The sequence below is a fragment of the Pinus tabuliformis genome, chromosome 5_1 (assembly GCF_031772625.1).
Source record: "Pinus tabuliformis cultivar Carrire ecotype Pingquan chromosome 5_1, CPIR1, whole genome shotgun sequence".
NCBI classification, from domain to species: Eukaryota; Viridiplantae; Streptophyta; class Pinopsida; order Pinales; family Pinaceae; genus Pinus; species Pinus tabuliformis.
Genome location: NC_142305.1, coordinates 982,558,381 through 982,702,559, shown reverse-complemented (window position 1 = coordinate 982,702,559; position 144,179 = coordinate 982,558,381).

Below are 144,179 nucleotides of genomic sequence, written 5' to 3'. Positions count from 1 at the left end.
CTGGAAAAATTGAGTAACTTTTTGTGGTGTGCAAGAAAATTTGTTGATTTGAAAGGTTAGCATTGTCATTTACACTCCTCATCTTACCACTCACTCCCTTCTTTCTACCTCGACAACTCCTTCAAAACATTGTTCACCAAGAGTACATTTCTAGTTTGTTGCAGTCCATTGTGTGCGTCGTTCCTTATGTAAGATGAGCCCCTAAAGGATACTAAGCTTGGAAAGGGAAACATAAAAACTTGTTGGGTTGTGTTATATTCTTTCCACAACTACCCCACGTGCAATGGGTTCAAAGGGGGCCCAAAATCCCCCTTGTACATTGCGGGGGACGCTGCCAGGAGGTCACAGGGGGTATGCAGGGGGCCTGTAGCCCCCCTACACAGGGTCCAAGGTAGCGCCCTGGGAAAAAAATGGACCCTATATTAGTTGGGCAGACCTGCCTATGGTTTTGTGAATGGATTTCACACATGGTTTTGGGCATGATGGTTTTCTGTCCATGGTATTTGTAGATTTGGTCAAGGGAACTGTGGTTATGTTCTAATCCAAGGTTAATGGATTGGGTTTTATGGATGCTTCAGCATGTATATATATGTATTATAAAATTGAAAGGAACATAAAAAAAATCAATCTGGTAGTCCTAGTTTTGGGATCCAATGGAAAATCTCTGTGTATATATGTTTTATGTTTTATGCTCTTGCCATTGTTTATTTTATGTTTTTAGAATTCGTATGCATGTAATTTATGTATGGGGTTAAAACCTAAAAAAATTCTCCTACCTTCCACTACCATTTCCCACCTTCAGATTGAAATTTTAGCCATCAAAATGCTCACGGATTTAATCCTATAGAAATCTTGTAGCATCTTGTAGCACTAAACTATGTAGAAGCTCTCCAAACTTGACCAGAATTGTCCTTAAAGCTTGATTTTTTCCTCCTAGTCCTAAATAATGTATCTTAGGATCTGAAACCATGATTGAGGAAGACCAAATACCACTTATTACTTTCCTTTATAGTACTGCAACTCACTTCAACAATTAGGGTCAGTAGACATGTTCATGAATTGAATAACATAATTATGATTTTCATGATTACTTTATGAAGAACCTAATGAAATTTGTTGATAGGATATACCCTCTCTTGAATGCAATGATTAAAGGTTTATTTCATTCTCTTTAATTTATGGAAGGTAGATTATAATTTATTTCTCTATTTTATGCTTCTTAATCTTGGGTTTCTAGTTCAGGCATTGTTATTTTTGTGCATAGACTAGGTTTATTTTTGATGCAGCATGTACATTCAACAAATAGATTACATGTCTATCTTCTGCAAGTAGTGTAGCCTTTACTTTTATGCAAGTACGTTAGCATTTACATTTCTGAAAGTAGGTTAGCATTTACATTTCTGTAAGTAGGTTAACATTTACATTTATGCAAAATAGAGTAGCATTTCTATTTTTGCAAATAGATTAACATTTCCATTTCTACAAGTAGATTGGAACTTCCCTTGTATGCAAACTCATTTTCTTGCAAATATAGATTCAATTGATAGAGTGGTCTCTATATACCTTGGTTTGTTCCATTCCTTAAGCGTATCCTGAGTAGAGCTTATCCTACTGTGCATATAGCACTATCGCCTCTTAAGTTTGTATGAACCTAGGGTTTATAATTAAAGTTGGTAGCCTTTGGAGTTGAAACACTCTTATTATAATAATAGGGCTCATCACACCTGAACACAAAACTTTAAAACATATCTTCCTGATTTTTTCCAGTGTTCCTCTTGGAATCCATGCCACAAACATATACAAAACAAGTATTTCCTCCAGCACTGACTTCAGTAGGACCAACCTTCTTGCCCAAGATAGCCACCTCAAACATCAACATTTTAATCTCTTCTAAATCTTAGATATTAACCACATCTAGTCTTTTTTCTTATATAAACTTGATTTTAAGTGAAAATTGAAGCATTTTAATCCTTATTCCATATCAGACAACTGATATGGAAAAAACACTAAGATTTCAAAGTTATAATGCTTCCTTGTATTGAGTAGATATATATTGCTTTCTAGCATTTACTACCATCCTCGTTTCGTTATTTAATAGGAAAATAATATTAGTTAAAATTTTCACATCCCGAACAAAACCATTACAAAAAATTAAATATCATCCACAAATAATAAGTGGGTAAAATAGCAAACACTTTATTTAACAATACCTTAGAAGACCCCTCTGCGTAGAGCATCCACAATCAAATGGATGAGGCATTCAACAGCTAGAAGAAAAAGTATAGGAGATAGGGGGCACCCTTTCCTCAAGCCTCGTTGTGCATAAACGAATATCGAGGTAGATTCATTTATTATGTTAGGTCCCTATAATACTATTGTATTCCCCTTATTGTTATTCTTAGTGTAGCCCCCTATTTTTATTGTTGTGCCTATGTATCCCCCATGTTGTTATTGTTGTGCCTCATAGAAGCCCACTATTGTTATTATTGTGCCCTTACATTATTATTGCTATGTAGGCTCTAATTATATTGTGACCCCTTAGACTCCTATATATACCAAGGAGGTCTTATCATTTATATCATTCAAGAATTGTTCATTTATGTAATATAAAGGAGGTTTCCCCTTCAAAGAGGCTAATTTTTAAGTCTTTCATCTATATTTTCTTCTATTTTATGAGTTGGTTGCATAAAATTTGGTATCAGAGCCTTGGATTCTAAGGTTTCACTTCTTCAAACAAGTCATCTTGGAATTTTCGCTATAACATTTTTTCTACAAGGCTTTAGAAGCCGAACTTTCAACCACGAGGAGCCAAAATCTTGGTGAACTTCGTGTACAAATTTTAGATCTTGGTTTGCTATATTTTTGGAGATATGATCTGAGGAAGTTAGGGTTTTTGCAGCCTCTAGAATTCAATCTCAAATAGGGGTGAAGGTCTTAACAGTGACACGTGGCACTTTGTACAAGTTCGCAGTACTGAACTAGTCAATAATCAGGTCATTGTGGGAGATTGCGTATAACACTTTCTTGATGAATATAATCTTGGTCTGACTATGGGGTTGAAAAGAAGGCTCACAGGACTACCATAGGACAAAATTTCATACCTTGGAGATTCAAAATTATAGAGATACTAGCTCCTAAAAACCAAGAAAAAGGTGTGTATTTTTTAATTTTGCATAAATTTTGTTTCAAAAATCAGTTTGAAGTCATTCAAAAGGCATATTGAAGCATACATATTAGTATTTGGTGCTACAATTCCTCCCAAAAAAAAGAATTCTACACCCATTAATCTCTCAGAAAGCTCTACTATGATGCATCAAGAGGAAAAATTACAACATGATATATCAAAATTATGGAACCAAGTGCAACAAATTTCACTCTCACAAAGAGCAACCAAATATGACATGGATGGATTAAAAGGAGACATGGATGGTATAAAAGGAAACATGGAGGTTTCCAAAGTAGAAATGGACGTAATGAATGTCAAGTTGGAAGGGTTGACAAAGTTGTTGCAAGAAAGGCTTCCTAGTGGTGATAAGGTAATCCATGAAAATCATGATGAGGACAAAAGGAATATGAATTGTGATGTTAGAGAATCCAATGTGGGGTTTAAGAACCACCACATTTCAAACATAGATATGAGGAATTTTGATGGCAAGGATATGGTGACATGGATACTACAGATGGAGCAATATTTTGATCTACATGATGTGCAAGACTCACAAAAGGTATGTATTGCATCTTTATATTTAGAACCAAAACAATTTGTATGGTATAGATGGCTTTTTTCTCATAAACCACTTGCCACCAGGTCAATTTTTACAAAGGAAATGATAACACATTATGAAGTTACAAAGATAAACACCTTCTTTAGCCAATTGATCAATCTCAAACAAACGGGTTCAATGGCGGAGCACATTGAAGACTGTTGGCTCGGTTGGGGCTGACCCAAGTTCAATCTATACTGAGCATGAATAAAACCCTCAATCATTGGCCCTTTTGGCAACGACCTGCAAGTAGATCATAGTCTCACCTAAAGTGGCTATGGGAGGATGAAAAACCAAGTTTTTGCAGCCTTGAAGGACTACGAGACGTAGTATTATTATGCTATCTTATTCTTAGTACTTATAAATCGCTTCACCACATTAGATTAATCACTTAAATATGCCATATAAAAACATAAACCATCACTGTGCTAAAGAAAAATGTAATTGCAATAACTGCTACTGTACAACAAATAATAAGAAAATGTACACATCCAACACCAATTTACCACAAGCATTATTGCTTAATATAATGAATCTTTGAACGACAAAAAATTCTTGGCATGCACACTAAGTTGCAAGTTGTCTGCACACTCAGCTGTAGACTCAATCCTTTGCACACTCAGTGTAAAGCCTCGCCTTCTCTACCAAATTATAGATCACAACAATTTTCCCATAACAATGATTTGGATCAATTTAAGATGATTCTCTTCTTATTATATTACCCTATATATACTATTACATCGAAGGGTTACATCATCAAAATACCATGGTCCAAATACCATGGACTCCCTAAAACAAACAACTATGTTCCCAAAACCATTGATCATTTACAAAATCACGCGCATTTACACAAAGAGGGGCTTTGACCCACCCCAAAACCCTTACGACACCGCGCGATATATTCAAAATGATCTGTTGTGCGCTCTGCTCCACAAACACAAAGTTTTTTTCTAAAATCTGGGTGTAGTTGGGTTGTGCCCAATAGGCCCCCAACACTCACATGTGACTCATCCCGAGTCACTCAGCCGAGTTTCCTCTGATCTTCACTGCAACGTTGTTATAAGCATTGTTGAACTATTGCAGAATGTTTGTAACCTGCTTCTCTTCACTGTGCACTTCCTCCAATAGTGCTTCTGTCGCAGGTTCTGTAGCCTTCTACATCATTGTTTCCTCTCTCTATCAAAGCTCTTGAATCTTCTCATCTACTACTTGGGACAGTTGGAGAGCCTCATCCTGCAATGGCTAAATTATTTATATCATAGTCTGCTCTTCCTTCCTCGACTCCTCTATCTTCTTCTGGAGGGCATTGCCTTCATTGATCTTTGTGAGCTTCTATGAGATTGGTAAGGTCCTCAAAGTTTCCCGAATCTCCTCCAGCTATTGTTGCTTTTGTTGAATATCCTCTTGTAGTTTCTGCACATTTGGATCTTCCTACAATGAATTCCAAATCTGTAAGCTCTCATTCAAAAGCTTCCCACAATCTACCACTGGTACGAAGATGCCAGCCATTGCAGCCTTCAAGTCAGCCTCCCCAGGCTCTCACACTTCCTGTGGTGTGGTTGGTTGTAGCTTCATTTGTAGCTCACTTATCTTCATCTCCTATGTAAATTTCACTTCTTCAATCTTATCCTTACATATTTTTACTGCAAGGTCGAGATTTGTGACTGTATCCTCCACTGGTTCCTCTTCTCGGACATCAATGTCTAGAATCTAGCAGCATGTTGCTTCGACCACCTCCTTCGTCTTATGTTGTTGATGTACTACTCGATCCCTATCTTGGATAGCTTGGTCGAGCTTATGCTTCAATGAAGCTCGCTCTCTCTCTACTTGAATGTTTAACTGTAAAGTGTGTTGTTTGTGCAGCTTTAGCTCATGTATGATCTCTAGATGCAGCTAATGTAATCTCTAAAGTGGTATTGCTGTGATGTTCATGTTCACGTACCTCCACTCTTTGGCCTAATTTTGTACCTCAAGAGAGTCAAGTTGTAGGGCTCTAGCAGGTATTGGTGTTATCCATGCTACAAGTGTAGGCTCTACTGGTCTTTCCTCTCCAAGCTTCTCCTCTACCAGCGTTGGTTGTTTGATTATCTATGCCAATATCTTCAATTCTACAATGCACTCCTTGAACCTTGTTAAAAGTGAATTGTAGTGATGCTCTAACTTGTTCCATGATTCCTCCATTACTTCCTAAATTCCATCCCCAATATTATCCAAGTCCCCATCAGTGAGGACCATTGGCATTATGTCATTTTTCTTTTATGCCTTCTACTTCTTTTTGCCTCTTGTGGCAGCTTCGATGCCTGCCTTCCTCTTCTTTGTGACATCTTGGTTTGTCTCTATCTTTTTAGATTCTCTGTTTTTCTCATCACCTACAAGAGGATCCTAGTGACCCTCATTGTATTTCTCCTCTTGTTCTAACTCTATTTCATCCTTATCATTCCCACTCGTTGCCCTGTGTTGCATTGTGTCCTCCTCTATCAGACTATCCTCTATCTTTGTCTCCAATGTAGTCATCCACTCCACGCGCCATTGTTTTATCTATGCAAGGAGATCGTCTTATGTCACTAAATAGGTAGGCGATGCCATTTGTGGACTACACTACATAAATATATGAAGGAGTATTGTCAAGCATGTGATGTGTGTCGAAGAACAAGGAAGCCTTCCAGAAGAGATGAGATGCCATTGATACCACAAGTTACATTGTAGGCCTTTTATGAGTGGGCCATTGATTTTGTTGGACCCATCAACCCACCTAGAAAGAGGACTGGTGAAATGTACATAATTACAATGGCTGATTACTTGACAAAATGGGCTGAAGCACAACCACTAAGGGAATGCAGGGCAGAGACTGCTGCAAATTTTATTATTTAGTACATATTTTCTAGATTTGGATGTATGAGTATTTTGATGAGTGACCAAGGTTCACACTTCCTAAATAAGACTATTTAAGAATTGACTAAGGAGTTCCAAGTTTATCATCAGAAGAGTACCCCTTATCATTCTCAACCCAATGGAATAGTAGAAGCATTTAATAGGATTTTCGAGAATGCACTTACTAAGATATGAAATGTGAGTAGAGATGACTGGGACCTTTCCAAGAACCATTTGTTGGCTTGGTTTGCGCTGACCCAGGTTCAATCTATATTTCACATCAACAAGACCCTCAATCACTGCAAGCATATCACAGTCTCACCCGAAGTGACTATGGGAGGATGCAAAACTAGGTTTCTGTAGCCTTGAAGGACTATGAGACGTGGTATTATTATGCTATATTATTCTTAGTACATATAAATCGCTTCACTGCATTAGATTAATCACTTAAACATGCCATATAAAACCATAAACCATCATTTTGCAAAGTAAAATACAACTATAAAAAATGATACTCTACAACAGATAATAAGCAAATAAACACATCAAACATTGTTTCTTGATATAATGAATCTTTGAACAAAAAAAAATTCTTGGCCTGTGAACTAAGTTGTAGGTTGTTTGTACACTCAGTTGCAGACTTAGGCCTTTGCACACTTAGCTGCAGAGCCTCACCTTCTCTACCAAATTACAGATCACAACAATTTTCCCATAACATTGATCTGGATCAATTCAATATGATTCTCTTCTTATTATTTTACCCTATATATACAATTACATCAAATAGTTACATCATCAAAATACCATGGTCCAAATATGATGGACTCCCTAAAACAAGCAACTATGGTCCCAAAACCATTGATCCTTTACAAAATTGTGTGCATTCAAAAAAAGGATGGGCTTTGAACCACCCCGAAGCCTTTATGACACAATGCGATATATTTAAAATGCTCTATTGCGTGCTTCGCCCCACAAAACCAAGAGTTTTTTTCTAAAATCTAGGCTAAGTTGGGTTGCACCCAACAAAGACTTCCAAAAATTGAATATTAGAGTAACTGTTATTCCAGAGGAGCATAGGATTGATATCTTCATAGATACTTCAAAATATAACATCCAACATGAGGTTCACCTTTGGGAACCTGATTCATTGGAGAAGGCATTCAGGGTGGCAACAAAAGTTGAAAGCAAAATTATGGCAACAAGGAAGTCTACCACTCACAACTATAAAGATGGAAGTGTTGTTGCTCCTAGTCTTCCACAACCTACAAGGTTGACACCACAAAAACTGGAGGAAAAAGAGAAAAAGGGCTTTGTTACAATTGTGATAGAAAATACACTAAAATTCATACGTGTGCTGAGAAGAAATTATTCTACATAGATTGTGAAGAGGAGGAATAAAAGGAATAAGAAACATCAAAAGAGGAGGATATACCCTAGGAACCAACCCCAGAGAAAGAATAAATAAATTTGACAGTATCTTGTAATGCATTGGTAGGAATTACCACTCCTCGAACTCTCAAGAGAGAAGGACTTCTCAAGAATAAAAATGTAATAGTTCTAATTGAATCAGGTAGTACCCATAATTTTATTCATTGTAAGATGTCCAAGGAATTGAATTACTTCCTATATCCAGCACCAGAGTGTCAAGTGATGGTTACAAATAAAGGATATATAAATTGCTCTGGAATGTGCCATAATATCGAGCTAACCAAGGGGAAATATGTATTGAATAGTCCAATGCTTTACATTCCAATGGGTGGTGCTGATGTTGTACTAGGAGTCCAATGGTTACAATATTTGGGACGATCACTTTTAATTTTCAAGAATTTTTCTTGAAATTTTTTTGGGAAGGAAAGGAAGTTGAATTAAGGGGTATCACAGGGAAGCTAGGAAATATATTCAACTCTAATGGCATAAAAAATCTTATGAAGAAATAACAATGGGGCGTAATTTCACAATTATGCTCACTAGAGGTTGAAACATTGAAAGCATCTATTTCTCCATATATCCAAATTTCCTTGCATAATAATTCCAAGATATTTGAGACTCTAAAAGGCCTCCCACCTATTCTTGATCAAGATCATGCTATTCATTTGATTCCAGGAAGTGTTATTCCAAACATCAAACCTTATAGATATCTCTATGCCAAAAAGAGTGAAATTGAACGTATGGTGGAAGAAATGCTCGAGGATGGTATAATTAAACCTAATCAAGGTTCTTTCTATGCTCCAGTAGTATTGGTACACTAGAAGGATGGATCATGGTGTATGTGTCCATATTATAGGGAGCTCAACAAGCTCACTATTAAAGATAAATTTCCCATTCCTGTCATTAATGATTTGTTGGATGAACTAGATGGAGCAATTTACTTTGCCAAGTTGGATCTTCATTCAAGATATCATCAAATTAGAATGAATACTGAAGACATTCTAAAAACAATATTTAGAACTCATGAGGTTCATTATGAATTTTTGGCCATGCCTTTTGGCCTTACTAATGTACCTTCTACATTTCAAGGTTTGATGAATTCCATTTTCAAACCCTTCGTTAGAAAATTTGTGTTAGTATTTTTGTATGATATACTAATATACACGAAGTCTTGGAAGGATCATCTTCAACATGTTGATAGGGTGCTCAAACTATTGGATGAGAAACAATTATATGCAAAAACCTCCAAATGTTTCTTTCGATTACAAGAGGTGGAATATTTAGGTCATATTGTATATCATGAGGGCGTTAAGGTAGACCCTAACAAAATTAAATCCATTAAGGAATGGAAAATCCCCACAAAAATAAAGCATATTCGAGGATTTCTCTGGTTGACAGGGTATTATCACAAGTTTTTTAAGAATTATAGAGAATAGAAACACCTCTAAAAACATTACTTAAGAAAAGTGCATTTTCTTGGACTCCAGAAGTAACTAAGGCCTTTGAACATATTAAAGAGGCAATGTGCCAAGCAACAATCTTAGTTATGCCAGACTTCAAAAAAACCTTTATTGTGGAATGTGATTCCTTGGGAAATGGAATTGGTGTTGTTTTAATGCAAGGAGGAAGACTCATTACTTTTGAAAGTCATCCAATCAAGGGAAAGTATTTACACAAAGCTATTTATGAGAAGGAAATGTTGGCAATACTACGTGCACTAAAGAAATGGTGACCTTACCTAATGGAAAGACACTTCAAGATAAAAACAGATCATGATAGTCTTAAATACTTTTTGGAACAAAGATTATATTCAGAAGAGCAGAAAAAATGGGTCACAAAGAGGTTGGGTTATGATTTTGAAATCATCTACAAAAAAGGGAAGCAAAATGTTGTTGCAGATTTACTCTCAGGCAAGGATGGGTATGTGGTATAATTACTTGGTGTTATTTATATTATCCAACCTGGTTGGATAACCGAAGCAAGGGATGAATGGAAGAATGAAAATAGATGTGGACACTCATTCAAAAGTTGTAACAAGATCCTAGTACATCTGGTACATTTAGCTAGAAAAATGATTCATTATGGTAAAAATATTGCTTATATATTTGTAAGAATTCCCAACTCAAGAAAAATATTCTTTTGGAATTGCACACCTACCCTTTAGGAGTGCACTTGGGATTTTTTAGAACTTACCACGAGATCAAGAAGGAAATTTTTTGGGTTAGCCTTAAATATGATATTCAGAAGTTTGTGGCAGAATGTTTGGTTTTCCAACAAAATAAAGTTAAGACAATAAGGACCCCAGGTCTGTTACAACCTTTAGCCATTCCAAGTCAGCGTTGGGAGGAGGTCTCTCTGGATTTTATCACAGGTTTACCCAATTTTGAAGGAAAGAGTTTCATCATGGTGGTAGTTGATAGAATTAGCAAGTTTGTGCACTTTTTCACATTATCTCATCCTTTTAAAGCTAATACAATTGATACTACATTTATGGAAACAATTCAAAGTTACATGGTAGCCCAATTATTATTATAAGTGACAGAGATCCCATTTTCATTGGAAATTTTTAGACGTAATTATTTTCTTGTCTTCGTACTTTATTAGCTCATAGCTCATCTTATCATCCTCCATCTGATGAGAAAACTAGATAGTGAACAAATGTTTGGAAGGATATCTTTGTTTCTTTGTATTTCAAAAACAAATACAATGGGTTAAGTGGTTGCCTCTAGTTGAATGGTGGATAACACTTCCTTCCATACTACAGCAAAAATGACTCCATGTATGTAACTTTATGGATATCATCCACCATCCTTCGCATCATATTTAAGAGAAAATTCTAAGGTTCAATCAGTTGAAGATCACATCAAGCATCAACAACAACTCCAACTCTTAAAGGATAACCTCACTCTACCACATAATCGAATGAAACAACAGGCATATCAACATCGTAGTGAAAGAAGTTTCGATGCAGGTGACCAGTTACTTTTACGACTACCACCATACAAATAAATGTCCCTCAAATAAGATAAGAAGGATAATAAATTATCAACCAAGTACAATGGTCCTTACAAGGTGTTGCAAAAGATTGGTACTATGGCCTACAAATTGGAGTTGTCTGCATCTTTCTGATTACACCTAGTTTTCCATGTTTCATGCTTAAATAAGGTCATTGGTGACAAGCTCCCCGTTCAAACAGTGTTCCCATAACTTGACGAAGAAGGAAAAATCATATTTTAGCCTAAAGCAGTCATGGAAACAAGAACCTGACAACTACAAAATCGATTAATCTTAGAGTATCTCATTAAGTGGAAGAGCTTACCCACTGAAGATTCCACATGGGAGGATGAGAATTTTATACAGAAACATCCATAACTACTCAAGTGGTGAGGAAAATACTCTTTTTAAGGAGAGGGGAATGTTAGGTCCCTATAATACTAGTGTATTCCCCTTATTTTTATTGTTAGTGTAGTCCCCTATTGTTATTGTTGTGCCCATGTATCCCCAAGGTTGTTATTGTTGTGCCCCATAGAATCCCACTACTTTTATTGTTGTTCCCTTACATTATTATTGTTATGTAGGCTCTGATTATATTGTGACCACTTAGACTCCTATATATACCAAGGATGTCTTATAATTTATATCATCCAAGCATTGTTCATTTATGTAATGTAAAGGAGGTTTCCCCCTCAAAGAGGCTAATTTTTAAGTCGTTGATCATCTTTTCTTCTATTTTGTGAGTTGATTGCATAACATATTAGTACACTAAATGATATTGATCTTAGAAATCACATCATCTATTTTATAAAGGAAATTCCAAAACCTAATTAAGTCAAAATAAGGTGAGTGTAAAACCAACTTACATGATCATAAGCTTTAGAGAGGTCAATTTTAATAATAATGCCTTTTGGTTTAAGGGCTTTTATATTATGGAGGTGTTGTAGCGGCTACAACCTGTTATGAAACTAGCTCACAAAAATATAGAAAAGATAGATCAATGCCTTAGAATTCAGCCTCTTTGAGGGGGCAACCTCCTTTACATTACACAAGTGAAAAATTCTTAGATGATTCAAATGAAAAAGCATCCTTTCTATATATAAGAGTCTAAGGGTCACAATATAACCAAGCTGACCTAACAATAATAATATAAAGGCACAAAAATAACAATAGAGGGATTCTATGGGGCACAATAATAACAATATGGGGACAATGAGGGCACAACAATAACGATAAGGGATACAAAAACAATAGTAATGGGGGAATCACTAGTATTATAGGGACCTAACATGCCCCTCTCCTTCAAAAAAGTGTTGTCCTCAACACTTGAGTAGTTCTAGATGCTTTTGTATAAAATTCTCATCCTCCCAAGTGGAATCTTCAACGAGTAAGTTCTTCCACTTGAAAAGATACTCTGAAATTGATAGATTTTGTAGCTGTCGAGTTCTTTTTTCTTTGACTGCTTCAGGTTCCAATATGAGTTTTCTTCCTCATCAAGTTCTAGCAATATTGTTTGAACTGGAAGCTTGTCACCTATAACCTTCTTTAAGCATGAAACATGGAAAAATGGGTGCACTCGGGAAGCTACAGGAAGCTCCAATTTGTATGAGATAGTACCTATCTTTTTCAACACCTTGTACGGACCATAATAATTTGGTGATAATTTATCATCCTTCTTAGCTTGCTTGAGGGACATTTTTTTATATGGTTGTAGCCATAGGAATACCAATCACCTACATTGAAACTTATTTCACTGCGATGTTGATCTGCCTTCTATTTCATTCTATTCTACGCCAAGGTGAGGTTATCCTTTAACAATTGGAGAAATTGTTGCTGATGTTCGATGTGATCTTCCACTGCTTGAACCTTAGAATTTTCTCTTAAATATGATGTGATGGATGGTGGATGATATCCATAAAGTGCCATAAATGGGGTCATTTTTGTTGCAGTATGGAAGGAAGTGTTATACCACCATTCAGCCAAAGGAAACCATTTGACCCATTGTGTATGTTTATCATATACAAAGCAACGAAGATACCCTTCCAAACATTTGTTTACTATCTCGCTTTGCCCATCAGATTGAGGATGATAGGATGAGCTATGAGCTAACTGAGTACCAAGAAAAGAAACCAATTATGTCCAAAAATTTCCAGTGAAAATGGGATCTCTGTCAATTACAATAATATTTAGGTTTCCATGCATCTTTTGAATTGTTTCCATAAATGCAGTAGAAACTGTACTCGCTTTAAATGGACGAGATAATGCACAAAAGTGTGCATACTTGATAAGTCTGTCAATTACCACCATGATAACACTCTTTCCTTTAGACTTGGGTAAACCTATGATAAACTCCATTGAAACCTCCTCCCAACATTAGCTTGGAATGGATAAAGGTTGTAATAGTCCTGGGGTCTTAATTGTTTCAACTTTATTTTGTTGGAAAAAAAACATTCTGCCACAAACTTTTCAATATCTGATTTAAGGCCATCCCAAAAAAAATCCTTGTTAACCTTGTTGTAGGTTTTTAGAAATCCTGAGTGCCCTCCTAAGGGAGGTGTGAAATTCCCTAAGAATTTTTTGTTTGAGTTCGGAATTCTTACATACGTATAGCCGATCCTTGTACCATAACGAATCATTTTTCTAGCTAAATGTATCAGATGTACTGGGATCTTGTTGTATCTTTTGAATGAGTTCCCACACTTCCTCATCATTCTTCCATTCATCCCTTGCTTCATTTATCCAATCTAGTTGGATAATAAAAATGGTGCAAAGAAATGCTTCCACATCCTCATCCTTTCTTGAGAGTGAATATGCCACAACATTTTGCTTCCCCTTTTTGTAGATGATTTCAAAGTCATAACCCAACATCTTTGTGACCCATTTTTTTCTACTCTTCTGAAGATAATCTTTGTTCTAAAAAGTATTTAAGACTATCATGATCTATTTTTACCTTGAAGTGTCTTCCCATTAGGTAGGGTCACCATTTCTTAAGTGCATGTAGTATTGCCAACATTTCCTTCATAAATAGCTTTGTGTAAATACTTTCCTTTGATTGGACGACTTTCGTAAGCAATGGGTCTTTCTTCTTGCATTAAAATAGCACCAATTCCATTTCTTGAGGCATCAAATTCCACAATAAAGGTTTTTGTGAAGTCCGGTGTAACTAAGACTAGTGCTTGGCACATTGCCTCTTTAAGATGTTCAAAGGCCTTCGTTGCTTCTAGAGTCCATGAAAATGCATCTTTCTTCAATAATGTTGTTAGAGGTGCTACTATTATCCCATAATTCTTAACAAACTTGCGATAATACGCTGTCAACCCAAGAAATCCTTGTAGATGCTTTATGGATGTGGGGATTTTCTATTCCTTAATGGTTTTAATTTTTCTAGGGTCTACCTTAACACCTTCATGAGATACAATATGACCCAGATATTCCACCTCTTGTACTCCAAAGAAACATTTGGAGATTTTTGCATATAATTGTTTCTCCTCCAATATTTTGAGCACCATGTCAACATGTTGGACATGATCCTTCCAAGACTTGTTGTATATTAGTATATCATCAAAAAATACTAACAAAAATTTTCTACGGAAGGGTTTGAAAATGGAATTCATCAAACCTTGAAATGTAGAAGGTGAATTAGTAAGGCCAAAAGGCATGACCAAAAATTCATAATGACCCTCATAAGTTCTAAATGTTGTTTTTGGAATGTATTCATTCTTCATTCTGATTTGATGATATCCTAAACGGAGATCCAACTTGGTGAAGTAAATTGATCCATGCAATTCATCCAATAATTCATCAATGACAGGAATGGGAAATTTATCTTTAATAGTGAGCTTGGTCAGCTCCTTATAATCTGGACACATGCACCATGATCCATCCTTCTTGTGAACCAATACTACTGGAGTAGAGAAAGAACTTTGACTAGGTCGAAAATACCAGCCTCTAGCATTTCTACAACCATACGTTCAATTTCGCTCTTTTGGACATAGGGATATCTGTAAGGCCTGATGTTTGGAGGAGCACTTCCTGGAATCAAATTAATAGCATGATCATGATCACGAATATGTGGGAGGCCTTTGGGAGTCTCAAATACCTTGGAATTATTGTCCAAGACTTTTTGGAGATCCAAATAAATGGATGATTTTGATGTGGGAACCTCTAGTGAACATAATTGTGCGATTATGCCTCATTGTTCTTTCTTTAGAAGCTTTGTCATTCCGTTAGAGTTGATTATCTTTCCCGGTTTCCTTGTGATACCCTTTAATTCAACTTCCTTTCCTTCTGAAGAGAATTTCATGAAAATTTCTTGAAAATTAAAAGGTATTGTACCCAAGGATTGTAGCCATTGGACTCCTAGTACAACATCAGCGCCACCCATTGGAATGCAAAGAATTACACTATTTGGAGGTCACTTGACACTCTAGTGTTGGATATAGGAAGCAATTCAATTACTTGGCTATCTTAGAATGAATAAAATTATGGGTACTTACCGAATCAATCAACACTATTACCTTTTTCTTCTTGATATGCGCTTCTATCTTGATAGTTTGAGGAGCGGTAATTCCAGCCAATGCATTAAAGATACGGTCGAATTCATTTTTTCTTATTCTAGGGGTTTTTCCTAGTGTATATCCTCTTCTTTTGACATTTCTTGTTCCTTTTCTTCCTCCTCTTCACAATCTATGTAAAATAATTTCTTCTCAGCACACTTATGACCTTTAGTGTATTTTCTATCACAACTGTAACAAAGCCCTTTTGCTATTTTTTCTTCCAATTTTTGTAGTGTCAACCTTGTAGGTTGTGGATGGATAGGGGTAGAAACACTTCCATATTTATGATTGTGAGTGGTAGGCTTCCTTGTTGCCATAGTTTTGCTTTCCATTTTTCTTTCCAACCTGAATGCCTTCTCCAATGAATCTGGTTCCCAAAGGCGAACCTCATGTTGGATGTCATCTTTTAAAGTCCCTATGAACACATCAATCCTATGCTCCTCTGGAATATCTTTTACCCTTATATTCAATTTTTGGAAGTCCTCAATGTGCTCCATCATTGAACCCTTTTGTTTGAGATTTATCAATTGGCTAAAAAAAGTGTTGCTTTTTGTATTCTCATAATGTGTTATCATTTCATCCGTAAAAATGGCCCAAGTGACAATTTGTTTACGAGAGCAAAGTCATCGATACCATACAAATTGATTTGGTTCCAAATATAAAGTTGCAATGTGTACCTTTTGTGTGTTTTTCACATTATGGAGATCGAAAAATTGCTCCATATGTAGTATCCATGTTCCAAGATCCTTGTCATCAAACTTCCTCATATTGATCTTTGGAACATGGTGGTTCTTCGATCCAATGCTAGAGTCTATGAAATCATGATTAACATTTATTTTGTTATCATCATGAGTTTCCTTTACTCCCCTTTCACCATTAATAAGAATTTCTTGTAGAAACTTTATCAAATTTGTCTTCAAATCTGTCTTCAAATCTTCCATGCCTTCCTTTAAATCATCCATCTTAGCTTCCACGCCATCCATATTAACTTCCATGACGTCCATCTTAGCTTCAATGTCATTCATCTTGGCTTCTACACATTTCTTTAAACCATCCATCTTAGCTTCCACGCCTTTCTTTAAACTATCCATCTTAGTTTCTACATCTTTCTTTAAACCATCCATCTTATTTTCTGTTACTTTTTGTGCACGTGAAGTTTGTTGCATTTGGTCTCATAATTTTGATATATCATATTGCATTTTTTCCTCTTCTTCATGAGTCATGCTAGAGCTTTCAGGTTGCTTACTAGGTGTTTCCATTTTCTTTCTTCGGGGCATCAATTATTGATAATAATACTTCACTATGCCCTTTGAATTCCTTCAAACTAATTTTTCAAACCAAGCTTATGCAAAAATTTAAAAAAAAATTGCACACCTTTTTTCACTTTGTAGGAAACTGATATTGAATCTGATGTACCTCTGTAATTTTTGATCCCCTAGGTTTGAAATTTCTTCCTGCGGTAACCCTCTAAGTAATATTTCTAACCCCACAAGTCTGATCAAGATTGGATTCTCCAATGAAGAGTTATGCCAATCTTCCACGATGACCTGAGTATAGACTGGTTCAGTAGAGTGACCTTGTATGACGTTCCGCGGGTCACTGTTTCAACCTTAGGTTCTGAAAATTATACCCAAAATAACTACAGTCCGTCCTCTTTCTGCAACTTCTTATGAAAATTCAATCTAATGCTTAGAGCGAAAGTTATAATGATATTCCCAAGGTGACCTTTTTAAAATGTAATTCAGGGGTCTGCAAAACCCTAACTTCCTCAGATTATATCTTCGCAAATATAGTGAGATAGAATTTGAAATTCGGAGCTGAGGTTTAGATTGATTTCATCTCAAATCGGTTTTTTTGTTATCTTTTGAAACTTTGTAGCGAAAGAGTTATAGCGAAAATTCCACAATGACCTGTTTTAGATGAAATTCTGGAGCTTCCAAAAACCCTAATTTCCTCAACTCATATCTCCGAAAATATAGCGAGACAAATCTGAAATTTGGATCTGAGGTTTAGTGGCATTTAGTCTCAAATGGGTTTGTTTTTTAGCTTCTAAAATGTCACATAAAAAACGCTATAGCGAAAATTCCACGATGACCTGTTTGGAGCAGCGCAACCCTAGAATCCAAAGCTCTGATACCAAATGTTATGAAACCATCTCACAAAAAGATAGAAAAGATAGATCAACGTCTTAGAATTAAGCCTCTTCGAGGGGGAAACCTCCTTTACATTACACAAATGAAAAATTATTGGATGCTTCAAATGACAAACCTCCTTTATATATATAGGAGTCTAAGGGGTCGCAATATAACCACGCCGACCTAACAATAATAATATAAAAAGCACAAAAATAACAATAGAGGGATTCTATGGGGCACAATAATAACAATATGGGGAAAATAGGGGAAAAATAATAATAATAAGGGATACAACAACAACAGCAATGGGGGAATCACTAGTATTATAGGGACCTAACACAACCACCCTCCAAAATTATTTCTTAGCCTGTTTTGGAGCCTCCCTACCAACCTTACACAGCACTTTGTCTTGCTTCATCAAGTACTCAAGCTTCAATGTTTTCCTCACACAAAGGCATCTTTTCAACCACAGTCGATCCATTCCCCTCATAAGCTTCTTACCTAGACATGGTCCAGCTACAGGCTGAGCAGCTTCCCCTTGAAAATTGCGTAATCTTACTAGCTAACCGTCCTAGCATGATTTATGCAATTTTTCCTAGCAGTAGGTTGTTCAGCCCAGGATTTGTACAAATATTTGCAGCACTCAGTTGCTCTGCCCAGAAATTATGCAATCCCCTTGGGTAGACAACCCAACTCCAAGCCAGGAATGTGCATTCTTCACGAGCAGTTGTGCACTCGCATGCATGAACGGTCTGGTTGACCACTTCCACTCGGGACTAAGGAAACTTGACTTGCATGCATGCATGACTTGATCTTCCCAGAATAGCAAGAGACAACATGAAAAAGGCATCCCATGATTTAGGGAACTATTTTTAGCAGCCGGGGTTACATGCAAAGTTGTTTTAGAAGTTTCCCTCCAAGTGTCACTTTTTCCTAGATTTGTGGCATGTGCGTCATGAGACGAAACTTATTTATTCGAAGCATCAAATCTCATTCATTCACATTGATATTGAGGCTCTGACATCCCACAACACATCTAGAACTCTTTGACACATCCGGCTCAGCTATTCACGGGTAAGTGGCCTCAACTTGTCTTTTTCAACATTTCTGTCGCTTTTTGTGTATTCGCTTGTGTGAGTGTCATTTTCTTGATTTGTTTGAATTCCTGCTATAATTTACATATAATCTAGATTTTCCTAGCTATTTTTAAATTTTTGTTGCTATCTCACAGCTGTCGCATGCATGAATTTTTTTTTCACGGACATTCACCCAACTAGCAAATGAGCTCACCCACATGCATGTTGATCTGTTTGTTGAATCTTCCATTTATGTTTTGCATGCACTATTTATCACTTCTACTATCACTTAGTGTCGTCATGCATTTCATCGACTTACTTGCTTTCAGTTGCCCGTCGGTGGGTCAGGACAACCTTGGTCCAGTCTCTACCTTCAGTAAGGCTACATTGCGCACTCTAGGGAAGGAAGGCTCACCTTCCTCTTCGGATTTATGCATTCTAGCCCAGCACTAGCCTCTTGGACTATTTTTTGCATTCCTGGAGGGCAGTGGCTACTTGGCTCAGGAAATTGTGCAAATTTGTCCCTAGGCCAGTAGATCTTCTAGGCAAGGATTGCGCATTTCGCAATCCCAACAGCCATATCCCAATTGGATTTGACATTTCATAGATCCAGCAGCCAATCCAACCTCCCAGATAGCCCATACTACCTTTTGCGCAGTTCTGGCATCCATTCGCTAAGCTTCCTAGTGAAATTTTCACAATCTTGCTCATTAGTTTCCCACGTATGTGTTGTGTCCTTCCCCGGATTTGCTTTGTTTTCATTGAATATTTCTTCCCATGCATGCTTCTTGTTTCCAGATATTTCAATTTTTCATCTATCCCAATGGCTTCCAAGAGAATAGGATCTCAGGACACTGATGGTATCACAGTTGGAGTAGTAGCTGAGTAGGTGTCCTATAGTTTGTTGATCTATGAAGATACGAAGTTGTATCTAGACAAGGACATCAAACTGAAGTGGCAAGAGGTGAATGAAACATTCACAAGTACTTTTTGGGAAGACCTTGAAGACCATCAGGTGTACGTGAAAATTTATAAGTCTGGCTTGTACCAGATTGCATGCAGATACCCTGCGTTCCCATGCGTAGAAATGATTCACTAGATCGTCTCTTACACTGACCCCGAGACGATGACCTTGAGCAGTGTCATTGGGATGAATCTTGCAACCTTCTGGGCATGAGATTACAAAGAGATGTATCGGATGACTGAGCCCATGACTGTCATGAATTACCCGTTCAGATTTTCCAATAGCAGAGGCCACTCTAGAGACATTCTAAAGGATTGGGTAAAGGAGCCAGCTCATTTCAGAATGACCCCCAATCAGATCTATAAGACAAAGATATTAAGGAAGGTATACCAATACTTGGTCATATTCGCATGTCGACTGAGTGGCCAAGTGAGCACAGAGACCTTCCCTTAGAGTTGGGTGGTCGCACTGCACCAACTGGCCAGAGAAGGAAGACCATGCAACTGGTCCGGCATACTGGCTCATCAGCTGAAGGAGAAAGTAACGAAGGCTCGACAGCCACCTAAAGCCATGCATGTAGATATTTATATGTCCCCCAACATTCTGGATGTAGTATGTGCCTGACATGAGTTCCCGGGCTTAGAGTGGGCATGGTCATTGGCGGAGATTGTTGTGAGCATGTATTTCAAGTTATTATCTGAGCGCAGCTTCAGAGGATTGATTATACAGTCGTTCGACCATCTTGTCACCCTAGTGTACAGGTTGATATTCGAACAAGATCCACCCTGCATGTCAAAAGAAGTGATGAAGGAATTGTTAGGCATTATAGATTGGTATGCCTCATTGTAGGTTCTAGATTATTAGGCAAGTTCATTCGAGTTTTCAATGTGAAGAAGCCTCCGCATGTTCTGCCAAAGTTTGCATTGGACTTGCTTGTCATGTAGGAAGTAGCATATCATATCTCAGCAGGATGAATAGCTAGGCTGTAGCGAAAGAAGAAGGCACCTTGGCCCACTCTTTCATTATGGATTGGGTTATACGAGATCCGGAGCATCAAGCAAGTGGATGTCGAAGTTGAACAGATGAAGAAGTACCCGTTCGACCTCTGAAGCTTCAACCTGTATGACCCAAATTTCATTTTGAAGGATCACTACATGAGAGTTCAGTTCAATTGGATCCATGTCGCATGTCATTGGGTCAAGGAGGACTCATGGAGGTATTTCTATAATTCCTCCAGACCTAATGAACAAGTCAGTTTTGTCATAGAGTGGTTAGCACTGCAACATGAAGCAACATCATGGAGAACACTAGTCGTAGCAGCAGTAGCAGATGTAGAAGAGCCAAGCATACCTATGCATGACAAAGGGAAGAGAAACATTGTCGACTGCATGGAGGAGGAACAAAGCTGCAAGTTTTGAGAAAATCCACTTTTAGAACAAGCAGCTATGGCAATTCAACAGAAGAGGCAATAACGCGACAAATGAATTGCATGAAGGCAGAGGGATAAGAAGAGAATGGAATAAGCAGAGAAGAAGTTGCATGAGCTAAGGGAGAAAATCCAGAAAGAAGAAGAGTTGGGCCAATTGGAGAAGGAAATGCAGTAGTAGCAGATTCAGTAGGGGGCACATCACGTGAAGACAGATGAAGCAACACCCGTACAAGTAGTTGATTCTTCTGAACAACTGGCATCAGGCGAACACAGTGAACCCTCGCAAGGGAAAGACTTTGCTCAAGAGATAGAACAAGCTCTTGAATAGTTGGATACAAACATGGAGCAGCAGGAGTTGGAACAAGACACCAACCTCATGCCTCACCAAAGAGAGGTCAACTCACCTGCTTCAATGTATCCGGACAATGAGCAAGTCTCCGATGACCAAGGAGGCACTGAGATCCTTGGTGGTCAACCAGAAGCAGAGATGCACAACATCTCCTTTGACGAATCTCATCACAGAGTTGTGTAGTCCCAGAGAGTACCGACTCCAGAAGAAAAAACACCCCCTGCACAATTTGGAGAGAAAGTGATCGTGACTAATGTGCACAAGCATCTAGCTGTGTTGGCTGATGTAACTAGATTGTATGCCAAAGCCACTAGTTGCAGTGTTCATTTTCTCATAGCCGAGAATGAGCGAATGGCGAAGGAACTACAAGTGGCCAAGCAGGGAGGAGATATGGTGACAATGTCCACCTGAGTTGAGCTAAAGAAGGCAATACTGGATGAATTATTGTCCTTGGACACAGTTATGTGAGCATTGTACTCCAAGTTTGGTATTGTCCATCAAATAGTCGTTCATCTCCATGAATGGCAGCAATGATGTGCAAGAAGAGTACGCATCTTGAAGAACATACATAATATTGTTGATAACATTTGATCATGGACGATGAAGTACAAGGGAGCCCCGCTTCACTTGCCAAAGATGATGAAGCCTAATGCAGTCAAGCTGCAAGAACATATCTAGAGTTAGGCCCAGAACTATGAAGACCTATCACAAATCATCACTAGCATACAGGCTTCCCATGCACGAGTATTCAAAAGCATGGAGGTTATAATGCACACTCATGCAATCCCATCACCTGGTACCCTCACTGAGGTGAAGACCAAGAAGTAGGTCCAACAGGAGCTTGAGTCGTACTTCGACGAGCTAATGCATACCGCCACTAGCCTAGACTTTCCTATCAGTACAAACATCATGCACAATTACGTTGCTGGTCTGGCCACACTAAAGACAATGATGCACATGCTCACAGACGAGTTGGACAGAGGATCCCAAGTAGTGTACCAAGATGCTATGGAGGCAAGGTTCAAGTTTCAGATGGATGTCACAACACAACACATGAAACTCTCAAGGACTACCAATTTTTGCATCAATATGTCACTGTTGATAAGAATGAGGATGTTGAGCAGTTGGACTTCTATGGTTGTATAAGTCTGAATGATGTATAGTTTGGCTTTTCCAAGCCATTGTTCACATGGGTACATGTGCATTGTAATGTTGATTCATGTCAAGTGTAATTCAAGTGTCAAGAGTGGATGTAACAGTCATAGAGTAGGTGAAGAGTCATGAGGGTAGTTGAATGGTCACAAAGGGGAATGTCAAGGGACTCCCCACCCTTTGCTATAAATAGTCCCTCATAACTCATTCTATAGGCTTTTGGTCAGCCAAGCTTCTACTAAGACTATTTTGAAGAAGGCTTGGATAGCATTGTAACATGCCTTGGCTTCTCCATTGCACAGAGCTAGTACATCTCTTTGGAGGAGCTGGTAGATGTGGCTATAACGTTCCACTGTTAGGGCTAGTAGCTTTACATGGATGTATTGTGTGATGACTTACACTTCTTTATATAATAAGAACCAACACATTTTCATGCATATGTTATTATTGTAGTTGGAATGCTCCAGTTGATTTAATGATATGTGTTGTTTAACTTACAAACTTGTGTATGAACTTATTCACATGTAATTATATGAATCTTATTGTTAATGTGTTGCATATGTTGTTAATGATGTCACCATCTATGTCAATTTATCTATTGGACATCAGACAGACCTTTCACATTAACGATGCTATAACAACCATCACACTCATCGCAAACTGATTCATTAGTGTTGTATGAGTTATCTTACCTTGTATGATGTGACTATCGCATCTGAGTGGAATGCTCCACCAAAAGGTGTGCATGTCCTTTGTGTTGTGTGTTCCTAGCCAAGTTGGGATTGCTCACTTTCAACCTTCACCTCCTTCCCATTTTGAAGTGTTGGAACCTCTCATACACCTTCCTTGACTCACTACATTAGTCACACCCTTGTTGCTGACAGAGTTATTCTACTTTCCTCTGTGCGACACCGCGGTCAAGGAATTACCTTACGACCCACTTCTGGGACTCCTACACCAAATGGTATGAGGTCTAATTGGGACTTCTTACCGGGGAGATCCCCCTAAAATGTTGGCGGGTCTAGCAACATCAACATTTTTGGCGCTAGAAGGAGGACCTGATGACAAGTAGAGTCCTCTCGTCTAGTTTTGAACCTCTACATATCTTCCATGGAGTCTTGCATTCTTCTTCCCCCAAGGTGTTTTTCGAATCATGAATATGTCTCCATCTCGGGGAAGCTTTTCAATATCTTTTCCACTCACACATATGATGGTGAAGGCGAAGTGGCATGGCCTAAGCACTTACATAAATTTATTTTCATGATTTACGAGGAAGATGAATTTACTGACGAACATGCCAGTTTACTACTTGCATACACACTTCGTGAATATCCATTTCGTTGGGTGCTCAGCCTACCGGCTGACACCATGCACTCATGTGAGCACTTATGTGATCTTATTGAAGACACATTCTATAATTTTGATGCAAACCATCTTGAACAGAAACTGTTATAACAATGGAGGGCTCCGCATGAATCCATTATTGTTTTTTGGCAGTGCTTCTGTGACCTACAGTTTCAAGCTATGAGGAGCCAGTTGAAGTTCGCTTACCTCTGGGACTAGTTCGAGTATTGTCTTAATAAATATGCCTATCCCAAGAGAAATCTTGATGTCAAGCCTTACTCAACCTTCTTTGTTGATGGAACTACGCAATCTCATGTGGGAGCAGGCACTATCTCAATGGATTGTCTACCTCCCTCTCATTCAATAGTTCCACCATCACCCAGTGATGCTGAGGATCATGTTTCCACACCCATTCATCCTTCACACTCTCCCAACATCACTCCACTCCATTTTCACGTAGATTTGGTTGTGAGTCCTTCGATTTCCCATGTGAATTCTTTTCTTCGACCTCCATCTTCGCACTTAGGCGTTCCTCTGAATGATGTTGTCTTGTGTTTGTCCATTCTGGACTCTTCAATTGTTGTGAATGAGGAACAACCCACTGATGGAGTTGGTGTTGCACAAACATAATGCATTGTCATTCATGAAGAGTATGAGTGGGAGTTTGGAAATCAACACTCGGTGAAGGATGACTCCCTTCCACCTGAGCCCCCTCCATTCTTTCCTAGCCTCTTTGGTTAACCTGCCACCCATGCTTTTGCATGTGTGTCTTCATCCATGGATGCACCCATTATTGATTACTCACAGGACTCATCAGATGTTAGTCCATCATTTGACAATGGAGAGGATAAGTTATTCATTGAAGATGCACTTGATCCTTCATCTGTCTTTTCCAAAAACACAGAGCATGAATTCGTTAAGTTTTCATACACCCCTCTATTTGATTCATCTGATCATGAGGATGCCGAAGAATTCATTGATTTTTCTGATTGTGGCAGTCGTGATCCATTTGCTTCCAATTTTTATCATGATCATGAATCTATCACAGTTTATCTTTTGAAGCCACCATTGTATGATGATCTACTTGATGATGAAGTTGAGACACCCAAAACTATCGAGGCACTTTAGCCCGAGCTGATGATTTTGTGAGGCCCTCATTCTCTTAAGGTTAGTCTCACTTCCAATCATGAAATATTTCAATCGCCCAAGGCTCATCATCAGTCATATGTATGCATTGAAGACCCATCTCACACACAAATCACACTTCCTCCACTCAAACTGCATGACCCCATTGCTCATGCTTTGGAGGAGTATTACGTTTCAAGCACTCGTTCACAACGCAAGTTGTCTTTGTTTCTTTCATTTTCTTGCGTGTCATATTCAAGAGTGTTCTTATGCTTCAAAGTTGCATGTAATGTCACACAACACCATGAGAAGTCCATAGACTGTCTGTCATGCACTTGCACTCAATTATGTCACATGGGCATTTTAAAACATGAAGTGTGGTTTTCTTCATTGTTATATCTTTCTTTCTTGCTGGTTCGCACCACTGGGTTGCTCACAGACCAAGCCTTCACCAACATTGGTCTACCAATGCATCGGTGGCTACATTGGAAGTATCACTTCACGTGATTAGGCCCATGCATCGTTAGTATAAGAGTAGGAGTAGTGTTTGCTTGCATGCTTGTTTTCTTGATTGTTTTCTGGCTTGTTTGTTTGCTTTCTTTGCTTTCACTTTTTCTTCTGCTTTTTCTTGGCTTTGTTGTTAGTTCATTCGCTTGTTTCGTTTGTAGCTTAATTCACATGAAAGCATGTGTGACTCATAAAATGAGCTGGGTAAAGTACAATAGGGCTTGTACAACTATCGCTGCTTGGTTATTTGTCATCTTGCCTTTGTATGATGAACTTGTTACTCTTAGTCCATGATACGTCGAAGGGAAATACGTACTCTTCGAAGTGAACCTTGGTGTAAACACAACGCTTGCGCACTAACTAGTGTCACCTTCTCTAGTCGATTATTTTTCGGTTAAACCTTGTCATCTCAGTCAAGTAGAGTCAGGTGAGGGGGAAAACCTCAACAAGCACGTCAGAGATATAATAAACTAGTTCTATGCTCAAACAACCTCCTCTTCTCTCAATAAGTTGAGATCCATCTTCTGCCTCTAAAATGAATAAGTGTTATGCATAATGAAAAGGAAAAATGAAAAGTCAAAAAATTCAAAATGAAAAATAAATAAGGTGAAAGAAGAGAAGGCTTCCTACGCAGGGAGGTGATGCAAGTAACTCCACCAGGGTACTGACTAGGCTTGCTGGCAGCGGAGGCATGCTTGTGTTCCTATGTGACTCCACCCGGGTACTGTCCAGACCTATTGGCAATGGAGCAACACCAGAGATGAAACTAAGACTTTGACGACTAAACTGCTCGTGCACCTATATACCCCTCAACCCCAATCGAAACAACTGTGTTGCCTTGGCTTGGAATGTGTGTCAATCGACCAAAGGTTTGGCAGATGCTAGATCTTACAATCAAGTAAGTGTGAAACCAAGATGAGCTAAGATCTGAACAATACTTCCGGAGGTGTTAGACTTGCTTTTCACCAACAAGGTCTATGCAGAGAGTTGGAATTCTACCAATACATCGACAAGTGTTGTAGCGGCTACAACCACCCTCCAAAATTTTTCCTTAGCCTATTTTGGAGCCTCCCTACCAACCTTACATAGCACTTTGTCTTACTTCTTCAAGTACTCAAGCTTCAGTGTTTTCCTCGCATAAAGACATCCTTTTGATCATAATCGATCCATTCCCCTCACAAGTTGCTTACGCGGACTTGGTCCAGCTATAGGCTGAGCATCTTCCCCTTGAAAATTGCACATTCCTAGAGAGCAACCAACTTTTCCTTCAAGAATTGTGCAATCCTCTAGGTCAGCTTGCTGGGCTCCAGCATTGTACAATCCTGCCAGCCAACCCTCCCAGCAAGATTTGCACAATTTTTCCCAGCAGCAGCCTGTTCACCCCAAGATTTGCACAAATCTAGGCAGCAGTTAGCTGCTCTACCCAGAAATAATGCAATCTCCTTGGGAATTCAGCCCATCCCCAAGCTAGGAACACACATTTTTCCTGAGCATTTGAGCACTCCCATATATGAACGTTCTGGTTGACCAGTTCCACCCAAGAGCGAGGAAACTTGACTTGCATGCATGCATGACTTGATCTTCTTGGAATAGCAAGATACAACATGCAAAATGCATCCCATGATTTAGGGAACTATTTTTAGAAGCTTGGGGTTACATGCAAAGATGTTGTAGAAGTTTCCCTCCAAGTGTCGCTTTCCTAGATTTGTGGCATGCACGTCATGAGAAAAAAATTATTTATTCAGTGCATCTGAGCTCATTCATTCACATTAATATTGAGGCTCTAACTTCCCACAGCACATCTAGGACTCTTCAACACGTCCGGCTTAGATATTTATAGGTAAGTGGCCTCAACTTCTCTTTTTCAGCATTTTTGTTGCATTTTGTGTATTCGCTTGTGTGAGTGTTATTTACTTGATTTCTTTGAACGCCTGATGTCATTTACATATATTCTAGCTTGTCCTACCTCTGTTTCAATTTTCATTACTATCTCTCTACTATCACATGCATGAATCTATTTTGCATGAACATTCGCCCAACCAGCAAACGACCTCGACCACATGCATGTTTATCTGTTTGTTGAATCTTCCATTCATGTTTTTCATGCACTATTTATCACTTCTACTATCACTTAGTGTTGCCATGCATTTCATTGACTTACTTTCTTTCAGTTGCCCATCGGCAAGTCGGGTCAACCTTGGCCCAGTCTCTGCCTTCACCGAGGTTGCATTGTGCAATCTGGGGAAGGAAGGTTCACCTTCCTCTCCATATTTGCGCATTCTGGCCTAGCACTAGCCTCCTAGACTGCTTTGTACATTTCTAGAGGGCAATGGCTACTTGGCTGAGGAAATTGTGCAAATCTGTCCCTAGGCCAGCACTCCCTCTGGAGTAGGATTGTGTATTGTGGAATCCCAATAGCCAGCTACCCAACTGGATTGCGCATTTTGTAGATCCACCAGCTAATCCAGCCTCCCAGACAACCCAGACTACCTTTTGTGCAGTTTTTGCAGTCAGCCAATCAACCTCCAAGTGAAATTCGCGCAATATTTCTCATTAGTTTCCTAGGTATGTGTTGCGTCCTTCCCCAGATTTGCTTTGTTTTCACTGACATATTTCTTGCCATGCATGCTTCTTGTTTCCATATCTTTCAGGTATTCATTTGTCTCAATGGCTTCATAGAGAACATGATCTCAAGACACTGATGGTATGGTAGCTAGAGAAACAACAGAGCAGGTGTCCTATAGTTTGTTGATCTATGAAGATACGAAGTTGTATCTAGAAAAGGACATCAAACTGGAGTGGTGGGAGGTGAATGAAACATTCACAAGTACTTTTGGGGAAGACCTTGAAGACCGTCAGGTGTATGTGAAAATTCATAAGTTAGGATTGTACCAGATTACATGCAGATACCCCGCGTTCCCATGCGCGGACATAATTCACTAGATCGTCTCTCACACTGGCCCCGAGACGATGAACTTGAGTAGTGTCAGTGGGATGAAGCTTACAACCTTCTAGGTATGAGATTACGATGAGTTGTATCAGATGACTGAGCCGATAGCTATCATGACTTCCCCATTCAGCTTACCCAACAGTAGAGGCCACTCTAGAGACATTCTAAAGGATTGGGCAAAGGAGTCAACGCGTTTTAGGATGACCCCCAATTAGATCTATAAGACGAAGATATTGAGGAAGGCATACCAATACTTGGTCATATTCACATGTCGACTGAGTGGCCAAGAAAGCACTAAGTCCTTCCCTCAGTGTTGGGTGGTCGAGCTAAAGCATCTGGTTAGAGAAGGAAGATTATGCAATTGGTCTGGAATACTAGCTCATCAGCTGAAGGAGCAAGTCACGAAGGCTCGACAGTCACCCGAAGGAATGCATGTAGCAATTTATATGTCCGCCTACATTCTAGATGCAATTTGTGCCCGACATGAGTTCATGGGCTTAGAGTGGGCATGGTCACCGGCGAAGACTGTAGTGAACATGTATTTGTCCGAGTGCAGCTTCAAAGGAGTGATCATATGGCTATCCGACCATCTTGTCACCCCATTGTACAGGTTTATATTTGAACAGGATCCACCCTACATGTCAGCAGAAGCAATGAAGGCATTGTTAGGCATTGCAGATTAATATGCTTCACTGGACGGCACATTCATCCTAGTGTTCAGTGCGGAGAAGCCTCCGCATTTTCTGCCAAAGTTTGTGTTGCACGTTCTTGTCATTCAAGAAGTAGTGTATCATATCTCAGTAGGATTAACAGTTAGGCTGAAACAGAAGAAGAAGGCGCCTTCGCCCACTCTTCCATTGTGGATTAGGTTATATGAGATCCAGAGCATCAAGCAAGTAGATTTCAAAGTTGAACAGATGAAGAAGTACCCATTCAACCTACAAAGCTTCAACCCGTATGACCCACATTGCATTTTGAAGGATCACTGCATGAGAATTTAGTTCAATTAGATCGATGGGGCATGTCATTGGGAAAAGGAGGACACATGGAGGTATTGTTACAATTCCTCTAGACCCAATGAACAGGTCGGTTTCACCGTAGAGTGGTTAGCATAGTAGCATGAAGCAACATCACGGAGAACACCCATGGTAGCAGCAGCAGAAAAAGTAGCAGAGCTAAGCATACCTATGCATGACAAAGAGAAGAGAAATATTGTCAACTTCATTGAGGAGGAACAAAGCTACAAGTTTCGAGCAGATCCACTTTTAGAACAAGCAGCTATGGCAATTCAACAGAAGAGGCAGCAACACGACAAGAGAAGAGCGCGAAGGCAGAGGGATAAGAACATAATGGAGGAAGCAGAGAAGGAGTTGCCTGATCTGAGAGAGCAACTCCAAAAAGAACAAGAGCTGCACCAACTTGAGAAGGAAGCGCAGCAACATCAGATTCAACAGGGGGTGCATCATTTGCAGACAGACGAAGCATCACCCATACAAGTAGTTGATTCTTCGAAACAACTGGCATCAGGCGAACATGGTGAACCCTTGGAGGGGAAAGACTTTGCTCAGGAGATAGAATAGGCTCTTGAAATAATGTAAACTTTGAAACGGGAACTCATACTGTTACTCGTTTTGTAGAGATAGCAAAAAAGTGACCCGATTTTGAAAATGGGTGATGCAGAACAGGCATGTGTTTTTTAGAGCTTAGTTTTTGGCACTCTAAATTTTTTTATGTACATTGCATTTTATAATGGTAGTGTTTTTTATGCTGATTTAAAAACGTGGTAATTCTACACTAGTTCCTTTTTTTAAAAGGCTTTTTTTTTCCAATGTATGAAATGTAAATAACTATTTTGTAAATTTAATAATTTTTGAAGTGGCCTTTTTCTTCATATTTTCTTGTTTTATTTTAATTTTTTTTTTTGCAGTGAGGTTTCCATTGTTTTGCATATTTAAAGAACAAGGTCGATATTTTGAATTTTCGATATTCTACATATTTATACATCGTTAATTAATTTTTCAATCCACGAGAAATAATTGTTTCTAAAAAACAATATTTTTTAACAATGGACATAAAAATAGCCATTTTTAACATAAATATAATTAAAAAACTACACATTTTGATAAGTTTTTGCTACAATTGACATGCGAAAATCACAATTTTTATATGAAAATTTTAACTAAAAATAGTTAAATAATAGTTTTTTTTATGAATTTCATGTCAAAAAAATAATAATAATCACTTTTTTTTCAAAAATAATGATTAACTTAAAAATTACGTGAAAATAAAATATTACAAATATTGAACGCATAACAACCTTAATTGAGTGTATATTCTTCTCATAAAATGTCAAAGTCAAAACATTGCAAGTATAACTACTTAATAGTTACAAAAAATGAGCTTGATTTCCAAGCATAACTTAAAGTTAATCAACATTGTCACGTAATCCAAACTTTTCATCCTCTAGAATTTCATCATTGTCTTCTTCCACAATATTTTCTGCTTCCTTTTGCTCATTTTCGTCTTCTAATTGATCTTTGATGTCTGCGAATGTCCCAATGTATGTCTTTCCAAACATCCCGTGTAATGTTGGTTGAGCTTCCTTTACCTTTTTTGCCACACGTGATTCACTAAAGTCCCCTTTTTTCAACCCAATTTCTTGCATTGCATCTGGAAGAAATTGAAGAGCATTAATTCTTTGCTGAAAGAAATTGCATTGTAATGGATCTTTTTCAATTGCAATGCAATTTCCTCCTTTTTGAAGGCAGCATGTTAGTGTTGTACCTAATTATCAAGCACAAAATAAATAATGAAGCAAATTAGTACAATGACATATTAATTAAAAAATAACATATTTAAATTCAATTCCATATAATAAAACTTACTTGAGCCAGAAAATAAATCCAGAAACCAATCTCCTTCATTTGAACATATGTCTATAAGATAGTTAATCAATAATTGTGGTTTTTGATCAATGTTAACTACCTCTCCTTCTGCTTCTTTGTATTCATATGTTAGTTTTCTCACAACAACATCATAAGTCAGTATTTTGCTATGACTCTTTCCGTCTACCCAATTAAAAATCATAGACATATAGCTATCATCTTTTGCCCAACTATCAATATGAATGAACTCACAATCATTTATAAATACTTGATCTTCATGGTTAAGAAGATTTGACTTTTGCCTGTAAATATAAATAGTAAAAGTTCAATCAATTGTACATAAATGAATTTTTCAACATTAATCAAATATACATTTTAAACGTCTTACCATGTAAGCTGCATCCTTGAATTTGTTTTCCCCATGAAGCTTGACAATATCATTGCCAATTGTGTGTCTGAATGAAATGTCACAAATATCCATAATGGTGATGACGTGACTTCTACAAATCCCGCAACCACTTTAGTAAGATCTTGATAAGTATAAGGGTCACTATCATAGTCAATGTTTGGAATATTGAAACCATGGGGAATATCTGCAATAACTAGGGCATACTCCCTTTTAGGTATGAGTTTAGCAATGTCTTCACAGTCGCCTTGTATTATTTGATATTGAACAGTGTCTAGCCCATTCCAAATGAAATGAGTAAGAGTTGGATCAAGTTCAACATTCTTAATATGTTGCTTCCTTAGTCTTTTGATCTTTATTTTTTCAATAAAGGTTATGAAGCTAGTTGGCACTCCATTATCATCCTTCTTCATCTTTTATAAAATAAACAAATATATGTGGAAGGTATAAATTAAAAATAGTACACAGATGAATAAAAATGAATGTGTAAATCAAGATACCTTTTTAAATGCAAGATAAAAATATTTTAATGTTGATGTAGAACTTTAATTTGGATAGTTATGTACAACATCATCCCAACTATCTTCATTCAACAATTTAACCATCTGTTCTTGAATTTTCATGTAAACTTTGTGACTGCATAGATAAAGTAACAAAAAGTTAATATAATGATGTTTATAACAAATACTACCAAGAACAACATGTTTTATTTAAAAGAAAATTATAATCTAAAAATAAATAAAAATAATTCAACAAACTTACTTTTGAAATTCCTCAGACATTTCCTCCAATGATAATTCCCTTGACTTCACATGAGATAATATTGTTTTGACAATTTTTCCATCTTTCACTCCTTGCATTGCTCTCCAAGGTGTGATAGTCATATCTTCTGGAAGCTGCTTCAATTTAGGAGTTGATTTACTGCCGCCACATATCAATGGCTTAGACCTTTTGACCTTCTGGTTTTTAATGCCAATGTTTTCCCAAATGCTAAAAATCTCATCAATCAACTTCCAAACATCTCCAGTTCTAAATGCCAATTGGAAAATGTTATCAACACCTCTAAATATATCACTAGGAAGGTTGTGTTTTCCACCTTTTGAATTGGGTTTCTCTTCAATTTGATAGCCTATTTCCATACAACATTCCCTTCGGAAATCTGCAGTAACATTTATCCTATCCCCACCACATTTTTCTTGAAATTCACTATGAATAAATCTAACCCTTTGAATGAAAGTCATAGACATCCTATATTCATTATCTGAATTATGATCCCATGCCACTAACTTTGCTTCTATATCTGATAAACTAGCATAAATGATACATTTCATTGTTTTAAAACGTGGGTTATTAGGATATTCCTCCATCAATTGTCTTTGAGCTTCTACAGAATGGTTCCCCCCAAGCACATAATAATTGTATTCAAAACATTTTGACTTATCAAATGCTTCTATGTTGGGAACTTGAATTGGATCAACAAGAAGCACATAATTAACCACATGAGCATATGGATTGTACCTCATCAATGTCTTCAAATTATGAACATGCAGATGGTGTGGCTTTCTGACTTGATATTGACATTGTCCTTCACTTGCCTTATAGGTTTGTCTGACATTAAGCTGAAATGTACGACCACCATCAATTAAGTTTCTCTTTGTCAAATTCTATTGAATGGAATTTTGTTTTGTTTTGATAATACCATCCTCTAAATCAGCTCCTGGTGTAATGATTTATCTGCTTTCTTTTGAAGTTTCACTAGGTTCTTGACTGCTAATAATGCCTACTTCAATATCTTCATCTTTACTTTTCTTCGTCATAACATTCTCAACAGATTTATTCTTGGGCATTGCTACTTTTGGTCTTTTACGGCTCTTCTCAATTCCAATGTCATCTTCAGTAACGGAAACATATGCTTCACTGTTAGTTTCAACTTCATCGTTCTCAAAAGTAACTTGTCTACCCTTGCTAGATTTATCCACTAGAGGCCTTTTTTTCTGATCCTTTCGATGTAGTTTTGTAGCATCATCAATTACTACATTTTTCTTGTTTTACATATCTTCTTTTGACACTGAGTAAAAACTGCTGACAACTTTCATGATATCATGCTCTATGAAATGAATGCCTCCCAACCTAATTGAACAACTTTCAACAAAATTCTGCCAAACAAAATATCATATGGCAATAACAACAAAGTTAAAAAAATATAGTGAAACACTTTCAAGAATGCAAAATACAAATATAAATACCAATACTTACAATGTTTTGTTTCATCTCATTTACGATTTGTTTACACAACTTTGTAGATACCTCTCTCGTGTAATAGAATGAATATGATAGTCGATATTTAATCCTTTCATGTGACATGAGAGCTTTCGTATGTAAACAACTTCAGTGTCCGGTATCGAACACATATCTATGACTCTTCCTATCATCTCATTAATTCCATTATCATTCGGTATATCAATATATGATATATATTCACATTTTTGCTTTCTCTTTCTTTCACATACTAGATTCTTGATGGGAATTTCACCTATTTTGAATTTTTCCAATATGAAATCATATGCTTATCATTTGAGGCACTTGAAAGACTTGTAGCCATGAGCTCAGGTGGAGTTCATTCACCAATGTTTTTTAGAGTTGCACCTTTAAGAGTCTTTGGTCCAGAAAGATTCACAGAAATATTCTTTGATGGCATTTTCCTGAAAAATAGAAACACATAAATCAGTAAATAACGAAAACATATTAACTTAAATCCACAACGAAAATATATCATAAATTTTTAATTTGTATAATCAGATAATTGAAATTAAAAAAATATCAACACTAAGAAATGGCAGAATCCCACCGACACCACCCTGTCCATCCGCAGAGTGGCGGGCGATTCCAAGAATCGCGCAACCTCCACGGGCAAACGAGTGGGCCACCATGGTGGTGTAGGATGGGGTTGCAGTAGCTCCTCACCGCACCACCCAGGTGCCCCATCCTATAATCAACTAGCCACTCACCCCCTCTGCACACCCTACCAGCCCCTCTCTCCAAACTCCCCCCACCCTGTCCCCCTGCCCACTCCACCCCCCCCCCACTACACCGTACCCCGTACCCCTCACCTACCCCCTACCCCACCCAACAATCGGACAGCCACCCCACCCCACCCCCCTTCCCCCCTACCTACGTCCCACCCCACCCCTACCCCCCTTCCCCCCATGCCCCACTATCCCCTGCCACCCTACCCCACCTCCTTTGCCCCCCCTATTGCACAAAAATTGTCACCTTGACATTCAACAATCTGTATGAGTCCATTACCACTCATACTTTCCTCCTTTCCAAGTCTTAAGCCTCAGTTCTTCATATCAAGCCTTGAAAATAAGAGAAAGCCCTCAAAAGTCTCTAAAAATATGGTTCCACACTTTCTCTTAGCATTACCTGCGGTCCCGCACCTAATGGTCATGTCTCCTGCGCACCTGACCACTCTGTCTCTGTGTTATGGGTGCGGACCCCTGTAAAAGTCAAAAAGGCACAAGTATATTCTTAAAAACTCATTTTGAGTCATTTCTAGAAGCTTCTCGAAGGAATCTTGAGGTGGCAAGTTCGCTTCTTTAAGGTGCATGCATCCCATAACTTAAGGAGCTAACCTCTTGATGTGAGGAGCTTATCCCTTTGAAGGAGGACTCTATCCCTTCATAAGCGGACCTGTAACCTCCTTTCTTTGCACTATAAAATGATGCATTGGGCTGGTTACTTGGGAGGTTGAAAGCTGAATATTTTTGAGGTGAAATGCTGTTAGAACTTAGTCTTCCTAATTGAGCTTATGTGAGGAGATATTACATACCTCTTTGATCTCAGTTGGAAGAGTGTGAGGTTTGTCAAAGTAAAGGAAATTCTGTTTCAGACCCTGGGAAGAGCTTGTACAACATCAAGGCACCAAAGGTTTTTAAAGTTCTTCTATTTCAAAGTTAATACAAATAAGTTTATTTTTCTCAATAAGCTGTGTTTGATGGTTTATTTTATGGATTCCTTAATCACCATAATGAGCATGATTTATGATATTATCTATGCGGGTGTTATTTGATGTGTGCTTGTTTGTGATTGCAGGTTCTCAAAAGGAAACTCTTTCGGACAGTTGAAGGATGGCTGCTACAAATTAGCGTTGGACTTAAGGTAGGGTCTAAACACCTCTATAGTTTTTATTAATGAATCGCAATATGTTTAGAGAAAGGTAGATTTTCTTGTCCTACTTGTTGCTAGATATCTCTTGATACTAGGGAGTTCGGTCTTGTCCGCAAGATCGATTTATCCAACCAACAAATTGGCGACTCTGCTGGGGAACTGAATTTGGTTTTTGGTTTTCCTCTTTCTTTGACTTGAGAAACTTGTTCTTGTTTCTGGTTTTTGCTTGATGTGTGTGGTATGGGGTAGTCTTTAGGATATGGATTATTTTTTTTGTTTTTCGAAGTTTTCAGAGGACCATACTTTCTTTTTACAGACAGTGTGGTCATCTCCGTACTTTTCCATTAGTACACAGAGTGGTACCGCATCTAGTTCTTCTAGAAGCCTGCAGACCCTGTGAAATTTTTGAAAAACCTAAAATGTTTTCTTCCAGTTAAATTTAGGTTTTATTTACGGCTTTTAGTGTCTACCCAGATCTGCATGTGTTCTGTCAAAAATCTCTTGTAAGTAAGTTCCATTGGTATTTTTGTTTTAGATAATTTTCTAAAAGTTTTGCATGCCTGGATTGGTTTTCACTTGGTCTATGTAGTGAATTAAAGATTAGAAGCCTAAGAAACCTTAGATTACCCTGGTGTCTTTTTGTCTTCTTGATGAGTCTAACTAGTTTGTGAAATCTGCCTTTGGTGAGAAATATATTTATTTTTCTCTTTGCAAATCTTTGAACGAACTTGGTTATAAGTTTTGAATTTCATTTTTATAAAAGAAAACATAGCTGTATGTTTTTTTATTGATTTGTTATTCTGAACGAATTAATCCTTAGTTTACTGAATAACTAAGTAAAACATCCTCAAAAATATTTGAAGCTTTTATTTCGATTAGGTTTTTAGAAGTTTTTAGATCTCAAGATTAGTTTTTGTAGTTTTGAGTGTTTTCTAGAAATTATAGAATCTCTTTTGAAAGAATCGTTTTTTGTAGTTTTTGAGTGTTGAAAAAGAAAGGGATTTACCATGAGCATAATTAGTAGTCTCATTTTGAGTTCTTATTGAAAAAGACAAAAACATTTTCCTTTCATGAAAGAAAGATTTGTTTTTAAAAGAATTGCGTTCTCAAACTCTTTCTTTTAGCTAGAAATTCATTGAAGGAAAAACGAATTTTTTATCATTTTAGGTGCATTTTTAGTGTTTTTCGAGTCAAGTCTTCACAGCATCAAAGTTTCATTTCCATACCTATTGACTTAAGAAACAACCCAGAAAAGTAATGCTTAATTAAAATTGATCTGGCAATCTTTTTATTTCTAGGGCTCTTATCACCAATATAGCTTAGGCTAGTATCTTGGAGTAGGGAGTAATTAACTCTCCAAGATAGTTAAAACAAACAAGTAGCTATATCTTGCGGTAGGAAATAAATCCAATGGTAATTGATATAATCTTGGAAGCTCCTCTTAAAGGAGTCAATCACGAGATCATGTCCAAATCTTTGAGACAATCAAGTTTGTCTCATTGGGAAAGATAGAAGATTTGTGCGTATTATAAACAGTAAACCTTGGATTAACCATTGTCGAGGAGCCTGGGGTCACTTGTTGGTAAACCTCGGATTGATCATGTCGAGGAGCCTTCAAGGGGATTGAGCTTTGTTACTCTACCCTTGCACGTAGATCGGATCGTAGATTGTTCCCCCAGTTGTATTTGTTGCTATTGGTAACCTTAGTGTCCATAAACTTAAGATTATTTCCTAAGGTGACAGTGAAGGATGGGTCTCACTGTACCTGGAGTAGACGTTGACTAGACTCACTTGGACTCTCTGAGGAGTTCTCTTCACTTGAGACAGTTTTGTGAAGAAACTTGTGCCAATCTGTTTCATTAAGCAGGTTGTCGGGGTAACTATTCCAACCGCCCTTTCTGTATTGAATTCTACGACATTGAATTTCATCACCAACTAGTGTTTTTGGTACGGAAAGTTACTATTTGTGTGTGGTTTGAACTCTTAGATTTTTTAGGCGTGTGATTCAATTGTTTGGTTTTTTAGAGACTTTAGGTGGTTTTATTGAGTTTTTCTTTTTTTGTGTGTGAGTAATTAAATATTTAATCAAGGCAGAATTACCAAGACAATCTCGTAGACTTCGATGGAAACCTCTCGAGTATACACCAAGCCATCTTGAAGGGCTACGAGCTCTTGTATCACCTAGTGACAGTAGAGTTGGGTCACTGGAAGCCGGAGAGTCATCTTTAATTGTTCATCCTGATTATCAAGTTCAAGCAACAGAGTATATTTCTGAACCAATTTCATTTTCCGAAGTTACTTGTAGTATTTCTCCTACCAGTGAATTAGCTGAAGAACCTGAAATTTCTGAACCTGAAACTGAACCTGCTACTACTCCATCTTCAGGATTTGCTTCTCCAACTTCTAGTGGTCCTGGTTCACCCAGGGTAGGAAGTATCATTACCCAAAATCTTCCTTCTGGACTCATTTCTATTGAAGAACTTGTTATTCCAGACAAAGACACAATTCTCCCTGAAAATCAACATACTTTAGAACTTAGGGAGCGTGAATCAATTTTCTACAGTCCCTTTAGGAGTGACGCTTGGTACGTATCATTGACAAACTTTTTAGAAAACCCGGGTCTTAGTTTTTCACCACCTCGAATTCCTTTTCATCCAACACTCAGAGTTTATTATCCTCCATTGAATATGTCGAGACAGTCATCTATGTTTTCCAAATCACCGGAAACATTTTTATATGGTGGTCCTTCTATTCCTTCGGGGTATCAGTCACTCACTAGTACTTTTTCAGGAGCATGTCCTCAACCAATTGAACATGATATATCAACTGGTAATGACGGAAATCAAGCATTGAGCGTAGAAGAAATTCTTATGATGTCTAGTACTATTTCAAATCTACAACCTCAAGGTAGTTAGTTATCGCCTGGGGGGAAACCCCAAGGTAGTCAGTTACCGCCTGGAAGGAAACCTCAAGGTAGTCAATTACCGCTTGGGGGGCAACCTCAAGGTAGTCAATTATCGCCTGGGGGGCAACCTCAAGGTAGTCAGTTACCGCCTGGGGGGCAACCTCAAGGACAATACATATCATCAGGATAGTACATACCTCAAGGTCAACCCCAGACTCAGTACATACCTCAAGGTCAACCCCAGTATCAATATATACCTCAAGGTCAACCTCGGTTTTAGTACGTGCCTCAAGGTTATCAACCTCAAGGTTAGTACCCAACTCAAGGTTTCCAACCACCTTTTGGTCAAGAATTTGTACAAGGAGCTGGAAATATACCTCTCAATTATCAGCCCTATGCTCAACCCTGTTATGGTCCTCAATATGCTCAACCTTCTATGGGTCCATACTCCAGAATGAATATGGTGTGGGATACTTTTCAAACTCAACAGACAATGCAGCCGAATGTGCAATTATCAAGTCAACCAGGACAACCTTTGGTTTCTGGTCCAACCCAACAACCTATCCAGCCTACTATTCAAACTTCTGCACCGGGTTCAGTTCAGCAGCCTAGGCCTAGTTCGCCTTGAACTCAGCCTAAAACTGCTGCTGCAACTACTGCAGCTTCTGTTCAACCAACCACACCTATTTCTAGAGTATCGGTAGCTCCGGTTTCTACTGTTCCTATGTCAGTGCAAACTCCTCAAGCCTCTTTACCACAGTCAGGACCCACAGTTCAGACTTCGGTCTAGATGCCTGCAGGACAAACTGGTCCAAGTACGGTTGTCACAAGTCAACTGCAATTCACTTATCAACCGTACCAGGGACAGTATCAATTTGGTCCTACTGTACAGAACCCAGTTTATTAGTATCAACCATACCCTGGATATACTTATCAGCAACCTCAACAACCCCAGCTTGGTTTGGTGAATCCTGGTTTTCCGGAAGGATATAATATTCCTAATACAAATCCAATTCCAAGTTATCTTGGATATCCTCCTCCTGGGGCTGGTCTTGTTACCCAAGGTTTTCGTGACCCTAACTGTCAGTTACCTTTTATTGCAACTTTGGATTTACCTGATTTGTTGTGCCTTACGAACTATCCAATTTACTATCTTCCGTATTGGCTGCCAATGCCTAATAAGTTGCCCAGTGACATCCTGAAGTTTGAGGGTAAGTCAGGAGAAGATCCGTCAAATCATGTGATGACTTATCACCTCTTGTGTGCATCAAATTCCATTATTGATGATTCAATTCGCTTACGTCTTTTTCAACGAACTCTGATTGGTCTTGCTGCCAAATGGTACATTGAGTTACCACGAGCCTCTTTTTATAATTTTAGTCAGTTAGCCACTTCTTTCTTAACTCATTTTCAGTTGCCTGTCAGATATGAAAATGGCATGGAATTATTAACTTCATTAAAACAATCCACATCCACATATATTTCTGATCATATCCATGAATGGTGACGTAGACGATGTTTAGTGAAAGTTTTTATTCCAGTTCAAATTTTAGCATAATGGTTCGTTAAATCATTATTATCTAAAATCACTGAAGATGTAACTAAGGTAGGAGTTGTCACTGAAGAGCAAGTAATTTCTCAGGCTCAGTACCTTGACCTCATTTATACGCAGTCGGGTACTTTACATGAAAAAATCCTCGACCTTCCGAAACATAATCAAATAACTGCAGCGCCTTCAGGGTCTCATGTCGTTGATGGTATGATTGGTTTAGTTAGTACCAAAAGCAAGAAGAAATATTCAAATAATTCTTCTCCTATTATAACTTTACCAGATTCCCCGACAGGAGACTCTTCCGCTAAAATTCCTGCCAATATCCAAGTCGTAGAATCATCTACAGCCAAATCAAAATCTGGTGGTAAAAAGAAGGGGAAGAAGAAAAATAAAAATAAAAAACTCAAAAGAGAAATCAGATAAAAATGAATCTATTGATGAGAAACGTAAACCTCGCTATCCTTGTCTCATTTGTGATGAGGAGCATTTTACAAGAGACTACCCACATCGAACTGAGGTTTCGAAAATCGTCAAAGGTTCTCAAATGCATGCTGTCTTGAAGGATCCTTTTCCTAGACAAGATAGTAAAATGATCAGTTCTTCCTCAAATGCCTCAGAAGAACCCATTATGATGATGTCTCATGTCAAGATTGTGATGTGATCACAAGATTATGGTAGTAAAAATCCTGTTGGTGGTAAGGAAGCAGAATCTTCTAATTCAAACCCATCAACTTTAACTCCTTCTGGTTCTGATCCGCTACAGATCGAGAAACCTAACCCTGACTTAGTAATCAAACCACCTGCAAAAGGTATACTTCGGAAGTCAGCTTTCAATCCACATGCGAGAGCTTCTCAGAATTATAACATTGTTGAAGACTTAGATATTTCCTCTTCAGCAATGTCGGCTTTGGAGGTGCTGCAATCATGCCTAGCACAACATAAATTACTATTGTCGATGATAAGAGCTGTTGATATTCAGGATTTGAACCTAATAATCTTCGATTTAGAGAATAGTACACCTCGCCTACCTCATCAAATGGCCTTTCAGATTCCAGTGTTAGTAAAAAACAGACCTTGCTTTCGGACTGTGATTGATGAGGGAGCTTCTACGTGTATTATGTCGATCCAGTGTTGGAGATTGCTTGGTTCTCTGACACTCAATCAGTCCCTAACAATTCTAAAGGCTTTTGATGGCCGAGGGTTCTATCCTTTTGGCATTTTATAGGATTTACCTATAGGGGTTGAAGGCAAAACTGTAAATCTAGATGTGGAAGTGGTTGATGCCCCGCTAGATTACAACCTTCTCTTGGGTCGTAGTTTGTCTTACGCTATGACTGTTATTGTTTCAGCAGTCTTTTAGCTTATCAAGTTTCCTCATAATGGAAAGATCGTTACGATAGACTAGCTGACTTATTTTTCCTCCGACCCAGCCTCTTCAGATAGTATTCAACATGTCGGTAAAACAATTATCCATTACAAGGATGTTGGGGTAGGTTTGATTAAAGATCATGGTTTACTTGGAACTTTGTCTTCCCCTCCTCCTAACATATTGCCTTCTATTGCAACTATTCATATGATTTCGTCAAACACTATTGCTTTTGATGATACTTGGATCATACCTTCCGATTCTGAGGTGGATTCATTTGGTAGCACGATGCCTTTGAGTCCCTTTGAAATTGCATATCAAGATGTACAGTTGTTTTATGACTCTTGTTCAACCGAAAATGATCCAATGAATGTGGTCCATGGGGAATCACTTTCAATTTCCACCTCAACTTCAACAACATTTTTTGATCCTGTTCATACTAATGAGAAGATCCATGAACTTTTGTCTGTTGATCATTTACCACGGGAAGATCTTCATCATCGATCTTCATTTTTACCTGAGCTTGATCATTTTGGAAATGATTTTTCATCTATTTTTACCACTGATTATGTCGAAGAACCACAGAATCCATTGCAACATCCTGATTCTGAGTTAAATTTGGGAAATATCTCTCGAACGGTTCCTATTGACATTTCAGTTAAACTCAGAATTATTGAAAACATTTATATAGGTGCTTCCTGTATGGATGATGAAATCCAAACTTATAAAGCCCTATTTCAAGAATTCCACGACGTGTTTGCCTGGTCATATAAAGAAATGCCAGGAATCGATCCATCAATTGTTGTCCATGGAATTAAAACTTACCCGAGTGCTAAACCTGTCCAGCAACGTTTGTGTCAGATACACCCGCGAAAAGCTGTTGCTATTAAAGTTGAAGTTGAGAAATTACTTCGTGCAGATTTCATTTATCCAATTCCTTTAACAGATTGGGTATCGAATATTGTTCCTATTATCAAAAAGCAAGGAATGATAAGAATATGTATCGATTATAGGGATATTAATTGAGCTTGTCCTAAAGACAATTATCCAACCCCCTATATCGATCAAATTATTGATGATTGTGCTGGTAGTGAAATGTTCTCCTTTATCGATGGTTTTTCTGGTTACAATCAAATCAACATACTCCCTGTTGATCAACAAAAAATGGCTTTCATTTGTCCATGGGGGACATTTTCTTATTGCAAATTACCTTTTGGATTGAAGAACGCTGGAGCAACTTTTCAAAGAGCTATGTCTTACGCATTTCATGACATCAAGCACATTGTGCAGCCTTATCTTGATGATTTACGTGCTCATTCATTACGTAGAGCCGATCATCTCACTCATTTACGAGCAATCTTTATGAGATGTAGGCATTATCGAATTAGGCTGAATCCACACAAATGTATTTTCTGTATAGAAACGGGTTGTTTACTGGGATTTGTCATTTCAAAAGCTCGCATTCGTGTCAAACTACCTCCTCCTTTGACTCTTCACTAACTCCAAAGTTTGCAAGGGAAAGCAAAATTTTTACGTCATTTCATTCCTAACTACTCCGAGATAACGAAAGGTTTTACCAGGTTGTTGAATAAGAATACTCCATTCTTTTGGGATGAGATAGCTGACAAATATTTTGATGCACTTAAACATGCGTTGACCCATGCACCGTTATTGCATCCTCCCAACTACAACCATGATTACTTTTTGTACCTCGCCGCTTCTCATTCCACCATTGGGATGGTTTTAGTTCAGGAAGATGAATTCAACAGTGAACATGTGATTTACTATCTTATTCGAACCCTGAATCCAACTGAGCTTAAATATTCAGATGTGGAGAAATTGGCCTTGGCGGCTGTTCAAGTTGACCAAAGATTTCGTCACTACATCTTATTACGCAAAACCACGGTAATTTTTTACTATAACCCCATGATCTATATCTTGAACAAACAATTGCTAGGGGACAAGTATTCCAAATGGATAGTTATCCTGCAGGAATTTGACTTGGAATTTGAAAAATACAAGGTAAAGAAATCTTTGCTTTTTGCGGAACTCATGTGTGATTTCCCATGCACTGATACTGAAATTGTGCAGAAGAACCCATTGCAGATGAATCCTTATTTCTTATCAGTACTCTTGATCCATGGTATGGAGATATTATTTTTTATCTCCAAAACCAATCTTTTCGGCCTGAAATCGCACGATCTCAGCGACGGAAAATACGTTTCCAATCCCAACAATCTAATATTATTGGAGATACACTCTATCGTTGTGGGGAAGATTCTGTTTTCCGACGTTGTCTAACTCATGAAGAAGCTGAAAAGGTTCTGAATGACTGCCACTCTAGAGCATGTGGCGGTCATATGTCTGGTTATGCCACAGATATTGCGTGCTGGTTATTTCTGGCCATCCTTATTAAAAGATTGTATCTATGCAGTCCAGAAATGCCACAATTGTCAAATTTTTGATCGTAAGATGCGTGCTCCACTTGCTCCTCTCCACCCTATAATTGTTGTCGGTCCTTTCGCAAAGTGGGGTATCAACTTTATTACATGTAACCCTCACTTGACCGGGGGGCATGCGTATATCATCCATGCAGTAGATTATTTTACTAAGTGGGTTGAGGCGATACCTACATTTTCGGCAGACGGAAAAACTGCTGCAATTTTCGTTTTCAATCATATAATTGCTATATTCGGTGTTCCTTAAGCTATTATTACTGATCATGGAAGTCATTTTCGAAACATCATGATGATTGAACTGACAGATCAACTTGGCCTACATCACAATAGTTCTAATCCATATTACCCACAGGCTAATGGTTTGGTTGAAGCTATCAATAAAGTTTTAATCACTATGATCCAAAGAATCATTGGTATTCATAGGTCGAATTGGCATAACATTTTATTTTCAGCACTTTGGATATATCTAACCTCAGTAAAAACATCAACTGGTTTCACTCCTTTTCAACTAGTTTACGGTTTGGAAGTAGTGATACCCATTGAATGTGAAATTTTGTCATTGCAAATAGCCATAGAATTACTCCCAGCCACTTCCGAAGAGGAGAAACGCTTGTTGTACTTAGCTCAGCTAGATGAGAATCGACGTGATGTTGCATTAGCAATCGAAACTCATGCGAAACGAATAAAAGCTTAGTATGACCGAAATGTTACACCTCGTAATTTTTCGGAAGGAGACCTAGTCTTACTATACGATCAAGCAAACGATAAGCTAGGGGCTGGAAAATTTGTACCTATGTGGCATGGTCCTTATATTGTTAAGCGAAAGCTAGCAAAAGGGGCCCATGAATTGGTAGATTTTGATGGTGTATCTTTGTGTAAACCCAGAAATGGGCTTTATCTGAAGAGATATTATGCTTAAATTTTGGTGTGGATATTTTTTGCTAGATTAGTTTCTTTCTAGCTAGTGTGTTTTAGATTAGAAATGTGTGCCTAGTTTAGAGAGTGCTTCTATCATTATTCTTGCTTATCTTGATTTTATTCTTGATATTGCAAATGTCGACGTCTCTTCAAACATACATTGGTTTTGCTGATGGTGCTTGTCGTAATATACGGAACATTTCTTCCGCAGCTTGGGTTATCTATTCACTCTCTGATGAGTTAGTATCTATGCATGGGGTAAGCCTCATTCAAACAACAAATAACATTGTAGAGTATAGTTCAATGATTGAGTTATTATCTGAATCCATCTCATTTGGTATTCGGAATTTGATTGTTAGGTTAGATTCTGAACTCGTTGTATTACAGCTTAACAAGGTTTATGCTATTAGAAATCCAATGTTATTAAGATTATTCTTGAGAGTTCGTCTCTTGGAATGTGAATTTGACTACATTGAATATCAGCATATTCCAAGATATTTCAATACATTAGCAGATGCAATTGCTTCTCGTATGTTAAATAGACATTTGCAATTATCAAAACAGTAAATTTAGAAACATTCCATAACATGTTATACAAGATAGCCAGTAATAGTGATATATCATAACATAGAAGTGTGTCAAATATACATCGTTTTCGATCATAAGTTGAAAAACACCTTATGATCGGCAAAAATGATAGTACAAAAAGACATAAAATGTCATATGAGTCTACAAAAGCGATCATCCTATCCCTGGCGATGATCACGATAAGAAACCACTGCTCGGGCCACCCTACAAAGGAACCTCCTGAAAGGTCCTGGGATCCTAATCACATATCACTGTAACCTAAGTGGAATATCATCTATGCCAGTCTCTGGAATATATGTTGTCAAACGCTCTAGATGATTCTCCAATTCGGTCAGGGTCTCTGTAGATTGGTCCTATGGGGCCGGTACTGCTGCAGCTGGGTGTCTCCTCTCATAAGGCTGGAGAGCGGTTGGTCGTCATGGAGCCACATCTGCATTTAAAACTTTTTGTTATCAATTTTGGACAATTTAAAAAACAAAAAAGTTAGAAAACTTAGAAAATGTTGAGAATGATTTTACCTGAATCATCCCACTGCTCTCCTGGTGGAAGAATCAAGTCTGGGTCACCACGATAATCCATCCCAACATTTGGAAAATCCTTAATCACAAAAAGTTGGTTCCTCAACCAATGAAAATATTCAGATGGAAATTGAACAACCTCTGAACCCTCCTCAGGATGACGGGCCATCACTGCAACCCAACGCATTACCCTAGGCTCTCAAGGAAGACCAGCCTCAACAGAAAGCTGTTGTGGGACCAACATAGGGACCCTCTCTAGACCAGAGCTCACAACTAGGAAACCATATCCAAAGTTTTTTAGTTGTCCGTTCTTTTCTCTAGTTAGTTTGCCTTTTACATTCGCCAACACAGCCTTGCACTAGTTGAAGATGGTACCTCGATAATAGTCTACTGCCATTCGCATCTGGGATCTGGTAGCTACATGCAATGCTGCACTCCCACATAATCTAGTGACAGTGAAATAAATAACCTTAAGTTTAGGATGGACGATAGTTTTAATATCGATTCGTTTGTCCTCTCTTTGATCATTGCAAAACTCCAATTGGAGACTAGCGACAAACTGGCCACCTGGCCTAGTCCCGAAAAGAGATAATTGTTCACCTCTCTTGGGCAAACCAGTCAAAAAATATATGTCCTCTAGCTCAATTTCGAGCCGGTGGCCACCAATCATGAAACACTGGTCTTGTATGTTCCACCTGTCTACCAGCCATTGCAAGAAGTTTAGTTGGGCCCTCATGCCGGGTATGGCCCAGAATTTAAATAGCCTGCATGCCCTCAATGCATCCAATGTGGGTTGATGATTTATTGTGGAAAGATCCACATCCTCATGCTCGCGTTCCCGCCTAATAATCATTTTGTATGTCCTACATTGCAAAAAAGACATATTAGAACAATTTAGTTCAAAATTGTTTTGGCAAAAATGGAGAAATTTTAAATTTTAAAACCTATTTCGCGGGGTCCACACCCACTCGTTAGGGACAGTGTGTAGGTCTGTACTCGTCGTAAGCAATAGGTGCGGACCCACGACTTTTTCCTTTGTAGAAAAAAGTAGGGGTCCGCAAGGGCTGCATGTTGCACTTGCGGACCCCCGCAAGCGTTTTTCGAAAGAAAATTCTCCTTAAAAAATCAATTTTAAAGCCTAAAAACAAAATGTAAATGGTTGAAATGTAAGATAGGGATGATGTGGATTACCTGGAGCTGACGCTTTTCGATTCCAACGGATGGATTTTCTACAATCTTCACAGGAAGTTTCTTACCCAAAAGCTCTTACTTCTCACTCTGAAATCAAACAGTGAAAATGAATTTACAAAAGCCCTTCTTATAAGCTTTTTTGAATAAATGAATTTATAATTTATTTATTTTTCACTTTAAAAAGGTAACTCTTTGATGCATTTTTATTTATCTTAAACAGTTATGAGTAACGTTTTGAGTTTTGCGTAGAATATTGGATGTTCAGGGATAATTGATCATTTTCAACAAAGAGCATACTTTTTCACTTTTTCGGACTCTTCCAAAATTTATGAAAAAGCGAAACATTGGAGTCCTCTTTAAGCTCTTTTCTGATTCATAAAATATGAAAAGATTGCCTAGTATTTCCCTTTTTAGCTCGTTAAACAAAATTAAAAGGGTGGTCCACTTACAGCTCTTTTCTGACCGTATAAACATGAAAACGACGTGTTTTCGATCACTTCTTTAATTTTTCAGATCGGAGCCACTAATTATGAAAAGTACTCCTTGATCGTAATGGTCAAGCAGTTCTCTTAAGTATTATTTTATACTTTTTCGGGCTTGAGGGACACATATTTATGAAAAAGGACACCCATGGAGTTTCCTTAAGTTTTTCTTCTGACTCCTTAAAATTGAAAAACACCAAGTTTTTCCTATATTGGACTCGTTAAAATTTAACATTAAAGGACATGTTCAATTTATTCCATGAATGAACCACTCCTTCTTAGGGTTCTAACTTTAAACTAAGTTGGACTCATCCGAAGGATGAGCTTATAACCAAGAAAATGTTATCCTCCTCAAGCTTGTCAAAAATAAAGAGGTACTTCCCAAAAATGGTGGGGTAAAAGAGAGAAAAATGAACCTATTTGTTATACTTTGTGTTTTAGAAAAGCAGTCAACCACTCTTGAACATGACACTTTTTGTTTACCTGGGTTGGGAAATGCTTTGCCTAACAGTTAATCAAACCATATTGAAAGTCTTCAGCCTGTTTCTGGGTATTAGCTTTGGGTCAATTGTAACCAAACCATCTGTAGTGTCATTATGTGTTCAAGAGGTCAGTTCAAATAAACCATTCATTTGCACAATATCTGTCATCCATTTTGACCATCCCTGAGTTAGTCCTTGCCAAATATATTTCTTCAAAACTTGATCTATGATTTCGTGTTTTGGGATGGCCTACGATAGATCGCTTTCTATCGAATTCAACTCATTATCCAGAAAGATGATCTAGAAATCATCAGTACCTTGGAATCTGCATGCCCTAATGGCAGGTTTCTCGCCTTCGATGACAGGTTGCATCATTGACCTTTGATCAAAGGATTCTATGACATGTTTGACATCAACTCATTCATTCACATTTCATGGATTGTACTAAGTACTTTGAGATCCATTGACATTACTGGTGGTTTCTCTCACACTTACTAACAGTTCACATCATTGACTGGTAATGAAGTGGTTTCTACCATGTTCGACTTTGACACATTCAATCACATGTATAGAAACGTACTAGTTCGGGAAGCAGAAATCAAGACCCTGGATCTAGTTTCCACCATCTAGGCTAAGAGGAATTTTTTTATTCATTATACAGTGGACTATTCATAAACAGATGGCTGTGCCCATACTGTGTCTACATATGTCTATACTCGTGAGGTATTACAAAATCATTCCTGTATTAGAGCAGTTTAGTTAGTTTTCTAGTCAGTTTTGATCTAAGTATGGGAATGCCTACCTCAGCAATGATATTTTCAGATATATATATTTTGCATTGAATGTTCTTACAGGTTCCGACTGGGGTGTCCACAGGATGATCCTTGAAATGATAAAGTACTTCACTCTTCTTAGATGACAAATTCTATCTTCATCTATTACAGACTTCGCACTTTAGGGGGAAATATGTTGCACAAAAATTTTCACCTTGACATTCTCCAATCTGTGTGAGTCCATTAGCACTCATAATTTCCTCCTTTGCAAGTCTTAAACCTTAGTTCTTCATATCAAGCCTTGAAACTAAGAGAAAGCCCTCAAAAGTCTCTAAAACTCTGGTTCCGCACTTTCTCTTAGCATTACCTATGGTCCCCCAACTAATGGTCATGTCCCCTACGCACCTGACCGCTCTGTCTCTATGTTATGGGTGTGGACCCCTGTAAAAGTCAAAAAGGCGCAATTATATTCTTAAAAACTCATTTTGAGTCATTTCTAGAAGCTTCTCGAAGGAATCTTGAGGTGGCAATTTTGCTCCTTTAAGGTGCATGCATCCCATACATTAAGGAGCTAACCCCTTGATGTGAGGAGCTTATCCCTTTGAAGGAGGACTCTATCCCTTCATAGGTGGACCTGTAACCTCCTTCCTTTGCACTATAAAATGAAGCATTGGGTTGGTTACTTGGGAAGTTGAAAGCTGAATATTTTTGAGGTGAAATGCTACTGGAACTTAGTCTTCCTAATTGAGCTTATGTGAGGAGAGATTACATACCTCTTTGATCTCATTTAGAAGAGTGTGAGGCTTGTCAAATTAAAGGAGATTCCTGTTTCAGACCCTCGGAAGAGCTTCTACAACATCAAGGCACCAAAGGTTGTAAAGTTCTTCTATTTCAAAGTTAATACAAATAAGTTTATTTTCTCAATAAGTTGTGTTTGATGGTTTATTTTATGGATTCCTTGATCACCATAATGAACATGATTTATGATATTAGCTATGCAGGTGTTATTTGATGTGTGCTTGTTTGTGATTGCAGGTTCTCAAAAGGAAACTCTTTCGAACAGTTTAAGGAGGGCTGCTACAAACTAGCGTTGGACTTAAGGTAGGGTGTAAACACCTCTATAGTTTTTATTAATGAATCACAATATGCTTAGAGAAAGGTAGATTTGCTTGTCCTGCTTATTACTAGATATCTTTTGATACTAGGGAGATTGGCCTTGTTTGCAAGATTGATTTATCCGGCCAACAAATTGGCGACTCCGCTGAGGAACTGAATTTGGTTTTTGGTTTTCCTTTTTCTTTGACTTGAGAAACTTGTTCTTGTTTCTAGTTTTTGTTTGATGTGTGTGGGATTGGGTAGTTTTCAGTATCTCAATTATTTTTTTTGTTTTTTTGATGTTTTCAAAGGACCACACTTTTGTTTTACAAACAATGCGGTCATCTCCACACTTTTCCTTTAGTACACAGAGTTGTACCGCATCTAGTTCTTCTGGAAGCCTGCAGACCCTGTGAAATTTTTTGAAAAACCTAAAATGCTTTCTTCTAGTTAAGTTTAGGTTTTATTTACAGCTTTTAGTGTCTACCCAAATCTGCATGTGTTCTATTAAAAATCTCTTTTAAGTAAGTTCCATTGGTATTTTTGTTTTAGATGATTTTCTAGAAGTTTTGCATGCCTAGATTGGCTTTCACTTGGTCTATGTAGTGACTCAAAGATTAGAAGCCTAAGAAACCTTAGATTACCTTGGTGTCTTTTTGTCTTCTTGATGAGTCTAACTGGTCTTCTTTTTGCAAATCTTTGAATAAACTTGGTTATAAGTTTTGAATTTCATTTTTATAAAAGAAAACATAACTGGATGTTTTTTGATTGATTTGTTATTCTGAATGAATTAATCCTTAGTTTACTGAATAACTAAGTAAAACGTCCTCAAAAACATTTGAAGCTTTTATTTCGATTAGGTTTTTATAAGTTTTTAGATCTCAAGATTAGTTTTTGTAGTTTTGAGTGTTTTCTAGAAATTGTAGAATCTCTTTTGAAAGAATCATTTTTTGTAGTTTTTGAGTGTTGAAAAAGAAAGGGATTTATTGTGAGCATAAGTAGTAGTCTCGTTTTGAGTTCTTATTGAAAAATAAAAAAGGATTTTCTTTTCATTTACATGTTGAAAGAAAGAATTTTTTTTTTTCAAAGAATTACATTCTCAAACTCTTTCTTTTAGCTAGAAATTCATTGAAGGAAAAACGAATTGTTTATCATTTTAAGTGAATTTTTAGTGTTTTTGGAGTAAAGTCTTCACATCATCAAAGTTTCATTTCCATACCTATTGACTTAAGAAACAACCCATAAAAGTAATGCTTAATTAAAATTGATCTAGCAATCTTTTTATTTCTATGGATCTTATCACCAATATAGCTTAGGCTAGTATCTTGGAGTAGGGAGTAATTAAATCTCCAATATAGTTAAAACAACCAAGTAGCTATATCTTTCAGTAAGAAATACATCCAATGGTAATTGACATAATCTATGAAGCTCCTCTTAAAGGATTCAATCATGAGATCATGTCCGAACCTTTGAGACAATCAAGTCTGTCTCATTGGGAAAGATAGAAGATTTGCGCGTATTATAAATGGTAAACATCGGATTAACCATTGTCGAGGAGCCTGGGGTCACTTGTTGGTAAACCTCAGATGATCATGTTGAGGAGCCTACAAGGGGATTGATCTTTGTTACTCTACCCTTGCGCGTAGATCGGATCGTAGACTGTTCCCCCAGTTGTATCTGTCGATGTTGGTAACCTTAGTGTCCATGAACTTAAGATTATTTCTTAAGGTGACGGTGAAGGACGGGTCTCACTGTACTGGAGCAGATGTCGACTAGACTCGCTTGGACTCTCTGGGGGGTTCTCTTCACTCGAGATGGTTTTGTGAAGAAACTTGTGCCAGTATGTTTCATGAAGCAGGTTGTTGGGGTAACTGTTCCAACCGCCCTTTCTGTATTGAATTCTACGACGTTGGATTTCATTACCAACTAGTGTTTTTGGTACGGAATGTTACTATTTGTGTGTGGTTTGAACTCTTATATTTTTTAGGTGTGTGATTCAATTGTTTGGTTCTTTGGAGACTTTAGGTGGTTTTATTGAGTTTTTCTTTGTTTGCGTGTGAGTAATTAAATATTTAATCATGGATGAATTACCAAGACAATCCCGTAGACTTCGAGGGCAACCTCCTAAGTATACAACAAGCCATCTTGAAGGATTACGAGCTCTTGTATCACCTAGTGATAGTAGATTTGGGTCACCAGAAGCCAGAGAGTCATCTTTAATTGTTCATCTTGATTATCAAGTTCAGGCAACAGAGTATATTTCTGAACCAATTTCATTTTCCGAAGTTACTGGTAGTATTTCTCCTACCAGTGAATTAGCTGAAGAACTTGAAATTTCTGAACCTGAAACCGAACATGCTGCTACTCCATCTTCAAGATTTTCTTCTCCAACTTCTAGTGGTCCTGGTTCACCCAGGGTAGGAAGTATCATTACCCAAAATCTTCCTTCTGGACACATTTCTATTGAAGAACTTGTTAGTCCGGATGAAGACATAATTCTCCTTGAAAATCAACCAACTTTAGAACTTAGGGAGCGTGAATCAATTTTCTACAGTCCTTTTAGGAGTGATGCTTGGTAAGTATCATTGACAAACTTTTTAGAAAACCCGAGTCTTATTTTTTCACCACCACGAATTCCTTTTCATCCAACACCCAGAGGTTATTATCCTCCATTGAATATGTCGAGACAGTCATCTATGTTTTCCGAATCACCAGGAACATTTTTATATGGCAGTCCTTCTGTTCCTTCGGGGTATTAGTCACTCACTGGTACATTTTTAGGAGCATCTCCTCAACGAATTGAACATGAGATATCAACTGGTAATAACGGAACTCAAGCGTTGAGCGTAGAGGAAATTCTTATGATGTCTGGTACTATTCCAAATCCGCAACCTCAAGGTAGTCAGTTATGGCCTGGGGGCAACCCTAAGGTAGTCAGTTACCGCCTGGAGGGAAACCTCAAGGTAGTCAGTTACTGCCTGGGGGCAACCTTAAGGTAGTCAATTATCGCTTGGGGGGCAACCTCAAGGTAGTCAGATACTGCCTTGGGGGCAACCTCAAGGAGAGTACATACCGTCAGGACAGTACATACCTCAAGGTCAACCCCAGACTCAGTACATACCTCAAGGTCAACCTCAGTATCAATATATACCTCAAGGTCAACCCCAGTTTTAGTACGTGCCTCAAGGTTATCAACCTCAAGGTCAGTACCCAACTCAAGGTTTCCAACCACCTTCTGGTCAAGCATTTGTACAAGGAGCTAGAAATGTACCTCTCAATTATATGCTCAACCCGGTTATGGTCCTCAATATGCTCAACCTTTTATGGGTCCATACCCCGGAATGAATATGGTGTGGGATCCTTTTCAAAATCAATAGACAATGCAGCCGAATGTGCAGTTATCAAGTCAACATGGACAACCTTTGGTTTCTGGTCCAACCCAGCAACCTATCCAGCCTACTATTCAAAATTTTGCACCGGGATCAGTTCAGCAGCCTGGGCCTAGTTCACCTCGAACTCCCCCTCAAACTGCTATTGCAACTACTGCAGCTTCTGTACAACCAACCACACTTGTTTCTGGAGTATCGGTAGCTCTAGTTTCTACTGTTCCTGTGTCAGTGCAAACTCCTCAAGCCTCTTTACCACAGTCAAGACCCACAGTTCAAACTTCGGTCCAGATGCTTGTAGGACAAGCTAGTCCAAGTACAATTGTCACAAGTCAACCGCAATTCACTTATCAATCATACTAGGGATAGTATCAATTCGGTCCTACTATACAGAACCCAGCTTATCAGTATCAACTGTACCCTTGATATACTTATCAGCAAACTCAACAACCCCAGTTTGGTCCGGTTAATCCTAGTCTTCTGGGAGGATATAATATCCCTAATGCAAATCCAATTCCAGGTTATCCTGGTTATCCTCCTCCTGGGGCTGGTCTTGTTACCCAAGGTTTTCGCGACCCTAACCGTCAGTTACCTTTTATTTCACCTTTGGATTTACCTGATTTGTCACGCCTTATGAACGATCTAATTTACTATCTTCTGTATTGGCCGCCAATGCCTAATAAGTTGCCCAGTGATATCCCGAAGTTTGAGGGTAAGTCACGAGAAGATCTGTCAAATCATGTGATGACTTATCACCTCTGGTGTGCATCAAATTCCATTATTGATGATTCAATTCACTTACATCTTTTTCAACGAACTCTGATTGGTCTTGCTGCCAAATGGTACATTGAGTTACCACGAGCCTCTTTTTATAATTTTAGTCAGTTAGCCACTTCTTTCTTAACTCATTTTTATTTTTCTGTCAGATATGACAATGGCATGGAATTATTAACTTCATTAAAACAATCCATGTCCACATATATTTATGATCATATTCATGAATGGCGACGTAGATGACATTTCGTGAAATTTTTTATTCCGGATCAAATTTTAGCAGAATGGTTCGTTAAATAATTATTACCTAAAATCATTGAAGATGTAGATAAGGCATGAGTTGTTACTGGAGAGCAAGTAATTGCTCAAGCTCAGTACCTCGGCCTCATTTATACACAGTCGGGTACTTTACATGAAAAAATCTTCGACCTTTCGAAACACAATCAAATAACTGCAGCTCATTCAGGGTCTCATGTCGCTGATGGTATGATTGGTTCAATTAGTACCAAAAGCAAGAAGAAATGTTCAAAGAATTCTTCTCCTATTATAACTTTACCAGATTCCCCGACAGGAGACTCTTCCACTGAAATTCCTGCCGATATCCATGTCGTAGAATCATCTACGACCAAATCAAAATCCGGTGGTAAAAAGAAGGGGAAGAAGAAAAGCAAACAAAACTCAAAAGAGAAATCAGATAAAAATGAATCTACTAATGAGAAACGTAAACCTCGCTATCCTTGTCTGATTTGTGATGAGGAGCATTTTACAAGAGAGTTCCCACATCGAGTTGAGGTTTCAAAAATCGTCAAAGGTTCTCAAATGCCTGCTGTCTTGAAGGATCCTTTTCCTACCCAATATAGTAAGATGATCGGTTCTTCCTCAAAGGCCTCAGAAGAACCCATTATGATGATGTCTCATGTCAGGATTGTGACGCGATCGCAAGATTATGGTAGTAAAAATCCTATTGGTGGTAAGGAAGCAAAATCATCTAATTCAAACCAATCAACTTCAACTCCTTCTGGTTCTGATCCACTACAGATCGAGAAACCTAACCATGACTTAGTAATCAAACCACCTACAAAAGGTATACTTCGGAATTCAACTTTCAATCCACATGTGAGAGTTGCTCAGAATTATAACATTGTTGAAGACTTAGCTATTTCCCCTTCAGCAATGCTGGCTTTGGAGGTGCTACAATCATGCCCAACATAGTGTAAATTACTATTGTCAGTGATAAGAGCTATTGATATTTAGGACTTGATCCTAATAATATTCGATTTAGAGAATAGTACACCTCGCCTACCTCATCAAATGGCTTTCAGATTCCAGTGTTAGTCAAAAAACGGACCTTGCTTTTGGACTGTGATTGTTGAGGGAGATTCTACGTGTATTATGTCGATCCAGTGTTGGAGATCGCTTGGTTCTCCGACACTCAATTAGTCCCCGATGATTCTAAAGGCTTTTGATGGCTGAAGGTTCCATCCTTTTGGCATTTTACAGAATTTACCTATAGGGGTTGAAGGCAAAACAATAAATCTAGATGTGGAAGTGGTTGATGCCCCTCTAGATTACAACCTTCTCTTGGGTCGTAGTTGGTTTTACGCTATGACTACTATTTTTACATTAGTATTTCATCTTATCAAGTTTCTTCATAATGGAAAGATCGTTACGATAGACCAGCTGACTTATTTTTCATCTGACCCAGCCTCTTCAGATAGTATTCAACATGTCAGTAAAACAACTATCCCTTACAAGGATGTTGGGGTAGGTTTGATTAAAGATTCTGGTTTAATAGGAAATTTTTCTTTCCTTCCTCCTAACGTATCACCTTCTATTGCAACTATTCATATGATTTCATCGAACACTATTGCTTTTGATGATCCTTGGATCATACCTTCCGATTCTGAGGTGGATTCATTTAGTAGCGCGATGCCTTTGAGTCCCTTTGAAATTGCATATTAGGCTGTACAGTTGTTTTCTGACTCTTGTTCAACCGAAAATGATCCAATGAATGTGGTCCATGGGAAATCACTTTCAATTTCAACCTCAGCTTCAACAACATTTTTGATCCTGTTCGTACTGATGAGAAGATTCGTGAACTTTTGTCTGTTCATGATTTACCATGGGAAGATCTTCATCATCGATCTTCGTTTTTACCTGAGCTTGATCATTTTGAAAATAATTTTTCATCTATTTTTACTGTTGATTATGTCAAAGAACCACAGAATCCATTGCAACCTCTTGATTCTGAGTTAAATTTGGGAAATATCTCTTGAACGGTTCCTATTGACATTGCAGATGAATCCTTGTTTCTTATCATTACTCTTGATCCATGATATGGAGATATTATTATTTATCTCCAAACCCAATATTTTCAGCCTAAAATATCATGATATCAGTGACGAAAAATATGTTTCCAATCCCAACAATATAATATTATTGGAGATACACTCTATCATCGTGGGGCGGATTCTGTTTTCCGACATTGTCTAATTCATGAAGATGTTGAAAAGGTTTTGATTGACTACCACTCTAGAGCATGTGGCGGTCATATGTCTGGGTGTGCCATAGACTAAAAGATATTGTGCGCTGGTTATTTCTAGCCATCCTTATTCAATGATTGTATCTATGAAGTCCGGAAATGCCACAATTGTCAAATTTTTTGTCGTAAGATGCGTGCTCCACCCGCTCCTCTCCACCCTATAATTGTTGTCGGTCCTTTTGAAAAGTGGGGTATCGACGTTATTACATGTAACCCTGACTCGGCTGAGGGGCATGCGGATATCATCCTTGCGGTAGATTATTTTACTAAGTGGGCCGAGGTGATGCCTACATTTTCAGTAGATGGCAAAACTGTTGCAATTTTCGTTTTCAATCATATAATTGCTAGATTCGATGTTCCCCAAGCTATTATTACTGATCATGGAAGTCATTTTCGAAACATCATGATGAATGAACTGACAGATCAACTTGGCCTGTGTCACGAAAGTTCTACTCCATATTACCCACAGGCTAATGGTCTGGTTGAAGCTATCAATAAAGTTCTAGTCACTATGATCCAACGAATCATTGGTATTCATACATTGAATTGGCATAACATATTATTTTCAGCACTTTGGGCATATCTAACCTCAGTAAAAACATCAACTGGTTTCACTCCCTTTCAATTGGTTTACGGTTTGGAAGCAGTGTTACCCATTGAATGTGAAATTCCGTCATTGCAAATAGCCATAGAATTACTTCCAGCCACTTCTGAAGAGGATAAACGTATGTTGTACTTAGCTCAGCTAGATCAGAATCGATGTGATGCTGCATTAGCAATCAAAACTCATGTGAAACGAATAAAAGCTCAGTACGACTGAAATGTTACACCTCGTAATTTTTCAGAAGGAGACGCTAGGGGCTAGAAAATTTGTACCTATGTGGCATGGTCCTTATATTGCTAAGCGAAAGCTGGCAAAAGGGGCCTATGAATTGGTAGATTTTGATGGTGTCTCTTTGGGTAAACCCAGAAATGGGCTTTATCTAAAGAGATATTATGCTTAAATTTTGGTGTGGAGATTTTTTGTTGGATTAGTTTCTTTCTAGCTGGTGTGTTTTAGATTAGAAATGTGTGCCTAGTTTAGAGAGTTCTTTTATCATTATTCCTACTTATCTTGATTTTACTCTTGATATTGCAGACGTCGACGTCTCTTCAAACATACATTGGTTTCGCTGATGGTGCTTGTCGTAATACATGGAACATTTCTTCCGCAGCTTGGGTTATCTATTCACTCTCTGATGAGTTAGTATCTATGCATGGGGTAAGCCTCGATCAAACAACGAATAACATTGTAGAGTATAGTGTAGTGATTGAGTTATTATCTGAATCCATCTCATTTGGGATTCAGAGTTTGATTGTTAGGTTAGATTCTGAACTCATTGTATTACAACTTAACATGATTTATTCCATTAGAAATCCAGTGTTATTAAGATTATTCTTGAGAGTTCGTCTCTTGGAATGTGAATTTGACTACATTGAATATCATCATATTCCAAGATATTTAAATACATTAATAGATTCAGTTGCTTCTCGTATGTTAAATAGACATTTGCAATAATCAAAACAATGAATTTAAAAACATTCCATAACATGTTATACAAGATAGCCAGTAATAGTGATATATCATAACATAGAAGTGTGTCAAATATACATCGTCTTCGATCATAGGTTGAAAAACACCTTATTATCAGTAAAAATGATAGTACAAGAAGACATAAAATATCGTATGAGTCTACAAAAGCAATCATCCTATCCCTGGTGATGATCACGATAAGAAACCACTGCTCAGGAAACCCTACAAAGGAACCTCCTAAAAGGTCCTAGGACCCCAATCACATATCATTGTAACCTAAGTGGAATATCGTCTATGCCAGTCTCTGGAGTATCTGCTGTCAAATGCTCTAGATGATTCTCCAATTCAGTCAGGGTCTCTGTAGATTGGTCCTGTGGGGTTGGTACTGCTGCAGCTGGGTGTCTCCTCTCATAAGGTTAGAGAGCGACTGGTCGTCGTGGACCCACATCTGCATTAAAAAAATTTTGTTATCAATTTTAGACGATTTAAAAAACAAAAAAATTAGAAAACTTAGAAAATGTTTAGAATGATTTTACCTGAATCATCCCACTGCTCTCCTGGTGGAAGAATCATGTTTGGGTCACCATGATAATCCATCCCAACATATGGAAAATCCTGAATCACAAAAATTTGGTTCCTCAACCAATGAAAATATTCAAGTGGAAATCGAACAACCTCTGAACCCTCCTCAGGATGACGGGCCATCCCTGCAACCCAACGCATTATCCTAGGCTCTCGAGGAAGACCAGCCTCAACAGAAAGTTGTTGTGGGACCAACATAGGGACCCTCTCTAGACCAAATTTCACAACCAGGAAACCATATCCAAAGATTTTTAGTTGTCATTCTTTGCTCTAGTTAGTTGGCCTTTTACATTCGCCAACACAGCCTCGCACCAATTGAAAACGGTACCTTGATAACAATCTACTTCCATTCACATTTGGGATCTGGTAGCTACATGCAATACTGCACTCTCGCATAATCTGGTGACAGTGAAAGCAATAACCTTAAGTTCGGGATGGACGATCGTTTTAATATCGATCCGTTTGTCCTCTGTTTGATCATTGAAAAACTCCAATCGGAGACTAGCGACAGACTGGCCACCTGACCTTTTCCCGAAAAGAGATAATTGTTCACCTCTCTTGGGAAAACTAGTCAAAAAATATATGTCCTCTAGCTCAATTTCGAGCCAGTGGCCACCAATCATGAAACACTGGTCCTGTATGCTCGACCTGTCTACCAGCGATTGCAAGAAGTCTACTTGGGCTCTCATGACGGGTATGGCCTAGAATTTAAACAGTCTGCATGCCCTCAATGCATCCAATGTGGGTTGATGATTTATTGTGGCAAGGTCCACATCCTCATGCTCGCGTTCCCGCCAAATAAGCATTTTGTATGTCCTACATTGCAAAAAAGACATATTAGAACAATTTACTTCAAAAAAATTTGGGCGAAAATGGAGAAATTTGAAATTTTAAAACTTATTTCACGGGGTCCGCACCCACTGGTTAGGGACAGTGTGTAGGTCCACACTCGTCATAAGCAATAGATGCAGACCCACGACTTTTTCCTTTGTAGAAAAAAGTCGGGGTTCGCAGGGGCAGCATGTTGCACCTGCGGACCCCCACGAGCATTTTTCGAAAGCAAATTATCCCTAAAAAATCAATTTTAAAACCTAAAAACGAAATGTAAATGGTTGAAATGCAAGATAGGGATGATGTGGATTACCTGGAGCTGACGGTTTTTGATTCCAATAGACGGATTTTCCGCAATCTTCATAGGAATTTTCTTACCCAAAAGCTCTCACTTCTCACTCTGAAATCAAACGGTAAATTGAATTTACAAAAGCCCTTTTTATAAGATTTTTTGAATAAATGAATTTTTAATTTATTTATTTTTCACTTTAAAAATGTAACTTTTGATGCATTTTTATTTATCTTAAACAGGTATAAGTAATGTTTTGATTTTTTGTGCAGAATATTGGATGTTCAGGGATAATTGATCATTTTCAACAAAGAGCATACTTTTTAACTTTTTTGGACTCTTCCAAAATTTACGAAAAATAAAAACATTGGAGTCCTCTTTAAGCTCTTTTCTGACTCGTAAAATATAAAAAGGTTGCTGACTTTTTCCCTTTTAAACTCGTTAAACAGAATTAAAAAGGCAGTCCACTTACAACTCTTTTCTGACCGTATAAAGATGAAAAAATCACAAGACTTTTGTCATTTCAAGTTCAATATTGGTTATAAAACGATGTGTCTTCAATCGCCTTTTTACTTTTTCAGATCGGAGCTACTAATTATGAAAAGTACTCCTTGATTGTAATGGTCAAGCGGTTCTCTCAAGTATTATCTTATACTTTTTCGGGCTTGAGAGACATAAATTTACAAAAAAGGACACCCATGGAGTTTCCTTAAGTTTTTCTTATGACTCCTTACAATTGAAAAACACCGAGTTTTTCCTATACTGAACTCGTTAAAATTTAACAGTAAATGACCTGTTCAATTTTAAACAGGAACGAACCACTCCTTCTTAGGGTTTGAATTTTAAACTAAGTTGGACTCATCCGAAGGATGAACTTATAACCAAGCAAATGTTATCCTCCTCAAGCTTTTCAAAAATAAAGAGGTACTTCCCAGAAATGGTGGGGGAAAAGAGAGAAATGGTTTGTTATACTTTTTGTTTTAGAAAAGCAGTCAACCACTCTTGAACACGACACTTTTTGTTTACCTAGGTCGGGAAATCCTTTGCCTAACAGTTAATCAAATCATATTGAAAATATTCAGCCAGTTTCTAGGTATTAGCTTTGGGTCAATTGTAACCAAACCATCTGTAGGGTTGTTATGTGTTCAAGAGGTTAGTTCAAATAAACCATTCATTTTCAAAATATCTGTCATCTATTTCAACCATCCCTAAGTTAGTCCTTGCCAAATATATTTCTTCAAAACTTGATCTATGTTTTCGTGTTGTGGGATTGCCTACGACAGATCGTTTTCTATCGACTTCAGCTCATTATCTAGAAATCATCAGTACCTTGGAATCTGCATGCCCTAATGGCAGGTTTCTCGCCTTCGACGATAGGTTGTGTCATTGACCTTCGATCAAAGGATTCTATGACATGTTTGACATCAACTCATTCATTCGTATTTCATGGATTGTACTGAGTACTTTGAAATCCATTGACATTACTGGTGGTTTCTCTTACACTTGTTAATAGTTCACATCATTGACTGGTAATCAAGTGGTTTCTACCATGTGCGACTTCGACACATTCATTCACATGGATAGAATCGTACTAGTTCGGGAAGTAGAAATCAAGACCCTGGATCTAGTTTCCACCATCCAGGCTGTGAGGAATTTTGTTATTCATTATACAATGGACTATTCATAAATAGATGGTTGCTCCCATACTGTGTCTACATATGTCTATACTCGTGATGTATTACAAAATCATTCCTATATTAGAGTAGTTTAGTTAGTTTTCTAGTCAGTTTTGATCTAAGTATCAGAATGCCTACCTCAGCGATGATATGTTCACATATATATATTTTGCATTGAATGTTTTTACAGGTTCCGACTAGGGTGTCCATAGAATGATCCTTGAAATGATAAAGTACTTCACTCTTCGTAGATGACAAATTTTATCTTCATCTATTACAGACTTCCCACTTTAGGGGGGCAATCTGTTGCACAAAAATTGTCACCTTGATATTCTGCAATCTGTGTGAGTCCATTACCACTCATACTTTCCTCCTTTGCAAGTATTAAGCCTCAGTTCTTCATATCAAGCCTTGAAAATAATAGAAAGCCCTCAAAAGTCTCTAAAACTCAAGTTCTGCACGTTCTCTTAGCTTTACCTGCGGTCTCGCAGCTAATGGTCATGTCCCCTATGCACCTGACTGCTCTGTCTCTGTGTTATGGGTGTGGACCCCTGTAAAAGTAAAAAAGGCACAAGTATATTCTTAAAAACTCATTTTGAATAATTTCTAGAACCTTCTCGAAGGAATCTTGAGGTGGCAAGTTCGCTCCTTTAAGGTGCATGCATCCCATACCTTAAGGAGATAACCCCTTGATGTGAGGAGCTTATCCCTTTGAAGGAGGACTCTATCCCTTCATAGGTGGACCTGTAACCTCCTTCCTTTGCACTATAAAATGAAGCATTGGGTTGGTTACTTGGGAGGTTGAAAGCTGAATATTTTTGAGGTGAAATGCTACTGGAACTTAGTCTTCCTAATTGAGCTTATGTGAGGATAGATTACATACCTCTTTGATCTCATTTGGAAGAGTGTGAGGCTTGTCAAAGTAAAGGAGATTCCTATTTCAGACCCTGGGAAGGGCTTGTACAACATCAAGGCACCAAAGGTTATAAAATTCTTCTATTTCAAAGTTAATACAAATGAGTTTATTTTTTTCAATAAGCTGTGTTTGATGGTTTATTTTATGGATTCCTTGATCGCCATAATGAACATGATTTATGATATTAGCTATGAAGGTGTTATTTGATGTGTGCTTGTTTGTGATTGTAGGTACTCAAAAGGAAACTCTTTCGGACAGTTGAAGGATGACTGCAACAAACTAGCGTTGGACTTAACGTAGGGTCTAAACACCTGTATAGTTTTTATTAATGAATTGCAATATGTTTAGAGAAAGGTAGATTTGATTGTCCTGCTTGTTGCTAGATATCTTTTGATACTAGGGAGATCGGCCCTATATGCAAGATCGATTTATCCAGCCAACAAATTGGTGACTCCGCTCGTTGAACTGAAATTGGTTTTTGGTTTTCCTTTTTCTTTGACTTGAGAAACTTGTTCTTGTTTCTGTTTTTGCTTGATGTGTGTGGGATTGGGTAGTTTTTGGGATCTGGATTATTTTTTTTGTTTTTCGAAGTTTTTAGAGGACCACACTTTCTTTTTACAGACAGTGCGGTCATCTCCGCACTTTTCCTTTAGTACACAGAGCGGTACCGCATCTGGTTCTTTTGGAAGCCTGCGGACCCTGTGAAATTTTTCGAAAAACATAAAATGTTTTCTTCCGATTAAGTTTAGGTTTTATTTACAGCTTTTAGAGTCTACCCAGATCTGCATGTGTTTTGCCAAAAATCTCTTGTAAGTAAGTTCCATTGGTATTTTTGTTTTAGATGATTTTCTAGAAGTTTTGCATGCCTGGATTGGTTTTCACTTGGTCTATGTAGTGACTCAAAGATTAGAAGCCTAAAAAAACTTAGATTACCCTAGTGTCTTTTTGTCTTCTTAATGTGTTTGACTGGTTTGTGAAATCTGCCTTTGGTGAGAAATAGATTTATTTTTCTCTTTGCAAATCTTTGAACGAACTTGGTTATAAGTTTTGAATTTCAATTTTATAAAAGAAAACATAGCTATACGTTTTTTGATTGATTTGTTATTTTGAATGAATTAATCCTTAGTTTACTAAATAACTAAGTAAAATGTACTAAAAAATATTTGAATCTTTTATTTCGATTAGGTTTTTAGAAGTTTTAGATCTCAAGATTAGTTTTTGTAGTTTTGAGTGTTTTCTAGAAATTGTAGAATCTCTTTTGAAAGAATCATTTTTTGTAGTTTTTGAGTGTTGAAAAAGAAAGGGATTTATCGTGAGCATAATTAGTAGTCTCATTTTGAGTTCTTATTTAAAAAGACGAAAATATTTTATTTTCATTTACATGTTTAAAGAAAGATTTGTTTTTCAAAGAATTGCATTCTCAAACTCTTTCTTTTAGCTAGAAATTCATTGAAGGAAAAACGAAGTGTTTATAATTTTAGGTGCATTTTTAGTGTTTTTGGAGTCGAGTCTTCACACCATAAAATTTTCATTTCCATACCTATTGACTTAAGAAACAACCCGTAAAAGTAACGCTTAATTAAAATTGATCTAGCAACCTTTTTATTTCTAGGGCTCTTATCACCAATATAGCTTAGGCTAGTATATTGGAGTAATTAACTCTCCAAGATAGTTAAAACAAACAAGTAGTTATATCTTGCGGTAGGAAATAAATCCAATGGTAATTGATATAATCTAGGAAGCTCCTCATAAAGGATTCACGAGATCATGTCCAAACCTTTGAGACAATCAAGTCTGTCTCATTGGGAAAGATAGAAGATTTGCGCATATTATAAATGGTAAACCTCGGATTAACCATTGTCGCGGAGCCTGGGGTCACTTGTTGGTAAACCTCGGATTGATCATGTCGAGGAGCCTACAAGGGGATTGAGCTTTGTTACTCTACCCTTGCACATAGATCGGATCGTAGATTGTTCCCCCAGTTGTATTTGTTGTTGTTGGTAACCTTAGTGTCCATAAACTTAAGATTATTTCGTAAGGTGATGGCGAAGGATGGGTCTCACTCTACCTCGAGCAGACATCGACTAGACTCACTTGGACTCTCTAGGGGGTTCTCTTCACTCAAGACAGTTTTGTGAAGAAACTTGTGCCAGTCTGTTTCATTAAGAAGGTTGTCGGGGTAACTGTTCCAACCGCCCTTTCTGTATTGAATTCTACGACGTTGGATTTCATCACCAACTAGTGTTTTTGGTACGAAAAGTGACTATTTGTGTGTGGTTTGAAATCTTAGACTTTTTAGGCATGTGATTCAATTGTTTGGTTTTTTAGAGAATTTAGGTGGTTTTATTGAGTTTTTCTTTGTTTGCGTGTGAGTAATTAAATATTTAATCATGGTTGAATTACCGAGACAATCCCATAGACTTCTGGGGAAACCTCCCGAGTATACACCAAGCCAGCTTGAAGGGCTACGAGCTCTTGTATCACCTAGTGACAGTAGAGTTGGGTCACCTGAAGCTGGAGAGTCATCTTTAATTGTTCATCCTGATTATCAAGTTCAAGCAACAGAGTATATTTCTGAACAAATTTCATTTTCCAAAGTTACTCGTAGTATTTCTCCTACGAGTGAATTAGCTGAAGAACCTAAAATTTCTGAACCTAAAACTGAACCTGCTGCTACTCCATCTTTAGGATTTGCTTCTCCAACTTCTAGTGGTCCTGGTTCACCTAGGGTAGGAAGTATCATTACCCAAAATCTTCCTTTTGGACTCATTTCTATTGAAGAACTTGTTAGTCCAAATGAAGATATAATTCTCCCTAAAAATCAACCAACTTTAGAACTTAGGGAGTGTGAATCAATTTTCTACAGTCCTTTTAGGAGTGATGCTTGGTACATATCATTAACAAACTTTTTAGAAAACCCGGGTCTTAGTTTTTCACCACCTCGAATTCCTTTTCATCCAACACCTAGAGGTTATTATCCTCCATTGAATATGTTGAGATAGTCATCTATTTTTTCCCAATCACCAGAAACATTTTTATATGGCAGTCCTTCTATTCCTTCGAGGTATCAGTCACTCACTGGTACTTTTTCAGGAGCATCTCCTCAACCAATTGAACATGAGATATCAACTGGTAATAACGGAACTCAAGCGTTGAGCATAGAATATATTCTTATGATGTCTGATACTATTCCAAATCCGCAACCTCAAGGTAGTCATTTATTGCCTGGGGGGAAACCCCAAGGTAGTCTGTTACTGCCTGGGGGGCAACCTCAAGGTAATCAATTATCGCCTGGGGGGAAACCTCAAGGTAGTCAGTTACCACTTGGGGGGCAACCTCAAGGACAGTACATGCCGTCAAGACAGTACATACCTCAAGGTCGACCCCAGACTCAGTACATACCTCAAGGTCAACCCTAGTATCAATATATACCTCAAGGTCAACCCCAGTTTCAGTACGTGCCTCAAGGTCATCAACCTCAAGGTCAGTACCCAACTCGAGGTTTCCAACCACCTTCTGGTCAAAAATTTGTACAAGGAGCTGGAAATGTACCTCTCAATTATCAGCCCTACGCCCAACCCGATTATGGTCCTCAATATGTTCAACCTTTTATGGATCCATACCCCAGAATGAATATGGCATCGGATCCTTTTCAAACTCAACAGAAAATGCAGCCGAATGTGCAATTATCAAGTCAACCTGGACAACCTTTGGTTTCGGGTCCAACCCAGCAAGCTGTCCAGCCTACTATTCAAACTTCTGCACCGGGTTCAGTTCAGTAGCCTGGGCCTAGTTCACCTCAAACTCCGCTTCAAACTGTTGCTGCAACTACTGCAGCTTCTGTTCAACTAACAACACCTGTTTCTGGAGTATCGGTAGCTCCGGTTTCTATTGTTCCTGTGTTAGTGCAAACTCCTCAAGCCTCTTTACCACAGTCAAGACCGACAGCTCAGACTTTGGTCCAGATGCCTGCAGGAAAAGCTGGTCCAAGTACGTTTGTCACAATTCAACCATAATTCACTTATCAATCGTACCAGGGACAGTATCAATTCGGTCCTATTGTACAGAACCCAGTTTATCAGTATCAACTGTACCCTGGATATACTTATCAGCAACCTCAACAACCCCAGTTTGTTCCGGTTAATCCTGGTTTTCCAGGAGGATATAATATTCCTAATGAAAATCTAGTTCTAAGTTATCCTAGATATCCTCCTCCTGGGGCTGGTCTTGTTACCCAAGGTTTTCATGACCCTAACTGTCAGTTACCTTTTATTGCAACTTTGGATATACCTAATTTGTCACGCCTTACGAACGATTCAATTTACTAACTTCCGTATTGGCTGCAAATGCCTAATAAGTTGCCCAGTGATATCCTGAAGTTTGAGGGTAAGTCAGGAGAAGATCTATCAAATCATGTGATGATTTATCACCTCTGGTGTGCATCAAATTCCATTACTGATGATTCAATTCGCTTACATCTTTTTCAACGGACTCTGATTGGTCTTGCTGCCAAATGGTACATTGAGTTACCACGAGCCTCTTTTTATAATTTTAGTCAGTTAGCCACTTCTTTCTTAACTCATTTTCAGTTGCCTATCAAATATGACAATGGCACAGAATTATTAGTCATTAAAACAATCCACATCCACATATATTTCTGATCATATTCATGAATGGCGACGTAGACGACGTTTAGTGAAAGTTTTTATTCTGGATCAAATTTTAGCAGAATGGTTCATTAAATCATTATTACCTAAAATCACTGAAGATGTAGCTAAGGCAGGAGTTGTTACTGAAGAGCAATTAATTTCTCAGGCTCAGTACCTTGACCTCGTTTATACGCAGTCAGGTACTTTACATGAAAAAATCCTCGACCTTCCGAAACACAATCAAATAACTATAGCTCCTTCAGGGTCTCATGCCGTTGATGGTATGATTGGTTCAGTTAGTACCAAAAGCAAGAAGAAATCTTCAAAGAATTCTTCTCCTATTATAACTTTACCAGATTCCCCGATAGGAGACTCTTTCGTTGAAATTCCTGCTGATATCCATGTCGTAGAATCATCTATGGCCAAATAAAAATCTGGTGGTAAAAAGAATGGTGAAGAAGAAAAATAAACAAAACTCAAAAGAGAAATCAGATAAAAATGAATCTACTGACGAGAAATGTAAACCTCGCTATCCTTGTCTCATTTGTGATGAGGAGCATTTTACAAGAGACTGCTCACATTGAGCTGAGGTTTCGAAAATCGTCAAAGGTTCTCAAACCCTTGTTGTCTTGAAGGATCCTTTTCCTAGCCAAGATAGTAAGATGATCGGTTCTTCCTCAAATGCCTCAAAAGAACCCATTATGATGATGTCTCATGTCAAGATTGCGACGCGATTGCAAAATTATGGTAGTAAAAATCCTGTTGGTGGTAAGGAAGCAAAATCTTCTAATTCAAACCCATCAACTTCAACTCCTTCTGGTTCTAATCCGGTACAGATCGAGAAACCTAACCCTGACTTAGTAATCAAACCGCTTGCAAAAGGTATACTTCGGAAGTCAGCTTTCAATCCACATGCGAGAGCTGCTCAGAATTATAACATTGTTGAAAACTTAGCTATTTCCCCTTCAGCAATGTGAGCTTTGGAGGTGCTGCAATCATGCCCGGCACAGCGTAAATTACTATTATCGGCAATAAGAGTTGTTGATATTCAGGATTTGAACCTAATAATCTTCGATTTAGAGAATATTACACCCCGCCTACCTCATCAAATGGCTTTTCAGATTCTAGTTTTATTCAAAAACAGAACTTGCTTTCGAACTGTGATTGATGAGGGAGCTTCTACATGTATTATGTTGATCCAGTGTTGGAGATTGCTTGATTCTCCGACCCTCAATCAGTCCCCGACAATTCTAAAGGCTTTTGATGGCCGAGGGCTCCATCCTTTTGGCATTTTACAGGATTTACCTATAGGGGTTGAAGGCAAAATTGTAAATCTAGATGTGGAAGTGGTTGATGCCCCTCTAGATTACGACCTTCTCTTGTGTCGCAGTTGGTCTTCCGCTATGACTGCTATTGTTTCATCGGTCTTTCGGCTTATCAAGTTTCCTCATAATGGAAGTATTGTTACGATAGACCAACTGACTTATTTTTCATCCGACCCAGCCTCTTTAGATAGTATTCAACATGTCAGTAAAACAACTATCCCTTACAAGGATGTTGGGGTAGGTTTGATTAAAGATTCTGGTTTACTAGGAACTTTTTCTTTCCCTCCTCCTAACATATCACCTTCTATTCCAACTATTCATATGATATCATCAAACACTATTGCCTTTGATGATCGTTGGATCGTACCTTCTGATTCTGAGGTGGATTCATTTGGTAGCGCGATGCCTTTGATTCCCTTTGAAATTGCATATCAGGTTGTACAGTTGTTTTCTGACTCTTGTTCAACCAAAAATGATCCAATGAATGTGGTCCATGTGTAATCACTTTCAATTTCAACCTCAGCTTCAACAACATTTTTTTATCTTGTTCATACTGATGAGCAGATTCGTGAACTTTTGTCTGCTGATGATTTACCATGGGAAGATCTTCATCATCGATCTTCGTTTTTACCTGAGCTTGATCATTTTGAAAATGATTTTTCATCTATTTTTACTGCTGAATATGTCAAAGAACCACAGAATCCATTGTAACATCCTAATTCTGAGTTAAATTTGGGAAATATATCTCGAACTGTTCCTATTGACATTTCAGTTAAACCCGGAATTATTGAAAACATTCATATAGGTGCTTCCTATACGGACGATGAAATCCAAAATTATAAATCGCTATTTCAAGAATTCCACGACGTGTTTGCCTGGTCATATGAAGAAATTCTAGGGATCGATCCATCAATTGTTGTCCATGAAATTAAAACTTACCTAGATGCAAAACCTGTCTGGCAACATTTGCATAAGATACACCAACGAAAAGCTGCTGCTATTAAAGCTGAAGTTGAGAAATTACTTCATGTAGGTTTCATTTATCCAATTCCTTTAACGGATTGGGTATCGAATATTGTTCATATTAAGAAAAAACCAAGGAATGATAAGAATATGTATCGATTATAGGGATATTAATCAAGCTTTTCTTAAAGACAATTATCCAACCCCTTATATTGATCAAATTATTGATGATTGTGACGGCAGTGAAATGTTCTCCTTTATGGATGGTTTTTCCGGTTACAATCAAATCAACATACTCCTTGCTGATAAACCAGAAATGGCTTTCATTTGTCCATGGGGGACATTTGATTCTTGCAAATTACCTTTTGGATTGAAGAACGCTAAAGAAACTTTTCAATGAGCTATCTCTTATGCATTTCATGACATCAAGCACATTGTGCAGCCTTATCTCGATGATTTACCTACTCATTCATTACGTAGAGTCGATCATCTCACTCATTTACTAGCAATCTTTATGAGATGTAGGCATTATCGAATTAGGTTGAATCCACACAAAATGTGTTTTCTGTATAGAAATGGGTCGTTTACTGGGATTTATCATTTCAAAAGTTGGAATTCGTGTCGATCTCTCGAAGGTTGAAGCTATTGTCAAATTACCTCCTCCTTTGACTCTTCGCTAACTCCAAAGTTTGCAAGGGAAAGAAAACTTTTTACGTTGTTTCATTCCTAACTATGCCGAGATAACGAAAGGTTTTACCAGGTTGTTGAAGCATAATACTCCATTCTTTTGGGATGACATATCTGACAAATATTTTGATACACTTAAACACGCGTTGAACCATGCACCATTATTGCATCCTCCCAACTACAACCAGGATTACTTTTTGTACTTCACCGCTTCTCATCCCACCATTGGGATGGTTTTAGTTTAGGAAGATGAATTCAACAATGAACATGTGATTTACTATCTTAGTCGAACTCTGAATCTGACTGAGCTTAAATATTCGCATGTGGAGAAATTGGCCTTGGCGGCTATTCAAGCTGTCCAATGATTTCGTCACTACATCTTATTATGCAAAACCACGGTAATTTCTGACTGTAACCCTATGATCTACATATTGACCAAACAATTTCTAGGGGGAAAGTATTCCAAATGGATAGTTATCCTGCAGGAATTTGACTTGGAATTTGAAAAATCCAAAGCAAAGAAATCTTTGGTTTTTGCGGGAACCGATGTGTGATTTCCCGTGTACTGATACTGAAACTGTGGCAGAAGAACCCATTGTAGATGAATCCTTATTTCTTATCAGTACTCTTGATCCATGGTATGGAGATACTATTGTTTATCTCCAAACCCAATATTTTCGGTGTGAAATCTCACGATCTCAGTGACAGAAAATACGTTTCCAATCCCAACAATATAATATTATTGGCGATACACTCTATCGTCGTGGGGTGGATTTTGTTTTCCGATGTTGTCTAACTCATGAAGAAGCTGAAAAGGTTCTGAATGACTGCCACTCTGGAGCATGTGGTGGTCATATGTCTGGGTATGCCACAGCCTAAAAGATATTGTGCTGGTTATTTTTGGCCATCCTTATTCAAAGATTGTATCTATGCAGTCTGGAAATGCCACAATTATTAAATTTTTTATCGGAAGATGTGTGCTCCACCCGCTCCTCTCCACCCTATAGTTGCTGTCGGTCCTTTTGCAAAGTGGGGTATCGAATTTATTACATGTAACCCTCACTTGGCCGGGGGGCATGTGTATATCATCCTTGCGGTAGATTGTTTTACTAAGTGGGCCGAGGCGATGCCTACATTTTCAGCAAACGGCAAAACTGCTGCAATTTTCGTTTTCAATCATATAATTGCTAGATTCGGTGTTCCTCAAGCTATTATTACTGATCATGGAAGTCATTTTCGAAACATCATGATGACTGAACTGACAGATCAACTTGGCCTATGTCACAATAGTTATACTCCATATTACCCACAGGCTAATGGTCTGGTTGAAGCTATCAATAAAGTTCTAGTCACTATGATCCAACGAATCATTGGTATTCATAGGTCGAATTGGCATAACATGTTATTTTCATCACTTTGGGCATATCGAACCTCAGTAAAAACATCAACTGGTTTCACTCCTTTTCAACTGGTTTATAGTTTGGAAGTAATGTTACCCATTGAATGTGAAATTACATCATTGCAAATAGGCATAGAATTACTCCCAGCCACTTCCGAAGAGGAGAAACGTTTGTTGTACTTAGCTCAGCTAGATGAGAATTGACGTGATGCTGCATTAGCAATCGAAACTCATGCAAAACCAATAAAAGCTTAGTACGACCGAAATGTTACACCTCGTAATTTTTCAAAAGGAGACTTAGTCTTACTATATGATCAAGCAAATGATAAGCTAGGGGATGGAAAATTTGTACCTATGTGGCATGGTCCTTATATTGTTAAGTGAAAGCTGGCAAAAGGGGCCTATGAATTGGTAGATTTTGACGGTGTCTCTTTTGGTAAACCTAGAGATGGGCTTTATCTGAAGAGATATTATGCTTAAATTTTGGTGTGGAGATTTTTTGTTAGATTAGTTTCTTTCTAACTGGTGTGTTTTAGATTAGAAATGTGTGCCTAGTTTAGAGAGTGCTTTTATCATTATTCCTGCTTATCTTGATTTTACTCTTGATATTGCAGATGTTGATGTCTCTTCAAACATACATTGGTTTTGCTAATGGTGATTGTCGTAATACACAGAACATGTCTTCCGCAGCTTGGGTTATCTATTCACCCTCTGATGAGTTAGTATCTATGCATGGGGTAAGCATTGGTCAAACAACAAATAACATTGCAGAGTATAGTGCAGTGATTGAGTTATTATATGAATCCATCTCATTTGGGATTCAGAGTTTGATTGTTAGGTTAGATTCTGAACTCATTGTATTACAGCTTAACAGGGTTTATGCCATTAGAAATCCAATGTTATTAAGATTATTCTTGAGAGTCCGTCTCTTGGAACGTGAATTTGACTACATTGAATATCAGTATATTCCAAGATATTTAAATACATTAGCAGATGCAGTTGCTTCTCGTATGTTAAATAGACATTTGCAATAATCAAAACAGTAAATTTAAGAACATTCCATAACTTGTTATACAAGATGGTCAGTAATAGTGATATATCATAACATAGAAGTGTGTCAAATATACATCGTCTTCGATTATAGGTTGAAAAACACCTTATGATCGACAAAAATGAGAGTACAAATAGATATAAAATGTTGTATGAGTCTACAAAAGCGATCATCCTATCCCTTGTGATGATCACAATAAGAAACCACTGCTCAGGCCACCCTACAAAGGAACCTCCTAAAAGGTCCTGGGACCCCAATCACATATCGCTATAACCTAAGTGGAATATCATCTATGCCAGCCTCTAGAATATCTGTTGTCAAACACTCTAGATGATTCTCCAATTTGGTCACGGTCTCTGTAGATTGGTCCTGTTGAGAATGATTTTACCTGAATCATCCCACTACTCTCCTAGTGGAAGAGTCAAGTCTGGGTCACCACAATAATACATCCCAGCATATGGAAAATCCTGAATCACAAAAATTTGGTTCCTCAACCAACGAAAATATTAAGGCAAAAATCGAACAACCTCTGAACCCTCCTCAGGATGACAAGCCATCACTACAACCCAACGCATTATCCTAGGCTCTCGAGGAAGACCAACCTCAACAGAAAGCTATTGTGGGACCAACATAAGGACCCTCTCTAGACCAAAGCTCACAACCAGGAAACCATATCCAAAGTTTTTTAGTTTTCCGTTCTTTGCTCTAGTTAGTTGGCCTTTTACATTCGCCAACACAGCCTCGCACCAGTTGAAGATGGTACCTTGATAACAGTCTACTTCCATTCGCATTTGGGATCTGGTAGCTACATGCAATGCTGCACTCCCACATAATCTGGTGACAGTGAAAGAAATAACCTTAAGTTCAGGGCAGACGATAGTTTTAATATCGATCCGTTTGTCCTCTGTTTGATCATTGCAAAACTCCAATCGGAGACTAGCGACAGACAGGCCACCTAACCTAGTCCCGAAATGAGATAATTATTTGCCTCTCTTGGGAAAAAGAGTAAAAAAATATATGTCCTCTAGCTCAATTTCAATCCGATGGCCACCAATCATGAAACACTGGTCCTGTATGCTCGACCTGTCTACCAGCGATTGCAAGAAGTCTACTTGGGCTCTCATGACGGGTATGGCCCAGAATTTAAACAGTCTGCATGCCCTCAATGCATCCAATGTGGGTTGATGATTTATTGTGGCAAGGTCCACATCCTCATGATCGCGTTCTTGCCAAATAAGCATTTTGTATGTCCTACATTGCAAAAAAGACATATTAGAACAATTTAGTTCAAAAAAATTTGGGCAGAAATGGAGAAATCTTAAATTTTAAAACCTATTTCACGGGGTCCGCACCCACTGGTTAGGGACAGTGCATAGGTCCACACTCGTCGTAAGCAATAGGTGCAGACCCACGACTTTCTCCTTTGTAGAAAAAAGTCGGGTTCCGCAGGGGCCGCATGTTGCACCTGCGGACCCCACCAGCGAACTTCGAAAGCAAATTCTCCTTAAAAAAATCAGTTTTAAAGCCTAAAAACGAAATGTAAATGCTTGAAATGCAAGATAGGGATGATGTGGATTACCTGGAACTGAAGGTTTTCGATTCCAACGGATGGATTTTCTGCAATCTTCACAGGAAGTTTCTTACCCAAAAGCTCTCACTTCTCACTCTGAAATAAAATGTTAAAAATGAATTTACAAAAGCCCTTTTATAAGCTTTTTTGAATAAATGAAGTTTTAATTTCTTTATTTTTCACTTTAAAAAGGTAACTTTTTGATGCATTTTTATTTATCTTAAACAAGTATGACTAATGTTTTGAGTTTTTGTGCAGAATATTAAATGTTCAGGGATAATTGATCATTTTCAACAAAGAGCATACTTTTTCACTTTTTCGAACTCTTCCAAAGTTTACGAAAAAGCGAAACATTGGAGTCCTCTTTAAGCTCTTTTCTGACTCGTAAAATATGAAAAGATTGCTGAGTTTTTCCCTTTTTAACTCATTAAACAGAATTAAAAAGGCGGTCCACTTACAACTCTTTTCTGACCATATAAACATGAAAATATCACTGGACTTTTGTCATTTCAAGTTCGATATTGGTTATAAAACGACGTGTCTTCGATCGCTTTTTTACTTTTTTCAGATCGGAGCCACTAATTATGAAAAGTACTCCTTGATCGTAATGGTCAAGTGGTTCTCTCAAGTATTATTTTATACCTTTTCGGGCCTGAGGGACACAAATTTATGAAAAACGACACCCATGGAGTTTCCTTAAGTTTTTCTTCTGACTCCCTAAAATTGAAAAACACCGAGTTTTTCCTATATTGGACTTGTTAAAATTTAACATTAAAGGACCTGTTCAATTTTAAACAGGAACGAACCACTCCTTCTTGGGGTTCAAATTTTAAAGTAAGTTGGACTCATCCGAAGAATGAGCTTATAACCAAGCAAATGTTGTCCTCCTCAAGCTTGTCAAAAATAAAGAGGTACTTGCTAGAAATGGTGGGGAAAAAGAGAGAAAAGTGAACCTGTTTGTTATACTTTGTGTTTTAGAAAAGCAGCCAACCACTCTTGAACATGACACTGTTTGTTTACCTGGGTTGGAAAATCCTTTGCCTAACAATTAATCAAACCATATTGAAAGTCTTCAGTCGGTTTCTGGGTATTAACTTTGGGTAAATTGTCACCGAACCATCTGCTGTGTCGTTATGAGTTCAAGAGGTCAGTTTGAATAAACCATTCATTTGCAAAATATCTGTCATCTATTTTGACCATCCCTGAGTTAGTCCTTGCAAATATATTTCTTCAAAACTTGATCTATGATTTCGTGTTGTGGGCTTGCCTATGACAGATCGCTTTCTATCGACTTCAGCTCATTATCTAGAAATCGTCAGTACCTTGGAATTTGCATGCCCTAATGGCAGGTTTCTCTCCTTCGACAACAGGTTTCATCATTGACCTTCGATTAAAGGATTCTATGACATCTTCGACATCAACTCATTCATTCACATTTCATGGACTGTACTTAGTACTTTGAGAGCCATTGATATTACTAGTGGTTTCTCTCACACTTGTTAACAGTTCACATCATTGACTGGTAATCAAGTGGTTTCTACCATGTTCGACTTTGACACATTCATTCACATGGATAGAATTGTACTAGTTCTGGAAGCAGAAATCAAGACCCTGGATCTAGTTTCCACCATCCAGGCTGCAAGGAATTTTGTTATTCATTATATAGTGGACTATTCATAAAGAGATGGTTGTGCCCATACTGTGTCTACATATGTCTATACTCGTGATGTATTACAAAATCATTCCTGTATCAGAGTAGTTTAGTTAGCTTTCTAGTCAGTTTTGATCCGAGTATGGGAATTCCTACCTCAGCGATGATATGTTCACATATATATATTTTTCATTGAATGTTTTTACAGGTTCCAACTGGGGTGTCCACAGGATGATCCTTGAAATGATAAAGTACTTCACTCTTCTTAGATGACAAATTCTATCTTCATCTATTACAGACTTTGTAATTTAGGGGGAAATCTGTTGCACAAAAATTGTCACCTTGACATTTTGCAATCTGTGTGAGTCCATTACCACTCATAATTTCCTCCTTTGCAAGTCTTAAGCCTCAGTTCTTCTTATCAAGCCTTGAAAATAAGAGAAAGCCCTCAAAAGTCTCTAAAACTATGGTTCCGCACTTTCTCTTAGCATTACCTGTGGTCCCGCACCTAATGGTCATGTCCCCTACGCAACTGACCACTTTGTCTCTGTGTTATGGGTGAGGACCCCTGTAAAAGTCAAAAAGGCGCAAGTATATTCTTAAAAACTCATTTTGAGTCATTTATAGAAGCTTCTCGAAGGAATCTTGAGGTGGTAAGTTCGCTCCTTTAAGGTGCATGCATCCCATACCTTAAGGAGCTAACCCCTTGATGTGAGGAGCTTATCCCTCTGAAGGAGGACTCTATCCCTTCATAGGTGGATCTGTAACCTCCTTCCTTTGCACTATAAAATGAAGCATTGGGCTGGTTACATGGGAGGTTGAAAGCTAAATATTTTTGAGGTGAAATGCTACTAGAACTTAGTCTTCCTAATTGAGCTTATGTGAGGAGAGATTACATACCTCTTTGATCTCATTTGGAAGACTGTGAGGCTTGTCAAAGTAAAGGAGATTCTTGTTTTGGACCCTAGGAAGAGCTTGTACAACATCAAGGCACCAAAGGTTGTAAAGTTCTTCTATTTCAGAGTTAATACAAATAAGTTTATTTTTCTCAATAAGCTGTGTTTGATGGTTTATTTTATGGATTCTTTGATCACCATAATGAACATGATTTATGATATTAGCTATGTAGGTGTTATTTCATGTGTGCTTGTTTGTGATTGTAGGTTCTTAGAAGGAAACTCTTTCGGACAGTTGAAGGATGGCTGCTACAAACTAGCGTTGGACTTAAGGTAGGGTCTAAACACCTGTATAGTTTTTATTGATGAATCGCAATATGTTTAGAGAAAGGTAGATTTGCTTGTCCTGCGTGTTTGCTAGATATCTTTTGATACTAGGGAGATCGGCCTTGTCCGCAAGATCGATTTATCCGGCCAACAAATTGGAGACTCCGCTGGGGAACTGAATTTGGTTTTTGGTTTTGCTTTTTCTTTGACTTGAGAAACTTGTTCTTGTTTCTGGTTTTTGATTGATGTGTGTGGGATTGGGTAGTTTTTAGGATCTGGATTATTTTTTTTGTTTTTCAAATTTTTCAGAAGACCGCACTTTCTTTTTACAGACAGTGAGGTCATCTCCACACTTTTCCTTTAGTACATAGAGCGGTACCGCATCTGGTTCTTTTAGAAGCCTGCAGACCCTGTGAAATTTTTTGAAAAACCTAAAATGTTTTCTTCCAGTTAAGTTTAGGTTTTATTTACGGCTTTTAGTGTCTACCCAGATCTGCATGTGTTCTGTCAAAAATCTCTTGTAAGTAAGTTCCTTTGGTATTTTTGTTTTAGATGATTTTCTAGAAGTTTTACATGCCTCGATTGGTTTTCACTTGGTCTATGTAGTGACTCAAAGATTAGAAGCCTAAGAAACCTTAGATTACCTTGGTGTCTTTTTGTCTTCTTGATGAGTTTGACTGGTTTGTGAAATTTGCCTTTGGTGAGAAATAGATTTATTTCTCTCTTTTCAAATATTTGAACGAAATTGGTTATAAGTTTTGAATTTCATTTTTATAAAAGAAAACATAGCTGGATGTTTTTTGATTGATTTGTTATTCTGAACGAATTAATCCTTAGTTTACTGAATAAGTAAGTAAAACGTCCTCAAAAATATTTGAAGCTTTTATTTTGATTAGGTTTTTAGAATTTTTTAGATCTCAAGATTAGTTTTTGTAGTTTTGAGTGTTATCTAGAAATTGTAGAATCTCTTTTGAAAGAATCGTTTTTTGTAGTTTTTGAGTGTTGAAAAAGAAAGGGATTTATCGTGAGCATAATTAGTAGTCTCGTTTTGAGTTCTTATTGAAAAAGACAAAAAGATTTTCTTTTCATTTACATGTTGAAAGAAAGATTTGTTTTTCAAAGAATTGCATTCTCAAACTCTTTCTTTTAGCTAGAAATTCATTGAAGGAAAAATGAATTGTTTATAATTTTAGGTGCATTTTTAGTGTTTTTGGAGTCGAGTCTTCACACCATCAAAGTTTCATTTCCATACCTATTGAATTAAGAAACAACCCACAAAAGTAACGCTTAATTAAAATTGATCTAGCAATCTTTTTATTTCGATGGCTCTTACCACCAATATAGCTTAGGCTAGTATCTTGAAGTAGGGAGTAGTTAACTCTCCAATATAGTTAAAACAAACAAGTAGCTATATCTTGTGGTAGGAAATAAATCCAATGATAATTGATATAATCTGGGAAGCTCCTCTTAAAGGAGTCAATCACGAGATCATGTCCGAACCTTTGAGACAATCAAGTCTGTCTCATTGGGAAAGATAGAAGATTTGCGCATATTATAAACGGTAAACCTTAGATTAACCATTGTCGAGGAGCTTGGGGTCACTTGTTGGTAAACCCTAGATTGATCATTTCGAGGATCCTTCAAGCGGATTGAGCTTTGTTACTCTGCCCTTGCGCATAGATCAGATCGTAGACTGTTCCCCCAGTTGTATTTATTGCTGTTGGTAACCTTAGTGTTCATAAACTTAAGATTATTTCCTAAGGTGATGGTGAAGGACGGGTCTCACTGTACCAGGAGTAGACATCGACTAGACTCACTTGGACTCTCTGGGGGTTCTCTTCACTCGAGACGGTTTTGTGAAGAAACTTGTGCCAGTCTATTTCATTAAGCAGGTTGTCAGGGTAACTGTTCCAACCGCCCTTTCTGTATTGAATTCTACGACGTTGGATTTCATCACCAACTAGTGTTTTTGGTACGAAAAGTTACTATTTGTGTGTGGTTTGAACTCTTAGATTTTTTAGGCGTGTGATTCAATTGTTTGGTTTTTTAGAGACTTTAGGTGGTTTTATTGAGTTTTTCTTTGTTTGCGTGTGAGTAATTAAATATTTAATCATGGCTGAATTACCGAGACAATCTCGTAGACTTCGGGGGAAACCTCTCGAGTATACACCAAGCTAGCTTGAAGGGCTACGAGCTCTTGTATCGCCTAGTGACAGTAGATTTGGGTCACCGAAAGCCGAAGAGTCATCAGTAATTGTTCATCCTGATTATCAAGTTCAAGCAACAGAGTATATTTCTGAACCAATTTCATTTTCCGAAGTTACTAGTAGTATTTCTCCTACCAGTGAATTAGCTGAAGAACCTGAAATTTCTGAACCTGAAACCGAACCTGCTGCTACTCCATCTTCAGGATTTGCTTCTCCAACTTCTAGTGGTCCTGGTTCACCCAGGGTAGGAAGTATCATTACCCAAAATCTTCCTTCTGGACTCATTTCTATTGAAGAACTTGTTAGTCCAGACGAAGATATAATTCTCCCTGAAAATCAACTAACTTTAGAACTTAGGGAGCATGAATCAAATTTCTACAGTCCTTTTAGGAGTGACACTTGGTACGTATCATTGACAAACTTTTTAGAAAACCTGGGTCTTATTTTTTCACCACCTCAAATTATTTTTCATCCAACACCCAGAGGTTATTATCCTCCATTGAATATGTCGAGAGAGTCATCTATGTTTTCCCAATCACCAGAAACATTTTTATATAGTGGTCCTTCTATTCCTTCAGGGTATCAGTCACTCACTGGTACTTTTTCAGGAGCATCTCCTCAACCAATTGAACATGAGATATCAACTGGTAATAACGGAACTCAAGCGTTTAGTGTAGAACAAATTCTTTTGATGTCTGGTACTATTCCAAATCTGCAACCTCAACGTAGTCAGTTATCACCTGGGGGGCAACCCCAAGGTAGTCAGTTACCGCCTGGAGGGCAACCTCAAGGTAGTCAGTTACCGCCTAGGGGCAACCTCAAGGTAGTCAATTATCGCTTGGGAGGCAACCTCAAGATAGTCAGTTACCGCCTGGGGGGCAACCTCAAGGATAGTACATACCTCAAGGTCAACCCCAAACTTAGTACATACCTCAAGGTCAACCCCAATATCAATATATACCTCAAGGTCAACCCCAGTTTCAGTACGTGCCTCAAGGTTATCTACCTCAAGGTCAGTACCCAAATCAAGGTTTCCAACCACCTTCTGGTCAAGCATTTGTACAAGGAGCTGGAAATGTACCTCTCAATTATCAGCCCTATGCTCAACCCAGTTATGGTCCTCAATATGCTCAACCTTTTATGGGTCCATACTCTGGAATGAATATGGCATGGGATCCCTTTCAAACTCAACATACAATGCAGCCGAATGTGCAGTTATCAAGTCAACCTGGACAACCTTTGGTTTCTGGTCCAACCCAACAACCTATCCAGCCTACTGTTCAAACTTCTGCACCGGGTTAAGTTCAACAGCTTGGGCCTAGTTTGCCTCGAACTCCGCCTCAAACTGCTGCTGCAACTACTACATCTTCTGTTCAACCAACCACACCTATTTTTGAAGTATCGATAGCTCCAGTTTCTATTGTTCCTGTGTCACTGCAAACTCCTCAAGCCTCTTTACCACAATCAGGACCCACAGTTCAGACTTCGGTCCAGATGCCTGCAGGACAAGCTGATCCAAGTACGGTTGTCACAAGTCAACCAAAATTCACTTATCAACGGTACCAGGGACAGTATCAATTCAGTCCTACTATACAGAACCCAGTTTATCAGTATCAACCATACCCTGGATATACTTATCAGCAACCTCAGCAACCCCAGTTTGGTCCAGTTAATCCTGGTTTTCCCGGAGGATATAATATTCCTAATGCAAATCCAATTCCAGGTTATCCTAGATATCCTCCTCCTGGGGCTGGTCTTGTTACCCAAGGTTTTCGCGACACTAACCTTCAGTTACCTTTTATTGCAACTTTGTATTTACCTGATTTGTCACGCCTTACGAATGATCCAATTCACTATCTTCCATATTGGCCGCCAATGCCTAATAAGTTTCCCAGTGATATCCCGAAGTTTGTGGGTAAGTCAAGAGAAGATCCGTCAAATCATGTGATGACTTATCACCTCTTGTGTGCATCAAATTCCATTATTGATGATTCAATTCGCTTACGTATTTTTCAACGAACTCTGATTTGTATTGCTGCCAAATGGTACATTGAGTTACCATGAGCCTCTTTTTATAATTTTAGACAGTTAGCCACTTCTTTCTTAACTCATTTTCAGTTGCCTGTCAGATATGACAATGGCACAGAATTATTAACTTCATTAAAACAATCCATGTCCACATATATTTCTGATCATATTCATGAATGGCGACGTAGACGACGTTTAGTGAAAGTTTTTTTTCCGGATCAAATTTTAGCAGAATGGTTCGTTAAATCATTATTACCTCAAATGACTGAAGATGTAGCTAACGCAGGAGTTGTTACTAAAGAGCAAGTAATTTCTCAGCTCAGTACCTTGACCTCCTTTATACGTAGTCAGGTACTTTACATGAAAAAATCCCCGACCTTCTGAAACACAATCAAATAACTGCAGCTCCTTAATGGTCTCATGCTGCTGATGGTATGATTGGTTCAGTTAGTACCAAAAGCAAGAAGAAATCTTCAAAGAATTCTTCTCCTATTGTAACTTTACCAGATTCCCCGACAGGAGACTCTTCCACTGAAATTCGTGCCGATATCCATGTCATAGAATCATCTACGGCAAAATCAAAATCTGGTGCTAAAAAGAAGGGGAAGAAGAAAAATAAAGAAAACTCAAAAGAGAAATCAAATAAAAATTAATCTACTAACGAGAAAGGTAAACCTCGCTATCCTTGTCTCATTTTGTGATGAGGAGCATTTTACAAGAGACTGCCCACATCGAGCTAAGGTTTCGAAAATCGTCAAAGGTTCTCAAACGCCTGCTGTCTTGAAGGATCCTCTTCCTAGCCAAGATAGTAAGATGATCGGTTCTTCCTCAAATGCCTTAGAAGAACCCATTATGATGATGTCTCATGTCAGGATTGCGACGTGATCGCAAGATTATGGTAGTAAAAATCCTATTGGTGGTAAGGAAGCAAAATCTTCTAGTTCAAACCCATCAACTTCAACTCCTTATGGTTTTGATCCGCTACAGATCGAGAAACCTAACCCTGACTTAGTAATCAAACCACCTGCAAAGGGTATAATTTGGAAGTTAGCTTTCAATCCACATGCGAGAGACGCTCAAAATTATAACATTGTTCAAGACTCAGCTATTTCCCCTTCAGCAATGTCGGCTTTGGAGGTGCTGCAATCATGCCCAGCACAGCGTAAATTACTATTGTCGGCGATAAGAGCTGTTGATATTCAGGATTATAACTTAATAATCTTCGATTTAGAGAATAGTACACCTTGCCTACCTCATCAAATGGCTTTTCAGATTCCAGTGTTAGTCAAAAACAGACCTTGCTTTCGGACTGTGATTGATGAGGGAGCTTCTACGTGTATTATGTCGATCCAGTGTTGGAGATCGCTTGGTTCTCCGACACTCAATCAGTCCCTGATGATTCTAAAGGCTTTTGATGGCCGAGGGTTCCATCCTTTTGGAATTTTACAGCATTTACCTATAGGGGTTAAAGGCAAAACTGTAAATCTAGATGTGGAAGTTGTTGATGCCCCTCTAGATTACAACCTTCTCTTGGGTCGCAGTTGGTCTTCTGCTATGACTGCTATTATTTCATCGGTCTTTTGACTTATCAAGTTTCCTCATAATGGAAATATCGTTATGATAGACCAATTGACTTATTTTTCATCCGACCCAGCCTCTTCAGATAGTATTCAACATGTCGGTAAAACAACTATCCCTTACAAGGATGTTGGGGTAGGTTTGATTAAAGATTCTGGTTTACTAGGAACTTTTTCTTTCCCTCCTCCTAACATATTGCCTTCTATTGCAAATATTCATATGATTTCATTGAACACTATTGCTTTTGATGATCCTTGGGTCGTACCTTCCGATTCTGAGGTGGATTAATTTGGTAGTGCAATGCCTTTGAGTCCCTTTGAAATTGCATATCAGGCTGTACAATTTTTTTTTAACTCTTGTTCAACCGAAAATGATCCAATGAATGTGGTCCATGGGGAGTCACTTTTAATTTCAACCTCAGCTTAAACGACATTTTTTGATCCTGTTCATACTGATGAGCAGATTTGTGAACTTTTGTCTGTTGATGATTTACCATGCGAAGATCTTCATCATCGATATTCATTTTTACCTGAGCTTAATCATTTTGAAAATGATTTTTCATCTATTTTTACCGTTGATTATGTCAAAGAACCACAGAATCCATTGCAACATCCTGATTCTGAGTTAAATTTGGGAAATATCTCTCGAACGGTTCCTATTGACATTTCAGTTAAACCCGGAATTATTGAAAACATTCATATAGGTGCTTCCTATACGGATGATCAAATCCAAACTTATAAAGCCCTATTTCAAAAATTCCACGATGTTTTTGCATGGTCATATGAAGAAATGCTAGGAATTGATCCATCAATTTTTGTCCATGAAATTAAAACTTACCCGGATGCTAAACCTATCCGGCAACCTTTGCGTCAGATACACCCACGAAAAGCTGCTGCTATTAAAGCTGAAGTTGAGAAATTACCTCGTGCAGGTTTCATTTATCCAGTTCCTTTAACGGATTGGGCAACAAATATTGTTCTTGTTAACAAAAAGCAAGGAACGATAAGAATATGTATCGATTATAGGGATATTAATCGAGCTTTTCCTAAAGATAATTATCCAACCCCCTATATCGATCAAATTATTGATGATTGTGCCAGCAGTGAAATGTTCTCCTTTATGGATGGTTTTCCAGTTACAATCAAATCAACATACTCCCTACTGATCAACCAAAAACGGCTTTCATTTTTCCATGGGGACATTTTCTTATTGAAAATTACCTTTTGTATTGAAGAATACTAGAGAAACTTTCCAAAGAGCTATGTCTTATGCATTTCATGACATCAAGCACATTGCGCAGCCTTATCTTGATGATTTACCTGCTCATTCATTACGTAGAGACAATCATCTCACTCATTTACGAGCAATATTTATGAGATGTAGGCATTATCGAATTAGGCTGAATCCACACAAATGTGTTTTCTGTATAGAAATGGGTCATTTACTGGGATTTGTCATTTCAAAAGCTGGCATTTGTGTCAATCCCTCGAAGGTTGAAGCTATTGTTAACTTACCTCCTCCTTTGACTCTTCACCAACTCCAAAGTTTGCAAGGGAAAGAAAAATTATTACGTCGTTTCATTCCTAACTACGCTGAGATAATGAAAGGTTTTATTAGGTTGTTGAAGCAGAATACTCCATTCTTTTGGGATGAGATAGATGACAAATCTTTTGATGCACTTAAACACGCGTTGACCCATGCACCATTATTGCATCCTCCCAACTACAAGAAGGATTACTTTTTGTACCTCGCCGCTTCTCATTCCACCATTGGGATGGTTTTAGTTCAGGAAGATGAATTCAACAGTGAACATGTGATTTACTATCTTAGTCGAACTCTCAATCCGACTGAGCTTAAATATTCGCATGTGGAGAAATTGGCCTTGGCGGTTGTTCAAGTTGTCCAAAGATTTCGTCACTACATCTTATTATGTAAAAACACAGTAATTTCTGATTGTAACCCTATGATCTATATCTTGACCAAACAATTGCTATGTGGCAAGTATCCCAAATGGATAGTTATCCTATAGGAATTTGACATGGAATTTGAAAAATCCAAGGCAAAGAAATCTTTGGTTTTTGTGGAACTGATGTGTGATTTCCCGCGTGCTGATACTGAAACTGTGGTGGAAGAACCCATTACAGATGAATCCTTGTCTCTTATCAGTACTTTTGATCCATGGTATGGATATATTATTTTTTATCTCCAAACCAAATCTTTTCGGCCTGAAATCTCACGATCTCAGTGACGGAAAATACGTTTCCAATCCCAACAATATAATATTATTGGAGATACACTCTATCGTCGTGGGGCGGATTCTGTTTTCCGACGTTGTCTAACTCATGAAGAAGCTGAAAAGGTTCTAAATGACTTCCACTCTGGAGCATGTGGCGGTCATATGTCTGGGTATGCCGCAAGCCAAAAGATATTGCGCGCTAGTTATTTATGGTCATCCTTATTCAAAGATTGTATCTATGCAGTCCAGAAATGCCACAATTGTCAAATTTTTTATCGTAAGATGCGTGATCCACATCCTCCTCTCCACCCTATAATTGTTGTCAATCCTTTCGCAAAGTGGGGTATCAACTTTATTACATGTAACCCTCACTCGGCCGGGGGGCATGCGTATATCATCCTTGCGATAGATTATTTTACTAAGTGGGCCGAGGCGATGCCTACATTTTCGTCACACGGCAAAACTGTTGCAATTTTTGTTTTCAATCATATAATTGCTAGATTCGGTGTTCCTCAAGCTATTATTACTAATCATGGAAGTCATTTTCGAAACATCATGATCACTGAACTGACAGATCAACTTGGCCTGTGTCATGATAGTTCTACTCCATATTACCCACAGGCTAATGGTCTGGTTGAAGCTATCAATAAAGTTCTAGTCACTACGATCCAACGAATCATTGGTATTCATAGGTCGAATTGGCATAACATGTTATTTTCAGCACTTTGGGCATATCAAACCTCAGTAAAAACATCAACTGGTTTCACTCCTTTTCAACTGGTTTACGGTTTGGAAGCAATGTTACCCATAGCCATAGAATTACTCCCAGCCACTTCCGAAGAGGAGAAATGTTTGTTGTACTTAGCTCAGCTAGATGAGAATCGATGTGATGCTGCATTAGCAATCGAAACTCATGCAAAACGAATAAAAGCTCAGTACGACCGAAATGTTACACCTCGTAATTTTTCAGAAGGAGACCTAATCTTTTTATAAGATCAAGCAAACGATAAGCTAGGGGCTGGAAAATTTGTACCTATGTGGCATGGTCCTTATATTGTTAAGCAAAAGCTAGCAAAAGGGGCCTATGAATTGGTATATTTTGACAGTGTCTCTTTGGGTAAACACAGAAATGGGATTTATCTGAAGAGATATTATGCTTAAATTTTGGTGTGGAGATTTTTTGTTAGATTAGTTTCTTTCTAACTGGTGTGTTTTAGATTAGAAATGTGTGCCTAGTTTAGAAAGTGCTTTTATCATTATTCCTGCTTATCTTGATTTTACTCTTGATATTACAGATGTCGACATCTCTTCAAACATACATTGGTTTTGCTAATGGTGCTTTTTGTAATACACAGAAAATTTCTTCCGCAGCTTGGGTTATCTATTCACCCTTTGATGAGTTAGTATCTATGCATGGGGTAAGCCTCGGTCAAACAACAAATAACATTGCAGAGTATAGTGCAGTTATTGAGTTATTATCTGAATCCATCTCATTTGGGATTCAAGGTTTGATTATTAAGTTGGATCTGAACTCATTGTATTACAGCTTAACAGGGTTTATGCCATTAGAAATCCAGTGTTATTAAGATTATTCTTGAGAGTTCATCTCTTGAAACATGAATTTGACTACATTGAATATCAGCATATTCCAAGATATTTAAATACATTAGCAGATACAGTTGCTTCTCGTATGTTAAATAGACATTTGCAATAATCAAAACAATAAATTTAAAAACATTCCATAACATGTTATACAAGATAGCCAGTAATAGTGATATATCATAACATAGAAGTGTGTCAAATATACATTGTCTTCGATCATAGGTTGAAAAACACCTTATGATCGGCAAAAATGATAGTACAAAAAGACATAAAATGTCGTATGAGTCTACAAAAGCGATCATCCTATCCCTAGTGATTATCATGATAAGAAACCACTGCTCGGGCCACCCTGCAAAGGAACCTCCTAAGAGGTCCTGGAACCCCAATCACATATCGTTGTAACCTAAGTGAAATATCATCTATTCTAGTCTCTGGAATATCTGCTGTCAAATGCTCTAGATGATTCTCCAATTCGGTCAGGGTCTCTGTAGATTGGTCTTGTGGGGCCGGTACTGCTGCAACTGGGTGTCTCCTCTCATAAGGCTGGAGAGCGGCTGGTCGTTGTGGACCCACATATGCATTTAAAAATTTTTGTTATCAATTTTGGACGATTTAAAAAACAAAAAAATTAGAAAACTTAGAAAATGTTGAGAATGATTTTACTTGAATCATCCCACTGCTCTCCTGGTGGAAGAGTCATGTCTAGGTCACCATGATAATTCATCCTAGCATATGGAAAATCCTGAATCACAAAACGTTGGTTCCTCAACCAACGAAAATATTCAGGCGGAAATCGAACAACCTCTAAACCCTCCTCCGTATGACGGGCCATCACTGCAACCGAACGCATTATCCTAGGCTCTCGAGGAAGACCAGCCTCAATAGAAAGTTGTTGTGGGACCAAGATAGGGACCCTCTCTAGACCAGAGTTCACAACCAGGAAACCATATCCAAAGGTTTTTAGTTTTTTGTTCTTTGCTCTAGTTAGTTGGCCTTTTACATTTTCCAACACAGCCTCGCACCAGTTGAAGATGGTACCTCGATAACAGTCTACTACCATTCGCATCTGGGATCCATTAGCTACATGCAATGCTCCACTCCCGCATAATCTGGTGACAGTGAAAGCAATAACCTTAAGTTTAGGACAGACGATAGTTTTAATATCGATCCATTTGTCCTCTGTTTGATCATTGCAAAACTCCAATCGGAGACTAGCGATAGACTGGCCACCTGGCCTAGTCCCGGAAAGAGATAATTGTTTGCCTCTATTGGGCAAACCAGTCAAAAAATATTTTTCCTATAGCTCAAGTTCGAGCCAGTGACCACCAATTATTAAACACTGGTCCTGTATATTCCACCTGTCTACTAGCCATTGCAAGAAGTCTACTTGGGCCCTCATGCCGAGTATGGCGTAGAATTTAAACAGTCTGCATGCCCTCAATGCATCCAATGTGGGTTGATGATTTATTGCAGCAAGGTCCACATCCTCATGCTCACGTTCCCTGCCAAATAAGCATTTTTTATGTCCTACATTGCAAAAAAGACATATTAGAACAATTTAATTCAAAAAAATTTGGGCGGAAATGGAGAAATTTAAAATTTTAAAACCTATTTCGTGGGGTCTGCACCCACTGGTTAGGGACAGTGCGTAGGTCCACACTCATTGTAAGCAATAGGTGTGGACAAACGACTTTTTCCTTTTAAAAAAAGTTCGGGGTTTGCAGGGGCTACATGTTGCACCTGGGGACCCTCGCGAGCGTTTTTCGAAAGAAAATTCTCCTTAAAAAATCAATTTTAAAGCCTAAAAACGAAATGTAAACAGTTGAAATGCAAGATAGGGATGATGTGGATTACCTGGAGATGACGGTTTTCGATTCCAATGGACGGATTTTTTGCAATCTTCACAGGAAGTTTCTTACCCAAAAGCTCTCACTTCTCACTCTGAAATCAAATGGTAAAAATAAATTTACAAAAGCCATTTTTATAAGCTTTTTTGAATAAATGAATTTTTAATTTATTTATTTTTCACTTTAAAAAGGTAACTTTTTGATGCATTTTTATTTATCTTAAACAGGTATGAGTAATGTTTTGAGTTTTTATGCAGAATATTTGATGTTCAGGGATAATTGATAATTTTCAACAAAGAGCATACTTTTTCACATTTTCGGACTCTTCCAAAATTTACGAAAAGTGAAACATTGGAGTCCTCTTTAAGCTCTTTTCTTACTCATAAAATATGAAAATATTGCCGAGTTTTTCCCTTTTTAACTCATTAAACAAAATTAAAAAGGCGGTCCACTTACAGCTCTTTTCTGACTGTATAAACATGAAAAGATCACCAGACTTTTGTTGTTTCAAGTTCGATATTAGTTATAAAATGAGGTGTCTTCGATCGCTTTTTTACTTTTTAAGATCGGAGCCACCAATTATGAAAAATGCTCCTTGATCGTAATGGTCAAGCGGTTCTCTCAAGTATTATTTTATACTTTTTCGGGCTTGAGGGACACAAATTTACGAAAAAGGACACCCATGGAGTTTCCTTAAGTTTTTCTTCTGACTCACTAAAATTGAAAAACACCGAGTTTTTCCTATACTGGACTCGTTAAAATTTAATAGTAAAGGACCTGTTCAATTTTAAACAGGAACGAACCACTCCTTCTTAGGGTTTGAATTTTAAACTAATTTGGACTCATCCGGAGGATGAGATTATAACCAAGCAAATGTTATCCTCCTCAATCTTGTCAAAAATAAAGAGGTACTTGCTAGAAATGGTGGGGGAAAAGAGAGAAAAATTAACCTGTTTGTTATACTTTGTGTTTTAGAAAAGTTGTCAACCACTCTTGAACACGACAATTTTTGTTTACCTAGCTTGGGAAATCCTTTGCCTAACAGTTAGTCAAACCATATTGAAAGCCTTCAGCCAGTTTCTGGGTATTAGCTTTGGGTCAATTGTCACCAAAACATCTGTAGTGTCATTATGTGTTCAAGAGGTCAGTTCAAAAAAACCATTCATTTGCAAAATATTTGTCATCCATTTTGACCATCCCTAAGTTAGTCTTTGTGAAATATATTTCTTCAAAACTTGATCTATGATTTCGTGTTGTGGGCTTGCCTATGATAGATCGTTTTCTATCGACTTTAGCTCATTATCTAGAAAGATGATCTAGAAATCGTCAGTACCTTGGAATCTGCATGCCCTAATGGCAGGTTTCTCGCCTTCGACGATAGGTTGCATCATTGACCTTTGATCAAAGGATTCTATGACATGTTCGACATCAACTCATTCATTCGCATTTCATGGATTGTACTAAGTACCTTGAGAGCCATTGACATTACTGGTGGTTTCTCTCACACTTGTTAACAATTCACATCATTGACTGGTAATCAAGTGGTTTCTACCATGTTCGACTTCGACAGATTCATTCACATGGATAGAATCGTACTAGTTCGGGAAGCAGAATCAAGACCCTGGATCTAGTTTCCACCATCCAGGCTGCAACGAATTTTGTTATTCATTATACAGTGGACTATTGATAAACAGATGGTTGCGCCCATACTATGTCTACATATGTCTATACTCGTGATGTATTACAAAATCATTCTTGTATCAGAGCAGTTTAGTTAGTTTTCTAGTCAGTTTTGATCTGAGTATGGGAATGCCTACCTCAGCGATGATATGTTCACACACACACACACACACACACACACACACACACACACACACACATATATATATATATATATATATATTTCATTGAATGTTTTTACAGGTTCCGACTAGGGTGTCCATAGGATGATCCTTGAAATGATAAAGTACTTCACTCTTCTTAGATGACAAATTCTATCTTCATCTATCACAGACTTCGCACTTTAGGGGACAATATGTTGCACAAAATTTGTCACCTTGACATTCTGCAATCTGTGTGAGTCCATTACCACTCATACTTTCCTCCTTTGCAAGTCTAAAGCCTCATTTCTTCATACCAAGCCTTAAAAATAAGAGAAAGCCCTCAAAAGTCTCTAAAACTCTGGTTCCGCACTTTCTCTTAGCATTACCTGTGGTCCCGCACCTAATGGTCATGTCCCCTGTGCACCTGACCACTCTGTCCCTGTGTTATGGGTGCGGACCCCTGTAAAAGTAAAAAAGGCGCAAGTATATTCTTAAAAACTAATTTTGAGTCATTTCTAGAAGCTTCTCAAAGGAATCTTGAGGTGGCAAGTTCGCTCCTTTAAGGTGCATGAATCCCATACCTTAAGGAGCTAACCCCTTGATGTGAGGAGCTTATCCCTTTGAAGGAGGACTCTATCCCTTCATAGGTGGACCTGTAACCTCCTTACTTTGCACTATAAAATGAAGCATTGGGCTGGTTACTTGGGAGGTTGAAAGCTGAATATTTTTGAGGTGAAATGATACTGGAACTTAGTCTTCCTAATTGAGCTTATGTAAGGAGAGATTACATACCTCTTTGATCTCATTTGGAAGAGCGTGAGGCTTGTCAAAGTAAAGGAGATTCCTGTTTCAGACCTTACGAAGAGCTTGTACAACATCAAGGCACCAAAGGTTGTAAAGTTCTTCTATTTCAAAGTTAATACAAATAAGTTTATTTTTCTCAATAAGTTGTGTTTGATGGTTTATTTTATGGATTCCTTGATCACCATAATGAACATGATTTATGATATTAGCTATGAAGGTGTTATTTGATGTGTTCCCACCCACCCCCCCAACCCCCCTGCCCCAACCCCCTTACCCCCTACCCCCCACCTCTCCCTACCCCACCCCGCAATCGGACGTCCACCCTATTATAGACATTTTTGTGCCTTACAGCTTTGAGCATTAAATGTCCATAATCCAAGGGATCCAAAGTCCCTAAAAGTGTTGTTCCTGCCCCTAAAGGAACAAGGTCAACCAATGATAGCTTCTCCTAGAAGTTCTCCACCAAAAACCACTCAGAACTAGTCAAATCAGGATCAATTCAGAAGCTCCACTAGCTGCCTGCGTTGCAAAGCACCAAAATACACTGGCTAGGTGCATTGCAACGCACTTGAATGCACTACCCAGGTGCGTTGAGCGGGAAATGACAAGTGGCAGAGTCATTCAATGAGGTGGAAAGACCATGGAAGCTTCTAGAATCTTCTCCAATGACACTTGCCTCACTGAATTCGACCAAGTGATGAGTAAGAGGCTCTCAGTCTCCAAGTGGAAGCAAGAACTGACAGAGAGAAGCCACAAGTCAAAACATAAGCTGACTCATCCTCTCTGCTTACATCTATATATGGATCCCTCATCCCAGAGATCCAGGGGCTGGAATTTTGTACTTTGCAGAGAATTGCTGTTGGTTTGAGATTGAGATTAGTACATTGGGTGATTTATGTTTTGTTGGAGGAGAGGAAGGGATTCCTTTGATGGGAGGTAGATGTTGGATCGGGACTCACTTGGTTGTATCTCCTCTTGGACTTTATTATCATATCAATAAAATTATTTGAGTTTCTCCTACATGCCGTGTATCAATGATGTTTTGTTATATTTGCATGTTTAGCTTATTCTGATCCTGAGCTTTTTATGAATGTATATCTATATCTTCGTGTAGTTTCTCTCTCTTGTGATCTTGTAGGAATTCGATGAAGCTGGGCCGGTAAGGGAGCAGGGAGCTGGGAGCTATTGAAGAGAGGAGCGATTGGATCAACAAACTAGCGAAAAACACAGGTTAGTTACATCCTCTCTCCTCATTTACATTTCATAAAGAAGAATACTCAAGTAGTTTTCCTTATTTGTTGCTAAGGCTCTATCACACCTTAGAGTGGGATAGGGGTGTTCTGAATAGATACCTTTCCCAACAACAAATTGGCGACTCCGCTGGGGATCGTATCTAGTTAGTTTATTTGTGTTTCTATTGTTTTTCTTCTCATAAACTTAGGAGTGGCGAATCGAACTGCATTTGCCATTTACAGATGCAAAGTAGAGATCTGCCACTCTAGTCCACTCACTGGGCTTGTTTATGATCTGAACAAGCTGATCCACAAATGCTCTAACTGCCCTTTGTGATAGCTCTTAGTCCTCCTTTAAATCATCCTTCTAATTGTACCTTATTGATAGCTTTTATCCGGCCAAAATCCATAGATTAAACTGCAAACCGTGACCCAGAACCCAGAGACAATTCTTGTTTCTGCTTCAGCGCAGGCTCTGTGAAGAGACTCTGCATTTCAACGCAAGTCCCGAGAGGGCTACCTGCGCTGCAATTCAGTTTCTCTGTGCAACGGGTGCGCTGATCAGCCTTTGCCCTGTGCAGCTGTGGTTCTTTGCATCCTTGTGTTCTGTTTTATCTTTGTTTTTGCAGCCTGTTATCAGTGTGTGTACCTATCTGAAAACCCCTTTTCTCTGCCTTAATTCTGACTCAGTTGTATAAAAAAACTGTATTTTTTTTTGTGTATTTGTTACGTCATTTGCAGTTTCCCATTACAAAAGTAAACTAGTCATACTGTCGCTCCTAGATCTAGACCTGTCGTAAGTGTCGTTTTGATCTTAGGAGTAAATTTGTTTGCTATTGACGGTTGATTGCACTTTTACTTTTGTATTTCGGTTTGAATTTGTGAATTTCTAGTGTCGAAACAAGTCTTTACTTCAAAATCATAAAGTGTCGTAATCGTCTTTTTGATTTCAAAAAGAAACTTGTTTGTGTTTTCACTTGAAATCGAATTCAAATTTGTACAACAGCTTTCTTTTTAGGCATCAATATTAAGAAAGTGAAAACAAATACATGCATTTGTGCATTTTCATTTTGATAGTTTGTATGGTTTTATTTAGGAAAAGTGAATTTACAGTGTGCTCTATGCTCTTTGAGAAAAGATTGTGTCTTTCTTTTCCCCTTGTAGCTAGGATTTTCATTGTTGAAAAGAGATAAAAGCTTGCTTATCATCTTTAGACTGCATTTAGGAATTGTATCTACATCTCGTGGTGATCCAAAAAGGCAAACTTCTAAGAAAGATCAACCTAAAATAAATTGAATGAACTTAACAACGCTTTGTAACTTAATGCACAACATAGAGGTCTAGGCTAGAGACGTGTTCCGACGTCGTAAAACCTGGTGACTGTCGGCCTCACTGATGGTTGGGTGATTCCTCCTGAGAGACGATAAGCGCCAGTACGGATTGTGCTCCCACGTACCGTCAAGTATATATTGGGAGACCTCTATAGGCATAAAACCTTTATCCATAGGAAGCCGTGTCGGCCGCCCTACTGATCGCAATGCACTGAACACAGCATTCGGGAAGATTGACCGCCCATACCTTAAAAAGTATTCTGCAGTTTTGCGATTGGTTTGGCACACCCTCTACCTAGAACTCCAGAGCAGTCCCTTTCGTTCCTTTTTAGACTCCTTAACGGAAAAGGTCCATCTGAGCACTTGTCACTTCAGGCTCATTAAAAATCGAAGGAGACTAGATTCATCTTTTGCTTTTTCTCGACTCTTTAAAATTGAAAAAGCAAGTTGTGTCCAAGCGTCGTTAAAATTTATTTTAAACGGAATATTCATACCCTTTTTCCTGCGTTGATCTTTAGGTTGAGAAAATGGAGCCTACCAACCAAGGAATTCCTCTTGGTGGAAATCCTAGTCCCTTCTCCTCTTGGGGAGATGTTGGTGCGCCCCATATGGCCACATTGTCGCTTCCAGGACTGACAATTGGCTTGCCGGTCTGGCTCTTCTCAACCAATTTCGTTCAGAACACCACTATTCCTGAACAGTCGAATCAGCAGTTAGACCAGTCCAGAGTTACCCACCAGCCTTCTACTTCCTCTAATTCTTCCTCTCCTCCTTCCTCTTCGCTTGATGGGGCTGGCAAAGCCAAAAGTCAGGTTCCTAAGGAGAAGAAGGAAAAGAAGAAGAAAGTTAAGAAGAAGAAGGAGCCAAAAACAACTGGGGGTAAACGAGTGGCGTCTAATGAAAATCCACACACTGCACTGACCAGGCCTAAATCGCCATGTGTCATTTGCAAGGGAGACCACTTTCACAGAGATTGTCCCTGCATCCCTCAGATACTAAGGGACTGGTCTCCCCGTTTGCACAATCCGGTGGCGTCAACCTCTGATAGCCATGTTGAAAGCACACCGTCAACTAGCGAAAGTGAAGTCCCAGGACAAAAAGGGAGAGCTAGATCTCCCTGTAAACTGTGCGAAGGCAATCACGCCATCCACCATTGTCCCTTCTTAGACGAAGCTAAAAGAGTTTTGGATGATCGTCCGGTTTCACCGTTACGACTCCCTCCTGGATATAAGAAACTCTTGCCAAGTCCTTCGTTAGTTGAGAATCTAACTGGCCCGCTCAAGTGGTCAGCTGAAGCGCCGGTCATTGAAGATGAACTAGCTGAATCCATACCCAACGAAAGTCAAAAGGTCGAGGCGGCAGTTGACCCGGTCTTGCCTTCAGAGGTTTTATCTTCGAATGATACAGTCACTGAAGAGGATAAAGATGACACCATCCAAATTCTCTTCATCAACACAGACTCCGACGAGCACGGGGGCAATCCACCCATTCCTTTATCGCAGGAAGGAAGTTCGTCAGAGTGATACCCGGCCGTCTACTCGGTCCCACCGCCAAGCAACCTAGTTGTCTCCTTCGACTGGAACCAACTAGGCAGACCCTGTTTGCCAGCAAGCATACCATTCAGAATTATCGTCCAAATATATAGAATGTTCATTGCTGGCACCATCATTGATGAGGGGGCATCTGTGAGTATCCTTTCCTCTATTGCTTGGAAAGCGCTTGGTTCGCCATCGCTTTTGCCTGAAATGAGAAATCTGACAGGCTTTGATAAAGGAACCAGTCGACCTTTAGAGATCCTCCCCAATGTGCCCATAACATTGAAAGGGAAGACCGTTCAAATGAACGTGATGGTGGTTCAAGGACCCTTGGATTATAACCTACTCCTTGGACGAGACTATATATATTGCATGGGAGCCATCATCTCCTCACTCTTTAGAGTAATGTGTTTTCTGCACGAAGGAAGAGTGGTGAAGCTCGTGGACCAGCTTTCATTTCCCGAATCATGCATCGCAAATAGTCATATACCATCCTTAATGGTCTCTTCAAACAAGAAATGTCTCAACCCATGGTCCGTCCTCCCGATGAGCGCGAGTAATTCGGAGGGATATGACTGGAACCCAGGGGGCATGCGTCCTGGTCTGCTTCGGCAGGAAAACTTTGGGTATAAGTTAGGTTTCCGCGGGAGAATATGACTAGTCTGTACCCCGTCCGTGATTGAGATAGGGGTTATTCTAGAATAAGATTCTTTTGTCAAAGTTATGTGAGTTGGCGGGCCTCGTCGCTCACCTTTGTTTATCTCGGTAGACATCGTCGAAGAAGTGTTTTGTTTGAAAGATTAACAGAACAATCTTTGGGTAACCTGAAAGAGGTAGGCCTCTCTCGGTAAAAAAATTGTTTTGGCGGAAGTGAAGTAGAGGTAACCTTGAAACTCTGTTTTCTACCTGGGGGCATGCAAACCTTTTGGAGTGCAAGCAAGGGGCGGCTATTTATTTTTTAAATTTTTAGGTCCTCCCTTTAAACACGTAGGTCTAACCCTTTAAACTCGTAGGATTAGTCGTTTCCGAACTTGCATAACGAAAGGATGCGGGGCATAACTTTGTAAGGCGCAAGCTCCATAAAAAATGGCATCTTACATGAGACATTCTTATCATATGACTGGATTAATCGAGCAGTTTTAGCACATATTTCATGCTCGTTAAAAAATAAACATAAGATCGAGCAAGTGTTTCAACCCGCGTTTAAGCTCGTTAAAAAATGAACTATCCTCCGGTAAATAACCACCGTGAATGTAACATTATCAGCCATTAAAGCCTTGGTCGTGTTTGCACCGTCACCTCCACTTTTCCATTGGCTGATCATTCACCTCCATATGATTGTTTACCCATTTTGAGGAACAGCTGCGAAGAGTGATTTCACTAGCCATCCTTGTGACACTGCCGTGCTTGGAAAATTCCAACCCTTACCTGGAATCAGCTGCTACCCATTTTATCACTCGTTCCTCAAAAGACGAGTCTTCTTTAAGCTCTTTTCATTTGACTCATAAAATATGAAAAGATTGCCGAGTTTTGGCCTTCCAGCTCGTTAAAGCGACCGGAAGTGCTATCCCTCCTCTAGATTTTAATCTTTTTGGACCTGAGGGATTATTGCACAAAAAGATCGAGCGCTTGTTTTGTTCGGCTCGTTAAAACTATCGAAAATTCATCCCTTCTGTATTGTTTTATACTTTTTTGGACCTAAGGGATTAGATGACGAAAAAGGACTTTTGAAGTTAACTTTACGTACCTTTTCAGACTCTTTAAAAATGAAAAGGACCGAGTTATCTTTGTCGTTAGACTCATTAAAAAGATTAATAGTGAAAAACTTGTCTTTAGACGAGAACGAGTTTCACTATCGCTAGGCTCGTTAAAACATAGCGATGGGTTTGCCCGAAGGGCAAATTATAGAACAAGCATATGTTATCCTCCTCAAGCTTGACAAAAATAAAGAGGTGCTGGTCAGCAATGACTGGGGAAAAATTGGGAAGAAACTCAAAGAACCTTTATTGGTAGCAAGTCGCTCTTGAACATGACACTTCCACTCCGTGCCTGAGTCGGGTTGGGTTGTTTCATTCACCGGTCACATCACCATGGTCTCGCCATACCATCCACCTTTGGGGTAAATGCTACCAATCCATCATATAAGTGTCGCCGATATGTTCAAGAGAAGTCATCTAGAGAATTCAACCGTGTCCCATCCACCACCATACATTATACTTCATTCTTTCATGACCGCCACCCTGAACCATATATCATCAGATCGTTTTCACCTCCATCAAAATCATTTGCTCCGTTCCGTGTCATTGATGTGGGATTCATTAAGGCCCTCCTTTGATGGATCGCTTCTTGTCGACATCAGCTCATTATCCAAGAAGTTGATCTAGGAACACCCCCTTCAGTACTTTGAAGCTTGCATGCCTCAATGGCAAGTTTCTCACTTCCGGCGACAGGTATACATCAATGACCTTCGACCAAAAGATTTTGCGTGGTGTTCGACGCCAAGTCCTTTATTCACACCACGTGAATTGTACTGCAGTACCTTGAGGGTCATTATCATTATCGGTGATTCCTCTCGCGCTTGTTAACCGTTTACATCATTGACTGGTAATCAAGCGATGTCTTTCCATGTTCGACTTCAAAACATTTCTCACATGGATCGACTTGTACTTAGAGTGAAGATCGGATGATATTGAAGACCCCGGATCTAGTTTCATCCATCCGGGCTGCGATATATATTCAGGAAAAATAAAGACATGGACATGTACAGCACTGCAGAATAGATAATCATCCTACCAAAAGGATGATGATTTCATCAGAATCATCAGTCTACCATCAGACGATTGTCTATCCTATGTACATAAAATGAAATTATGAAGCTGAGCATGGGAATGCCCGCCTCAGCTAGATCATGAAAATAGTATGAAAAATAATGTATTGTATTGTATCTTATTACAGATCTCCTCCCAACATCGAAAGAACTTCGGATCCTCCTAATAAAGCATTTCACCCGATAAACGGCCTCATACTTTAGGGGGCAACTTTTATAGACATTTTTGTGCCTTACAGCTTTGAGCATGAAATGTCCATAATCCAAGGGATCCAAAGTCCCTAAAATTGTTGTTCCTGCCCCTAAAGGAACAAGGTCAACCAATGACAGCTTCTCCCAGAAGTTCTCCACCAAAAACCACTCAGAACTAGTCAGATCAGGATCAATTCAGAAGCTCCACTAGCTGCCTGCGTTGCAAAGCACCCAAATACACTGGCTAGGTGCGTTGCAACGCACTTGAATGAACTACCCAGGTGCATTGAGCGGGAAATGACAAGTGGCAGAGTCATTCAACGAGGTGGAAAGACCATGGAAGCTTCCAGAATCTTCTCCAATGACACTTGCCTCACTGAATTCGACCAAGTGATGAGTAAGAGGCTCTCAGTCTCCAAGTGGAAGCAAGAACTGACAGAGAGAAGCCACAAGTCAAAACATAAGCTGACTCATCCTCTCTACTTACATCTATATATGGATCCCTCATCCCAGAGATCCAGGGGTTGGAATTTTGTACTTTGCAGAGAATTGTTGTTGGTTTGAGATTGAGATTAGTACATTGGGTGATTTATGCTTTGTTGGAGGAGAGGAAGGGATTCCTTTGCTGGGAGGTAGATGCTGGATCAGGACTCACTTGGTTGTATCTCCTCTTGGACTTTCTTATCATATCAATAAAATTATTTGAGTTTCTCCTACATGCAGTGTATCAATGATGTTTTGTTATATTTGCATGTTTATCTTAATCTGATCCTGAGCTTTTTATGAATGTATATCTATATCTTCGTGTAGTTTCTCTCTCTTGTGATCTTGCAGGAATTCGGTGAAGCTGGGCCAGTAAGGGAGCAGGGAGCTGGGAGCTATTGAAGAGAGGAGCGATTGGATCAACAAACTAGCGAAAGACACAGGTTAGTTATATACTCTCTCCTCATTTACATTTCATAAAGAATAATACTCAAGTAGTTTTCCTTGTTTGTTGCTAAGGCACTATCACACCTTAGAGTGGGATAGGGGCGTTCTGAATAGATACTTTTCCCAACAACACACCCCACCCCACCCCTACCCCCATTCCCCCCCTACCCCTACCCCCCTTCCCCCCACGCCCCACTACCCCCCGCCCCTACCCCCCACACCACCCTCCTACCTCCCCTCCCTCGTCCACTCCTCCTCACCCCTACTGCCGCCCACCCCTCCCCCCTCATCCCACCCCACCTGCACCCCCCCCGCGTAGCCCTCCCCACCCATACCCTCTAATCCCACCCCCCCCCCCCTGCCCACCCCATCCCTACCGTCCCCTCCCTCATTCCACCCCACCCTCCCCCACCCACCCCTACTCCTGCCCTTCCGCCCACCCCACCCCACCCACCACCCCCACCCTCGTCCACCCCTCGCCACCCCTCCCTTGCCCTCCGCCCCTACCCTCACCCTCAGCCCCCTCCCTCGCCGTTCGATTCCCAGAATTGGACGGCCACCAGGGTGGCGCGAGGTGGGCGGCTGCGCCCCACCACGATAGCCCGCCCCCTCGCCTGGGGTGGCCATCTGATTCTGGGAATCGGACGGCCACCCTGGGCGGGCAAGCTAGCCACCGGGGTGGTGTGGGGAGGGGGCGAAGGGTGGGGCGAGGCGAGGCGGGAGGGGTGGGATGAGGGAGGGGGCGGGTGGGGTGGGATGAGGGAGGGAGCGGGTGGGCTGGGCTGGGGTGGGCGGGTGGGATGGGGGGGATGCGGGTGGGCTGGGCTGGGGTAGGGGTGGGCTGGGCTGGGGTAGGGGTGGGGAGGGGTGGGCAAGGGGGGGGGGGGGGGGGGTAAGGGATAGGGGGTAGGACGGTTGGGCAAGGGAGGGGGGACAGAGGGATGGGTGAGGGGGGTGGGGGTTAGTAGGTAGGGGGGTGAGGGATGGGGGGGGGGTAGCGGATGGGCGAGGGGACAGGCTGGCAAGGTGGGGGGGGTAGGGGGGATAGGGGAGGGGAGGGGTGGGCGAGGGAGGTGAGGGTAAGGGGTAGGGGGTAGGGGGTGGCATGTTGGGGGGAAGGGGTAAGGGTGGGGTGGCCGTCCGATTGCGTGGTGGGGTAAGGGGGCATGGGGGGTAGGGGGCAGGGGGGTGGAGTGGGCGGGGGTATAGAGTGGGGATGTTTCGGGAGGGGCTGGTAGGGTGTGCGGAGGGGGCGTGTGGCCGGCCGATTGTGGGATGGGGGTGCCCAGCTTAGCTGGGCCCACCATGCTCACGATGGAAGTATTGGTTAATTTGGCTGACAAAAATTATTAATCTTAAAAAAAAAAAAAACTACTTCATTAAACTAATTTAATATGAAATTCTTCAAAGAAAAAAATTTAACTGACCTTTCAATTGTGAGAATTCTTCGTTGAATATGTTGTGATAGCAATGTAGCTGCTCCACAAATTCGCTCCAAGTCTTTCAACAAACCTCAGAAAACCTTGATGTAATCTGAGTAATAGTGATAATGGAATTTAGTATATAGGTGAAATTACGGAGATATTTTACCGTACGGTGAATGCGGGATTAATTAGTTTTAAAAAATTTTAACATGTTAATTTTTTTATGGCGATGAAGGAAAATATGATAAAGTGAATATTATGGAATTGCTTTACAGAGGGGTGAATGTGGGATTAATTTGTTTCAGAATGTATTATAAAAATTAAAAAAAACATTCAATTGTTTAGTAAATATTATATACTTTGACCATTAAAGTAATTTAGGTAGAAGTTGTAGTTTACAATTTTAACTTTAATGATTTATTTCATAAAAAAATTTAGTTTTCATTTTTCATTAAATTGTACAATAAAATAATGAAGAGAAATAAATCTCACAAACTTTTTGGAGGGAAATATTTTCGCGAAACTTTTTTTGTGGGGGGGGGGTGGGGGGTGGGGGAATTTTTGGAGGGAAAATTTCATTCTCTAAGCTATATAATATCTTTAGGAGACTCTCCATTTGTATCATTCAACATCTTCTATTTGAAAGAGATGGATTGTCCTGATAGTGAAGTTTCGATTTATACAGCATAAACATCTTCATCGCGTAATAACTCTATTCATATGGATGAGTATAGCGGGAATTCTTCCACTATGAATAGAAAGTCAATTCTTCCACTTAGTCCTGATCCTAAGGACTATGAGAGCAGCACTGATGAAAGAGGGGATGGAGAATTTCAAATAAATAAAGAGTCACATATTCCACTTAGTCCGAATTCGAAGGACTATGAAAGCAGCAGTGATGATGAGCTTGATGACAAATTTCAAAAGAATGGAGTGTCATGATGTCCACTTAGTCCTAATTCTAAGGACTATGAGAGCAACAGTGATGAAGAGCATGATGGTGAAGTTCAAAAGAAAGGAGTGTCACAGTGTCCACTTAGTCCTAATTCTAAGGACTATTAGAGCAACAGTGTTGAAGAGCATGATGACGAATTTAAAAAGAATAGAGTGTCACGGTGTCCACTTAGTCCTAATTCTAAGGACTATGAGAGCAGCAATGATGAAGAGCGTGATAACGAATTTAAAAAGAATGGAGTGTCAAAGTGTCCACTTAGTCCTAATTCTAAGGACTATGAGAGCAGCAATGACGAAGAGCATGATGATGAATTTCAAAAGTATGGAGTGTCACAGTGTTCACTTAGTCCTAATTCTAAGGACTATGAGAGCAGCTTTGATGAAGAGCGGGATGATGAATTTCAAAATTATGGAGTGTCACGGTGTCCAGTTAGTCCTAATTCTAAGGACTATGACAACAACAGTGATGAAGAGTGGGATGATGAATTTCAAAAGAACGGGGTGTCATGGTGTCCACTTAGTCCTAATTCTAAGGACTATGAGAGCAGCTTTGATGAAGAGCGGGATGATGAATTTCAAAAGTATGGAGTGTCAAGGTGTCGAGTTAGTCCTAATTCTAATGACTATGAAAACTGCAGTGATGAAGAGCAGGATGATGAATTTCAAAAGAATGGAGTGTCATGGTGTCCACTTAGTCCTAATTCTAAGGACTATGAGAGTAGCTTTGATGAAGAGCAGGATGATGAATTTCAAAAGTATGGAGTGTCACGGTGTCTAGTTAGTCCTAATTCTAAGGACTATGACAGCAATAGTGATGAAGGACAGGATGATGCACTTAGTCCTAATTCTAATGAGTATAAAGGTAGCAGTGATGAAGGATAGGATGATGCACTTAGTCCTAATTCTATGGACTATGAGAGAAGCACTGAAAATGCACATGAGGAAGAATATCCAATAAACATCAAGTCAAATTTTCCAATGAGTCCAAATTCTAAGGACTATGACAGTAGCACTGAAGAAGGGGAAGATGAAGAATATTCTCCAAGTCAATATTTGAAAAGCACAGCTGATCATAGTGTGGATAACATTCCTCTTACTGATGATGAAAATCCTTATACAAATGATGATCCAATGATGGAAATGTTGCCAAGAAATATTGTATCAAGGAGTAGGAGCACACCTTTTCGTATCAATGCAAGATATTCTAGTTATACAAAGGGTAGAGCAGAATATATGATGAGAAGAAGTTCTATCAGTGCACTCATTTCAAGTGAATGTTGCCAAAAAGATTGCTTGAAACATGTGGATTTCAAATTTGCATTAGAGAGTAGGAAGAGATATTTGTCAATGAATAAAAGCATGCAAAATTCATATTTAGTTGGGTGTATGCAATCTACATTGTCGGGTTATGATTATCATATGAGGAATTTATTTATCTGTAGAAAATCTTTCAAAAAGTTTCATTCGATTGGGAATTTTCGTCTCTCGAGAATTCAAGAAAATTTGGAAAAGGATCCCACATTTTATTCTGAAGTAGGTCATAAAAGACAGTTTGGGCCACTATCAAGTACTGCAATGTCATGGATGAAAGATTTCTTTTCAAAGCATGGAGAGTGTATGCCAAATAGAGAGACAATACATATTCCAGATAATTTTTCAAGACGAGAAATCTACAACTTATACAAAGAATATGCAAAATGTGTTGAGGGACATGGCCAGTTTATTACACATCAATATTTTGTGAAGGTATGGAAGAAAGAATTCAACAATGTCCATATTCCTAAGAAGACAAGGATGGGGATTTGCAGTACATGTGCTTTTCTTAAATAAAAAAGGGGCAAATGTGAATGGTCAAAAAGAGGTAAGCATTCATAACTTTAACTTTTAAAGTTGTATATTCATCAAGTATGAAAACATATTTCTTAATGGCTTTCTTTTATGTTGTGTAGATTCAATTGTCAAAGAAATTCAAAAGCATCACGAACAACAAACAAATGAAAGGAAAAAGTTGTACAATCATCGAAAGAGGTGTTAAGATAATCTGAATAAATATTTGGGTTTGATAATTAATGGTATGGACCAGAAGAAAACACTTTTACCACATTTTGTTCACACACCCAAAAATTTATAGGAGGAAAATTTTATTTAGTATCACTTGGTCAGTTGTATGGTCTTCAATGGGAAAATGTTGCCAAAGGTGTACTTCACAGCTCCAAATATTCATAATGATGCAAATCTGACCATAACCATAATTCATGATGTGCTTTCTCATTGGTCTGGTAATCTTCCTGAAGTTTTGTATCTACAATTGGACAACACTTGTTGTGAAAACAAAAGTCAGGTTGTTTTTGGATATCTAAACATGCTTGTTGAATTGAGAATTTTTCAGAAGGTAAAGGTTAGTTTCCTTCTTGTTGGGCACACTCGTGACCATATTGATCATATGTTCAATCGTTTTTCAGTCACATTGAGGAGAAAGGAAGTTGGGAGCTTGCCATCATTAATTGAATGAATTAAGAAATCATACATGCTAGAGCCTACTTCTGATGTGTTGGAAGAAACTGTTGACATGCGAAGGTTTATTATGGGATCATATGGTGAGGGGAAATTCATTGAACAACTTAATGACATTAGCTTCCAACATCAATTTCATATCAAAAAAATTGATGGGAAAACACTAATATGGGGCAAGAAGTATTCAACTACTGTAGAATGGGCACTGTCATCAAGTTTGCAATTTTTGAAGTTCATTCCATATCATCCAATATTTGCATCAAAAATATTGTTATTACAATCAGTTGGTGAAGTTCATAATGCACGTAGACAAAATAGAGATAATAATTATTCTGATTGCCTAGAAGAAATTAAAAAATGTATTAGATATACATATGAGTACTTTGACATTGCTGATTCAGTTTGGTGGGAGTCATTTTTCAATAATCAAAGTGATATCATTTCAACAACAACAAATGAAGATATACCTTTGAAAAATCCATTTATTTGGCCACAAAATGTGTCAAATGCACATGAGGAAATAAACATTGTTGAACAGCAACACTCTCAAGGTATTATTAATTCTTCACAGGCAGAGGAAAGAGAGATGTATATTGGTTCCAAAAGATCTCATGCACAATGTGAAGCCATGGAAGACCTTTACAGGGGTTCAGTACAGGATATTAAGGAGGGTTGCATGATCGCAGTGCTAGCAGATGGAGATCCCAATCGCTATCCATTGGGTTGCTAAAGTTATAAAGGTCTTTATAGAAAATGAGGATTTTTCAAGTGTTGAAGTACATTGGTATACCACAAATACACACCCATTCAATGGTGTGTATAAGCCAGAGATGGTAGTTGACAAAAGAAATGGCAGAAAGAGAAAAAGAAAGGGTACAAATATAAATCGTCACCGCATAGACATATTAAAATTGGAGGATGTTGACATACTTGTTTATGACTTCAATTTAACAAAGAGAGGAACTCTTCGCTTCAAGACGATAGAGATTCTGAAAATGTTGTTACCAGAAGAAACAGTGTTGAGATGGGAGTCTATTGAAACCAGTCATAGATCTAGAATAATTTTGAAACCTGAACTGATGGGAATATGGAACATCTTCATGGAACATCTTCATCAGCATCCAGTCACTCATCTGAAGATGTGAATTCTGATGGTGTGCAAGAAATTATGAGTGATTTTGAATAATTGTTTAAGACAGTTTATCTACTGATGTATGCATCGTATCTTGAAATAAAATTTTTGATTTCCATAAGGTGTTAAATGAGAAGTTATGTGTCATTTTTATGTTGTTGGATCATTTTACTAGCATTTTTTTTAAATTTTGAAGATTGACCCTAAAAAAAATCATCTTTCCAGTATAATCACTTTTTCGTTTTCAAGCTGTATTTTGCACGAAAATTTTGTTTTCACTGCTATTTTTAAAACATGTTGAAAATTGTCCCTAAAAAAAAACCATCGTTCCAGTATACACATTTTCATTTTTAGCACTATTTTTGATGTTTTTTTGGCATTTTTTGGCGAGAGCTCCCAGTTTATAGTTCCCGTTTCCAAGTTTACATTGTTTTAAACAATTGGATGCAGACATGGAGCAGCAAGAGTTGGAACAAAACACTGACCTCATGCCTCACCAAAGAGAGGTCGACTCACCTGCTTCAATGTATCCAGATGATGAGCAAGTCTCGGTTGACCAAGGAGGCACTGAGATCCTTGGTGGTCAACTGGAAGCAGAGATTCACAACATCTCCTTTGACGAATCTCATCACATAGTTGTGTAGTCTCAGAGAGTACCAACTCTGGAAGACCAAACATCCCCTGTGCAATTTGAAGAGAAAGTGATCGTGACTGATGTGCACAAGCATCCAGTTGTGTTGGTTGATGCAACTAGAGTTTATGCCGAAGCCACTAGCTCTAGTGTTTGTTTTCTCATAGCTGAGAATGAGCGAATGGCGAAGGAACGACAAGTGGCCAAGCATGGAGGATACTTGGTGACAATGTCTGCCCGAGCTGAGCTTAAGAAGGAAATACTGGATGAATTATTGTCCTTGGACACGGTTATGTGAGCATTGTACTCCAAGTTTGGTACCATGAATCAAGTAGTCGTTCATCTCCATGGATGGCAGCAGTGATTTGCAAGAAGAGTATGCATCTTGAAGAACATACATACTATTATTGATAAGATGCGAGCATGGATGATGAAGTACAAGGGAGCCCCGCTTCACTTGCCAAAGATGATGAAGGCTAATGCGGAAGAGCTGCAAACACGTATCTGGAGTTAGGTCCAGAACTATGAAGACCTGCCACAATTCATCACTACCATATAGGCTTCCCATGCACGAGTATTCAAAAGCATGGAGATTTTAGTGCACACTCATGGGATCCCATCACTTGGGACCCTCACTTAGGCAAAGACCAAGAAGAAATTCCAATAGGATCTTGACTCATACTTCAATGAGATGATGCACACCGCCACCAGCCCAGTCATATATCTTTTGTGTTATCGTTGATTACTTTGTATTCTCAGTTATATCTGTTCATGCTTGATGTTGCTCATGTTCGATTAAGCTTCCGCTAAATTGTTTGTAGAAGTAGATCAAGTGTTTTGATTTAGTACATTGCATTACCAGGTGATCTACAGTGGAAATTTCTACATGGTATCAGAGCAAAGGTGATCAAGGAAGAACAATATACAAGGAGGAGAAGTATGAAGTTTGGTTTCTGAATATTGAATTGAGTTCTTATCACATCGATTTCACCTATGGAATTCAGTGGTTTAAGACTCGAATATGCCCTTGATGGCAGTTCAAATTACATAGCCGCGAAGGATTGCATGGATGAAGTATTGGAAGATAATGGTCTCAAGGACTTGATTGATCAAGAAGTCCAAAAGCCGACTGATTCTACTTAACTGGTGGAATGGAAAAAGTGTGTGGCTAGAGCAAAGAATCCTCCTGGAGGGAGTTCAAGATCACATTGTCTCGAGCCTCCATGGGAAGGAGACTCTGTTTTCGATGTGGAAAACATTGAAAGATATTTATCAGAATAGCAACAATTAGAGGAAGTTGGTGCTAAAGGAAAAACTTCGAAAGATCAAGTGCAAAAAGGGCTACACAATCTCTACATTCCTAAACAAGCTCATCACCTGCAGGGATGAGCTTGCAAGTGTAGGGGCCGTGATTGCTAATGACGACATGGTGAGTCTAGCACTCCTCGGTCTTCCTAAGAGTCGGCATAGCTACCAAGACTCGGTTAATGGAAGAGAGAAATTGTCGGATTAGGAACGACTCTGGTCAGACCTAATGTAGGAGGAGATAAGGCAGAGCACCAAGGATGGATCTTCATCAAAACAAGATGATGAAGAAAATATAGCTTTAGCGAGTAAAGCTAAGAAAGGGAAAGGGAAGGCGTACCAATCCAAATATTCTCATGATGGGAAGAATGTTGAAATGTCGAAGGTGCGATGCTTTCACTGTCATGAAGTGGGCCATTATGCTATGAATTTTCCACAGAAGAAATCCAAGAAGGGTTCCTCTAAGGGATCTGATGGTGATGCACTAGCTTCACAATTTGAGCTGGATTTCTCACTTATCGCATGCATGGTTTCATCCATGGTGGGATGTGTTTGGTACCTAGACAGTGGAGCTTCCTTCCACATATTAGGTGACAAGAATCTTTTCAGTACATTGGAGGAGAAGGATCTCCAGATGCAGATCGAGATGGGCGATGATGGAAAATAATGTGTCTCAAGTGAAGGTATAATTGTGTTTCAGAGGGAGTGTGGTGCTCCTCTCACCATATCTACTGTTAAATATGTACCAGGTTTGAAAAATAATCTTGTGTCTATTGCTATGCTAGAAAATAAAGGCTATGATGTATTCTTTAGTAAAGGAAAAGTGTTCTTGAGGAATATCGGCACCAAACAGACCAAGCGAATAGGGGTTTGAGTAAAGAATCTCTACAAGCTGGAGGTAGATGACTGTGTTGCACTGAGTTCCAAAGTAGAGGTGGTGCAAAGTCGAGATGTTGGTGAGCTATGGCATAGGAGACTGGGCCACTTGCATCATGGGGCCTTGAAGATCATGCAACAAATTTCTACCCGCTACCCAAGGGACAACTAGAGCAAACAGACACATGCAAAGGATGCACCCTGGGTAAGTATGTGAAATCTTCCTTTCAGGATCGGGATAGTAGAGCTAGAGCAATCCTAGAACGATTTCACTCAGATGTATGTGGACCATTCTCTACAACCTCCACCACTAAACAAAGGTACTATGTTATTTTCATTGATGCTTTTTCTCTTAGATGTTGGATCTACTTTATGCAAAAGAAGGATCAAACCTTCTTGAGGTTTTGTGAGTTTAAAGCCTTGGCAGAGAAAGGATCTGGGAAGAAATTAAAAGCCTTGCGTAGCGACAATGGTGGAGAGTATGTTTCCCAGTAGCTTAAAGACTTCTCTACTGCAGAAGGAATTAAACGGGAACTGACAGCACCCCATAACCCACAACAGAATGGGGTGGCCGAAAGGAAGAACAAATCTATTGTGGGAGTAGCTCGAACGATGTTGCATGACCAAAGCCTACCACTTCATCTATGGGTTGAGGCATGCAATACAGTAGTGTATCTTTAGAACAAAAGTCCTCATCATGTTTTGGGGATGAAGACACCTATGGAGGATTTTTTGGGGAAGCGACCAGATGTGAGTCACTTTCGCATTTCTGGATCACCAGTTTTCTGTCATGTGACCAAAGATGCTCAGAAGAAGCTAGACCCAACAGCTAAGTTGGGGATAATTGTGGGGTACACAGATACACCCCACAGCTATCGTGTGTTTCTACTTGCCAGTCAAAGGATCGTACTGCGCAGGGAACTAAAGTTCGACGAATAGAGAGCCATGCGAGTGTCACTTGAGAGGGAACTCAAGTTGCATGGTGATGAGGAAATTTTAGTTCCAAAGGAGGAGGAGCCTCTTGATGATGTGAATCAGCAACATGCAGAGGATCCAGTAGTGGAGAGCACTCTTGGAGAGTCTTCCAGAGATAGGAAAAAACGCTCACGGGAAGCTGACAGATTGATGCAGGATGCGAGAGAGAATGTGGGTCATCCATCCTCTCAGCGGAAACAGAGGAGATCTCCTGAGAGATACACTGGCTACATGGACCTGGTTGGGTAGTGTGTAGTGACCGAACCTTCTTCTTTTCAAGAGGCAGTGCAGCAACCAGTCTGGGTTGACGCAATGGTAGAAGAGTATGATTCTATCATATCGAACAGTGTGTGGGTTGTTGTCCCTAGACCTCCAGACAGATCAGTGGTTAGTTCCTGATGGCTTTACAAGTTAAATCAGGCAGTTAATGGCAGTGTTGAGAAACACAAGGTAAGGTTTGTTGCCCTAGGTTTCTCATAGGTTGAGAGGATTGACTACGATGAGACCTTTGCTCCCGTAGCAAGGTACTCATCTATCAGATTGATGCTAGCTCTATTAGCTCAGATGGGTTGGAAGATCCATTAGATGGATGTGAAGACTGTGTTCCTCAATGGGAAGATTGAGGAAGAGGTATACATTGAGCACCCCAAAGGATTTGAGACCTTTGATTGCGAGTCGCATGTCTGCCATCAAGCGAGCATTGTATGAGCTGAAGCAAGCACCCCATGCTTGGTATACCAGGATTGACAGTTATTTCATCGGGTTGGGCTTCACCAAGAGTGAAGCAGATGTGAACCTATACCACATCATGGTAGATGGTAAGCCATTGATTATTGTACTTTATGTCGATGATCTGATTTTGATAAGTGATGACCAACTAATACAGTCTTGTAAGGAGGACCTTGCAAGAGAGTTCTAGATGAAGGACATGGGCCTCATGCACTACTTTCTAAGCATGGAAGTGTGGCAGAAAGATGGGGAAGTATTTGTGTCTCAAGGAAATTATGACAATGAGATACTCAGGCGCTTTCACATGGAGAAGTGCAAACCCATGCAGACTCCTCTAGCTGGGAATTGGAGGAAGGAGGATGCTACTTTAGGTGAGGTAGTGGCTGCTACTATTTATTCGCAGCTAGTGGGTTCACTCATGTATCCGGTGAACACACAACCTGACTTATGCTTTGCAATGAACTAGCTGAGTCAAGCTATGGTTCTGTTGAAAATGACAACAAGAAATGCTAAAAATAGAAGTGCTAAAAATAGCAGTTTGGGTACCAATGCTGGATTGGGCAACAGGGAATGAAAAATGGAAGTGCTAAAAATAGAACTTTTATTTTTAGCAGTTCAGGATGGATTCCTATTTTAGTCAGTCCCTGGACTAAAAATAGGAAGTAGAATTAGAATTTGATATTAACATCAGTTTGTAAATTAATTAATTAATTAATTCATCTTGAGTTAATTAGTTAAGGAAAAACAAACTTGAAGTTTAACAATTTATCTATTAATTGATGAATTTATCCATCAGTTAAAGAGATAAGGATGAGTTGTAATCGATTGACTCAGTTTAACTGAGTCAAGTCTAGTTAGATTAATTTAACAGTTTGTTTAAATTAATGAGAGTTCAGTTATTTAATGCTTGCATGCATGTAACTACTTTATTTCAGATAACTGAGTATTCACTCATGGATAATTCATGCATGTCAGTTCAGACAGAGACCCAGTTGAGATCATAGAAGGGATAGTGTACTATTAGTTGGATGAATATTTTTTCTATATAGGAAAATAATAGAAGCAGAAGGATTAAGGTTCCTTAAATATTGTGCAGTTTTATAGGGTGTGAGATCAGTGTTACACTTGGTAATAGGAGGATCACCCATGGAAAAATGCACAAGTAAATAGGAGGCGTGGAGGGCAGAGGAGAAGGCTTAGGAGAATTCTTGATTGCTTGTGAGCATCCAAGAGGATTGCACTGAGAGCTGGCTAGTTGTGAGAGCTAAATCTTTGTGTAATCCTGATGTATTTCCACCTTCATCTGTGAGGGTTGTACTGAGAGCTAGCTAGCTGTGTGAGAGTTGAGGTTTTCCCCGGGTTATATCTTCTGTGTTATGTGTGATTGATTCCTTCTTATCAATTATATGTGTTCTTATTGATGTTTCTCATGTTCGGTTAAGCTTCCGCTAAATTGGTTGTAGAAGTAGATCAAGTATTTTGCTTTAGTCTATTGCATTATCATGTGATCTACAGGTGGGAATTTCTACATGGTATCAGAGCTAGCTGATTTGTAGAAAAATTCTACATAGTATCAGAGAAAAGGTGATCAAAGGAGAGAACAGTATACTGAGATGAGATTTAAAAGTTTTGAGTTTTGGGCCAAGAGTTTGGAGAGTAGATCTAAAAAATTTTGTACAAAATTTTCAGAAACAAATAGTAGATTTGGATTCCTTGTCGAAAAATACCCAAATTTAAAAAAAAAAAATCTACTGAATCAGAGTTCTGATGAGGGAGATATCGCTGATTTAAAGTCAGCTCTTTTTCCAAAAAAAATTGTGACGGCGGGAAATATGAAACAGATTGGTGTGCTAGCCAAGAACCTGTATGCACTTGAGGTACAAGATGCATGCAAAGCCTTGAGGAGTAAGGCAAAGGTTAGATGCTTGGTGGCTGAGAGGGAGGGTAAATTACCTCTCAGTATGTAGCGCCAGAAGAAGTCTCAAACGATTGTGGAGGAGCCACGATTAGTGAAGCAGCTTCAGGAGGTTGTGGAGCAGCCACAACTGGGGAAGCCGAGAGGAGACATAGTGGAGGCATCCACTCATGCAGAGACATCTAGTAGGGGGAAACTTCGAGCTAGGTGGCTAGAGGGATCACATGCATCCATACCTCTAGGTAGGAGGTGGGGGTGGAGTGATCATCCCAATAAGGCTAGAATACGGGCAAGATCCGTGAGGTACCCAACCTCTTTGATTCGACTTTGCTACAGGAGCCCCAATGAGGAGTAGCAAGATTGGTTGAGTGGGTAGAGACAGATGCAGATGGAGTGGCAAAGAGAGTTACAATGAAAGAGTCCCAGGACCGTGTAGAGCTAGCAAGGTGCAACAATGCAAGAGGCACAAGTGTGTTGCACCAGTGCAGGATGGCACAGAGAGGTGTGTAACGGTGCGAGATGCATGGAGTGTTGCAGTAGCTCAGAGGTTAGAGATGGAGCACTTGTTAGTAGCAGGTAGAGTATGTTTCTAGCCCAACAAAGAGGTCAGTAGGGAGTTTTTTTTGTTTCTAGAGTTGCCAGAGCAACCACACTTGGTAGAAGTGTTGCATGCAGAACATTCCAAAGGTACAAGATTGGGTTCAATTTGAAGCCTTTCTTGTTGAGAGGGAGTGTCGAAAATGGCAATAAGAAATGCTAAAAATAGAAGTGCTAAAAATAGCAGTTTGGGTACAAGTGCTGGATTGGGCAACCGGGAATGAAAAATGGAAGTGCTAAAAATAGAACTTCTATTTTTAGCAGTTCAGGATAGATTCCTATTTTAGTCAGTCCTTGGACTAAAAATAGGAAGTAAAATTGATATTTGATATTAACAACAGTTTGTAAATTAATTAATTAATTCATCTTGAGTTGATTAGTTAAGGAAAAGCAAACTTGAAGTCTATGTGAGGACATGCAACAGTTTATCTATTAATTGAAGAATTTATCCATCAGTTAAAGAGATAAGGATGAGTTGTAATATTGAGTTGTAATCAGTTAACTCAGTTTAACTGAGTCAAGTCCAGTTAGATTAATTTAACAATTTGTTTAAATTAATGAGAGTTTAGTTAGTTAATGCTTACATGCATGTAACTATTGTATTTCAGATAACTGAGTATTCACTCATGGATAACTTATGCATGTCAGTTCAGATAGAGACCCAATTGAGATCAAAGAAGGGACAATGTACTATCAGTTGGATGAATATTTTTCCTATAAAGGAAAATCATCCAAGCAGAAGGATTAAGGTTCCTTGAGGATTGTGCAGTTTTATAGGGTGTGGATTAGTGTGAGAGATCAGTGTTACACTTGGTAATAGGAGGATCACCCAGGGAAAACTGTGCAAGTAAATAGGAAGATTGGAGGGTAGAGGAGAAGGCTTAGGAGAAGTCTTGATTGCCTGTGAGCATCCAAGAGGATTGCACTGAGAGCTAGCTAGTTGTGAGAGCTGAAGCTTTGTGTAATCCTGATGTATTTCCACCTTCATCTGTGAGGATTGTACTGAGAGCTGGCTAGTTGTGTGAGAGCTAAGGCTTTGCATAAATCCTATGTATGATAATATAGAGTTGGGGTTTTAGGTTGAGGCTTTGCTCCGGTTATATCTTCTGTGTTATGTGTGATTGATTCCTTCTTATTAGTTATATGTGTTCTTATTGATGTTGCTCATGTTCAATTAAGCTTCTGCTAAATTGGTTGTAGAAGTAGATCAAGTATTTTGCTTTAGTCTATTGCATTATCATGTGATCTACAGGTGGGAATTTCTACATGGTATCAGAGCTAGTTGATTTGTAGAAAAATTCTACAGGTTTAGCCTACCGCATTGTTTTGGAAGGCAGCGAAGCATGTGCTAAGATATCTCAGGGGCACTACACAGTGCGGATTATGGTACAGACGGACAGAGGGAGTGAAGCTGCAAGGATTCATGGATGCAGATTGGGCATGTAGTCCATCATACCGGAAGAGCACTGCTGGAGGAATATTCAACCTTGGTTCAGCTACAGTTTCTTGGTATAGCAGGAAACAGAGATCAGTTGCACTTAGCTCAGTAGAGGCTGAATACATGGCTACGAGTCAGGCAACATGTGAGGCCATTTGGATGTGAATGATTCTAGTGGGATTTTTTGGTTAGATGATGGATCTTACAGTGATATACTATGATAATCAGAGTTGCATAAAACTCTCTGAGAATCCAGTGTTTCATGATAGGTTCAAGCATATAGATATCCATTACCATCATCTACAGGACTGTGTGGTCAAGAGGATCATGATGTTGTAGTGTGTTTCGACCGAGGAGAAAGATGCAAATATTTTGACTAAGGCATTGTCAAAATGCAAGTTCGAGTTCCACAGAGATAGGATCGGGGTTGCTGATAATCGCTTTCTTGTTGAGAGGGAGTGTTGAAAATGTGCAACAATAAATGCTAAAATTAGAAGATGCTAAAAATAGCACTGCTATAAATAGCCAGGCTATAAATCGCAATTCAGCCATTGATGATCTTAGCAACAATGGGTGAAAAGTGAAAGTGCTAAAAATATCTTTTCTAAAAATAGAATTTTGGGATACCTTCTTATTTTAGTCAGTCCCTGGACTAAACATAGGAAGTGAAATTGGAATTTGATATCAACAGCAGTTTGAAAATTAATTAATTAATTCATCTTGAGTTAATTAGTTAAGAAAAATCAAACTTGAAGTCTATGTGAGGACATGCAACAGTTTCTCCTTTGATTGAGGGATTTATCCATCAGTTAAATAGATAAGGATGAGTTGTAATCAGTTGACTTAGTTTAACTTAGTCAAGTCTAGTTAGATTAATTTAACAGTTTGTTAAATTAATGAGATTTCAGTTAGTTAATGCTTGCATGCATGTAACTACTGTAATTCAGATAATTGAGTATTCACTCATGGATAACTCATGCATGTCATTTCAGTCAGAGACCTAGTTGAGATCAGATGGAGGGACAGTGTACTATCATTTGCTAGGATATTCCTTGGTGAATATTACTTGCATGCAGAAGGAATATTATTCCTTGTGGATTGCGTAGTTGGACCTGAGGTTACAGTGAGTGTGATGAGGCCAATTCACACATGTGATATCATTGGACCCCAATCAAAACTGCACAAGGAAATAGGAGGCTTGGAGGGCTTGAGGAAGATATATTCTATGTCTATTGAGTCTGTGAGCTGTATTTTTTGAGTGCAGAGAGAACAGGATAGCTTGAGAGTTGATTCTTTTGTAACTTGAACAAGATTTCCACTTGTATGATAATACAGAGTTGGGGTTTAGGCTGGTGCTTTCCCTAGTGATATATCTTCTATGTTATGGTTGATTACTTCTCATTCTCAGTTATATCTATTCATGCTTGATGTTGCTCATGTTTGATTAAGCTTCCACAAAATTATTTGTAGAAGTAGATCAAGTGTTTTGCTTTAGTACATTGCATTACCAGGTGATCTACAGTGGGATTTCTACATATTGTAATGTCCCTTGGCTTCTCCACTGCATAGAGCTAGTACATCTCTTTGGAGGAGCAGGTGGATGTGGGTGTAACATTCCACTATTGGGGCTAGCAGGTTTACATGGATGTATTATATGATTGTGACTTACACTTATTTATATAATAAGAGCCAACACATTTTCATGCATATGTTGTTATTATAGGTGGACTGCTCTAGTTTCTTTAATGATATGTGTTGTTTAACTTACGTACTTGTGTATCAACTAATTCACATGAAATTATATGAATCTTGTTGTTAATGTGTTGCATATGTTGTTAATGTTGTCACCTTCTATGTCGACTTCTCTGTTAGACATCAGATAGACATTTCACTTGAAGCTTTCTATAACAATCATCACACTCATCTCGAACTGATATGTGAGTGTTGTATGTGTTACCTTACCTTGTATGATGTGACTTTCGCATCCGAGTTGACTGCTTCGTTAGAAGTTGTGCATGTCCTTTGTGTTGTGTGTTCCTATTCAAGTTGGGACTGCTCCCTTTCAACCTAGAACTTAACTTCACCTCCTTCCCCTTTCGATGTGCTGGAACCTCTCATACACCTTCCTTGACTCATTGCATCAATCACACCCTTATTGCTGACAAAGTTATTCTACTTGCCTCTGTGCGCCACCACAGTCAATGCATTACCTTACGACCCATTGTTGGGACTCCTACACCAAAATGTTCTAAGGTCTAATTGGGAATTCTTACTGGGGAGATCCCCCTAGCTTGTTGGTGGGTCTAGCACTGTCAACGGTAGGCCATCCTGAGCCACCCTAATGGCTTCATGGATCTCTCCACTTTCCAAAAACCCAGATTGTTTTTTAGATATAACTCGTGACAAGATCAGGTTTAATATGTTGGTAATGGCCTTAGAGATCACCTTATAAACATAGTTGCACAAGAGATGGGGCAAAAGTCTTCAAAGGAGGAAGGCATATTATAGTTATTAATTTATATTATATGTTCTATAGTATTCTATAATAACTATCTTGTATATATATATATATATATATATATATATATATATATATATATATATATATATATATATCTATATATATATATCTATATATATATATATATATATATATATATATAACATTTATCATTTTCCATTCAAAAGATGGTTGGTTTCAAGGCCATAACCTTTTACATATTCTAGTGTTTTCAAAGGCTTCACAATTCCAGTACACCCACGTGAGTTTTTTCTTTCCTATGTGGGATCTTATAACTACAGTTCTACATTGATATCTACCATAGTAGTTTAGAAAACATTTTTGGCAAAGCTTGTAATTTTCATACTCTAGATGGCCCAAATTCCACTGTTGTATCAATTTTTCCCTTTGTTGTTATGTGGACTACTGCTCCTTTCCCATATGGTCATCTATCCATTTTTCCTTGGGTTATGTTCATTATGTTCCATCTCCTCTTGCTTGATCGTTCTCACTTTTTTTAGGGATTCTTCCAATTCATTCAATTTGAGCTTTAGGACTACCATCTCTGCCTCCATAATTGCCATTTTATTAACCAACCTTTTCCATATTTGCATCCTTCTCCCACTCTTCCATTTCACTTCTCTTGTTCACTAATTCCATAAGCAATACCACCATCTTCCTTAGGTTTTCAATGGACTAGCACAAGTGTTCCTAGTCTCGTGCACTTATATGTTACTTTTTTCATGCCATTTCCATCAGCCTGTAACTTAATACTCTTGGTATTATGAAGAGCCAGTTCCCTCTTGCATATTGCATTTAACTCACATCGGAACTTTCTATATAAATAGACGCACTTTATGCCTTATTCGACATCACCCATAAAAATAATTTATTCCACAACTACCCAAATAAAATCGCTACTAAGGGAATCCATTCCTACCAAGAGATTCAATTCATAACCTATTTTGAATTGGGTGTCATTCAAATCCATTGCATGAATTCTGAATAATCTATTCCAGACGATTAATGGAGAGTGTATCATGTTCATTACCTTTCGCCATGTATGTCCTTTCTCCTGACATCTGGCTCGTTGGATTTCCGTTTTATTTTTGTAGTAAATGTCAAGGTTCCTTTTGTATGCATAATTGTCATGCAATATTAAATACCAATTCCTACCATTAAACAAAGGACTCAATCAAATTCTAATATATGGTGTTGGATTCTTCAGGGCTACAAATCACTTCTTAGTGGCTTGTTTTACATTTTTATGGCTAGAATGACCATATTTGGCAACCATAAACCATTTTTTCCTCCTTGTGGAAGAGGGAAAATATGATTTGTGAATAATCTAGCTCCATTACGCCTTGATCCATAATTGTTCCCTTATTAGTTGGCTTGTCTTCCTTTGAATTAAAGTGAATGTAAGTGGATGTAAGGATACATACTAATGGGTTGAAGGAAATACATCATAAGGTTACACTCAAAGATAAATCCAAAAAACAAGTAATAATGGCTTATAAATGTAATGTCAACTACAAGATGTTCTTGTTGATATTCTCCACTTAATTATGAGAAAGAAATAAAACCAATGGATATTATACTTTTGTGAGGCAGTGGTGTGAGTACAACATATACACCACCCATTGTGCATTTTAATCTTAGTGAGGTAACCCTTATGATTCTAGTTAATAAAAATTTGATCACACAAGATCGTAATGAAGGATAAGTGGGAAATATTTCAAGTATGAGTGGAAGTCAATAAGTTTGTAAGGACTTGAACACGAATATTTATATTATTTCATTTTCAAGTAGAAGTTAGAAACTTGTAATTCATCTAGGAGATAAAGAGGGGTATGTATTTATCAAAACCTTGAACAAAAATATGGTTAAGATGCAAGTGTGATCCATGTTACCTCTACTTGAGTCAGTAGTAAAAGGTGACACTAATGTTGAGTAATATTATATTTTATGAAATATTATTTCAGATTGTGAAGAACATTATAATTGCTAAAATCTAGATAGTTAAACTTGAAATGACCTTGAGATATTACACTCTACAATAGTATGTGAAGTACATGTGATTTGTAAATTGCAATGGACATTCCACTGGATAGTTTGTCAAAATGTATCTAATAAATTTGTACTTAAAAATCGTAAATCTAAAAATACAAGGGTTTATTTCTCTTTATATTTATGGATCCATAATTTATTGTTTTTTGCACATGCATGCAAAATTATAATTATGCAAAAAATAGAGAACAACCAACTAAAAAATCACAAACCATGATTGACACACAATATATCCTAGAAAACCCTTTCAGAAGAAAACCCAACTAGAAGGTGAGACCACTCTAAGCTCCTTATTTGAATATAAAATGGATATTAGTATAAATAAGAAAGGCATGTGTCCCATGGGATACTACAGTGGAAAAATTATATTTCTATGCTTTGTCCTTATCCCTCTCTCGGCTACTCTACTAATCTATTGAACACATGCAATAAAAATGAATGGAACCCCTCTTTCTCTTACTAGCCCGATTATAACACAATTTGATAGCCCATTAGTAGTCAAGTTTGTCTCCCTCAACTCTTAACAGGAGTTACAATGAGGACTCTTCTATAGTATTATTCATTATGATCACATGGCTAGCCCCTTTTTCTTGAGTAATTTGGAATGATGTAGTAGCCTTTTCAATTATGGTGGTCGAAACAAGAAGGTCAATGTCTGAGTAGCATAAATTTTGAATATAGGATCTAATTAAAGTAATTCTTTGATTGTTGGAAAGGTATCTCTATGTGTAGAATAGGAAAAAAAGGTTCTATACCAAAATGGAAATTTTTTGCCCCCAAAAAATAGTGTTTGATGCTTCAAAATGCTCCTGGAAGCTTTTAGACCCTAATTTTCTAGATTGGGTCCCATTGGTAAAAATGGTCCAGTGTGTTGATCCATCCATTTTTTCCACTCTAGAAGCATCATGATGGATGAAAAACAATATAATGATCCAATCTAGATCACACTTCCCTATTTGGGGATGATTTTGGTCCCCAAAAGCTTCTACAAATGAGGTGAGGAAATTTTTCCTCGACCTTGTCTCAAGTGTAACCTTTAGCATTGCATGGAAGTTGTACTTTCAACCCAATATTCCAATGGTCACAATGCCCCTATCTTGTATTTTTACACCTCTTATATAAAACTATATCCTCTGTTAACTCTACCTAAGCATCTAGGCTAAATTCTCTATAGAAGGTAGGATATGGTCATCTTCTTGATCTAACATGGAAGACTTATAGAGTTTCATATTATCTACTTTCACAACTAAGTAAATGGGCATTCAAGGTGGTAGAGTGATTCTATACACATTATCTCCCACATTTTCTAGTATTTGGAAGGGGTCATACAATGCAACCTTGATTTTCTTACTAGGACCCTATAACCTTTCCTTGTTCAATTATAACCATACTCTGTCTCCCACCTTGAATGACTTATGTGTTCTATGTCGATCATGCATGGAATTTTATTTTTCCGGTGACTGATGTAGTGTCTCATTACCTGTATATGGATTTTCTTTGTCTTTACTACAAATATTTATACCCTTATGGCATCCGCTATAAGGTCATCCCTCCTCCTTGCTGCCCATATGTAATATCCAAAGGTGAAGGTGGAGAATATCCAAAACAAGTTTCAAATGGGGAGTTACCAGTAGAAGTGTGGAATACTCTATTATAATAGTATTTAACATATACCATATTTTCATCCAAGGCCTTCAAATGCTTCTAATTGTAATACCTCAAAACCTACACCAAAGTATTTTTTACTACTTATGTTTGACCAACTATTTTATGATGGAATGTTGTAGACCTCTTAAACTTAATGTACATATTCTCCCACAATGTAGTCAAAGATGCATTAAGAAATCTTGTGTCATAGTTCAAAACGATGCTCCTCGGTATCCCAAGGTATACCCATACCTATTCAAGAACACGTTTTATGCTTCTTTCTCATTAATGGTATTTTTACAGGGCATCATAACACACATCTTGTTGAGTCTATCAACTACCATGAATAGGTAGTCATGTCCCTTCTTGATTTTCGGTAATCCTCCCACAAAGTCCATGGAAACGCTTTCCTAGGGATGAATGGGTACAAGTAAGGGATGACATAGACCTTGTTTCTTGTTACTAGGCTTGTTTGTACAAGAAATCATGCATCCTCTTATGAACCTAACTAATCATGCATCCGCATATGAACCTAACTAATTTTTCTTGCATCTTGGGCTAATACACATACCTATGCAAGTTGATCATTGTCCTCCTTACACTATAGTGCCATGCAACCTTGGAGGTGTGAGACTCTCTAATCAGCTGCAATCACTCATCCTTAGGAATACATAACTTATCCAACCTTTAGAGTAACCCATCCTAGAGATGGTAGTCAAATGTGTTGTCACCATCATGCACATGAATTTTGTTCTACAACTATTAAAACACATCCTTTAAGTCCTCATCCTCTAAATATGCCTCTCTGTATGCATCATGAGTGAATCACTCCATGTGCATCATAGATCCCAAAATTGTGATATTTTATGTGGGTGGCCTTAAAGTCATGTCATCATACTTGTTTGTGTTGCTCTTCTTGTAATTGAAAACTAATGAGACTATTGTAGAAACCCCATCCACTTGTAATGCTTGGTCTGTTATATCTTACTCTGGGCTTACAGGTACTACAGTGGCTAGTGATTGTGTGGATTCCTGTCTCCTTTCCCATCAGATTGTGATTCCACTAAGGCATAGATTTCATTGTCATAGATAGGGTAGTTAATAAATACCCCATGAAATACTTCAAAATGGTAGCATACATTCCTTCCTCCCTTCATCAAGACCTATCCCATAACATACCCACTCACATCTTTCTCCCCTTCGAAGGACTGCTACAAGTTTGGTAATGCCAAAATTGATGCTTGAATGATATTCTTCATTAGATTCTCAAATGTTGTTGGCCCTTTCTCCACTGGAAGCTCTTTCCACTTGTTTTTATTGCATAGAGTGGTGCTACTACTACTAAAAATGAGGCTATGAATTTCGTCAAGTATTGTTTCACCCCAATGAAACTCCTAACATCAGGATTTATCTTCAACTCTCCTACACCTATCAAATACCTTAGATGTACCAAATACTAATATGAAAACCCACACTTCTTGAGATTTTCTAGCAACTAGTGCTTCTTTAATGTCTCTAACACCTATTTGAAATGTAAGATGTGCTCCTCATAGGTAGAACTATATACCATTATATCATCTGAATAGAAAATAAAAAATGAATTTATAAAAGGGTGCAATATATTATTAAATAACCTCATAAATGTAGTCGGTGCATTACATAGGTCAAATGGCATGACTAACCACTCATACAAACATTTCCTAGTTTTGAAGGAGGTTTTTTAGGTATCTTCTTCTCTAACTCAAACCTGGTCATATCCAGACTCTAAGTCCATATTGGTGAAGTATTTTACTTGCTAAAATTTATCCAACAGATTTTAGGTAGGGGGTACCTGTTCTTGAGTGAAATTTTGATCAATGCCCTATAATCTATACACATTCACCAAGTCTCATCCATCTTTGGCACAATTATGATAGGTGACCCACATGGTAATGTACTCGATCATATGACACCTTGTTCTAGTATCTGTTGCAATTGTTTCTTCACTTCACTGGCATCTAAAATGGGCTACATATATAGCCCAATGTTTGGAAATGGGGACTCAAAACAATAGATGGATCTTGTGCTCCACTTCCCTCTTGGGCGTTAGTCCTTTAGGCTCCTAGAACATATTCCTATTTTCCTGTGACAACTCTTCTAATTGTTGTTTCATTTTCTTGTTACACCCCTCTAGGGATGCATTTGCTCCCATTGACTCTTCTAGTGAAATTTTTGACTTGCCTTTGTGTGGATTGATGGTGAATGATTTTCTAATAAGTCGATATTGTTGGATCTCTGCATGAAGATTTCATATCACATGTACATGTAGGTACTTCCAAACACCACTCCACATACATGAAGGGGAACTACATCTATTTCTACTTCATCAATAAAATCAACACTGATAGAAAATATAATTTTGCACTATTTTTTTATCTTTGCATCTTTATTGACCCATCCCAATGGATATGGGCTTGGATTATCATGAACTTCCAATCCCAATTTTTTGACGACCTCTATTTTAATGAGATTCACTTCCGATCCTAAGTCAAACATAGCATAAATTATATCTTTTTAACTTGTATCTTTATACGAAATATCCTGGTCTTTTCATTCTCTTCTTGTTGTTCAAGCCTACTAAAATTCACCTCGTTATGCATTGATGTACACATGATATTATCATCCATGTTCAAGTTTCTTTCTACATGTTTTCTCAAATCAGTAGCCATGATATTCTTCTTATTATTGTTTTTCTTTTTGTTCTTCAAGTTTGATGAGAACCATTATTGCAGGAAAGATGTTGGAACTACTGGGGCTACTGACTTTACTTCATCAACTCGGGGTTCTTACAAACTTGGAGGTGACAGTGATGTATACACAAATAGATGCAATTGGTCTTCAACTATCACTGGCTTGGCTGCCAATGAGCCTCATGATTTGGATACTTGTAACTCTGAGCTGACGAGAATTTATTGAGGAATTTTCGAGTAAGTGATGAGTTAAGGAGGGAGATCCTATCTCCTAGAATCCCTCTTGCCTGTATTTATTCAATTTCCTGCACTTTAATTAGCCAAAATTTTCTCCTCATTGAGAAAAACATAATTAAAACATGTAAAGAATGATGAGAAAAGTTGATTTTAGTAAGTTGGAGGTGCATTAAGGTCCATATAATTTACCCATTGATGAGCCTCATCATCACCCCTACTGAAAATGTTGCTCATCCTCTAAGCAACTCAATCTATGTCCATGCCTTTCATTGCTTTGGTGGCCTCCCTAACATTCCAAGCTTCTGTTCCAATCTCCTCCTCTTGTGGATAAAACCCTGCATTCCTCTCTATCTATTCCCACTACTTTCTTTCTTATTCTTCCTTTCTCCCCTCTAACATACCTAAAAGAAATGATGGGATGAGTTTCAATCCAATCTAGTTGACTTTGAGTCTCTGTAATATTTGCTTATACATTGGGACTCTCTCTAGTGCATCCCTCATTCTATCATGAGAATGATATTATTTGATCTTTAGGCTATAGGGTAAGGTGTTCCATCTCCTTTGGAAGGCTTGCTGACTCTCATCTCCTATCAATCTTAGCATGTCTTCAAAATGAGTGACTACTTTTTCTTGTACAGCAAGATGTCGTGGTGCAAGCTTGGGATCATTTGCAATGAGGTTGTGAGTGTTGATGCCATCCATTGAGTTAGATTGTTCTAATTTTATGAAAAGGGGCTATGATTCTTCTCTTTCCAATACCCTTTTCATTTATGTAGCTTTGTCTTCCTCATGACTCATCTAATATGCCAAGGCCATTAGTTGTAAGTACCCTAGCTTTGCTATCAGAGCTAAATTATGTAGGTATAACTTAGATATCTTTGCCCTATCCTCCAGGGTGATTTGATCAGAGAGGTCAATGAATTTCATGTAGTCTTGGAAAGGCATACTTTCTCTTTGTGCTAGGGTTTTTATCTAAAACTGAAGCCATTGTTCTTTCAGGTATAACTCATATGACTTTGTTGGAATCCTCCATTGAATTTCCTCAATGGATAAACTTTCTATAGTTTCCAATTGGCCTTCCTTTTCCTGTAGTTGCTTTCTTATCCATGTGCTCTCAACCTCTAATTTAGATTTCATCAGTGTTTCCCTATCTCTTATGCTACTTAATTCTCTGCCCATTTCTTGCAGCTTCCCTTCCATGTGGCCTACATCCTCCACCCCTTTTGATTTAGCAATTTGCATCCACCGATGTGTCCTTGCTCTCTCTTTGTCAAGTTCAAAGAATAGAGGAATGGAAAATTTTTGTGGTATCACCCTACCTCCTTGTTATAGACATTTTTGTGCCTTACAGCTATAAGCATGAAATTTCCATAATTCAAGGGATCCAAAGTCCTTAAAAGTGTTGTTACAACTCCTAAAGGAACAAGGTCAACAAATTACAGCTTCTCCCAGAAGTTCTCCACCAGAAACTACTCAAAATTGGTCAAAACTGGATCAGCACACCTTGTACACATGGGAATTGCATTTCAGTGCACCTTGTACACACGGGAAGTGCGTTTCAGTGCACCTAATACACTATGAGGGTGCGCTGATCAGAAAAAGACAAGTGGCGGAGACAGTTTGCGAGGTGGATGATCATGGAATCTTCCAAAAACTTCTCATGGGACACTTGCCTATCAAAATCGCCCAAGGATGAGTAAGAGATCAATGAAATCTCCAAGTGGCATCAAGAACTATCAGAGAGAAGACACTAATCAAAAACCCAGAGCTGACTCACACCTCTACAAATATCTATATATAGATCTCTCATCCCATAGATCCAGAGGTTGGAGGCTGGAATTTTGTACTTTGCAGAGAATTGCTGTTGGTTTGAGATTGAGATTAGCACATTGGGTGATTTATGCTTTGTTGGAGGAGAGGAAGGTATTCCATTGCTGGGAGGTAGATGCTGGATCGGAACTCACTTGGTTGTATCTCCTCTTGGACTTTCTTATTTCATCAATAAACTATTTGAGTTTCTCCTACATGTTGTATACCAATGATGTTTTGTTATGCTTACATGTTTAGCTTAATCTGATCTTGAGCTTTTTATGAATGTTTATCTGTATCTTTGTGTAGTTTCTCTCTCTTGTGATCTTGCAGGAATTCGGTGAAGCTGGGCCGATGAAGGAGCAAGAAGCTGGGAGCTACTGAAGAGAGGAGTGATCTGGATCGACAAACTAGCAGAAGATACAGGTTACTTAGATCCTTCTTCCTCACTTGCATTTCATAAAGAAGAATACTCGAATAAGTTTACCTGTTTGTTGCTAAGGCACTATCACCTCTTAGAGTGGGATAGAGGCATTCCGTATTGGATACTTTTCCCAACAACAAATTGGCGACTCCGCTGGGGAGCGTATCTTGTTGGTTTATTTGTGTTTCTGTTATTGTTCTTCTCATAAACTCAGGAGTGCCGAATCGAAATGCACTTGCCATTTTCAAGTGCAAAGTAGAGATCTGCCACTCTAGCCCACTCACTGGGCCCGTTTTTATGATCTGAACAAACTGATCCACAAGTGCTCTAACAGCCCTTTGTGATAGATCTTAGTCCTCCTTTAAATCATCCTCCCAATTGTACCTAATTGATAGCTTTGATCCGGCCAAAAACTGTAGATTTAACTGCAAACCGTAACCCAGAACCCAGAAACAACTCTCGTTTCTGCTTCGGCGCAGACTCTCTGAAGAGGTTCTGCATTTCAACGCAGGTCCCGTGAAGGCTACCTGCGCTGAATGTCAAATCCTCTGTGCTGAGGGTGCGCTGATCAGTCTTTGCCTTGTGCAGATGTGGTTCCCTGCTTCCTTTTGCTCAGTTTTATCTCTATTTTTTGCAGCCTGTTATCAGTCAGTGTACCTATCTGAAACCCCTTTTCTTTGCCTCAATTCTACCTCAGTTGTATAAAGAAATTGTATTTTTTCTTTATGTATTTGTTACATCATTTGCAGTTTCCCATTACAAAAGTAAACTAGTCATACTGTCGCCCTTAGATCTAGACCTGTCGTAAGTATTGTTTTGATCTTAGGAGTGAGTTTGTTTGCTGTTCACAGTTGATTTAGCTTTTAATTTTGTCATTTAGTTTGAATTTATGCATTTCTAGTGTCGAAACAAGTAAATCATAAAGTGTCGTAATCGTCTTTTTGATTTTGAAAAAGGAACTTGTTTATGTTTTCACTGGAAATCGAATTCAAATTTATACAACAGCTTTCTTTTTAGGCATCAATATTAAGAAAGCGAAAACAAATACATGCATATGTGCATTTTCATTTTGATAGTTTGCATGCTTTGATTTAGGAAAAGTGCATTTACAGTGTGCTCTATGCTCTTTGAGAAAAGATTGTGTCTTTCTTTTCCCCTTGTAGCTAGGATTTTCATTGTTGAAAAGATATAAAAGCTTGCTTATCATCTTTAGACTGCATTTAGGAATTGTATCATACATCTCGTGGTGATCCAAAAAGGCAAACTTCTAAGAAAGATCAACCTAAAATAAATTGAATGAACTTAACAACGCTTTGTAACTTAACGCACAACATAGAGGTCTAGGCTAGAGACGTGTTCCGGCGTCGTAAAATCCGGTGACTGTCGATCTCGCTGATGGTTGGGTGATTCCTCCTGAGAGACGATAGCGCCAGTACGGATTGTGCTCCCACGTACCGTCGAGTATATACTAGGAGACCCCTATAGGAATAAAACCTTTATCCATAGGAAGCTGTGTCGACTGCCCTACTGATCGCAATGCACTGAACACAGCATTCAGGAAGATTGACCGCCCGTACCTTAAAAAGTATTTGCGGTTTTGCGAAAAGTTTGGCACACCCTCTACCTAGAACTCCAGAGCAGTTCCTTTTGGCCTTTTTCAGACTCTATAATGGAAAAGGTCCATCCGAGCATTTGTCACTTCGGGCTCGTTAAAACATCGAAGGAGACTAGAGTCATCTTTTGCTTTTTCTCGACTCTTTAAAATTGAAAAAGCAGGTTGTGTCTAAGTGTTGTTAAAATTTATTTTAAATGGAATAATCATCACCATTCCCTCATTGATCTTCGAAGTTAGTCTCTTTTCATCGTAAGTTCTTGTAGAATCGCTAGAAAATCTTTTGGATAGACTAGATATGTCTGAACAACCGTCGACATCCAGGACTGTGTCGTCCGACACAGTAGCGGCAGAGCCTCCTGCTGCTACCCCAACGATGTTCGATGGTATACCATCTGTCCCGGCAAGTTATCAACAACAAGCTGGAGTCCCATCAGGGACTGCTTCGACGACATGGTTAGTTCCTATTTCTTCATCCGGATTATCATCTGGTATTTCTTATGTTGAAACTCAACAAATTGATCCAATGTGTCTTCAAAGGCCAATCTACCCTTTAAGTACTGGATTGCCACCATATGGAGGGCAGTATGCCTTTTCATTGTTCCCTCCCGGAGAACAACCATATGGGAGTTTACAACAAAGTTCAGGTCAAACTGGAATTACATCTGGCGGTTGGGTACCAATACTGCCTCAGCAACCAAGGGTTGTATATTCAATGCAACCAGCCCACCCTGTGTCGAATATTCCCACTATATCTGCTATGGTGACTGCATCGCAAGTACAAGCGTTACCTGTTGTATGTCAACCCCAAGTTTCTCAGGTTGCAATACAACAGCCTCTTGTCTCAACGACTCAATCACAACCTCAGGTTAGTGCCTCCTTATCTGGAGCGACTCAGGATCAAACAAGTACTGTGACTCCTCATCTTGGTCAATCATCCAGTATTGGTCAAAAGCAAATGGTTCAACAACCAGAGTTGGTTCAAACTCAACAACCCCCATTCCAGCAATCATATCAAGGACCTGAGCAACAAGTCTTTGTAAGTAATGGGCAATCACATTTCCAAAGCGGTTATCAACAACCATATTATAATGGTTATGCCCATCAACCTTGTCAAAGTTGCCAGCATCAAATACATTATGCTGGTATGCAAAGACCCATTGCTCAGGCGATTCCATCTTATCCTGGGTATGCTTCGCCTAACCTGAATCAACAGTTTCCCTTTGTAGCAACTCTAGAATTACCAGATCTAAACCGGCTGACGAATGATCCAATTGCTTATGCCCCTTTGTGGCCAGCGATTCCGCATAAACTTCCGTCAGATATTCCTAAATTTAATGGAAATCCGGGTGAAGATCCATCGAATCATGTGATGACATTTCATCTGTGGTGTTCATCAAACACCCTAAACAATGATTCGATTAGGCTTCACCTTTTTCAGAGGACGTTAACTGGTCCGGCAGCAAAATGGTATATCGAATTGCCTAGAGCTTCATTTGACAACTTCAGTAACCTAGCCACAACCTTTTTAACCCATTTTCAATTACCGATAAGGTATGAAACGGGAACAGAACTCCTTACCAACTTCAAGCAGACAACGACCACTCACATATCTGATCATATACATGAGTGGCGACATCGTTGTAGGATGGTAAAAACGTACGTTCCCGATCAGCTATTAGCTGAATGGTTTATCAAGTCGTTACTTCCTGCCATAACGGAAGATGTGGCAAAGGTGGGAGTCGTAACGGAAGAGCAAGTCATCGCTCGTGTGCAATATCTAGACTTGGTCTATACTCAGTCTGGCACGCCCTACGACAAAATACCTGACGCCCCTAGACCGGAATTCTTAATTCCTCCTCCTCCTAAATCAAACAATGACTCTCACGCCGTCGATGGCGTGATTGGCGCAATAGACACGAAATCGACAAAGGCTACATCTAAAAAGGCCCGTAAGATTTCCAGTCAAAATGCAAATGAGGAACTTCTTGCCTCAAAAGTAAATGTCGTGTCGACCGACAAGGGCAAACAACTGAAGCAACCAGGAGGCAAGAAGAAAAAGAAAGGGAGAAAAAGGAAACCCCCTGCGGGGTGTCATATATGTGATGAGGATCATTGGACGAGAGATTTTCCACATATAGCTGAAGTTAAGAAACTCTTTAAGAGTTCAAAAACCTCAGCAGTATTGACTGATCCGTTTCCAAGCCCGGGAACCAAACTGGTTGCTAATCAAAATGCTTCCCGATCCCAAGTGCTTATGTTGTCTATCTCAAAGCAACAAAATGATGCTTTGGCAAGGAATAAAGATTACGGGAATCCACAGGTGTCGAATAACAAGGCTAATGAACAACCTAGTAGTTCGACAACAACTTTGACCAAAGTTGTGCCACCCATCATTCCTGAACAAATGATAAAGTCGCCAAAGGGAGTAGTGCACAAATCGACATTTAATCCTCGTGCAAAAATAGCACAGAATTATAATACAATAGAGGACATGGCCCAATCGCCGTCCGCTATGTCGACACTTGAGGTACCACAAAATTGCCTCTCCCAAGAGCAAGCTTTATTATCAGCAATAGGTGGGATTGACCGAATGGATTCCAATCTTGTGTCCTTTGACCACAAAGGATACGATCCTCAGTTACCAGCCCAACTAGCTTTCCTTATTCAAGTGAAATCCCTCAACAAAACTGTTCATCGAACAATTATTGATGAGGGGGCATCTACATGTATTATGTCGATGAGTTGCTGGAAAACTTTAGGATCTCCAACCTTGTCGCGATCTTCGACGACATTAAAAGCATTCGACGGAAGGACATATACCCCATATGGTATCCTAAATAACTTGAAGGTTGAACTAGGAGGAAAAACAGTAGAAATAGATGTTGAAGTCATAGATGGGAATCTTGATTACAACATCATACTAGGAAGACCATGGATATATGCCATGGCAGCTGTTGTGTCGACCTATTTCAGAAAGATTGCATTTCCCTCTCAAGGAGGGATTACAATCGTCGATCAGCAAAACTTCCTCCCCAATGGTTCTCAAGTTACTGGAAGCATTCCAATGATCCATGGAAGCAATCATTCGCTCCAAAATATCGGAGTAGGTCTCCTAAAAGACCCTGCCTTAATGGGTACTTTTTCCCTACCGCCTCCGAGCAATCTGGCGGAAGTGGCCACAGTGGAATATGAAACCTTCTATATCTAATGGATTTTGACTCTGAGGACGGTTCTTATCTCGTGTCAACCTCGTTAAAAAATGAAACAAGGAGTCATGAGGATAGTTCTTTTACTGTGTCAACCTCATTAAAAAATGAAACAATCCCCTTTCCAAATCTCAAAGGTAAACCTTCATTCCAACCATCGAGTTGAATGCAATGAAGCTTGGGGGGCATGCACCTCAATTTGCGTTGATATGCTGGGGGCATGCAAACTTATCATGAGCAGTGTTACCACAGGGTTCAAGCTCGTTAAAAAATAAACCCGCATCGAGCAGTTTTAGCGTATAGTTCTTGCTCGTTAAAAAATAAACATAAAATCGAGCATTTTTAGCACATAGTTCATGCTCGTTAAAAAATAAACATAAGATTGAGCAGTTTTAGCACATAGTTCATGCTCGTTAAAAAATAAACATAAGACTGAGCAGTGTTTTTTCCCGCGTTTAAGCTCGTTAAAAAATGAACTATCCTCCGGTAAATAACCACCGTGAATGTAACATTATCAGCCATTAAAGCCTTGGTCGTGTTTGCACCATCACCTCCACTTTTCCATTGGCCGATCATTCACCTCCATTTGATTGTTTACCCATTTTGAGGAACAGCTGCGAAAAGTGATTTCACTAGCCATCCTTGTGACACTGCCGTGATTGGAAAATTCCAACCCTTACCTGGAATCAACTGCTAACCCGTTTTATCACTCGTTCCTCAAAAGACGAGTCTTCTTTAAGCTCTTTTCATCTGACTCGTAAAATATGAAAAGATTGCCGAGTTTTGGCCTTCTAGCTCGTTAAAGCGACCGGAAGTGCTATCCCTCCTCTAGATTTTAATCTTTTTGTACCTAAGGGATTATTGCACAAAAAGATCGAGCGCTTTTTTTGTTCGGCTCGTTAAAACTATAGAAAACTCATCCCTTCTATATTGTTTTATACTTTTTCAGACTTAAGGGATTAGATGACGAAAAAGGACTTTCGGAGTTGACTTTATGTACCTTTTCAGACTCTCTAAAAATGAAAATGACCGAGTTATCTTTGTCGTTAGACTCGTTAAAAGCATTAAATAGCGACAAACTTGTCTTTAGACGAGAACGATTTTCACTATCGCGAGGCTCGTTAAAACATAACGATGGGTTTGCCCGAAGGGAAAATTATAGAACAAGCATATGTTATCCTCCTCAAGCTTGACAAAAATAAAGAGGTATTGGTCAACAATGACTGGGGAAAAATTGGGAAGAAACTCAAAGAACTTTATTGGTAGCAAGTCGCTCTTGAACATGACACTTCCACTCCGTGCCTGAGTCGGGTTGGGTTGTTTCATTCACCGGTCACATCGCCATGGTCTCGCCATACCATCCATCTTTGGGGTAAATGCTACCAATCCATCGCATAAGTGTTGCCGATATGTTCAAGAGAAGTCATCCAGAGAAGTCAACCGTGTCCCATCCACTACCATACATTATCCTTCATTCTTTCATGACCGCCACCCTGAACCATATATCATCAGATCGTTTTCACCTCCATCAAAATCATTTTCTCCGTTCCGAGTCACTGATGTGGGATACATTAAGGCCCTCCTTTGACGGATCGCTTCTTGTCGACATCAGCTCATTATCCAAGAAGTTGATCTAGGGACACCCCCTTCAGTACTTTGAAGCTTGCGTGCCTCAATGGCAAGTCTCTCACTTCCGGCGACAGGTATACATCAATGACCTTCGACCGAAATATTTTGCGTGGTGTTCGACGCCAAGTCCTTTATTCACACCACGTGAAATGTACTGCAGTACCTTGAGGGTCATTATCATTATCAGTGATTCCTCTCGCGCTTGTTAACGGTTTACATCATTGACCGGTAATCAAGCGATGTCTTTCCATGTTCGACTTCAGAACATTTCTCACATGGATCGACTTGTACTTAGAGTGAATATCGAATGAGATTGAAGACCCCGGATCTAGTTTCATCCATCTGGGCTGCGATATATATTCAGGAAAAATAAAGACATTGACATGTACAGCATTGCAGCACAGATAATCATCCTACGAAAAGGATGATGATTTCATCAAAATCATCAATCTACCATCAGACGATTGTCTGTCCTATGTACAAAAAAATGGATCTATAAAGCTGAGCATGGGAATGCCCGCCTCAGCCAGATCATGAAAACAGTATGAAAAATAATGTATTGTATTGTATCTTATTACAGGTCTCCTCCCAGCATTGAATGAACTTCGGATCCTCCAAATAAAGCATTTCACCCGATAAACGGCCTCATACTTTAGGGGGCAACTGTTATAGACATTTTTGTGCCTTACAACTATAAGCATGAAATGTCCATAATTCAAGGGATCCAAAGTCCTTAAAAGTGTTGTTACAACTCCTAAAGGAACAAGGTCAACAAATTACAGCTTCTCCCAGAAGTTCTCCACCAGAAACTACTCAAAACTGGTCAAAACTGGATCAGCGCACCTTGTACACATGGGAATTGCATTTCAGTGCACCTTGTACACACGGGAAGTGCATTTCAGTGCACCTAAATACACTGTGAGGGTGCGCTGATCAGAAAAAGACAAGTGGCCGAGACAGTTTGCGAGGTGGATGATCATGGAATCTTCCAGAAACTTCTCATGGGACACTTGCCTATCAAAATCGCCCAAGGATGAGTAAGAGATCAATGAAATCTCCAAGTGGCATCAAGAACTATCAGAGAGAAGACACTAATCAAAAACCCAGAGCTGACTCACACCTCTACAAATATCTATATATAGATCCCTCATCCCAGAGATCCAGAGGTTGGAGGCTGGAATTTTGTACTTTGCAGAGAATTGCTGTTGGTTTGAGATTGAGATTAGCACATTGGGTGATTTATGCTTTGTTGGAGGAGAGGAAGGGATTCCATTGCTAGGAGGTAGATGCTGGATCGGAACTCACTTGGTTGTATCTCCTCTTGGACTTTCTTATTTCATCAATAAACTATTTGAGTTTCTCCTACATGTTGTATACCAATGATGTTTTGTTATGCTTACATGTTTAGCTTAATCTGATCTTGAGCTTTTTATGAATGTATATCTGTACCTCTGTGTAGTTTCTCTCTCTTGTGATCTTGTAGGAATTCAGTGAAGCTGGGCCGGTGAAGGAGCAAGAAGCTGGGAGCTACTGAAGAGAGGAGTGATCTGGATCGACAAACTAGCGGAAGATACAGGTTAGTTAGATCCTTCTTCCTCACTTGCATTTCATAAAGAAGAATACTCGAATAAGTTTACATGTTTGTTGCTAAGCCACTATCACCTCTTAGAGTGGGATAGGGGCATTCCGTATTGGATACTTTTCCCAACAACACTCCTTCAATGAATCTGTAGTAGGATCTGAGGTTTGGTTGTGGGCTAGGATCCTTCAGCTCTTGGGCCTCTTCCTTTATTTTTTCTTGAGTAATTCTTGCCTCTTTTCCATCCCTTTTCCCTTGCAGCCTTTCCTAATAGTTTTGATGTGTTTCTTGTAGCTTTGACAGGGTTTCTTGTAGGACCGTGTATGCTTCTTGTAGTTCTGACTGTGTTTCTTGTAGGATACCTTTCCCTTTTGTGGAGGTCGACCTGGTGACAGATCTCCTAACATAGGTGATTGGTGACTTAGGAGAAGATTGTTTTGATGTTCCTTCTTCTTCCTTCTTCCTAGAGGGACTACTTTCTATTGTTGTTTTGGTGATTCCTCTATGATACTTGGAGTCTTGGTAGGGGTCTTAGCTCTCCCTTGTTTAATCTGGGTGCTCTTCCTTGTCCTAAAGTAAAGTGGAGTTTGCCTCTGTTTCTTTCCCTTTGATTTGACAGGTGTACTTAGGGCAGTTAGATCAGTTGTTGCTTGCTTCTTTGTAGGCTCTAGAGACACCCTTGGTGATTCTTCTTCTTCCCTACTCTATTTTTCAAAAAAAAAATCATCCTTTTGTAATTCATCCTCTTTTTCATCCTCTCTTTCATATTCTTCTTCATCATCTTTTTCTTATTCTTTTTTATCCTCTGTTTCTTCCTATTTTTCATGCTTTGTTTCTTCCTCTTTTTCATCCTCTATTCCTTCCTCTTTTTCATCTTCTTTTTCTTCCTCTCCCTCACTAGAAGTAGGGCTTCTTTCACACTCAATGGCTCAATTTCTCCTTCCTCTTGCATGTCTGCAAATGTTTACCATGCAATATGGATCCTTAAATTGTTTAGAGCATATTCGAGGATGAGTTTGATCAATCCATGATGTGTCGGCTACTGATGTTTCCATTCTTGTACCTTGATTCTCATGTCTATTATTGATTGTAACAAAAAATAAGGTACACTAAACCTGTTATGAGGAGGTGTCTCCCCTCCAAATCTTAGTTCATGGAGGAGTCCAAAGTGATACCCATACACTACACCATATCTACCTTCATAGGAAATATACTTGATGATGTGGTAACTTACTTCATTCCAAGGGTATGGAATGATTTCCCTTCTAACCCCATTTTTGTCTTCAATTTGTTCTTCTCCTTCCAATAAAAATCCCTTCTTTGCAAGAGTGTTGTTAGCCTTGTCCTCTTTTCTCCACTGCAACCCTAGGGGGAGTGTAGTTATCCTATTAATACTCTCAGGGGTAATTACTACTGACAAACCCTTCACTACAGTAATGGCACTGGCCCTAGTGAGAGGTATGAGTGACATTGTAAATTCTCTAGCCACATCATCATTGCATCCCCTCAGTAGCTCAAAGAACCCCATCCATTGATACCTTGTAAAGATTTCTACCATAGGAGGATGTTGGTGTATTCTGGTTGTGTTGGTGGGCTCCCTTTTGTTGAAACCTTCTGTCATATTTTCTAGCAATTCTTGTCTAAGTGAGGTTTGGGTGGATATAGTTTAAGAAATTTGGTAGGTGATGAGGTTTCAGAGTTTATCCTTTATTCACCTTCACAGAATTCTTTCTACCTTTATGCGTACTGCAAATGCTCAAAATAAATGAGGATTTCTTCTTTTTAACTGAGAAACATAGAAGGTATTGAACTTACCTCCCTTTTCTATGCTCTGGTGATGAGAACTCTTGAATTGATTGCCCTCAATGTCCACTTACAAGTCTGTTTGGTAATTCTCCTTGTATCCTACAGCTTTCCTATAGTTGCTCTTGTTCTTTTGTACGTGCTGATTGTTTCCTGAAGGTTTTCACTGCAGGGATGTCGAGAGTAAATTTTTCTTCAATGACTCCTCAAAGTTGCCTCTGCCTTCAGATTTTCAAAATAACCAATAATTCACATGGGATTCATCGATTATTTCTGTTTGTGGATGATTTTGTTGGGTGATGTGTTGGCCGGCTGAGTACAAATACCTCCTTTTGGACCGTTGGTCCCACTACAAGTTCATCATATCACCTTTCCTCGTAATCGTCTCCCACTTTTATTCTCCGTAACTTAACCACTTTTTTTATTGATTCCCTCTTTTTTTTTATGTGACCTTTCCACGTGTGGATTTGACTAACCCTTTTTCTTCTCATTATCTGACAGAGGGTGGCCAAGTTAATTGGCCACCTTCGCCTAGAAAATTAACTTCCTGCATTATTCCTACAGTTTAATCATATCCTTACCTATGAGGGAGTATTGGTGAGATGACATACTTGTTGGTCCTTTGCCTTGTTGATGCATGTTGGAGAGTGGTGTCAATTCATTGTTCTTTGACCTAGATGCATATTCTTCAACTGTGTTTTTACTTCTTCCTTTGTTGATGAGTTGTTCCTTTGATGATGTAAGGTGTTGGCTTTTGTTACTGCTAAGCTCTGGAGGAGCTTAATCATCCCTGTATTCCTTGTGCTGAAGGTGGGTTGCAAGGAAAACTTTAGGGGCTAATATTCAGAGGTGGGGTAATTTTCTATACTTGTAAAAAAAAAATTGCCAATTTCCATTTTTTATAAAAATAATTCGCCCAAGTTTTATAGTATACAATTACTTTACCTTAAAAATCACCAACATCTTATATAGACTAATATAATGTATTAAAAAATATCGATATTTTTACAAAAATATCATCAAACATTTTATAATTTGTCTATTAGAGACCATTAATATTCACTAAGGTTTCTAAACTTTAAGATAAACTTCCATCCTTATAATTTTTCTTTGTGGGTTGGAGTTGTTGTGGCATTTTTTGTGGAATATACTACTACAAGAATTCCTACAGGATGTCTTATAGTTGCCTTTGTCTTGAACTTTCACATCTATTTCCTACTCTGAAGTTGAATGGGTATTGGAATGAGTGGAGAATGTGGTTATGGAGTGGAATATGAGGTATGCTACTATTGGAATGCTCCTTTTTGATATATTTTTTTTCTTTTCCTAACTTGACCTTTTTGTTATGGATACAGGGGTGACATGGTCATGAAGGGTGTTGCATGAGGTGTGGTGAGGTAAATGGATCTTTATATAACCCAAAAAATGCTTATGTCGCCATTTTTTTGCTGGACTGCCCTTCCTGTACTTTTTCAAGGCCTCTTGTAGGATTATAGGGAAACCTGTAGAAAAAACAGAATTGCTTGGAATTGGAATCTGGCGTTTAGTATGGATGGAAGAACATGGGGATTATGGAGGAGATGAGATGGGTGAAGGAAAACATAGTTTGTGGTAGGGCCTACTGTCCTCTGTAGCCTGTGCTCATCATCTTCATGCAAACTTGCAAAAACAGAATTGTTATTTTTGTATGCTTTTTCTTTCTTTCTTTTTTTGAAAAGACAACTAGGTTGCCTTGAAGGAGGTTTTGACCCTGGGTGCCTCAAAATTGGTTGTCATCCAGAGATCTTTTATTTATTTTTATTTTTTTTAATGCTCTTGGGTTGGCTCAAGAGGTTTTCAACCCAAAAGTTGGACCCAGGTGCCTCATCGAGGTTTTCACCTAGGTCCCTTTATTTTTTCTTTTTTTTCTCTTTTTTCTGAGAACTTGGTGAGGTGGAAGTTGAGGCTTCTTCAATCACCATCACTGCCTTGTTAATGCTACTGATGAATTCATGCTTTGATAAGGGCTTTTTGTAGACCTTTAACTTGTACCCATTGATAAGAAAAGGGATACCTTCTACATCGATGGTTCTTATTTGAACAGCGCCATTGTCATGGCATTTTTCTATCACATATGGTCCCAACCATATGGTCATTAACTTTCCTTGGAAATCTTTGTACCGGGAGTCATACAGCAAGGCCCAGTCGCCTTCTTAGAACAGTTTGTCCTTGATATTTTTGTCATGATAGATTTTCCTTTGTACTTGAGTCACTTCTGTGTGTAGGAGGTCCTGCACCCTAAATTCATCTAACCCATTCAGCTGGAGCAATCTTTATTTTTTTGCCCTTATGACATCTAGATCTAGTTGTGATGCCATCCTTAAGGTGTTGTATTCAAATTCAATAGACAACGGGGCTTTCTTCCCATAGGCCAGCTCGTAAGGAGTGAAGCCAGTGGTGGTCTTCCAAGTAGTATTATAGGCCCAGGTGGCCTACACCAATTTGTCTACCCAATCCTTTCGATTATTGCTAATCACCTTGGTTAGAATTCTTTCCAATGCTCAGTTGGTGACTTCCAATTGCCCATTAGCGTGTGGGTGGTAAGGAGTGGTTTTTCTGTGCTTGATCTTATGCTGTTTTAACAGATTTTCAATCATGTGAGATGTAAATTGACTACCTTAATTAGTGACCAACTCTCTAGGGTATCCAAACTTATAAAATGCATTCTCCCTCAAGAATTCAACCACCTTTTCTTCTTTTGCTAGCTTGATATCTTTGGCTTCAGTCCATTTTGTTAAGTATTCGATGCACAAAATGATGTACTTCTTCTGTCTGGATGGAGGGTCAATGGGCCCGATGAAATCCATGCCCCACTTGTCAAATGGCTCGAAAGTCACTTGAGGTTGCAAAGGAATTTCATCCCTAGGGGTAGGCTTCCCCATCCTTTGGCACCGATCACACTAGTTGGTATACCTTTTTACATCTTGGTGGAGAGTGAACCAGTAATAGACAGCTTTTAGTACCTTGAATGTTGTTCTTTTGGCTACAAAGTGACCTCTAAAAGGCCCATCATGACAAGCCAGAAGGATGTCAAAGACCTCCTCCTCCATGACATCTTCTTAGAATTTGATCTAGACCTAGCTTGAAGAGATTGCCCCCAATCCAAGTGAATGGGTGCTTTTTCTTATGATTCTTCTCTTTTACTTGGAAGACAAATTTGGAGGGACTGTACACATACCAAGTAGTTTTTTATGTTAGCAAACCATGGAGAGAGAGATGAAATGGAAAATAAATGTTCATCTGCTAGCTAATCATCAACCATTTTGTTGGCTTAGTGGGTCCTGACCCAGGTTCAAAGTCAAGTTTGCCAAACAAATCCCTACACTACTAGCCCTTTAGGCATCAACCCACGAAGCATGGAGTGAAGTCTCACCTGAAGCAGTATGGGGGGTTACTGGAACCAAGCTTCCACACCCAGAGATTAGTGTAATGTCACTTTGTGCCTTAAACCTACCTTCACACAGATCGATAAGCATCTAATGCTTATTGATATAACTCCCTTTAAACAACCTATAGACCTTCGCAAAGGTCTATGACTATCTTTCGCGGGCCCTAAACCCGAAAATCAACCACTTACGTGCCTCTGTAATTACCCGTAGTTCTGTATTTGCCGAAATCATCTTAAATGTTTGATAACATTAACATGAAACAAGATATTCTTCGCATAAACAGTTATTATTACTTACTTTCGTATGACAGAGTAAGTCATGTAAAATTGCGCATCAATACAATAATAATTCATAAACCCATCATTCATCATATAAAATAGTGCATTCATTCATAACAGAAATAGATAGACAAAACATAGATATTTCCAGAATAATCTCTTTATTAATGATTCTGTTCTTCTTCCAGACTCATGACTTCCCTGCACACTCAGCTGCAGGGGTCCGCGCACTCAACTGCGGACTCTACTCTAAGCCTTTATGCAAACAGCTGCACAACCTCTCTTCTACTCTAAGACTTCTTCGCTCTTTCTTCTATTGACCCATTACATTCATTTATCTCTACCTTTATATGCCTTAGACTCTCTAAGACTCTCCTACTTATACAATCCCATGGTCTGCGGACCACGGGTAGGTTTATACAAGCCGACACAACTTACATAACAGAAGGGTAAAACCTTGTATGACACTTTACCATCTACGCACTCTGAGACCACATTTTTTGGAGACTTTACACTTTTTACAATAAAACTTGGGTTTTTTGCCCCAAAAATTGGGATTTTGCCCCAAAATTGACCATAGGGGACCCTGTCCCAATAGGCCCCCAACACAAATATTGTGATTCACCCCTGAGTCACTTTTTTGGCACTAAGATCTTACTGCAGAGACCTCCCAGCTTAACTTATGCCACTACTACCTCAGCCGCATTCTGCATGGATAACTATTTAATATGCTACACCAACTGCTCTGTGGCTGGTCCTGCACTGTCTTCCCTTATCTTCTGTTGTGTTCTCTGTAGGCTTGCCAGCTTCTCCTCAATGGTGGCAGAGATAACATAGGCCTCGCTCAGCCAAGGCCCCAATCTGGCTTTGAGGACCTCCTCTTTCCGTTGCGCTGCCTCCACCTGTTCGATCAACTTCTTTGCCTCATGCAGCTTAGCCAATCGTTGTGAGATAGCGACGATGCACGAAATCGCTCTTCCTTAATCATACTACTACTTCAATTCACGAACTTTTGTGTTCAACCTTTGTAGGTTAGGATCTTCCTGGAGCGCCATGGAGAATTCCATGGACTGATCAAAGAGCGCAATGCAATCCCTCACCACAACATCTATTACTATGATGCCAACCTTTACAGTTGCTTCACGCTATCCTCTGACCTCTGGTGGATTTGAAGGCTATGACTTCAACTTGAGCTTTGTTTCGAGTTACAAATTCATTGGTATTACATACAAAGTGTGATAGAGAAAATGCACCCATTCCAGTTGCATCTCTTCTCCATAAGCATCAGTCCATTTTGCTAAATGATCACGCAGATCACTCCTCCCATCATATTTCTTTGTCAATCACACTTTTGGGCAACCAAACCACACCCTCATCATTCTTTTATATTCGTGCCATCCATCGAAATTATCTATATGGGTACCCCACCATCTTGCGCCATAGCGCGTAATGCCAAATCCAATGCTTGGAAGCGATGCTTCTCAAGCACTTCCCTTTCTAATGCATCCAAAAATTTATCTACGTCAGTTATACCGTTATAATAAGGCAAAATCCTTACCTTCGATGATACACAGTGTAGCGATTTAGTCATCATGTTACAACGCGGAGTAGATATTTCATGCAGCGTATTCTGCCAGTGTTCCAACTCCTCATTCGAATCCGATGTACAATAGATTTCGCGGTCCCATGTAATGTGTCCATATGTTGTCGAATTCAACCAATCTTGGTCTCGTGCTATTATTTTGTAGATTTTTTCCATATCATCATCACTTTCATAATTCCGGACTGGTTCAGTATAACGCGGTCCTTTTACAAGGTCCAGAGGTAGTACTACACGAAGAATTTCCTCTCAAATGACATCATCTGCTTCTTCAAATTGATCACCCCATTCATGTCAATAGCCCAGTCAATCCCAAGGAGCACAGGGTAGGGATTACTGTCATCAATAATCTCTCTCACTTCGAAACCTGCCAATGCGCTCGTGCCTTCAATATCTACTCTCACTCCCTGCAATCTTCCCATGGGGATAATCTTTTACTGATTTTCCATCCTTAACTGAATTGGAGACCACTGTAGTGTAGGTCTCCCCATTCTCTCCCATGTTTGTTTAGGCAAAACATTCGCATCTGACCCAAGATCCAAAATAACTTGGTCCATTTCATATTCGCCTATTTGCGTGGTGAGCCTCATCTCACACCCTATTCTTCCCTTATTCTTACCAATTTTTAATGTTACGCACGGTCCCTCGGGAGCATTTTATTTTTCGGCACACTTATTTATTAACTCCTATAATCCTTTCATGGCCTTGCTATCACATAGAAACTTCATACAAGTCTCCAAAAAGGTAATAAGCATGGATGGGTCCATTTCTTCATATTGCTTATCCTAACTTCCTAAGGTAGAAGCCTCAGCAAAGATTTTCTTTGCTTCCATGAAGGTTTCTTTCACGCACTCTAAATCAACTCCAACCTCATTTTCTGGAGCTTTGAGGACCCATTTACGTTCTTTAGGCTGCTTTCCCTTATCCTCGCCAGTCATCATACCATTACGCAGCACAATATTCACATTAGGATCCTCCTAGCGGGGTTCAGCCCTCATCATCTGCAGGTTATAGGTAGGTTGTTGATGATCTAGGTGGATGTTGGTGGCCACCCACCTATCCCACTTTGACCCCCACAACTTTCGCTTTCAGTTTTTCAGTTTCCTTAATTGTAGCACAATTTACTATTTTGGCAGTTTTTTGGGTCCAGAAAGTCTGGAGCCATTTTAAGGTTGTAAACGACATTTTTTGGGAAAACTAGGAGTAGCATGGGTCCATGGACCTATGTTTCTTATCCCAAAGTTGTCTTCCTTGGACAGATATTTCTAACGAGGTATTGGGCACATCAAATGGAGATCGTATGCCAAAGTTACAACCCCGGGAAGTTGATGTACCAATTTACCCAAAACGGGGCCCATACTTTGGTGCTTCATCCCCTAGGGTTAGGTTTTTGGACGTTTAGGGCTTTCCATTGTTTCTCAACAATAAATAGGCCTTCAAGCCTCATTGTAACATAGTTCAGAGGCATGTAGCCGTCACATCTCTCCTCATAGATAAGCTACAATTGCTCGATCTAGTTTATTTCTATTTATGTTTGTAAGCATATTTCAGTATTTTACATTAATGAAATGAAGTATTATTTCTGTTGCATCTCTATATTTATTGTTATCTTTGTAATTTGTTGTGTTCTTTTTTAAATCTAGATCAATGATATCAAAGCGGTTGGCTTTTTCTCTGTTTTTCTTTGCATGTCCCCAACGAGGTCAGGATATAAGTAGTTAGGGCTTGAACTGGTTGAACCCTTGCAAGGCCGGCCTCACAAATCTCGACGGCATCCCATGGTGGATGAAAAGAAAGATGAGGGGGCAAGAGATCCTATCAAAATCTTGCTCGAAGAAGCCCTCGAGCTACAAAGGAACGCGATGATGGAAAACTTTGCCCAAATCCTTCAGCAGCTACCCAGGGGTGATGCATCTGCTTCCAACAACTATGATAGAAATGCGCACCCTTTAAGGTACAAATTGTCTTTGAAATCCCCATATTCGATGGTTAGATGGACATAGATTTCATAGATAAATGGTTAAATATGATAGATGGTTAATTTTTTGTTCATGATTTTTCCAGTCAGGAAAATATCATTTTTTCACTTCTCAAAGAACCCCCCATGTCAAGGACTGGTGGGAAACCTACTGCGAGCAGAATGATGAAAGTATGGGCTCACTACTTTTAGCTGCACCCACTTGGAATTCATTCCAGGATTCCATCAAGGAGCGTACTACCCTATTAGGAGCTATGAGGAAAAATACATAAAGTGGACCATGTTGTGCCAAGGAAGGGACGAAGATGTGTCGAAGTTCACAAATATTTTTCATACCCATCACACAAAGTTGGGTATCAAGGATTTTGAGCTGCATTTGGTACTCAAATACAGTGGCTACCTACACAGATACATCCAGGATGAGATGGAGTTCCCAGACATCTCCTCGCTTGGCACGACATGCCAATACACTGTCAAGATCGAGCAGAAGTTTAAACAAAAGAAGCGAGACTTTGGATCTTTGAATCCTAAGAACAAAGGACAAAGCCAAGGTAATGTGACTCAAGATAACCCATCGAAGCCACAAGAAAAGAACAACACTGCGAAGTAAAATAAGGATACAATAAAGTGGTGTGATTTCCATAAGATCCCCACTCATAAAACAAGTGAGTATCGGACCAAGCAGTCGTTAGTGGCTCAGCTGAAGGCTTCAAAATCAGATGCATATTCCGACCCTGAGTTAGAACCTGACAAGGGGAATGACAAAGGGATGCAAATCATTGATGTGGAGCCCAGTGCCATTGTTGCCACTGCCAAGGTCCAGATGAATGAGCCCAAAGATCCAGAGGAGGGGGAGCATCTTTTCCACTCATAGAGGTGGGTGAAGGGTTCGCTGCTGCAATTAATTATTGACAGTGGGAGCCAAAGGAACCTCATTTAAGTAGAGGTCGTGAAGTAGCTGGGCCTACCAACCACACCACACCCACAACCATAAATCATCAGGTGGCTTCACCAAGGATGAGATCTCCAAGTTCGCTAATAGTGTCACCTTCCCTACAGCATCAAGCCCTTCACAAATGAGGTATTGTGTGATAAGTCACCTCTTGATGTTTGTGATGTATTATTAGGTCAACCATACTTGTGGAGGTGACATGTTGTGTATGAGTCAAGGCCTCGTGTTGTTATTATTTCTTTGGGTAATTCATTATACAGGATACTGGAGGTAGCCCCACCTATCGCCACCTCTTTGATCTCTGCTAAGAAATGCAGTAAGATCATCTCCCAGAATAGGAAATTTGTTTTCTTTTCGGTTCGCTCTCAAAGTAAGGGGTAGATCGTAGCCACATCCATGGCCCCCGAGAAGGGTTCCTCCACGCACCAGAAGTAGGTGGATACAATCATGAAAGAAGACAGGAACATCTTCTCCTCACCCACAAGGGTATCGTTGCACTATCAGGTCAAGCA